The sequence below is a fragment of the Mus caroli genome, chromosome 7 (genome assembly GCF_900094665.2).
Source record: "Mus caroli chromosome 7, CAROLI_EIJ_v1.1, whole genome shotgun sequence".
NCBI classification, from domain to species: Eukaryota; Metazoa; Chordata; class Mammalia; order Rodentia; family Muridae; genus Mus; species Mus caroli.
The window spans coordinates 144605975-144729832 of record NC_034576.1 but is presented as its reverse complement, the minus strand read 5'-3'; the positions used below and the strand labels follow the sequence as shown (position 1 = coordinate 144729832).

At 49.5% G+C, this 123858-nt stretch overlaps 5 protein-coding genes and 1 non-coding gene across 14 annotated transcripts; 1 reads left to right on the top strand and 5 right to left on the bottom strand.

Annotated features, from left to right (window-relative positions):
• Positions 1–12524: 12524 nt before the first annotated feature.
• Positions 12525–29387, bottom strand: Tnnt3 (troponin T3, fast skeletal type). Of its 2 annotated transcripts, XM_021168319.1 has the most exons (18): positions 29330–29387; positions 26578–26612; positions 26401–26414; positions 25499–25516; positions 24183–24200; positions 23984–23998; positions 22951–22962; positions 22719–22733; positions 20460–20498; positions 19886–19904; positions 17550–17595; positions 16884–17000; positions 16715–16792; positions 16352–16465; positions 16136–16245; positions 15878–15968; positions 14833–14873; positions 12525–12758 (listed from the first exon to the last, which is right to left on the bottom strand). In XM_021168319.1, the coding sequence occupies exons 2-18, from the start codon at positions 26592–26594 to the stop codon at positions 12704–12706; spliced, it is 819 nt and encodes a 272-aa protein (XP_021023978.1). In that variant the 5' UTR covers positions 26595–26612; positions 29330–29387; the 3' UTR covers positions 12525–12703. The 2 variants fall into 2 exon arrangements, with proteins under 2 accessions (XP_021023978.1, XP_029335544.1); XM_029479684.1 differs by lacking the exons at positions 14833–14873; positions 20460–20498; positions 22719–22733; ... (4 more) ...; positions 26578–26612; positions 29330–29387 and adding an exon at positions 14171–14211 and having other exon boundaries at positions 12620–12758; positions 22951–22957.
• On the top strand, positions 21479–37175 carry LOC110298837 (proline-rich protein 33). The gene is made up of 3 exons (XM_021168359.1): positions 21479–21813; positions 35096–35303; positions 35450–37175. Exon 3 carries the CDS (start codon positions 35643–35645, stop codon positions 36423–36425), a length of 783 nt encoding a protein of 260 aa, XP_021024018.1. The 5' UTR covers positions 21479–21813; positions 35096–35303; positions 35450–35642; the 3' UTR covers positions 36426–37175.
• On the bottom strand, positions 33628–68448 carry Lsp1 (lymphocyte specific protein 1). 5 transcript variants are annotated; one of them, XM_021166468.2, is made up of 11 exons: positions 68294–68448; positions 43899–44045; positions 42001–42159; positions 40011–40107; positions 39587–39679; positions 39355–39398; positions 39121–39202; positions 38219–38353; positions 37841–37918; positions 37597–37703; positions 33628–33996 (listed from the first exon to the last, which is right to left on the bottom strand). In XM_021166468.2, the coding sequence occupies exons 1-10, from the start codon at positions 68359–68361 to the stop codon at positions 37614–37616; spliced, it is 993 nt and encodes a 330-aa protein (XP_021022127.1). In that variant the 5' UTR covers positions 68362–68448; the 3' UTR covers positions 33628–33996; positions 37597–37613. The 5 variants fall into 5 exon arrangements, with proteins under 5 accessions (XP_021022127.1, XP_021022131.1, XP_021022130.1 ...); XM_021166472.2 differs by having other exon boundaries at positions 39587–39661; XM_021166471.2 differs by lacking the exon at positions 68294–68448 and adding an exon at positions 56133–56654.
• A 16334-nt stretch (positions 68449–84782) lies between these two features.
• Tnni2 (troponin I2, fast skeletal type) lies at positions 84783–87447 on the bottom strand. Its single transcript, XM_021168529.2, has 8 exons — positions 87400–87447; positions 86770–86799; positions 86571–86577; positions 86056–86097; positions 85836–85964; positions 85607–85696; positions 85104–85280; positions 84783–84971 (listed from the first exon to the last, which is right to left on the bottom strand). The coding sequence occupies exons 2-8, from the start codon at positions 86775–86777 to the stop codon at positions 84876–84878; spliced, it is 549 nt and encodes a 182-aa protein (XP_021024188.1). The 5' UTR covers positions 86778–86799; positions 87400–87447; the 3' UTR covers positions 84783–84875.
• Positions 87448–88828: 1381 nt separating this feature from the next.
• Positions 88829–93821, bottom strand: Syt8 (synaptotagmin 8). Of its 4 annotated transcripts, none has more exons than XM_021168136.1 (9): positions 93706–93821; positions 90978–91181; positions 90707–90894; positions 90224–90322; positions 89942–90100; positions 89701–89868; positions 89463–89568; positions 89241–89374; positions 88829–89157 (listed from the first exon to the last, which is right to left on the bottom strand). In XM_021168136.1, the coding sequence occupies exons 2-9, from the start codon at positions 91075–91077 to the stop codon at positions 88924–88926; spliced, it is 1188 nt and encodes a 395-aa protein (XP_021023795.1). In that variant the 5' UTR covers positions 91078–91181; positions 93706–93821; the 3' UTR covers positions 88829–88923. The 4 variants fall into 4 exon arrangements, with proteins under 4 accessions (XP_021023795.1, XP_021023797.1, XP_021023796.1 ...); XM_021168138.1 differs by having other exon boundaries at positions 90707–90876; positions 90978–91088; XM_021168137.1 differs by having other exon boundaries at positions 90707–90876; positions 90978–91088; positions 93717–93815.
• A 10097-nt stretch (positions 93822–103918) lies between these two features.
• Positions 103919–104026, bottom strand: LOC115031705. The gene has a single exon (XR_003837364.1). It is a non-coding gene; the product is annotated as a U6 spliceosomal RNA (small nuclear RNA).
• Between the last annotated feature and the right edge of the window lie 19832 nt (positions 104027–123858).

Here is a 123858-nt window from a genome sequence, read left to right as displayed (position 1 = left end):
GATGGTTGTGAGCCACCATGTGGTTGCTGGGATTTGAACTCTGGACCTTCGGAAGAGCAGTCGGGTGCTCTTACCCACTGAGCCATCTCACCAGCCCCACTCTTGGTTTCTTATGACATTGATTTTGTATGGGACAGTCTGAACTCATGAAGTTGGAAAGTACTCTCTCCTCTATTTATTCTTTTAAGAAATGTATATAATGGCTATTATCTCTTCTTTAAATATTTGGTCGTATCTTCTAGAGAAGCCACGTGGCCTGAGGGTTTTAGGCTTGAGCTCTTTTCTGTCAGCCAAGATTTCTCTCTCCCTCCCAAGCCCACCCCAATCACATTGGCCAGAGGTTGATCGGTTGTACTGATCCTCTAAGAACCAGGTTTGGGGTTTCTCCATTTTTCCCATTGCTTTTTTGTTTCTAACTGCCCCCCCCACCCCCACCCCCACCCCCAGCTTCCACTTCCCTGCTGGATCATTTCCCTCCTCCAGCTTCCTTTGGTCTGACTGTTTTTCTTCTTCTGCATTCTGAGATGTGAGAGCTGAGATCCCTGGGTCAAGCCCTTTCTCAGTTTCCCACACAGGCCTTCAGCGACAAGCGTTTCCCCCGAGTGCCTGCTGAGTGAGTGGCATTTCTTAGCCCTCAGCGCTGGGGTTCATTTTCCTCCTGTTCAGAGCACTCCCCAATTTCCTTGTTGAGTTTTTTTTTTCTTGTTTAAAAGTATGTTATTGAGTTTCCAAATACTTGGGGATTTTCCAAGGATCTTTCTGTTATTGATTTATAATTTAATTCCATTATGGTCAAAGCGCATACTTTATAGGGCTTGAATCCTTCTCAATCTATTAAGGCTGATGTAAAGGCCCAGAACTCCGGCCGGTGTGGGTATTTCCTACACACTGGGACGAGCATGCCTGAGAGGGGTGGGTGACCTGTCGATGTCAAGCAAACTGAGGTGGCTGTGTAGTCAGGTCCACCCTAGGTGTGCTGACTTCCTGCTCACGTGTGCTGTTGATTACTGGGAGACAGTCACTACAGGGTTAGACAGCCAGTCCTTGTGCTTCACCCCGTCCCTCTCTGAAACAAAGTCTTTCTATGTAATCTAAGTTGGCCTCACACTCTCAATCCTCCTGCCTCAGCCTCCCCAGTGCTGTGATAGTCGGGGCACCCTGGGCACATTGCAGCCTGACTCAGCCGAGCATTCCTTTCTTCTCCCTTTCAGTTCTCTGAAAATTTGTTATTTCTTTGAAACCATTTGTGTCTACATTTAAAACATTGAGGGGACAGGGCTTTGTGTTTGTTTGTTTTTTTCTTACTCAACTTAACAAGTTCAACCCCCCCCCCCAATTTCCTTGCCAGTATGAAACAGATTCAGATCTATTAAAATTGTTTTTATTTTCTTCTAAATTTATTTATTTTTATTGCATTTGTGTGAGCGTATGTCTGTCTTTATGTCTTCTCACCCAGTGACTACAATGTCCCTAGAAGCCAGAAGAAGGCATTCTCCAGGAACTGGAATTACAGATGATTGTGAGGTGCTAGGTGGCTTCTGAGGATCAAATAGAGGTCCTCTGAAAAAGCAGCAAGTGCTTTTAACCGCGGAGTCAGTCTCTAAAAAGGCATTTTTAATAATGACTTTAAGCATAGGGTTAGGTAAAGAAAAAAGAAGAGCGGAAGACACAGCCAGGAGCATGAGCATGGACCGTCCTAAGACACAGTAACTGCTTTATCTGTCACATGTAGTCCAAGGTTCAGAGCCGAGCACCACAATACAACACAATACAGCACCCCAAAATGTGGTACTGGGATTGACCCCAGGACTTCATGCACACTAGACAAGTACTGAATGGTTGAAGCCAAATTCCCCAGCTCCAGTTTGCAGCCTACAGTTTACCTGGGATGTTTAGACTAATCCCATAGTTTTGTTTTGCTAGAGATGGAAGTCAGGACCTCATGCATGCTAAGCACACATTCTGACTGAGTGACCCTCCTCCTGTGTGGTCAAGACCATGTTCAGCCCACACACTTCATAGCTGCTTGTTTTGTCCCATGGTCCCCCTACCCAACTGGCTGCCCCACTCCCTGCTCCACAGCACGTTGATTTGAACTTTTGTGTTCATCTCTTTGTGCCATTTTTTTTTTCTCCATGGTCTTACAGCTGTGCCCCCTGCAGTCTTTCTCAGTGAGTACCTTGGGGTCTCATTCAGCTTCATCCCATTTGCTTTGGCCTGATGACCTCCACCCCATATGCTACCTTTCTTGCTTTGTTTCTGCTTGATGGGTTTTATGGGACCCCGGACATCCTGAGTTTTGCCTCAGCAAGTGCCCAATATCTTCACATTTCTATAAATATTTTTGAGCTTTGTAGTTGATAGACTGCATGCCCAACACACATGAAGCCTGGGTTTGATCTCTAGCAGTGTAGAAACTGAGTAGGCAGGCTGTAACCCTATCTCAAAACACACACTCACAGAGGCAGGGAGGAGGGGGGCGCAGAGCGGGGGAGTTGGGTCCTTCAGGTCTTGTTTTTATGATTTCTCACAGGCAGGTCTAGAAGAATGTTCAGCTCCAGGCCAAAGGTCCTCAAGACTTGGGCAAGGTTTCCCAGACCCGAGACCTGTGAGCCTGCAGCCCTCTGCCCTGGCTGGTGGGAACAGCCACCATTCCTGGGCATGGGAATCTGCAGCACACAGAGGTCTGTTTCCCAGGCTTGTGCTGGCCCCAACCATGCTTGCTGGGCCCCAGGTTCTCCCACTGTGCAGCACTGCCCTGCCCCCTCGGAGTCTGTTTCTTGAACTACAGTTACCTCAGTTCCTCAGACCCTCAGCTCAGCTCTTTCACTCAGAGTATCTTGGGGCTCCACCTTGCTCCCTTCCTGCCTGAGGCCTGGGAATTCTCTCAGGGAAGAGAGCTGGGCAGTGAGAGGCCCCCTAGACGTTTCCGTTGCGCAGGGGTCATTGTCTTTGCCAGCTGATGTGCGGCGCCCTAGACACCGTTGTTCCATGGCTTTGTGTCTGTTTTGTTTTGTTCTGTTGTGTTGTTGGCTGCTGAAGGCAGGCGGGTAAATCCGGTCTCTATTACTCCATTTTAGCCAGGAGTGGAAATATGCCTTTTCGTTTTGGTAGACAATGTTTTGATATACAGAAAATGTAAAGTTTCCCAGCACGTGGGCAGTGGAGGCAGGAGATTAGAAGTTCAGGATTATGTTGAGCAACACAGTGAGTTTAAGGCCAACCTGGGCTACACAGTGAGTTCAAGGCCAGCCTGGAATACATGAGACCCTATTTCAAAAACATAAATTACCTTTCAAGAGGAGGAATCTACTAACCTCTTTATCTTCCACAAATCTGTTTGCTGGTGTTGTTTTGTTCTGTTTTTTTTGTTTGTTTTTTGTTTTTTGTTTTTTTTAAGCTGGAAAAATGTTTCTCAGCATGAAAACAGAAAAAAACAGATTTTTTCCTGTACTTCCGAATTTTCAATTTAATTTTAAATGCTATTTTATTTATTCTTTGAACATTTCATATGTGCATCCAACGTCTCTGGACCACACCCACCCTGATTTTATTCTTAACAATTTTCTTCTGCTGAACTTTCTAACTCCCTCCCTGCCCTAGGAATGGAATGGGAACAAAAATCCCAGTCTCCCTTTTTCCTTCCCAGTTCATATTTTATTTTCTCATCCTTTTCTGTTAAACATACCCCCTTCTCCACGGGGCTGTGCACCCCCGCAAATTCTCTTGTGTTCACTGTTTAATGCTGATAAACACTGTGCGAAAGGGATGAATGCTACAGTCAGGAGAGCAGAGGGCACAGAAGGCATGGCCAGCGTGTCCCTGCTGAGCTTGTCACTCGGTAACCGGGTGGTCTGGGGGCTCTGTGGAGACTGGCTTGAACATCTGTGTGCTGTTCTTGGACCCCAAATGATGGTAGGGTCCACTTCCTTGGCTACGAGGGTCACAGGAGACAAAAACCAAAGATGCTTTGTGCAGTCTCAGTAGGCAGGGAACATACCTTATGAAACTGGACTCTGCTTCCTTCGCTACAGCTTCCTGTTTTTGTCAGTATTGAATTTTAGAATTGTCACTCCACCAAAGGCTGTCTTACCCCTGGCCTTTATCCTCAAGAACCAACCCCCTATTACAATGTTGGTTGATTCTAAACACTGGAGCCCCAACCTGTCATCCCAGCAGGTTAGTTCTGGCTACATAATGAGTCCAAGGCCAGCTAAGACTGCAGGAGACCCTGTCCCAACAAAGAGGCAGTCAAATAGAAAATATTTTTGTTTAAAAAACTCTGGTAAACTATACAGTATGCACTAATTTGGGCAGGGGGAGGTTACTTAAGAGTCAAGCTTTGTGTGCAAAAAGCATAATCTCTTTTTCTGTTTTTATCTTTTCAAGTTTCATTTTAACATGTTTTAGTTGTTTGAAATTTTCTTTCTGGAGACCAGGACAGTTCTCAAGAGGATCATGTCTAAAGACTTTTATGTCTTTGATTGCGGCTGTTGTTTTTATGATATTTTTTTAATGGAAACTTTTTTTTCACTTTTCTGTATCTTCTGGCTGGTTGCTGGTGGAAAATAATAAAATATATTGATTTACAATACACATTTTGCATCTGACTGCTCCCTGAACCTCTCATTCATCCTGAGAACTCTTCCGCTGGCTCTCTGGGGGCCGCAAGAATGTGGTATTTTGGTCTCCTCCTTTCCAGAAGTTATACATCTTATTTCCGTTGAACATCTTTTCGCATTGTCTTGGGTTTTCAGACCCCGGTAAAGCAGTAATGGCAAAAGCAGGCATCCGTGCGTGGTTCCTGCCTGAGCTGGGGGCTCGGGGCTTTGCTGGCTGGACAGACAAAGATAGGGCTTATTTATAGCTTTCCCTGGTTACTGCAGTGTTTGTTCTGTTTGCTTGTGAATGTAAAGATAGGCTTTTTGCGATGTCCTTCCCTCCATAGAAATTAGAGTTTTTGCGATGTCCTTCCCTCCATAAAAATTAGAGTTTTTATGATGTCCTTCCCTCCATAAAAATTAGAGTTTTTGTGCTGTCCTTCCTTCTATAGAAAGTTAGCTATTGAACTGTTTAATTGTTGAGATGTACAGAAGGCATAATTAAAGCAGGAAAAACCTCCACCCGCCTGTCCAGTGCTGGCGCAAGGCAAGGAACGTGAGGAATGCACCCTTAGGCTCTGTGTGGCCCCTTGGCCCTCACGTCCCCTCCTCTGCCGGGCTCCAGGGACCCTTCATCTGAATTCCACCATGTTCTGCAAGTCTCAGCACATAGGATAAATTTTTTAGTTTAGTTTAGGTTTGGGGTTCTTTTTCTTTCTTTCTTTTTCTTTTCTTTTCTTCTTTTAGCTTCTGGGGCTCAACCCCAGGCCTTGAACATATGAAGCAAGCTCTCTACCACTGACCCACATACAGCCCAACCTATCCCTTAAATATAAACTAGTTTTAACTTGTATGGAGGTGCCTTGCTGCTCTTCTTTTGCATGCTGCCCTCCTGCATGCAGTATGCACCTCCCGGCTTGGCCTTCTCGTCTGAGAGCTGGGGCGCAGACGCTTTAGTGGTATGGAATCCTTCATGGCGAAAACCACACTTGATCTGATCTTTGGCCCTTGGTGGGTGGGTGCTCAAATTCTTTCTTTTTTTTTCTTATACCTCTAACTTTTGGTTTTCTGAGACAGGGTCTTACTGTGTAGACCAGGCTAGCTCAGAATGGTATCAAATCAGGAATGCTCTGGACTCTCCCTAATGGTACCACACTCAGACTGCGGATTTGGCGGATTTGGCGGATTTGGCGGATTTGGCACTTTTTTTTTTCCCCTTGCACTATCTTGGGTTTTCTGTGAATGATAAACAACTTATTTTGGCAAGATTCTCTGTCCTGCCACGCTTCAGCCAGGCCCCTGCACTTCCCTCTGAGCCCATCCCTAGGCTTTAACAAAGAATCCTGTTAGTCAAGTCTGAAAGCTCCCCATCCTGACACCTGAGCACCCCCTGGCGTCTGGTCAGGGTGCTCCTCATCCCAGGCACCTTTCTTTGTCTTTTCTGTCAGGATTCACCTCGCTCCAAGGCTTTGAGTCCCCAGCCCACACCCCATGGGTCTAACCAAGCCTGTCTCTACCCACTGTATGGATCCCAAAGAGTCCCTGTGGCTACCACTTTGGTAATTTCTCTTTACCTACAGACTGGAACACAGGGCCAGTAACTAGCCCTAAGTCCCTTGAATGTCTTCCGATGGGGACTTTATTTTTATATTTGCTCCAGAGCTGCCCTGTGTGCCCTTTGCTGGATTTACTCTTGTCGTATTTTTTGAAGCATTCTCAATTTGGAGGCTGACAAGATGGCTCAGTGGACAAAAATACTTGCCATGCAAACCAAACAACCCAAGATTTCCAAATTTCATGGAAGAAGAGAACCAATTCCTAAAAGGCGTTCCCTGGTTTCTCCATGCATAGCGTGACTGGTTCACATGTACACACCACATGCACAAATAATAATCACTTAATATTTGAGAAATAAAAATTTCCAATTTTTTCGGGGGGGGGGATATTTTTCTTTGGGGAGGAAAAGAGATAAAGTCTCACTGTACAGTCCAATCTGACCCCATGATCCTCCTGCCTCAGCTTCCTCAGTTGATGGGATTCTCAGACCACCACAGCTGTCTCTGGACAGCATCTTTAAGCCATCGGGTCTCAGCTCTGCCCTAATCCTAAGAAGGCCTCACTGCTCCATCTTGCTCACTTCTGACAGTTCAGAACCCTTGGTTCAGCTGTTCATAATGATAACGGAGGTCTTTTTTTTTTTTTTCCTTTGCCTGCAAATCCCTCTTCAAAACATTCCTTTATCTTTTCTCAAGCTGACGAGGACATCTGGTCTGTTTGAAGTACAAGCTGACGTTCGTGCTCTTTTGCCTTAATATTTTTATTGTTTGCCTGTTTTTTGAGACAAAGTCTCACGTAGTCCAGGCTGATCTCATCCTGATTAGCTGAAGATAACCTTAAAGTTCTGATCCTCCTGCCTCCACCCCTCAAGTGGTGGGAACGGAACCCCGGGCTTGTTATGTGCTGGCCAAGCATTCTACCGACGTAGCCACAGACCAGCTTTGCTTTATAGGTTTTAGTCTTTGAGACTAAACTCTTACTCTGTAGCCCAAGCTGGACTGGAACTCACTATGTGCGTAGCCTAGACTTGTCTTGAACTCACAAAATCCTCCTGTTTCAGCCTTCTAAGGGTGGAACAGCAAATGCTTAGCTATTACCTTTTTTTGTTTGCCTGCTTTGGTATTTTTGAGACATGGTCTCTCTCTAGAGCCCAGATGGGCTTCAAATTCTCAGCAATCCTACCTCAGTCTCCCAAACTCTGGGATTAAAGATAAGTATCACCATGCTGGGCTCTTGCTTGGTTCTTCATCTTAAAAGAAACATTGCAGCCATCCACTTCCCAGGGTTAAGCTTCTCTATAGGTTTGAGGAAGGTCTCTCCTTGACATTCCTACTGGAATCATTATGTGTTTGTTATTTTGGGTGTTGTTGTTGTGAGACAGGGTTTCATTGTATAGCCCTGACTAGCCTGGAACTGTATATGTACACCAGGCTGGCTTCAAATTCCCAGAGATTGAACTGCCTCTGCCTCCCAAGTGCTGGGATTAAAGGCAAGCATCACTATGCTCAGCTTCCAGAATCATTGTGTGTGTTCTGTGCTACTTTTAAAAAACTCTTGACCTTTGCAGCTCTGGGGGTCTCATGCATGCTGAATATATGCTCTACCACTGAGCTGTGTGCCAGTCTTCAACGTGTCCTTGTGGAATTTTCACCATTTTTATGTCTTGTGAGCTCAAATCCCACCATTCTGGTTTCTGATGTGAAGCCATCATTGCTATGAGCAAGATGCTGTTTTTTTAAAAATGCAGAGCTGGGTTGGCGGGAGCGATTTAGCCATGGTGTCAGCACTTTTCAAGAGAGTTGGTTTATTCAAGGTTAACTCTTCACCTGGGCCCTGTTTTGCAAGGCACATTTCCCCTGGGGACTGGGCTGTTTTTTTTTTTTTTTTTCCAGTTTCCAGGTAGAAAGATTGCTGCAATCTGTTTGTGACATTCTTGTGGGGCAATTAAGTCTGGACCATCTCTGCAGTTATAGCCCTCTTTCCGGGTTCTCATTATCTGTATCTGTCCCCTCCAGCCACTGAACTTTCCATCAGATATCTGACAGGTGACTCAGCTCACCTGTCTCTCAGACCAGGCTTTTGTCTCTCTGACCTTCCCCATACCAAGTCCCTACTTATTGACTTCTGTTTTTCATGGTCTCGACTCTCCATTTCTCGCAAGTTCTTGAATGTTCTGTGGATTTCTCAAGTCCCGTGTGTGTGTGTGTGTGTGTGTGTGTGTGTGTGTGTGTGTGTGTGTGTATGTGTGTGTGTATGTGTGTGTGTGTGTGTGTAACTCGTGCACCTAACTGACGTTGGGACTGTGCTTCCTCTTCTAATGTAAACAGAGGGGCCCATGGTTTGCTCTGCGTCCCTCCTGTTCCCCGGCACCATGATCCATTACCCTTCAACCCTAAGTATTTCCTGCTGCCCCCTAAGACTTCCTCTTGGGTTCAGAACTATTCAGCTTTTTCCCAAGACACGATGTAAAAGATGTAAAAGTCCCCTCCTTGCTGGGTTGGGGCATCTCTGTTCTGCCTCTGTTGGAGTGTGCTTTGGGTCCTAAGCTGAGGTCAGCCTTTGGGAGTTTCGTGTGCATTCCTGGCCTGTGGGAACAGCTCAACAGCCTCTTGTTTCCAATCTCACACNCCNCCCANCNTTTTTTTTTTTTTTTTTTTTTATCCTTAATCCTCCATTACTGTGAGTGGCATGCTTAGAACCAGGGCTTACTGGGGTTTCCAGTTCCCCACTCAGTTCTGAACCATAGCCAGCTGCTGGTACATGGAGCCCTCCTGCTCAGGCTAGCGGCCTATTCTGTTCCCAGCTTAGCCATTCTGTTCAGACAGTTCTGGGCTGTTCAGCTGCCTTTCAGAACAAGGCAAGGACATGAGATTGGTTTCTGGATCCATGAGACTCAACATTCTTTGTATTAATTTTTCCTACTATACATTTCTGGAAAAAAATCTAAAAAAGTAAAAAGTGCCCAGTCACACTGGGTGAAATGCATACAGGAGAGTGGCTCTCTCTCTCTCTCTCTCTCTCTCTCTCTCTCTCTCTCTCTGTGTGTGTGTGTATGTGTGTATGTGTGTGTGTAGCCTGTGTATGGATATGAGAGTAAGTATGTTTTATGTCATATATAAATGGATGAAGACCTCTGGGCTAGGGTGTTGGTTGAGGTGTATTCACACATGTGAGAGACTGTATTTGTGAGGGCCGTTAGTATGTGCATACATGGAGTTTTGAGCTATGTTGGTGTATGTGTATTACTGGGTGTGGACAAAATTGCTCTGCTTGGTCACACTTTACCCAATCTCCTTTGTCCCCTGACTGCTGTCCTGTCCCTGAACTTCCTTGTACAAAAGAAGGAGCACTGGGGCTGGAGAGATAGCTCAGTGGTTAAGAGCACTAACTACTGTTCCAGAGGTCCTGAGTTCAAGTCCCAGCAACTACATGGTGGCTCACAACCATCTGTAATGGGATCTGATGCCCTCTTCTGGTGTGTCTGAAGACAGTGACAGTGTACTGTCACAGTGACAGTGTATTTTATATGTACACATATAAAATAAATAAGTAAAAATTAAAAAAAAAACAAAAATAAAGAAGTCTCACTACTAAGTCAGGTCAGCAAGTCCCTCTCCTGACACCTGAGTACCCTCATGTGTTTTTAGAATGCTTCCTATTGGTTGAGATCAGATTTGTGTCCTGCCATATGTTACTCTGTATTATGCACATTTAAAATATGTTTTAATTTGTATTTATTTATTTATTTTATCTTATTTATGTGCGTATACTGTAGCTGTCTTCAGACACACCAGAAGAGGGTATCAGATCCCATTATGGATAGTTGTGGGCCACCATGTGGTTGTTGGGATTTGAACTCAGGACCTTCAGAAGAGCAGTCAGTGCTCTTAACCACTGAGCCATCTCTCCAACCCTCTGTGGTTTTTTCTCTATGTAGCCCTGGCTATCCTGGAACTCACTTTCACAGAGATTAGCCTGCCTCTGCCTCTAAAGTGCTGGGATCAAAGGCATGTGCCACCATGCCCAGCTTGGTTTTGTTTTTCTAAAGAAATTAGGCTGTGTGTTGCCCTGAGAGATTGCATTTTATATGCAGTGTTTGACTCCATTTAGAAGATGAGGGTGACTGAGTGCCTTGGTGGATACAGGAATGATACCATCTGCCTGGCACAACACAGGACACAGAGATGGATAAATAACACTCTTGAGAATAGGAAGGGTGTCACCCTAAAAATGTATTGGACTGAATTGAAACGGTAGGGGGCACACAGGCATATTAAATTTATACCAGAGAAGCCAGACCCAAGAATTCACAGACCAAGAAAAAGGTGGACATCCCTCACCCAAACTTCCTAAAGAGGTAGAGACCTAGAACAGGGATGGATGGAAATGTCCCTTCTGCCTCAGTCATCCAACCACCTACCCAGTGTGCGTGTGGTGTGTGTGTGTGTGTGTGTGTGTGTGTGTGTGTGTGTGTGTGTGTAGAACTGACAGGGAGAGGGGCATCTGCTCAGTTTGGTGCCCACTGATGATAGCTTACTCAATTGCTACCCCCCTGTTCCTTTGTCTGGACCTGCTATCCATCTATCTACCCATTGGCTCATCTAGACCCAGCCCTGCCCTTCACTTCACCTCACTCCTACTGCTCAGCTCTGACCCTACTGCAGGCCCGATGCTACAGAAACCACTCCAGCCACTCCAGCCTCTGCTTTAGCTCCATCCTGCTCGTTATCTTATCAATATGGAGACTCTTACAGCCCTAGCAACTTCCCAGTTTTGGCTTCTCAGGACTCTTTGAAACTTCCTGCCTCTTTAAACCTTTGTAGCCATTATGTAACATACATATATAGACAGAGCTATAGATAGATATATTTACTGTGTGGTGTGTGATCTGAGAGTCAATATTAGTAATTAAGATTGGAATGAGAGAATCTGTGTTTGCCTCGGCCAGGCTATCAAAGAAAGCAGGATTATCTGGCAAATGCTGCCATTGAAATGGTCTTACCTTGTGAACATACTGCTATTAATCAATACATTCTGACATTGTGGAAAGACACAAACATGTTTGTCTGTTTCTCACTTAGCATATTGAGGATACCACCCAAGCCATGTCTAATCCCCTAGCCTTCCTTCAGCAGCATCATGTGAGGTCTACTTAGCCAGAGACCTCTACCCTGGTGTCTCAATCACTGTCCATTCCTGCCCTTTGGTTCTATGTTCCCTGCCCATGACAGATCAGCTGAACCCATCTCCACTGCAAGGTGTGCTGCTGGCCCTAAAGTTGGTTTGATGTTCATAGAATCTTCCCCATTGGGCTGCAACCAGGGTCAGTAAACAATTTTTTCTTTAATAGTGTGCACATGCTGGACACAGAGCATCCAGATATATAACCATACAGTATATTTACAGCCCCGTGTGTGGTGTGAGGGTGTACATGTGTGTGTTTCCCACGGGAACTAGAGCAATGTGTATTGGGGTGCACACCCAGATGGGGTTTACACCACCCTCTGTTGGGGTACACATTCAGATGGAGTCTGTACTACTGTATGTGTTGGGGTACATGCACAGATAGGGCCACACTGCTGTCTCATGGGGTACATGTACCGATGAGTTACATGTGCTCTCTGGAGGTTGTATGCTGCCCTCAGGGGCCTGGTGAGGGCTGACTACACTCCCTGTCTTTCATTCAGGGCACTGGCTGCGGCTGCCCTGCCTCCCCAGTCTTCCTGGAGGTGTCTGTGCACAAGCCCCTTCCTCTATGAATACCTCGCTGTGCAGGGCTCCGCGTCTTGATCCAATTTCTGTGATTTATATTTTCCATAATTCTATTTGGTCAGGACTTTCAAATTTATTGTACAGTTGTGTTCTGTGTTCCCTGTAATATAGGAGAACGCTGTTTGCCGAGCTTGCTCCCTCGTGGGAAACGTGCTTTCCTGCATTCCTCTCCCCCCTTGATGTGCTCGCCGGAGCCCCCCTCGCCTCCCCCCTTTCGGGGTGTCTGCAACGTCTCCAGGCAGCCAGCCTTCCTCCCTAGGCCTCCCGAGGCTGGGCTGTTTCTTCTTTAAACAGTGCTTTGAGGGGGGGGGGGGCTGCCCAGGCAGCTTTCTAACACAGAGGGCTCTCCCTCTGGTTCTGGGGACAAAGAAAATTTAGGAATAAAAAAACCTCTGATAAGAACAGCTGCAGACCAAGTCCTGGAGGTACATTGGGGTGCAGCACCGTGTGCAGTTGAGCCCTAGTTGCTAACAGCAGTAAGATATCCTGAGTTTTCCAGGGCTGTTCTGAAGTGTGCTCCCATGATGCTCCCTGTCCTGCAACACTTCCAGCTTCCCTAGGACCCTTATGCATGATAGCACAACACATAAACAGTAGAGGGGAGTCTGATAACTTTATTCCTAGACCCCAGAAGGTGAGGGCATTGCAGCAGGGTGGGTCCTGAGTTCCCAAAGATGCCTGGGTGTGAGGGCTGGAGAGTGCAGAGCTGGAATAAGGGGCCCTGGCAGGAATCAGGGTTGATGGTCTCTGCTGCAGTGCACCTCTCTGCTCTTTTACTTCCAGCGCCCACCGACTTTGCCCTTGGCTGTGGCACCGGCCTTCTTGCTGCTGCAAATGAGAAGCAAAATGTACTGAAGGCTCAGAGGGTCCAGCCAGCTACAGGAGACCATTAGCTCCTGTCTCCCCAGGCTGTCGCCCCGACTTCGAGTGCACACACCTCATTCCAGCCTGAGCTGACTCACCTGCAGGAGGCCTGACAAGGCCTGGGCACTAGTGTAGTTAGGAGAGTGTTAGCTGGTTACCTAGGCTCACCTTCTGGTCTCCTGCTTTGGCCAGGGGGACTACTACAGGCAGACCCATGCCATATGCTAGCTTTGAAAAATAGTGTTTTTGAAAAGCCTGTGATTTTCAGGATGGCAGCTAAGGATAGCCAGTTCCAGGACTTAGGGACCTCATTCTCTGAGGCTCTCTCTACCCTAGCAAGCTGGAAGCAGGATAAGTGCTGTGCGAGGCTCTGGGCTGGCAGGAGGACGAAAGTACATGAGCTCTGGAGCTACCCCAGTGGGATCTTGGGCTGGTGATGTAGCCTCACGGGCCTTCCTGAGCACCCTGACACATGCGTACACCCATGGACACATGGCATTTCATCAAACCAGTCCATCATGAGATGTGAGTCCATAGCCCCTTCCTGTAGTATGGAAGGACAGAGAAAAACCCCAAGAAATGGGAAGTCTAAGGAGCTCCACTTGATTTTGTTCTTGAAATGTGACAACCCCATGTCCATGGTCAGCATCAGATGCCTAGCATTATATCAAACTAAGAACCCGGCAAGGGGTCACTGTTGCAGCAGGTCCTGGAGTCCTGTGGATCTGATTCCTTGTGTGGAGCGGTTACCCTCCTGAGGCGTCAGTTCATTTATTCATTCATCCATTCTCCACAAGCGCTCCTTTTCTCCTCCCATCTTCTCTATCCCAAACTGGCCTTGAAATTTACTCCACATTCTATCTTGAACTTCTGATCTTCCTACCTCTGCCTCCTCACAAAGTTCTGGGATTATGGCTGTGCCCCAGCTAAGGTACGGAGATCCAACTAAGGACCTGTGCCTGCTGGACAAGCATTCTACCTACTGAGCTACACCCTCACACCACCTCTTGTTGTTGTTGTTAATTGAGATAGGGCTTCATGTAGCCCAGGCTGGCCTTAATCCTGCTTCCAACTCTGGAGAGGCATTGAGATTGCAGATATTCATTACCACACCCTGTTACAGGCTCACTGCTGGTTAACACATCATAGAGGGGGAATGTATCCCCTCCCCACCTGGCACCTCCTACATGCAGGAGAGAAAGGAGCCAGGGGGTTCCAGGGCTCAGTTAGTCTTGTTATTGCTCTGCTTAGGGTCAGCTACCAGGAACCCTCGTTCAGGAACTGGCTAACATGCCTAGGTCCTACGTAGGGTTGCAGGTGGCTAGCCCTGGGGACTCTAGGCCCAGCATAGAGCAAGAATGGGCTGGGCTACTTACTGCTTCTGGGCTTGGTCAATGCGGCTCCTGAGGGTGGTGATCTGTAACAACACAGGTGACTTACTGTGACAGGGATCTGGGAAGCCCAGCCGGGCACCAGCCAGGGGACACATGTCTTCACCACAGGGCAGGCCAACTGTGGCATCTCCACTGTATCCTCACTTGCAGGGACACAGCCTCCTGTACCATTTTCCTTACTGTCTTCTGGCTCCTTTGTGGGAGGGCACTGCTCTTTGTCCTTGGGCTGTGTCTTGACTTCCTCCCTCTAGCTACCACACACAGCAGCTCCCAGCTGGCCACTTACCTTGTGGCTACGGCAGGACGCAGGCAGGCACAAGGGACAGGGTGGAAGTAAGGCCTTTAGACCTCTCTAAGTTCCACCACTGACTCCTGATCCTGACCTTCCTTGGTCCATAGAGCTTACTCCTGACTTGGTGGCCCAGAGGCTCTGGGAAGGCAAGGGCCTTCATTTCTCATCTGCCAACAAGGGCATCAGGCCAGCCTCATAGCCACCAGCAGAAGTCAGGAGGGAGGATCTGGGGCAGGAGGGAAAGGCCCTTTGCCACCAGTTGTCCTCAACAACCCAAGTCTTTGCCATGCGAGACACTAGCTGAGCATTGCACACCCACAAGCCTGGCCTATAGCAGGCTCTGCCTACTCACAACTTGGCCAGCATCTCCACTCTGGCCCGGACAGTCATGATCTAGAAAAATCAACATGGTTACCAGGTTGGGTGGGCAGCTGAAGCTTCAAGGCCCTGATGTATATTGTACCAGTTTTCTGATGAACAGGCAGACTCTTTGAACCCAGGAGACCAGATATGGGCAGAGTGTATCTGGAGGCTATAGGTTCCTGACCCAACTCCTGTTGCTAGAAAGAGTAGCCTGGCATCTGTTTGGTGGAGCCTTCTTTGAACTAGCTTCTGGGGGTAGCCTTGAGGCTGAGGGATGAATCTCTTTCTAGGGATGGCCAGTGATGGAGGTGTGGAGACCAAGGCTCAGCAACTAAGATCTATGTCATCTTCCCAGAGGTTGCAAGAAGGAGCCAACCTCTTGTCTGTCTTGATGGCTGTGGAAGATGCTCATGCATGAGCTCCTACCTCTCCCCTCACTGGGCACTGGAGGGACAGGCGGGAAGGACAGCACTGATTTGCCAGTGAACCCAAGGTATTTGCATTTGCCCTGAGCACATTAGGCACCAGGACAGGTGCCCTTCCCCGCATCCATGGTGTGTAAGAACAAGCTTGCTTCTACCTTATCCCTCAAGGAAAGGCCTGCCCCATTTCTGCAGCCCCTTACCTTGCCCTCAATGCCTATGAAGGTTGCAACCTCATTCCATATGCCCTGACCCTCCTCCCAGCCCCCAAGAGACACAGTATTGAACTCTCTTCTTCACTTTCAGAATACATCTGAGTCACCCTGGATATATGCTTGCCTTCCCTGAAGAGGACCTCAGCAGTTGGAGAACACATAACAGTTCCAGCTACAGCACTGGCCAATCCCGATGCAGGGCCCAGGCTGATAGATCAGGTAGCCGCCCTGAAGGACGGTCTCCAGTAGTGACCCCAGATGGGCTTAATGAAGCCAGGTCTCAAGGCAAAGGCATGACCAGAGAATGACTGGGATGTGAGGAGAGAGTTGAAGCCCCCCCCCCTTCCCCAGAGAGTAAGACTCCGTAGGCCCAAAAGCCAGAGATGCCTGGACTCACATCATATTTCTGACGTTTCAGCTTCTCCCCAAACTCGAATTTGTCAGTCTCCAGTTGGTACAAGGTATCCCAGAGTTCCTTGGCCTTGTCCCTGGAAGATGGAAAAGAGGGGGTTTGATGGGGTGAAGCTAAAAAGGCAGGGTCCAGGACCTTGCTTCCTCCTCCATCAACCACAGAGAGCTGTGACTCAGTTCTCTTGGCGGGGGTGGAGGGGGAAGGGAAGGCCCAGCATGATCTGTGAGCCCCCTCCCCCCTCACCTCAGCTTGTCATCGCTAAGATGGTCGATGTTCAGAGGCTTGCGCCTTTCGGCAAGAATCTTCTTTTTCATTTCCCGGGCTGTCTGTTTCTTGCCTCTCTTCTGGTCAGCCTGGGGAAGGGATAGGGGATGAAGGGCCCGGTCTCAGAAAGGTACATGGGACAAACACCCGCCTCACTTGAAGGCCATCCTTCAGGGTTCTGAGTATGTCCCTTACCTTGGCCAGGTAGCTGCTGTAGTTGGCACCCATGGAGGACAGAGCCTTTTTCTTCTTCATGTCATCTTCAGCTCTCCTCTTGGCATCCTCCTCCTCTCTTCTGGCCTTCTCCTCCTGTGGAGACCCCACGCCCCACCCCAAGATCCTTAGGGGCTGTCCTTTGAGCAGGCTTCAAAGACTAGCTCTGGCCTTAGAACCTCCTGGAAGGAAGCTGCTCTTTTCCAGGGTTTCTGTAGAGCAAGAAGTATTAACCTGGTAGCTCTGATTGTTGACCCTAACAGAGGGCCCCAGTATAAGGAATCTAAGACCTTGTGCTTTTCTTGCTACATAGGCTTGGAGACAGCAGGATGACACAGTCCTTACCGCCAGTCTGTTCTGGCGTTCCCGCTCCTTCTCAGCGCGAATTCTTTGCTGCTCAGCCCTCTCTGCACGGCGCTTCTCCTGCAGCCAAGAGGGCAAACTGGTCAGCCCCTCCCTGTCATGCCCAGTCCCTGCGGAGTACTCAGCAACCTCCCAGGGCAGCAGTGCTCACAATTCTTTCTTTAAGGGCAATTAGCTCCTCTTCTTCTTTCTTTCTAGCTTCAAAGTGGCTGTCAATGAGGGCTTGGAGCTCCATGAGGTCCTTGTTTTGACGCTTCTTCTGGATGTCCTGGGGGTTGGGGGTGGCGAGAGAAAAGTTCCTACCCCTTCTCACCAGCCTGGAACCCACCTCCAGCTAGGGACACCCTCTGCCAGGTCTCTACAGCTGCTGCCTTCCTGAGGCTCAGTGTGGCCTTGGGTACAGGGTCATGGAGGAACCTAGGCCCTGGCTGATCATGAAGCCAGTACCATTCTTGAAGTGACCTGGCTCAGACTTGGCACTGTCATCCTCAGAGATAGCCTCTTGGGTCTGGCAGAGAGGAAACCGTGAGATTAATTTGCTGCATATGTGGATGAGTGCTTGAACAAATAAGTGGACAGATGAATGAGACAGTTGAGAGACTGGCTGGGTATATGAGTGGATGGGTTTGTGGGTACAAGAATGTATGGAGGGAATGAGAAGGGATGTTGACTTCCTGGGGTCTAGGAGCGAATTAGGGGAGTGTGGCCTAGAGTTGGCCTGCCTTGGGTCTGGCTGCTTGAGAAGACATGACCTGAAGCCTATGAAGTTCAAAGGCTAGAGTTTGGGATGAGGGTGTTCTGGGCCCCATAAACTTACATCAAAGTCTACTTTCTCCCCTTCTGGGATCTTAGGAGCAGTAAGTCTGGGGAAGAGACATAGAAGTTGTTTCATAAGCAGGGACAACTGGGACCATCCCACAGAGGAGCCCAGCCAGCCTCGAATCTAGGCTGGCCCTCCTTCCCTTTCTTGCACCCTGGCACCCAACAGAGCATGTATGTCTCAACTAAAGCAGCTTTGCCTGGCTCTTTGTTCTTGGGTTTCTAACCCATGCCCCTGGGAGTAGTTTGTCCCTTCATAGAAGGTATCACCCTGCATATGCCCATCTCTGTTTTGCTCACTGCTTCATGCCACCTTTCTCAGACACATAAACAAATGGAGCCAGGTCCTAGCAGAAGGCAGGGTGACTGGCTACCACAGGCGCTCCAGGGGCAGTGAGTGACTGACATCAGTTTCTGGGGTGAGACCTGTCCTGTGGCTCTAGACACTTTTTAATCTTTCTTTCTGAGCGCCCAAATGAACGAGAGCCTGTAAGGGGAAAAGGAGCCCCCAGCCCGCTGGCCGAGCGACCCCCTCCTCCTGCCAACACATTCCAGATGGAGCAGGGAGCCCAGACAACCGCGGCTTTTAGAAGCAGGCCACAGAAGAAAGGGGAGCTGAATAGCGATCAAAACCTGGAGAGGGAAGGGATTTTTCTAAGCTCTGAAGCCCCAAAGTTCCCTCCAAGGGAAAGCTGTGCAGATGATGCTGTGCAAATGAAAAACTTATGTATGTGGGGGGAAAAAAGAGTAAAAATTGAAACGCAGAGGGGGGAAAAATCCAGACCGAAAAAAAAAAAAAAAAAAAACCCTTTTCAGCAAATACAGAGAAGATTTATATCCCCGAGTAAACGGACGATTAAGCAAACACGGAGACGTGTCAACTATGAGATAAACGAGCAAGGGGCACAAGCCACTGACTTGCAAAGAAAGATGACCAGTTAACAAACATGGACGGTTAGTGGTGGTGCCATCGGAGGAATGCTAAGACAAACAACCATGAGATGCGGTTGGCTGTTCATCAACGGGTGAGGGGCAGACGCCTGTTCCCGCCTTTGGGCGCGGAGGGTGTGGGACACAAGCCTGATCCCAGCCCACGTAGGAGACCGCCTTGGCTGGGCCCTGGTGGAAAGCAGCTTGGCAGTCAATGTCAAAGTCTTCAGAGCGTTGGTCTTCTTTGACCCAGTAATTCCAGTTCTGGGAATGTAGCCTAGGCAAATAGCCCTCAAGATGGAAAATGATTTCTGCCCAGCGTTATTTATGATTGTAAAATATTGGGGGAAGCCTATGATCAGGGAATGGTTAGGAAAATTATGGTTTGTCCAATTGATGGAATATTATGTGGCCATTCAAAATATTTAAGAAGACTATGTAAAAACATGGAAAAATACTTATGAATAGTGCTAAATTTTTTTAAAAGCAGAATTCAAGGCTATATAGACAGTCCCGTGCTTGAAAAAACATAGTCAGGATCTTTATTTTCCAAGAACTTCATGTAGAAAAAGAACAGGAAGAAATAAAGATCATTTTTCCCCTCCCTGGTCCTTTCCACAGTCTGGCTGGTGGGTGAGTGGGAGAATTATGGATGGATTTTTTTTCCCCTTCATTTGACTTTTATGTATTTTCCAAATTTTCTTAATGAGGTGTTTTATTTTCATATTGAGAACATAAATAATTTTTCTAAGATGAGAAACTATCTCAGAATCCTGCATTACTTTATGTGGACTTGATTTAAAACAGCATTCAAGGGAGGATGTGGGCCAGCCACACTCTTCACCTAGCTCCGTTCTTCTCTGGAGGATGGGGAGGGAATGAGGGGCAAATGCCAAAAGTTCAACCTCGTTCAGAGTGGGAGAACCGACAGAGAGGTTCAAAGGGACCAGAAGGAGTGGTGCATGGAAGATTGTGGATTTATCTACCTCCTGGTGCACTCACAAGTAAGTGAGGCCAGGGTAAGCCTTCTGCAGAGTGGCTCACAGGGGGTTCAGCCCCTGAACACTCTGCTCTTTTGGACTAGGTGGGGTCTCATCTCAAGTGGGAAATCCTCCTCTCAAGACCATTTTAAAAAAATCTATCTGAAGACCTGGGCAGCCTCCCAACATGCAAAGGCAGACGTGTGATACCTTCAGTCCCAATCCTGAGCTTCAGTCTATGGCCAGTGGCCTCCTCCTTGACCGCTCTGGATGATGGGAAAGAAGCTCTTTCTATTCATTCTACTGGCAACTATGGTCCCTAGTATCCTCTGCTGTTTGAGCGTTTCTTCTAAAACAGGCTTGGGCTTCCCAACCCACCCTGTTCTAGGATTCCCCAGGAGCTCTGCCTGGACCCCACACTTACTTAGGTCTTGGTTTCTCTTCTGGTCATGACAGCCAGGTTAGGAAGAGGAAGAAAAAGAGATCAGGTCAGAGAGGATGGAGCTTCCTACTGCAGGCTGGGGGTTTCTACTCAGCCCACCCAGGCCACCCTCCTTCTCAGAAGCCTGGTGCTTATGAAATTCCCTAGGGGCTCTAAGAAGGACTTAGGGTGTGGGCATGAAGGCAAGAAAGGGACAAACAACAGAAAGACATACATGTCTCTAGAGGGCTGGGAGGGAGGGAAGGTAAGAAGACAAGAGGCCTGGAAAGTCTGGGTGACATCTGGGATGCTGGCTTGTCTCTACTGATCAACCACCTGCTTCTAAGTGGCAGAAACCTGGCCCTAGCACCCTAACTCCATGGCGGATGCAAATAAAGCCTTAGCATCTTGTCACTGAGGAACCATGCCAGGGAGGAAAGAAAGACAGACAGACATGGACGAACAGAGTGGAAGGGCTGGAGAGTCCACAACAAAGACACATTGGACTGTTGGTTCTTCTTGCCAGAGGCCTGTGCAGGTGGAGCAGGGGGCTGCGACAGCGGCTGGCGGGCCTTACCTTCCTCGTCCTCCTCCCGCTCCTCCTCGGCGACAGCATCTTCATGGTGTGGGCGCAAGCGCACATGCAAGAAAAAAGCCACGCAGCTGCAGAAGTGCAGAGGCCACACAGCAGCAGTGGCCACATGGAACAGCAGAGGCAGGCACGCACAGAGCCCCCTGCCTGAGGGCGGCAGGGCAGCTCCTACACCTTCCCATAGGTCTCCTCCCCTTCATGGATACTTGCTGTCCAGGCTGGCCTCTAACTCTCAATGTAGCTAAGGATGGCTTTGAACTCCTTATCCTCCTGCCTCCACCTTCCAAGTGATAAGTATGTTTTGCTACACTTGGTTTATGAGTAATGGTAATTGAACCCAGGGCTTCATGCTGGGCAAGAAAGCTTGGCTGTGAGGAGGGAGCATGGGGACTGGAGCCAGATTTCCCACTGGGAAGATCCTGAAGCTGTTCTCTACCTTCCAGCTGTCATGGAACCTTCCATTGCCTTCTACCACCTAGTCTCGTACCTGGGAACACACTATGGTTTTTACAGTCTCTTTATTGCAAACTCTTTGTAAAAGTCTTTGTTCATAGAGCCTGCCTGGGATCCAAAAAAATTTTTTTGGCTCATCCATATCTGTGAGTTTTGACAGGTTCAGCCCTACGACAGGGCCTCCTGATCCTGGGAACCTGCCCTCTGACCCCTGAGAGGCTTTTTTCCCATGCGTCTTGGTGGGGCCTCTCTTCTTCCCTTCCTTTAGAGCCTTGCTAGGCCGGTTGTCCTGAGGAAAGACTGCTTCCTCTGAGTGTGACCCACTCTGGCAGAGGTTGGGACTGGTATTAACCACAGCTGCTCACCATCACCCTTCCTTGCCCTGCCCTTTAGCCCTGCTCTGGCTTTAGCAGAAGCGAGGCAGTTGACATGCGTGTATTTGGTCTGCCTGGAACACAGTGACACCTGACAGGGAAGCATCTGGGACTCCTAGGACATTTGCACTTGGCCAGGAGCCAACAAGCCTCATCCAAGGTGTGGGTGGGGGTCTTGCTGCCTGCTCTGACCAGGGCCCTTCTGGAATACCTAGTTCTCACCCCTCTGAAAGACATGGTTACTTAGCAACCAAAGCGTGTGGCAGCACTGCCTGAATAGGCAGCTTAGATCTACAGGAGAGCCTAGTGCCACTCTTGCCTAACATCTTAGGAGTGGCTGTCCAAGGAGCCATGGAGAGCTGCAGAACCTTTGCTCGCACAAGGTCCAGGGGAGTGGCCTAGGGAGGAAGTGAAGGGGCTGATGGGCTCACCCTACCCTTATGACATTCTGGGGACAGAGAAGGATGGGGTGCTGCCAAGAGTTGTATGAGAGGCAGCTGCATAATGGCAAGGTAAGGCTTCCCCCTGTCTGTCTCCCCACCCTTCTCTCTGTCCATTTGTCTGCCAGAAAAATCTCAGTTCTGGTCCCGGGGAGGCCTGGCAACCTAAGATGTGTGACCTGAGAACGTCCCTGGGTCCCTCTTCTAGCATGTCCTTATCCAGGTGCTTCCTTTCAGGCCCAGCCACCAGGCCTGCCAGCATGTAAATGGAGGGGCTGAAATGGATTCCCCAGTCCAGCCCTTCCTCCCTTCCCCAGTGTAACCAGCCCTGCTGCTAGGCTGACAGCCCCCCTCCCCCAACCCGTCAATTCTGCTTGATGGGTGTGTCTGGCGCAGGCCCAGGCCCTGGATGGGATGCCGGGATCTGACTGATTGCCTGTTCACATGCATGGCCCCTGGCTATTCCAGGTCTCTGACATCCCCACCTTGGGCCTCAGCCTGACTTTCTGCTTCTTCACCCCACTTGCCCCTCCACCCTCCCTTCAGACTCACCCTCCTTACTTTCCTCCCTCTGGCTTGATAGCTGGGGTAGGTTGGAGGCTACCTATCTAGACTCTTTGCTTTGCTCTACACATCCTGATGAGGCCACAGAGGGTCCCAGTGGATCTCCAGCACCATCTTCCTAAGACTGGCTCTGGAGACCCAGGGTAGCCCATATGTCCCATTCAGTCTTCCTGATGGAGGTGCAAGAAGAGCGTGTTGTTTTTTGCCCTTCACCACTATGACTGGGGACTGCCACTGTCAGCCATCTAGCTCAGGAGATCAGGCTAGCTTCCCTATTCTGTACTGTCCTCAGCCCAGAGGCCAGCAGGGCTTAGTTGGTAGTGGGTACATTGGAAAGGGTGTGAGAGACAGTTAATTAGAGAGGGGTAAAGGAGGAGGGGGAGGCCGTGGCTGTGAGGAGGACCTGCACCTACCTTCTTGGACTTCCTCTGTGGAGCAGCACCAGGTGGGGGAGGGGGGGAGAGAGGGAGGGAGGAGAGAGAATGAATGAGTGGAAGGCAGTGTGGGAGAGAGGGAAAAGGACAAACAGGTGTGTAGTAGAGATTGGTAAGTTGCACGGCACCCTCTTGTTCCTTTCTGGCTGGCTCCTGCACACACCCCCACATGGCCACATATGTCATGTGGCATTGAAGTCACGTCACCTACCTGGTTCGGGGGCTAAGGAGGGCCATGGAACAAGAGGCAAAACCACAGGTCAGAGGTCAGAGAAGGGATCCAGGTTAAAAGGAAACAGCCGGTCACCGAGGGGTGGGATACGTGCAGGAAGCGAGCAAGATACTGTTAGAGTTAGCTGGGGTCACGACACCCTCAATCCCAACAGCCCAGATTCTGACACCGCCCCTCCCCCGGGCTCAGAATTTGGGAATGGGGGGTGGGGGGGTTGAAGAGAACAAAACTCACCTCTAACCTGTTCTGCCTCACAAGTAGGGAAACTGAGCTGATGGTTGGGACTCTGGCTCTCGCTTTTGTGGCGGAGTGACGTTTAGTTCCTTCCCTCATCTGCCCGCCTCCTGTTTGCCCTCATCTGGGTCCCAGTCTAGAGCTGAAGCCTACTTGGAGGCTCTGATACCCCAGGGAAGCAGAGTCTATTCCAAATACTTCTTCTTTTGCCATCCAGAGCAAGGTACAAAAGCCCTTTCCTTGGAACTCTACATGGTCTAACCCCTAAAGAGGGTTGAGATGGGGCCTGTGATTGGGTTGATGGGGAACACAACTGGATAGGAAAATTGACTTGATCTGTCCGCACATCAGGCCCTGAAACAGGGCCTCTGATTAGTCCTGCATCTCTCTTTCTAATGACCTGAGCTCTTTGGACATTTATTTGGTTTGGTGGTTCTGGCCTACCAAAGGTCCCAGTCATCACCATGGGCTTCCACTGACTTCTCTGGGGAAGGGGGGACTCAAGCCATACCTGGCTCTATAGTCTCCCCCACCACTCCTGTCTTAGGCTGTTCCCTCTCTGACAAAATTTGGGGCAGCTGTGCAGTTTCTGAGGATTCTTGGAGTTCTCATTCTCTTTGGACAAGCGTTGGCCATGATTAGTGGGTTATGTGGGGCCACATGGGGGGCCCCTTGGTTGGCTGGCGCCTCCTTGCTTTCCCACCCTCTTCCCCACACCACATGGCTCCAGCCAGACCCTGGGCTCCACATGGGGACTAGAAGTCCTGTATCCTCATACCTTCCTCCTGGACTTCTGTGGCCGAGGAATGCCAGGGAGTGCAGAGTGGCAAGGAGGAGAGAGGATAGGATTAGAAAGGAGCACACAGCAGACCCTTAGAGACAGAGGCTGAGGTCACAGCCCTATGAGAGGGAAGGTTACATCAAATTCACCATTAGAGGGCAAGGGCAAGTGGGGGTCAAGTTCTAAGCCAACTCACCTTCCTCTTGGGCCTCCTCTGAGGATAAGCAAAGGTGACAGAGAGATGGCATGTAGGGAAGAGAATGGACACGGACAGACATTAGAAACGGAATTTCTTGGGTTCTCTTGGGTCAAGCATGATGAGCAGGTCAGATCCCCATGCTTGGCCCACAGCAGCTAGCCGCAGTGAACAGGGACCCTCAAGCTTCAGCCACCAATGTTCCTGCTGGGGTACTGAGTTTGTACCTCAGGCCTGGCCCTCTACACCCTACATCCCATGACTGGGTGTTTGTAATTCTGTTCTATAGGGTATGGAAATAAGGATCAGGGGTGAGCTCATGTGTTTAACCATTTCTGACCTAGAAGTTCTCATCTAGCTGCCAGGAATGAAGGTAGGTCAAGAGGCTTTGAGAAAACAAGACCCTTATGGCCAACCCTAGGGAAGGGCAGCCCCCAGGGCCACATTTCACTCAGAAACCAGCCTTTCCATCTTCTGACAGCAAGATGTTTGCTCAGGTTGTTAAGGTAGCAGGTATTTTCAAAATATTTTGAAAACACAGCACCCAGGAGCCTTTGCAGGATGGCCTGTCTGGTGAGTTGCGTGAAGTCTCCCTGAGCTGAGCAGGTGCCAGGAGCAGACAGCTTGTCAGGCCTGGGAACCACTGTGCTGGGCTGCTCCCAGGTGCACCAAGACTCAACGTTTAGCCCGCCCACACCTGCCCAGGCACGACAGAGCCAGGGAGGGGTCTCCAGCAGCCCAAGGGTACAGTGAAAGAGAGAAGAGAGAGAGAGAAAAGGTAAGAACAGAGACAGAGAAATAGAGAAAGATGACAGAGACAAAGAGAGACAGAGATAAAGAGACAGGGATAGAGAAAGGCAGAGATAAAGACAGACACAGAGACACAGAGACAAAGAGAGACAGAGAAAGCTGGAGAGACAGATAAGGAGACTAAAAGAGAAGGTACAGTGACTCTGAGGGGTTACAATGTGTGAGGTCAAGACCCTTGTTATTAATGAATGAGTTTTAATGGCCAGAAACACACCCCACTTCACACACTATGGACACAGTGACCACCGGGCATGTGTGAGTTTTTAATGAGTGTCTATTAACCCATCGAAGAGATAGAGGATTAATAGTTTAATTAATGATCAAACTATTGACCATTAATTAAATAATGGCATTATTAATCACTAACAGTTAATTAATGACGGGTGATGATGGTTAATAGTGCATTCATGAGGAAGGGAGTAGACAGTTAATTGTCAGCTCAGGGAGGATTCCCCCAAGGCCTTCCCAAGGATGGGCACTGAGAGGCCTCTGGTTTCCTGAGTTACCTTCCTCTTCGTATTGTTCTGCATTAGAATAGAACAAAAAAAAAAAAAAAAAAGGAGCCAAGTTAGCAGAGATAGAACTGGGGGTGATGGTGGTGAGGCATTTGAAGGACAACTGGCTCTGTCCCTAGACAGTCTGGTTCTTTCACTGGCTAGACCTCAGTCTGGGATCTTCAGTCCAGAGATGCTTTGTGGTAGCATGGGGAGGTGGTCAGTCAGCAAAGTGCTTGCCATATAAGTCAGATCCCAGGATTCAAATAAAAGACCAAGTGTGTTTGCACACTCTCATAACCCCAGGGCTGAGGAGGCAGAGACAGAAGGACCCCAAGGAACTTGCTGGACAGCCAGCTTAGGCTAATCATCAAACTTCAGGTTCAGTGAGTCCCTCCCTGTCTCAAAAGGCAAGCTCCTAAAAATGACATCCAAGGTGGACCTCTGGTCCACACATATGAACACATCCGAAAACACACTTGCACACACACACACATGAACACAGAGGCTTTGTGGCCTTAGAGGGGAAAATATCTCAACCACAAGGTAGATATTGGATGTCCCTAGATTTCATGCCCTACTGTGGCCATGTGAGTGACCAAAGGTGACAAGGACAGGGAAGCTGCCCACCCAGACTCAAGTTCTCAGGGATTCACAGACATGCAAGTATACAGGATTGGGGCAGGTCAAGGTGTGAGCATCACAGGGGAAAAAAAATAAGCCACAGATTCAAGATAATTTGGGAGAGGGGTGTCTTTGAAACTCAATGACTGATCTAGCCGGTCAGGGACTCTTAGGCAATGGGTCCCCAAGGAATGAGTGCTACCCATAGTCAAAGCTCCCCTCCCCACACCAAGAGCAACTCTTCTGTCTACGATGGAAGCTTATAGAGGGAAAATAGAGAAGATACTTACCCTCAACTTGTTCACTGTCATAGTGGGGTGAGTAGCGGTGGGGTGGGGCGGGTGGGGGAGAGAGAGAGAGAGAGACAGAGAGAGCGAGGTGAGCTTGAGCTGCTGACTTGAGGCAGATGTCTGTAGGTGCCAGGAGTTCCATCCCACCAGCAAGAGAGGTGACCATACAGTACTCACGTTTCCTCGTCAGACATAGTGGCGGTGGGTTGTATCTGGAGAGGGAACATCACCAGAAGGGACAATGAGGAGTTACCTTAGGTTAGAAGCTTCACAAGAGTGGGCTGAGGCCTAGAGGGGATGTGTGTAGACTGCAATTGAGGGCTACCTTTTGATTCCCCTAATTGGCCTTTCTCCCCATGACTTTGATCCCCCTTCCTCTTTTCCTGGCTCCAGCCTGGAACTTAGACTCCATAGCTGATTGGCTATTGAAAGGTTGTCATATGCATTCCACCCTGGACAGATGTCCCCTCTCCAGCATTTTCATGGAATGCCATCCAAACATACACAGGTTGTGGGTAAGCGCTTTGGGATCCTCTGTACCTGGGGATATCCTTGCTTGTCTCAATTGACGGCCTCTGGCTAGGGAATCACCCTAGAATGGCTGAGCTCCACTTTAAGGGTACAGATAGTCTCAGTCTGCCAGCTCTTCTTCCCTGGGTGAGCTCAAACTTTCTACTGTGCCTCACGTTTTCTTTGGGAGTCCAAGCTACATTTGGGGATACCCCAGGTCCTCTTTTGTGTTCTCTGAAATCCTCTGAGGTACCCCTTCAAATTAGAGAGCCCATGAACTTTCAGTTTCTTTGTCTCCATTCCTGTGAAATACATGAAGACTGAACTCACAGGGGTGGGTCTGAGAAACTTCTCTGTGGGAAACCCGAGTTTCACACCCAGGTGCTGAATGGATTGAGCTAACAGAGTCTCAGATCTCCTAGCACTACGTCTGGGACTGGATACACAGGCTCAGGCATGGCGGCTACAGGGAGAGAGAACTTGGTTCCTGTGAACTGGTCACTGTACATGCCTATAGTGTCTGGGGGCCTGGGAACCTTCAAAGAACTATATCAGAATGTTGACTCAGGGTTTGACAAACAAAGGTCATAAAAACACAACACAGCTGACTTAAAGACAATAGCTCTGGTGTCCCCAGGGAGCCCATATAAGAAAACTGTTGTTCAGGGGCTAAAAATGCACCAGCAGCTTGGTGCTAAGATGGGGGCTGTTTCTAGACCCTGTTGATAACATTAGCTTTCCCAGAACAACTGAAATTTCCTGCAGAATTAACCCACAGATACCTGGGAGGCCTGTGGCCAAGCACCAGGCTCAGCCCTGCCTCATCCCAGAGCTCCTGTGTAGACTTCACCAACCACAAGTAAGCCATCTGGCCAGAACTGCCCATCATCTTGCTCTGCTCTGATCCCTACCAGTATTAACTGCCTTCTTTACTGTCTTCTGCACTGCCCCCTCCAACAGGGACACTCTGTGGGGTGGGAAGGCCAGTGGGGTGGATCAGTTGAGCTGAGGCCCCATCTGCTTTGCTACCTCTGGTTTCTACTGGACCCACACACCTGTCAGCAGTGGAGGGAGGGGTAGTACGTTTGCATGGGGTGTCATGCATTTATAAGGAGCCAGTGGCAGCTGAAGTGTCCAAAAATAGGCATCAAAATTAGCAAGACTCCTCTGTCCTGAAACCCAAGATGGCAGGGGGGCAGGGTACTGAGAACAACCTAGCCATCTTGGCTCCTCTCCTGGCTCCTAAAGGCATCCATCCAGCAAGGGCAGCCTTGCACCCTTCCAAAGTGAGGTAGCAATGCCCTTGTTTGAGGTTGAGAAACTGAGGTTCCTGGTCTTCTAAAGAGATCCAGAAGGCCCACTTGAGCATATCTGTGCATCTTCACCCCCATTTCAACATTCCTATAAATTGGGGAGAGGCAGAGGTGGGGTGTCAGGGATGGGACAGAGATGACCAATAAACAACAGAGAGTGAAAACAGTTGTTTTGTAGAGGGTTCTAGGCTTAGAAGAAGGTTCACAAAAATAGCCTGTGAGATCAGTTTCCTTGGGGATCCATGCCAAACTCCTTTCCTTCAAAGGTGAAAAGCCCCAAAAGGGGCAGGGGCCCCTGCCACTCACTTGCTATGGGACCCTTATCACGTCCTGCTTTGGGCCTAGTCTCCTCTGACCAACCTTGCTAGGTCCCGTCTCCTCCAAGGATTCCCAAGGACATCTAGAAAGTTCGACTCAGGAAGTTAGGAATCCCAGCCCGGCAACTTAACAAAGGCGGGAGCCTGGAGGGCTAGGGACCACCTGGTCTCCCAGCCACAAGATCAGATATGAGCTTCCTGCTCAGGCCCAGGCTCCTTTCATTCCCTCTGTCCTGGTTCAGCTTGGCTCCTGTTTGTCTTCACCTGAACCTTAGGAATCTGCCCCCAGGGGTTCACAGATATCTCTCCCCTGAGCTTCTTCCCAGGGTGATCTGAGATAAGCCCAGATCTGCAAAAGGGCAGACCCATGGGCTCCAAGGATGAGTTGAAATCACATTCTTTCTCTAAGGTCATTCTTTCAGAGTCTCAGAGGGGCTCCAGCCAGCTGCCAGGCAGGCAGCTGCAGGCGCCCTTAGAGCTCTGAATGACGTCCTCTGACTCACTCGATCCTTATCTCACCCTCTGCCCTTCTTCCTAGATCCTACCTTAGGAGGTCTCCTTTGTCCTGAGTCACACAGGAGCCCCACTCCTTCTCACTTCCCGTGCCTTTCTATTCTGGTTTAGAACCAGATCTTCTATGTCAGCCCAAGATTCAAGCACCATGCTTCTAGTCACCAAAATACAACACAGCAAGAGGCACAGGACCCATTGAACTCCCCTTAGATGCTAGGCAGCCAAGCCCGGACACAGTCGCACACTCCTATGCGGGCTGTTCACATCCATACACACCTGCAGTTGAGTCTGAGAAAGGCTGGGGGCTCCTTGTGGACAGGACCAGCGGCAGGCACTGTCCAACAGCCTCACCCCTTCATGTTATAGTGACATCTGATCTTCTCTGGCAGCCCATTGGCCAGCAGATGGGTGGCTGGGGCATGGGGCATGGGAAGGGGGAGGGTGTGCCCAAGCAGGCCCCTGACCAAGTATAGGAATGCCCCAGAGGAGACCCAAGGAGGCAAGGATGGAGGAGACATGCCTGGAGGAGGAGGCAAGGTCCCCAACTGTTCCAGAAAGGTGTCAGCTGCTATTTTTACCTACCCTCCCCCTCAGCAATGGGCACATGCTTGACAGGCTGAGGGAGAGAGGAGGAAAGGATTGGGTCTAGACCAAGGCTGTTCTTGAGTCAGGCTGTTGGGGGAAGGGTCATTAGAGCCTGGGTTTTGGGTTCTTTGGTCCTCTGTTCCTCTGCCCGAGGTGGCTTGTAGGAGCAGGTACTTTGTTCAAGATCGGTGTCTAACTCTATATGGCACCTCTTGCAGCTCTGCCCTGCTTCTCCAGCATAGAGACAGCTCAAGATACCCAAATGAAGAACCCTGGGTCCCTGGCCCATGTCACACACAGCCCCTTCTTCGAGGCCAGGCCTATTTTTCAAGTGGACATCACTGGAACACGTCTCATGAAAAGATAGGAGAAATGATGACCTAAACCTTGCCTTTGGTTGTCCATCTTCTTCAGTAACTGGGGAAGGCTGAGCAATGCTTGGGCCTGTTATTGGTCTGGGGGCTCCATACTAAGTAGTGGACCTACCTGGAGGTCATATCTCTGTCCAGGGACGTGGGCCCTGCTGAGCAGACCTGGCCATGAGCTGACCTGGCCATGTGCCTGGCCTTTTTTTCCTCAAGACTCCAGGGGGCACCATCCAACCATGGACACTCTTCTGGGCCTTGTGTGCCTGGTCAGCCTCTAGGGAAACTGAAGCACCAAGTAGCAAGAGACCAACCTGGCATTTGCCATTCACTCTCTTAACCCTCCCAGACCCCATGGCTTGGGCCATGGCTGGTGGGGTCTGTAGATCTGTTCAGTTCAGGGAAAAAGCCAATGTGGAGTGCAAAGTAATGGTAGGTGAGCCCTAGGGGACACAGACAGGGCTCTGGTCCTTTTGCATCCTGAGATTAGAGACATCAGGATGACCAGTAGGAGGCCCACAGTATGCCAGCCTCCACCGAATCTTAAGAGTTTCTGGAAGGTTTGGATTGACCCACCATCCACCTCCTATGTGTTAGAGATGGGGCCATAGAATGCCAGAGACACAAGATCCAGTGTGTGATCAGAAGGAGAGTGGAACCAGTCTTCTAGCCTGCTGGCTCATAGAATAGAGCTTCTCTCCTGCTCTCCTCTGCTCCAAGCACCTGCCCCTTAGAGGCCCCTGGAGTTGTTGGGCCACCCCAACCTTCCTGGACAGGGCCTATGTGTCCCTCCATACCTCCATCTATACCATTAGATAGATAGGGTTCAGTGAGCTCTAAATATTGTGGATGCCCAGCTCAATCTGGCCTTGAGGGTCATGTAGAGTTTATGAAGTCCCACACTAGTACCAAAGGGACTCTAAATCTCTTCTGTGGTGAGGTCGCCCTCCCTTCTCATCTGGCTCTACTGAGACCAACCAAGCACACCAATCAGCTGAAGAACACGGAGAGCAGACATGGGGGATTTTGTCCAGTCTATTGTTGTTGAACCCCTGAATCCAGAAGCTCTTACCTGAGAGGAATGAGGGTCCTTAGAGGTCTATAGATGGCTATGCTACCATCTCTGTAGTGGCTCCTCATGGCCAGCAGGGGAGGGTGGCTACCCACTTCAGAAACCTTTGGCATACGCTTTCAGTGAGGTCAGAGAGACCAGGCAGGTCTTATTTTGAGTAACAGTCACCTCCTCCTCAGGGGATCGGGCCCAAGGTACAGCAGGACAGCATAGAGTGGGCACTGCTGGACCAGCTGCTGCCGTCCACCAAAGACTCAAGCAGGTAACACATGCAAGGTAATACACAAAAGGTCCTACTTGGCCTGGCTGGGGCTTGGTGGGGAAAAGACAGGACAAAAGGCTCCCTGGTAATCTGAGAGAGAACTGGAGCCCCTGGTGGTGGTGGTGGTGGGGCAACAAAGTCCATTGGATGGGACATGGAGACTGTCCCTGTTCTATCCAAGAGACTGAGAGGCAGTGGCTTCGCAGATAGTTGTGAGAGATCCCTCAAAGTTGGTGAACATCCATCCGACTTTGACTGGGCCTGGAGGACAGAGGAGGCTGAGAAGAGCCTGTCCTTTACTCCTATGGCCTATACAGGTGACTCCCAGAATAGTGGGGTTTTCAGAAGCTACTCAATCTGGGTGCTGAGCAGACTGGGAATAGAAGAGCCACTGGACCCTGAGCCTCACCCAGCGCCCCTACTTGACCCACTGTGGCTGGCTCTGCCAAGCCCAGGATAGGATTGGCTGACATGGCACTTGGGACTCAGCCACTGTGATCTGGGCAGCAGCTGTCCCCATGCATGACAGTGCCTCCTGGTTCAAAAAACACTCTGATTGGCTGTAAAGGTATTAGAGCAATTCCCGAATCCCAAAGTGAAGTGGGTCTTTAAGTAGGGCTTGGAGGAAGCAGCAGCAGCTATTGGGCCTTTCAGGAGGCTGGCAGGAAGATGGAAGGGCAGTATCCTGGTGTCCCTGGCAGGGTGGGCAGTGTTACAGCAGAAGGTAGACTCCACATCTGAGGCCCAAGTAAGATTTAGTGAGTTGTACTCTGAAGGCACACCTTGCACTCTCCTCTTGAGGCCAAAGAGAGAGGCAGGGCAAGTCACAGGAGCATAGTGCAATAATACTCTGCTCTGTTACTTGGCATGCCCATTTTGGACTATGCTAGAGTTTAGTTCCCCATCCTGTGATGGACCTTGAAGCAGCTTCTATCTGCTGCTCTTGGTCACCACCTCATTTGAGTAGAAAGGGCAGGGAGTGTCCTTTGGCCAGAGAGAAGTTCCTGGTTGGACAGAGTAGGGTTCTATCATGGTAAGCAGGAGGGATAAGGCCATCTACCTGTCTGCTTCAGCAACTGTACCTGCTGAGCTATGTGTTCCTACCAGTGGGGTTTGAAGCTTCTAAAAAGTCAAGATTCTGAATGTCTAGGTGGATGTCACAGCCAAGGTTAGACCACTGAAGCTGTCAAGAAGCTCCAGATTCTAGAGATACCAGGTTTTAGAGGCAAGCCTAAGGGTAGGCCTGGCAAAGGGAGGGTGCCCCTGAGAAGGACATCCCACTGCCTGCTGCCATTCATCCACTTGTTCAGCCCTTATATGCTTGCTCATCCTCACACATCAGCTCTCACATCCACTATTCTCCTTCCATTCTTCTCTCCTTTTACCATCCATCTACTCATATACTCATCTATCGGTCCATCCATCTATCCACCCATCTTTCCCATCACCCTATCCACTTACCCATCATCTATTCACCCATCCACCTGCCACTGTTTACCACCCATTATCAATTCACTTCTCCATCTATCTATCCATCCATCTCCCCATCCACCCATCCAGCTACTCCTCTGTCTACCCATCAATTATCTGCCCTTCCATCTACATGCTCACCCACTCATCAATATATCTATCCATTTATTCATCTCTCCATCAATTCGTTTTCCCACCCATGAACCCACCCATTCATCCATCTGTCTATCCTAACACCCACCTGTCTATCCATCTATCATCCATCACTCATGCATCTACCCACCCATCCACCTAATAACATCAATCGTTCATCTTTCCACTTTTCCATCTGTCTTCTCACCTATCTACTTACCCACCTGCTCATCCATCCATCCACCCATCTATCCATCCATTAGCTACAATCCACCTAATTGCCTATTCATCCAACAATCCTTCCATCCATCTATTCATCATCACACTTCCAGAGAATAGTCTCTGGATACGAAGATAGGAAATGCCTGGTGGCAGCACTTGTCCTTAGTGGACACTACTAGGAACAGACTAAAGTGCCCTTGTTCAGGTGCTGTGAGGTTTATTTTGGTCCAAGTAAGGAAGGGTCACCGAAGTGTCATGTTCTGGAAGAGGAGTAGGCCACATCCATTATTGATACCCCAGCTTGGGTCACCTCATACCTCAGATCCTCGAGCATAACACACTGCAAGGCCAAAAGACAAGACAGAGTGGTTGCCCACAGAGCTGATCAAGTCTCAAGTGGCCAACAGATGTGGCCCTTTCTGTTTTGATCACCGTGTTCCCTGTTAGTGAGCATAGAAGATCCAAATGCATAGGGGACACTCAATGCACTTTATTACACAAAATGAGGGATCCACAAACAGGGCAGGACTCGAGAGTCCTGAGCATTCAGTATGGGGACAGTGTCCCCTTGGATCTGGTTGGGATGCTTGCCTTCTCTCCTTCATCCTTCCTTGGGAGCTCTTGGCTCCTCTAGGGACTGGTCCCTTTAGCTGATGGTGAGAAGCAGAGTTGGAGGGTTGGTCAAAGGATGAGAGGGCAGAGAAGATGGAGGGTCCAGGAGCAAAAGGAGAGGCTAGCGGCAGCTTAGTTGTTGGAGGCAGGAGAGCAGGCCAGACTGGCAACAGGAAGCCATTTCTTGGTCAGGGCTGGGAGTGGCATCTGGCCGGAGTCTATCCTGGAAACATAGACAAGGGTATGGGGTCCATTAGGCTAGAATTGAGGGAGAGGCATGGTCTGCCCCCTCCACAACCCTACCTTCCTAGTGGTCACCAGACCCTACTATACCCCTTATTATTATCCGGGGAAAGCTCCTGCTTACAGCGGTCAGTCACCTGGAAGACCTGCTGTCAGAGTGAACTCAGTATTCTTGGCCTGGACTGGCTTAGGAAAGAATACTGACTACCTACTGAGGCAGACTTCTGGAATAGAATCCATGGTTGCCCCAATCCCCAAGTGCCAGTTCCCTAGAGGTAGCCCAGAAGCTGGGAGCAAGTGGGAAGACTCCTGCAGCCCCCTTCCAGGGTTTGCTCCTGCTTCAGCAGGGCCAGCCCCTACTGTAACAGCCACAGGCCTCCTTCCACCCCAAACCAGATGGCCTCCAGCTTGGCCCAGATGCCATTTGTCAATGTCCTTGCAAACACGTGGCGCCCAGAAACCAAGATAGGCAGCGTGGCCAAGACCACCCTCAGCAGGAGGGCTATGGGGATATCCCATTTAGTATAGCTCAGCGAAAACTGCTCCCGTCTTCCAGCCAATCTACCTCTAAGAATACAACCTCAGCTTGCCTGAGCCTTTTGGCTGCCACCCCTCACCACTGTCTCAAAGCACACGGACCCGCCTGTGGTCAGGCTGGCAACAGCATGGAGCCCCTCATGTGTCTGCAGACAGCCTGCTCTCCACCACTGTCCGGTAGTTGGCCAGGCAGAGGCAGTTTGCTTGGCGTTCATCAGCGGGTCTCTGTTTCTGTCCTGCATTACTCTGAGTCTGGGGCCAAGCAGGCACTCGAAGGTGGCTGTTTTGTGCTAGGCCATCTTAGAAGACAGAGCTTTGAGGGCAGATACTAGCCATTGTCACTCACAAGTGACCTGGAGCCACTGTAGGTTCACCTCCACACCAAGGTATGGTGAAGCCACACCCACAGTGACTAAGAGGGGTTTCTAGTAGCTGAGTCTACACATTCCCCCACCTCCTCATACAGTAAGAAAATGCCCAGCCTCTCCTGTGGGCAGGGGAGGGAGGGTAGTCTAACCACTGTTTCTCCCCTCTACCCCCAGGCCAGGGATGCTTATTTCGGTTGTGTCGATACCCCCAGCAGCAGGTGGCCCAAGACATGAGCCCTCCCCTGGGCCCCCACCACCCTTGCTGCCCAAACCAGGAAAGGACAACCAGAGACTTCAGAAGCTACTGAGAAAGGCTGCTCGGAAGAAGATGGTGGGCGTGACCCCCACCCCACCTGGGGCCTTCCGTACCTCCCTGTCCCCTGTGAGTGAGGCCAGTCATGACCTGGAGACCACAGTCCTGTGTCCTGCTGAAGCCCCTCACACAGTGGCCCCTTTACCTCACTCCCCACACACCCCCATTATTCACCATGTGGCATCACCCCTGCAGAAATCCACTTTCTCTTTCAGCCTTCCCCAGCAAAGGTCTCTGGCTACTCATTTCAAGGCACCTTCTAGTCTTGAAGCTCCAGCCCCAGAAACTGCCTGCCCCCGCAGTGGCTTTGCCCATGTATCTGCTCCTACAGTGGGTGGTACCCACATCACTCAAGTGCATATTCGGCTGTCACCATCCTCACATACTGGGACTTCTGAGTCCCCCAGAATGGCCCTGGATGGAGATAAAAGCCTGTGTACTTCTAGCACCCAGTCTCTCATCCCAGTTGCTCATATTCGGCCACTGCCTGCTGGGGTACAGACAGTTAGTCCTGGGCCCGAGGAGCCCTCTATAACAAGGCCACCACCTAGCTTTCAGGCCTCAGTGAACAGAGAAAGTGGCGCTAGGGTGGTGGTGCCCATAGCCCCTACATACCGTTCACCTGGACCCTCACCTTATAGCCCACCTCCTGCAGCTCCTGAAGCAAAACATCTAGAGGAGCCGCCCACAGCCAGGCCTGCCATGGAGCCCAGGAATGTCTCTAGCCTCCCCAGAGCCTCAGGCCCCTCAGACCTCCACCCATGCCCTGTTCCCAAAGTTGCACCTAAGCCCTCCTTTAGTGGCTGGACACGGCTAAAGAAGCAGCTGATGGAGGAGGCAAAGGAGCCTGTGTTTCCAGAGCTGAAACCGAACCTGGAGCCAACACAACCAGAGGTGCCAGCCCCTGTGGTGGGCCCGCAGGCCCCTGCTTCCCGAGCATCCAGGATGTGGGATGCAGTGCTGTACCGCATGTCACTGGCTGAGTCCCATAGAGACCGCCCTGTGGGGCCTGGAGATAGGGGCCACCCTCTGGCCTGCCTCAACCGCCTGCCATTTCTATGCCGACCTCGTTTCAATGCACGGAAGCTACAGGAGGTGGTCCGGCCCCCTCCTACCTTCCACCCCATTCTGGAGCTGCATTCTCAGCCCAAGAATTTCAACCGGACAGCAGAAGGTTGGAGACTCCAGTAACAAAGCCAGAGTGGCCTCTGGGACTCTGGACTCTGGTGGACAGAGACTGGCTGAGGCTGAGCATACAGAGCAGAGAGACTTAGCCCTCTCAAGTGAACAGGATGGGTCAGCAGGGTATATGACCTTGGTAGCTGAGTGCTAGCTGCTAAGAGGAGCCTATTGGACAGATACAGATCAGTTGGTGGGAAGAGATATGGCAAAGTGAGAGAAGTGAATGAAGCTGAGAGCATGTGGCTGGAGGTGGTTTGGGGTTGTGGAGAGTGTGCATTGGAGAATGTTCATGGATGGTGGGAGCCTGGCTTCAGGTCTAGGAACTGTGGGGGGGGGGCTCTAGTTCCAGAGAAAGAGGGCTTGGATGAGGAGTATTCAGAGGCACATAGGACTGGGCAATTGAGAAAGAATTTTCTGTGGTTCCATAGGTATCCCTTCTGGTTTCCTGACAGCAAGGGCTTACTGATTAAGACTGCACCAAATGCATGGTGTAGTGAAAAAATCACAGCCAAGTTTCAACAGTTGGGTAAGGGTAGGTCAAGCTAGAGGGCTACAGAGAGGCAGGATCAAGGATTAGAGAAACTCCTAAGATCTGCCAGACTCTCAACAGCTGTGAGAGGAGGGATCCAGAAGAGCCAGGTGTGGCTTCCCCTTACAGCCACCATAACAAGACTCAGCAAGGACTGAGCTGGTAGCCCCACCTGGGATGTGATGGGTATTGTGGTTGTAGATGGAGCCATCCAATAAATGTATGTATACTACATAGATATCACTTTGTCTTCTTAAATGGGATGGGGAAACCCCGCAGAGTTCTCAGGGGCCTTCATTTGGGTAGAGGGGCCAAGGCAAGGTCTCAGCTACTTTACTGGATATATGATAACCCACACTCTTAGAGGCTGTGCCACACCCACCCTCTCCAGTGCTGGTTCACACAATGATGAACCCGACTGAATAGAGTAGAAATTCTTAAATGGAGTTTTGAGTCTCTTATGGACAGTACTGGGTGAACAAGACCCTGCTTATAGGGACCAAATTCTAGGCTTCAGGGAGCCAAAGATAACTGGTAGCCAGACAGAAGATATGGCAACTCTAAGGCCAGGTCTTCAGTCTTCAAGACCTGAGATAGGGTCCACCCATGTCCTCAGGAAGAGCCTTGTCATTCTCTAGTTCTTGGACTCACCAGGATGCAAACATGGTCTATGGTACTGAGCCCTCGTCCACAAGTACTTTCTCGTACTTCCCATGTCCAGTGGCCACGAACTTGTACCGCTTTCCAGATGGGGTGCTCTGTTAGGTGAGACTAAGTGTCAGGGAGAAGCTATGGAAGGAAAGACTGACTCTGGGAAGACTTTGGAGATGGCAGCAGCAATCATCCTTAATTACTATCAATCAGTAATCAGCCTATCACATAGAGTCCTACCTACCTTGATGGTGGATGAGATCTTGGAGCCTCCTTTCTGCTCCCACAGACTTTTCTTGCTCATGTCTCCAGCTACTATATCCTGGGGGCAGACAAGGGTCTATCACAGGACAGATACTCATCATGGGACCTTTCCTTCTGCCTGGTGTTTCCTGGCTGAAAGGTGGAGGATCTACCCGGCTCACTTATGGCATGGAGGAAAGGAGAGTCATACTGCATTCAGGACAGCATGAATTTTTCCTTGAGCCCTGAAGCCTGTCCATCCATGCTCCACTTTGGCTATCTCAGGTTTGCTTTTCCAAAGCACAACCCCCGCCCCCCATGATGGCCAACTTCCCATTCTCAGCCTTCCCAGTTTGGCCATCCTGGAAAGAACTCCTACCTGGCAGGAGGGTGTCTTGGAAGCAGACTGACTCTGCACCTCTCCTGTTTCCCAACGAGTCTTGGTACTGGCTACGGCCATGCTGGGCAGCTCTATGGAGGGCTGGCGGGACAGCTTAGGAGTTCGGCCAGAAGACTGTAGAGGAGATAGAGCCCCAAGACAATTACCATGGTAGACATCAACAGCCTCATTCATCTTTGCATTTGCTGGAGGTAGGGATTCAGGAGAGATGTCCTACCTTTATCTGGCACCCTATGAGCTACCCCTAGTTCTGCCTCATGCTACATTCATGTCTTGGGGCTGGAGGAGCATTAGTTGGATGGAGTATGTAAATTAGATGGAAAAGTTATTCACTGTGATGGAGGAATACCTGAAGAAAGGGTGTTGGTTGACTAGAAGGATGTGGACTTGATGGAGGAAGACTCACAATGGAATAGAGAAAGAGCATACAGAAGAATGTTGGTCCAGTGGTTGAGTGGAGGAGTGCTGGTTGAGTATAGAGACACTGATTGGATGGAGGTGTGCTAATTAGATAAAGGGATACTGGTTAGACAGAGGGTGTTGGTTACGTAGACAGGTATAAAATGAAGAACAGTGCTGATGGGGGAGGATAGGTTAAATGGAGGGATGTTGTTTAAGTAAGCGGGCTTTGTTAGACGGAGGAAGGGTATGCTGTATAGTGGGAGGGGGCATTGGCTGAATAGGGTGTATGACAGGACAGAGGCATGCCTGCTGTGATGTAAGAGACCTAGGGTTTACGGAAGAGGCAGTGTGAGTTGGATAGAAGGACATTGGTTGGATAGAGAGGGGGGGATATGATGGGATGGAGAGAGTTGCTTAGGTGGATGTGTGATGTCATATTAAAGAGAAGGTTTGGTGTCAGAGATCTGAATATACTTCACCTCAGTGGCCTGGGTATACTGCTGCAGGCGTTCATCGATTGTGGAAATGGGCAAGGTTGGTTGAGACTTCTTCACACTGTTGCTAGGGATAGAAGAAAGGATAAGCCTTATGTTACCTTCCAAAATCCTCCCAGCCCACCCAAAGCCCCTCCCAGAGCACTACATCCCTTGATCTCCACCTACAGACACTCTCCCACCCTGTCTTTGAGAAGGCCAGAGAGCAAGTAGACACACCTCTTTTTAATGGAGCGGTTCAGGGACTCGGTCCTATCAGCCAGCTGTGGAGTATGCACAGAGGTATGGGTCATGGATAGCAACCTCAGGTCCATGTTCTATCCCCCAGTGAGTCTACCCACTACCCAAACCCACTCTCATATCCCAGAGGTTTATCAGTATAGCAGGAGGTTCGGAGAACATGAAAAGCAGACATAAATAGCAACAAAGTGGGTGCTCAGACTTCACCTACTTTGGTGGTAGGGCTCAGGGGAGGTGAACTCAGCTCAATGGTGTCTTCTAAGGCCAAAGGGCTGGGGGTCCTGACCTGATGACGTATCAGATGCTAGGGATAAGAAACACAGGCAGCTTAGATGACCCCTCCCTGCACCCTCCTGCCCCACCCAGGGCCTGTCAGAGCAGCGGTCTTCCCCTTCAGGGGCCTCAGGCCTGGTCTGGCCCTGACATGCTATAACTCTGGAATCCCTGACTGCAGGGAAGAGTCTCTTGGTCATGGAGGAGGAACTTGCCCAGAGGGTCACCAGCCTCACCACCCTCCAAAAATATGTCTTGGAAGGACTCAAGTATAGGGTTGGGGGTGATGTCTCTTTAGGCCAGTTTATGAGAGCATAGCACCCACAGAGTATCACAGACCCAGCCCCTGAGCAGGCTCTCACCTCTTCCGCCTCCCCAGAACCCCCGACAGCATCCTCTGGATTGGGCTCCCTGTAGCTCAGGTTTGACTCCTCCAAGTGGACTTTGGCTTGGTGAGAACTATGGGAGAAAAAGGAGACAAAGACAAATGTGGAGGATCATTTTTTGCTTGGTTCTAGGCTATTTACAGTTCTAAGCCTCTGGTGTGTTATCTGTAAAATGGGGGCAGTCCAATGAGTCAATATGCAGAGCTCTTAAGACTGCAGTGATTAAAAAAAAATGGTCTCTCTCTCTCTCTCTCTCTCTCTCTCTCTCTCTGTCAAAAGACAACTGAGGGAGTCAGTGCTCTCTTTCCACCATGTGGGTCCTGGGCATCAAACTCAGGGTGTTAGGCTCAGCAGGTACCTTTACCCATTAAGCATCTTACAGGTCCAGCCACAGAACTTTTGTAAAAGGATGTATAGGGCTTTGTTCAAAGCCAGCACTGTCTGCTACGACCTCTGTGCGGAGAGGTCCTACAAGGCCCTTTTGAAGACGCTAGCTACTCACCGTATAGGGCCACCCAAGTACTGAAGCTGAATGCCTCCTATAGCTATCTGAGCAAGGCCAGCTTCTGGGGGTTTTTGTTTTGTCCATATATGGGCAAAATGGGTCAGTAGAACATAACATTGAGGAGAGGCCATTAGGGGCCCAGGCCCAGAGTGTATGGGGGTGCTGGGTCAGCAGAACACTCCAGGGAAGGGACTGTATTACTGAGGCGAGGGGCCTTGGGGAGGGGCAGCTAGCCAATGGGCAGCCGGGCGTGACTCTGCATTTGAGCGGCTCTGAACCTGGAGGAGAAGATAGTAAATTCTTGTATTTTCCATGATGTCAGGCCCCTTGGTGAATGTGCCAGCCAAAACCCAAACCCACCGCCCAAGGTGGGCTGGGGTCGGAGCCAGCAGCAGCCACACAGAGGGGCCATTCAAGAGCTGGCAGGCCAGGCAGCCAGGCGGGTTTGAGGGTAGGGCGGAGGCTCGAGCACCAGAGTTCTGCTGGAAGATCTAAAGTGCCCCCTGCTGTTAAGCAGGAGAAAGGAATGAGCTAAGGGCAGGGCTGCAGCTGCCTTCCTAGAAACCCAGAATATGCAGAAAGCACACAGGCAGATAAGGGGAAATCGAGGCTGGTGATGGGCAGACCCAGGATAGCTGGCAGTGGGCAGGCTCAGAACCAGGGCCTCAGGAAAAGACAGGGATTTTGGAGTGTAAAGGACGATTGTGAGTTGAAACTGAAGTTCGTTAAATAAGAAAGAGTTCAGCAGTTGCTCCTGCTGGCCCAGGGGCCTCCGAGAGGCTAGGAATGGGGTAATTGCTGAGGGAAGACAGCTCAGTCCTTGGCTCTGGCTCACTCAAGGCAATAGGGCTCTGGCCTCCAATTCTGGGGCTCCCTAGTAGGGCCAGAGACCCTAGGCCCGATGGAAAAAGCAGATTTATCCCCACACCTGGCCCTGAACAGTGTGGGAAGGCAAGGTGAGACTTCAGCAGCAGCCCCTCATCTCCAGACCCAAGGGGGCTTTGGGCCTCCGTTCATCCTGATTTAGACAGGCACACACGTCCACACATCTGGAAAACGTGTCCCCTGGGCCGCCTCACAGGCTCACATCTGGAAGTACCTGCTCCCCTTCCTGGGAATGGAGTTCAGCCAGCCTGGGGAGGGCTGGCGGGCGTGGGCTGTACATTACGTAAGTGGGCTGCAGCTGTGTGCTGATGTGGCAGCCCCCCCAGTTGGCCACAGCTAGTCAGGATGAGGCCCCCCAGCTCTGGGGAACCCAGGAATGCAATATCTCCATTACTCTCTCCCTGTAGCCCTCCTCGCTGGCCATCCTGCCCTCTATCTCCCTTTCTTCCCTCCTCCCTATCCTCTTCATACTCTTTGAGCAATTTGGGTTTTCTTTTTTAGGGGATGGGTGGGCAGAAAGAATTGTCCAGACTCAGGCTCGGGTCAAAGAGATCCAGTGCCTTGGTTCACACTTGCCTCTCCTCTGTTTGTTTCTCCTCTGGTCTCTCGCTTTGAGAGGGCTCAGTCCCTTCTGCAGTCCCCTCATTCCCCCAGAATTGCTGCCGTGGCTCCGGCTTTTGGGACCAGTCACCAAAACCCTCATCTTCATCCAGTTCAGAGGACTTCAAGCTGATGCTGCAAGGGCAGTGAAAGAGAGGGTTAGGGATGATCTTCATGCTACAGCCTATGTTCCTTCCCTTGTCTTTCCCCTTCAACCCTGACTTCCAGTGTGAGAGTGACCATCTGCTTCAGAGGTGGCTCTCCATGACTAAGTTTGTCTCCTTGTGGTCTGAAATCACCCAGGGTAGAGCTGTGCGTTCCCTAACAGCCTATAGCTTCCTGAGAACAGCATTGTGCTCGTTTTCCTTATTCATCTAGGGCTCCCTGAGGGCAGGACTATGGCTCTACCATCAGTCTAGGGCTTCCAGAGGATACAGCTATGGCTCCAGCACCAGTCTAGGGCTCCCCAAGAACAGGTCTATGGCTCTACCATCAGTCTAGGGTTCCATGAGGGCAGGGCTGTGGTTCCACCATCAGTCTAGTGCTCCCCAAGGACTCAGTTATGGCTCCACCATCAGTCTAGGGCTCCCTGAGGATAGAGCTACAGCTCTATCATCAGTATAGGACTCCCTGAGGGCAGGACTATGGCCCCACCATCAATCTAAGGCTCTCTGAGGGCCAGGCTATGCCTCCTTTATTAGTCTATGACTCCTTGAGAATGCAGCTATGTCTTTTCCTTCCTTCCATGGAAGGCTCTCTGAGAGTAGGGCTATACCTTCCCCATCAGTCTAGGGCTCCCTGAGGGCAGAGATATTTCTCCCCTGTCAGTCTAGGTCTCTCCAAGAGCATAGCTTTATCTCTTCTTCCACACTAGGACTCCCTGAGTACAAGGCTATGCCTCTCCCATCAGTCTAGGGTTCCCTGAGCACAAGGCTATGCCTCTCCCATCAGTCTAGGGCTCCCTGAGCACAAGGCTATGCCTCTCCCATCAGTCTAGGGCTCCCCGAGCACAAGGCTATGCCTCCTCCATCAGTCTAGGGCTCCCTGAGCACAAGGCTATGCCTCCTCCATCAATCTAGGGCTCCCTTAGGGTAAGGGCTGTGCTTCCCTCATCAATCCTCAGTTCCCCCAAAGCAGGGATCTGCTTCTTCCTTCAGTCTAGGGCTCCACAAGAGAGGGCTGTGTTTTCCTCCATCCATCTAGGGTTCCCTGAGGCTCCTGTGGCCCTCAGGCTGGTCCTCACAGCCTTTCTCAAGCTACAGGGTGAGCTCCTGGGTAAGAAGGAGTTGGGGGCTAGCAAGGACCCAGTAACTGAAGACCTGGCTGAGAGGCCATGACCCCAGCAGCACCCCACCCCGCCCAAAGCTGCTGAGTCCGAGAAAATGGAACAAAACAGAGCCAGGAGGAAGGGGAGAGTTATTGGAAAAACAGCCCAGCCCAGCCGCGGAGGCCTCCTGGGCCTGAGGAGGAAACGAGCCGGCCCGTGGCCGCCAACTTGGACGTGGCCTCCGTGAGTCACCGGCAGCCAGGAGTTTGGGCGGGGGGCTTGGGAGCCAGGGCCTCATGGCTGGGGTCAGCACCAGTCCAAGCCAGGGCTGGGGCCATTCAGGGTGTCTAGAGCCTGAGTCAGGGCCCCTGGAGGTTGGGAGGGGGAGGAGGTCTCACATAACTTTGTGGACCCTTTCCTTTGGCTAGTCAGCATCCCACAGATGGTGTTTACTGGAGACTGTAATGATGCTTGCCCCACAAGCCAGTCCCTTCCTCTAATTCCTACATTGTGGCTCTAAGGTCAAGACACCCCCCCCGCCCCCAGTATATGTTTCTGCCCTGGTCCTGTGTGGCAGTAGATAGGGGTCCAGGACCCAGCAGCTTACAGTGTCTGCTGTCCTGGCTGTTCCAGGGAATGGCCACCGTCATCTTCTTTATCTTTGTCCTGGTCCTGTAGCTGCCTTTCTCGCTCCCGTTGACGCTGCTCACGGGCAGCCTCTTCCTCATCTTCTTCTCTCCACTGAGTTGTGAGCCTGGAGGGACCATCACAGAGACAGTCATGCTATGTGACTGAGATAGTCATACTATGAGGCCTTTTGCCAGCTGGTGAGGGTAACCTGGACCAGTCTGCAGGCCTCAGCTTGGTCCAAGATAAAGGCTATGCAAAGGCAGTTGTAAAAGCACCTGTGGCCAGGGGAATAATCCCAGGGCTCTACATACAGGTGACCCTCTGGAAGAGACATCAGTGTTCACATAGGCTTCAGGCAAACCAATGTTGGGGCTGATGGTCAACTGTCCTGCTGGCTGTCTCCTAAGTTAGAGCAGAGTTCCATGTAGGGGACCAAGGAGGGCTTTGGAAAAGGTGATGGAAAGAGAGAGGGAGGGAGGGATCAGATAGCTACCTCTAAGGTCCCCATCTGGAACCTTCTTTTCTCCCCCCCAAGAATGCCATGTTGGTAGCTACCACACAGCCTCCTCTAAGTGTGAGACTGCATCTAGTAGCCACCAGGTCAGACTTTCTTTGTCTTTCTACAGCCCCTTCCTCTACCTTGAACTTAGGGACATTAGAGTACCTCACCCTCACCCCAAAGTTCTCTGTGGAGTCTCTCTGGGTTATTTTCAAGGAGGGGAAACTGAGGCAAGCAATATTTACAGTCCTTAGAGCAAACTGACACCCAGGCTCCTTAGAGTCCCTTTCCCCTAAGCCAGGGGATGGTCAGAGGAATCAGGCTGGCTGGGCCCAGAGGATCTGGAGACCCTACGCAACAAACCTGTGTTTCTGGTGTCTAGTAGATACCTTAGGCCTTCATCACTGCCCCCACCACCCAAACAACCCAGCTAGAGCTGAGAGGGTCTGGGTCCTTTGTTTCTACAGTTCTTGCTGCCCCAAGCCCAAGGTGCACAAACTGCTAAGAATTGTCTCTCTGCTGGGGTCTCTGTGCTTCCCGGGCAGTGTCCGCCGAATGACCCCACATCCCTCTCCCCTCTGGGCCTCAGTCCCCTGGCCAGGAAGCCCTGCCAGTACATGATCTAATCTCTCCAGGTCTCCCCTAAGCCTCTCAGACGAAAGCCAGGCCTCTCCGCAGGCTTCAGGATGAGGTTTACTCCTCCCTCATCCCCCACCTCCCACCCCACCAGCCACATGGGACCGCAGCCACGCAAGCTGCCTGCCCGCTCCTACCTCGCACCCCCAAGCCGAGCTGCCTGCCTCAGCCTCACAAGGGCCTTCAGCTTCCAGCCTGAGAAAGCCCCTTAATTCCCAACACCTGGCTCCCATCACAGGCAGATGCAGAGGGCCTCCTGGCTCCCTCCATGGCCTCAATCAATGTGGGGGCTGCTTTTGGCCCCTCTCCACCTAGTGAATTATAGCTCTGTGTGTCGCTCCTTGCATACACGTTTACCAGCAGCCCCCCAAAGATATCAGGGCAGAGTGGGTGGGGAGACGAGAGCTCCCCATTCTGCCTGCTTCAGAGGCAGACCATAAAGAGATACCCCCTGGGGTCAGTTTGTTCTTGCTATCTGAACCTATGCATGTGCAGGGTAAGTGTACATGTATTTGAACCTATGTGTAAAGTTCTTGTATGTGTGTGCAAGCACTTTAAGACTGGAGACTGGAGCACAGGGCTGAGCTCATCTCTGGAGTATGGATATCTTGCTGGGGGGGGGGGTCCTCACTTTGAATGGGACCAGAGCTTCACCTATTCTAACAAGGGCAACCTTCCTGCAAGCATTTTTATTTGCAGGAACCCTTGGGGTACTTCACTCTTGGAGCAGAGAGTCCAAGCTACCATGGCCTGTCACCGGCATGCAAAGCCTGGGGAAAGGGGCTGGGGGCTTGGTTTGCAATGAGTATAGGAATGAGTATAGGGACCCAAACACAGATCTCTCTCCTGACCTGGGTACAGGATACACACACATCTTGTGTGGCCACGTAGGCACTCACACACAGGCCCTCATACACACGTGCTCACACATGAGTGAGTACACAGGGTCACTCTCAAACCTGTGCAGGCAAGGGTTGGGAACAGGGGATCACAAACAGCAGGTCCCATCCCCTCCCAAGCTCCCTCAGGGGGCCGCCCCTGCCTCACTATTTACTGTTTTGCTAACCATCACCCCGACAACGTGGTGCTGGCCTGAGCCTGGGACTGGCAGGAGGCCAAAGTGTATTTTCTGAGAACATCCTTTGTGGGACCCACACCCCTCCAAAGTTACCCTAATTTAGCCCTTCCTGGACAAAGTCTTGGGGACACGGTGGGGGTACAGGATAGGGGTCTACTAGCATCAGCCCTCCTGTTTCTTGCTGGAAAGAAGCTTGTCCCAGCTCCTGACCCTGCTCTGAGGCTGAGGAGGCCTGGGGCCCCTTTCCCCTGCCTTTTCCCTCCCGCCTGCCTCAAGCAATGAGTAATGCGCCCCCTCCCCATGACCTCACCCCGTCACTATTCCACAGCTGGGCTCCGTTCTGGGAACTGGAAGGGGGTGGCTCTCCTGGGGTGGGGTGGGGTGGGGGCCTCTGGCCTGGGAAAGGCGCCCCCCGGCCGGCGGCCCAGACCCCTTGGCACGTTCTTCGGAGCTGTCAAGACGCTGGCGATGGCCGCCCCGCCCGTGGCCCTGGCCCCGCGCAGCTGCAAGGGATTTGGCGTTCCCGTACAAACGCAATCAGACCATTTCCTGAGTCTGTTCTGGCTCGGGGGGCCCAGGGCTCAGCCTGGGGGCTGAGGAATGGGGCCCTGTCCCCCCACATCCTGCCCACGCAGTCACAGGGCTTACCACAGGCTGGGGCTGGGGTTGGAGCTGGGCCTGGGGCTGGGGCCCCACCCAGGTGCTCCAGGGTGTATAGACCCCCACCAGCTCCCGCTCTGAGTGGAGCTCTTTAACTCAAGGCAGTTACGCCTGCCTTCTGCACCCCTGCTCAATGTCTTGTCCCTCTTCACCCTCTGCACCCCTGCACCCCTCCTCCCCCCCCCCCCCCCCCCCCCCGCGCTCCCTAGATCCTGCTGAGAGCTAGGAGCGCCCATCCTGGGTCCAGTTTTCCCAGTTACCCACCCTCTTTGTTCTCCCAAGAATAATTCCAGGTCCGCAGGCTTCAGTCCCTGTTGCAATTCTGCCCCCTGCAGGCTGCCCATGTGACTGCCCCCTCCAGCTAATTTGAACCCAAAGGTCAGTACTGTTTCTACACTCCCCAGGGAAACAGTAGAGAGGACTGGGGAGTGGGATCCTTCAGGCCTCCTCCAGGGACCCCTCCTATCACCATCTCCTGAGTAGCAGGGGACTGGAAGTAGTGAGGAGCCTGGGGGCAGCCACCCAGAGCGGTTGAATGGATTCTCTAGGACTACCAGGGTCTCTTACCCTCTGGGGAGTATCTTTCCCAAGGTCACAACCCTGCTCATCAGGGGTGCACTTGATGTGCAAGTGGTAGAGCCTTTTGGAGAAGGGGCAGAGCAAGGAAAAAACCTCCTGGTGCAGGCTCCCAGAGATAGGGGCAGACCTCTGAAGGGGGGTTCAGGGTAAGTCTTGAGTGGTTACTGTAGGTCCCCACCCATGTCTCACACTTCTAAACACCAGTCCCTGTAGCTGTTAGCTGCAGGACCCATTGATTGTTGGATATAGGGGTCCCATTCCCTGTGGACAATCTACAGAGGGGTTCGGGTGTACAAATGCTTAATTGCCACCCAACTCCGGAAAGAGGCGTGGAGGTGGGTATGTGGGGTGAGCTCAGGGTGCAGAGCCTGGTTAGTAGGAGAGTGGTTATGTAAGGCAGGCAGGAGAGTACAAGTTCCCTCCCTCCCTGAGGCTCAGATGAGGAGAAAGGAACCTGGCCCCATCTGGTTCTGGTTCAGTGTGCTCTCCATCATCTTTCTAGCACAGCATGGACATGGTGGGATTACTCTTTTCTTATTGTCAGGGTCAGTGTATTGAATTGGGCAAGACCCTGTCTCTACTGCCCAGAAAAGCACTGCAGAAAGTTGTTTGAAGGGGTGGGGCACGATCTTGACCACAATTATGAAGGATGAATGGGACCTTTGGGCCAAAGAGAAGGAGAGTGACATGAAGTCAACTGTTCAAGAAGTATGTAGACCTCGGAGGGACTCCATGGGCCAGCAGGGTGGCCCTTCCAGGCATGAGTGGATCCCACATGAGGGAAGCCCTGGTTCTGTTCAGGATCAGACATGGAAGGATGGAGGAGTGAGATGCAGGCCAGAAGTAAGTGGGAGAGAGACGCCAACTCTGTCCTAAGCTGGGCATGGGGGACAGGGAAGTGGCCTTCAGAATAGTCCAGTGTCCATGACATGTGCAGCAAGACCTGGGTCTGGGCTGGGAGAGACACTGAATGGAGCCTGGATCTGCAGCATGGGATATGAGTGCCCCTGGAGATAGACAATACTAGGTCATGGCTGCCAGAGCCCCATCCTGAGGGCAGAGACCTCTAAGGGGTCCTGCAGCAGTAGCCTGAGTAGCTCAGAGGTAGCCAAGGGGAGCTGGGGTAGATGGCACAGGGAAGGCTGGGTTATTTGGCTGCCTGGTACCCAGGCCTTCCCACCCCAGGGTACTGCCCAGGGCACTGTGGGCAGTATATGCATCCAGGAGAGGAGGAAAAAAACACCCAAGTTAATACCAGGGGCTCAGCCTCAGTGGCTCAGATTCTTAGGCTACTGCCCGTGGTTACAGATACGGACAACCTATGGGATCTGGGCTTCCCACTTTTAAGAATTGAGCCCTCTATTGTGTTCTGAGTGCTTCTCTGCCCTGTCCTCGGGACACAAGCAGTCCACATTCTTGGGACTCGGTTAGTGTTTATCTGTACAAGGGATAGATAGCTCTAAAGGGTTATGGTAGCCAAGCCTAAGGGGCGGGCCTTGGGAAGATTAAAAAGTTAAGATTGGTTGGCTGGGGCTATGGGAGTCATAGAAGGTTCTGGTCAGGAAGAAAAGATACTCAGAGCTAGGAAGCTCTGGCTGCCTCAAGGGTAGAAGGCAGATGAGGGGTGAGCACAGTCAGTGAGGAGTTAATTGCTGTCATGGGAGCAGCCCAGCACAAGGGCCCTGGGATGGGGACACAACATGGAGGAAGCTGCAGAATCAGGATGAACATACCTGTTTCCTGCCCTGGGGAAAAGAAGAATGGGCTAGCAGGTGGGAAGGCAGTGGGGAGAGTCTATGGGTGCATGTCCCTGGGAGAGCAAGGATAAGGGTTAGGTGGGATCGCAGCTCTGCAAGGGAATGAGGAATGAAGAAACTCTCCTACACACGTGTGTGCCCATACACACACAAACACACACACACACACACACACATCCTATACACGTCCAGGCCCAGCCTGGGGTTCTAAGAGTTAGACCTCCTGCAGAGGGCCTCAGAAGAGGCTGTGAATTCCAGCTCTCTCCTTCCCACCAGATGGAGGTGCTGTTCATTGTAGGTGGGCCAGATGACTGCCACTCTTGGTACCCTTTGAATGCAAAGGCTCTGGGGTGGGCGGGGCTCCTGGGGACTGTCTTCATGAACAGCTAAGGCAATGTGCCTCCATCATAACCTGTGTTGTCCCCACAGGCCATACTCTGCCCACAAATCTGCCTTTTCTTATGGGGCAGCACACTGTGTTGGAAGACATCTAGTTGTCTCTACCCAGGACCCCCAATCCTGTAGTCTTCCCAGCTGATCTCTGCCTGGAGTTCAGTGCCAGGGACTCTTAGAGAAGGCTGTCTGCCTGTCAAGCCTGTCAAACCACAGTGCCAGGCTGTGCTTCTGGCTCTTTCCTCTGCCTTAGTCCCACCTGACCTCTCTTGACCACTGGATACGAACCCCACCTGGCCAGCATCCCTTCAGTTCTTTCTGTGGAACAGAGCAGGGCTGCCCTTCTATTTTCTTGCAGTTGAGGAGTAGGCAAGCAGAGGCTGTACCTGGGCTTACCACCCGCAAGGGGAGTCAGAGAGACCAAGGCTTCTTTCTGACCCCATCCCTGGCTCTGAAGGCTTTGGAACCTGCTTCTGCTCAATGACACCCCAATATCTACTACATGCTCGACTGCCCCCACACTAGCTGCATTTGCCTTCCTAGGACCATGGTACCCTCCCTTTCTTTCTTAAGCATTCCCCTGACAACTGGTGCCAACTATGGTAAGCGTTCCACTACCCAGTGCATCTTAGTAGTACGGAGAGGCCAGCCCTGACCCTTTGGTGTAGATCAAGGGCCACATAAGCAGTCACAGGTTCTCTCAGTCACACAGGGCAACGGGTAGAGACATGCAATCAACACAGGATACTTAAGGCAAGGTATCATTACCCATGCTGCCCTGGTGGCATGGGGTGGGAGGGGCTGCTACAGAGTAATCAGGGCATCAAAAACATAGGCATCTGGGAGACATCTCCAGGAGAGACCATGGTGTGGGGGATCTGGGGAGAGGAAGGTGTCCAGTGCCAAAGCTGTGGAGTGTTCTCATAATCCCATCTTTAACAGAGCCACACCCTTTTGTCCCTATGTCTTTGGTCTAGGCCCACAACCATCTTATTGTGGCTCCCTGGCCTCTGGGGGCCTTACATGGGAAGGGGGTCTTGTGTCTGCTTCCCATCTATCCTTACCCCACAATCTAGGGCTACCCACTTAGTATCTTGCCACCTGTGTACTCTTTCCTGGGGTGATGCACACTCAGGTGAGGCAGGTACCATCTCTCCTCTGGGGTGAAGAAGGGATGTACCTTGGAGTCACACTTCAGAGAGGGGATATATCAACCCACCTAGGGACTACAAAACCCTTTGAAAGAACCTGGCTGACTCAGGGGTAGTCCACATCGATCCATTACAGCACTCAAACTGCCCAAGCAAGCACCACCACCCCCCACGCCCCCACAAGTCTGCATTTGGAAAAGGTGTCAGACAGTCAGAGCCTCAACTCAAGGTGTGGCTGTTTCAAAGGAGTCTATAGCTGGGTTCTGCCAAGGCTTTCTTTATGATCTTGAGGCTGAGAAAATAAGAATGGTGCAGGCCCCTCTATCCCACACCTCATCCAGAAGCTGGATCAAGATTCTGCCGTCAGTGTAGGGTCTAGAACCAAGCTGGTTGTCCCACAAAGAAGCCCATCCCCTCCCCTGGGTTTGGGAACCCTACCTCTTTATGATGTGTTTCCTGGTCAGTCCATTGCTGGCAGCTTCCTCATTCAGAACTCCTAACTCAAATCATCTCTGGACCAATCTGACCAGTCCCAGGTCACCCTCAGGTCTAGGGGTGGACACCAGGGTCTAGACCTCCCATCTGTCACATCTTGTCATGACGGCGGCTTGTGCTGGCCTGAGCTTGCTTTCTCCCTTCACTGGCTCTGCACACCGTGTCCTCCGTGTCACTGACCAGACTTGTCACAGGCGGAGGCCAACTGCACAGCAGGCATGAGACTTCCCTGGTGCCTGAGCTCTGCTGTTCAGAACTGCCTTCGGCATCCTCATCACCAAGCTTCCGGTGGGGACTGCGCTCAGAGAGACTGTGGCTCACAGCAGCAGACAGCCCTGGCAGAATGCTCACAGCGCTCAGGAGGCAAGGCTCTGGCATACTCCCTGACACGCGACGGTGGCTGGCACTGGCTTGAGACTGCCATTCCCTCCTCTTTCCTCCCTTGCTGGCTGTACCCAGATCTACGTCGCCCCAAAGGCCTGGCTACAGCTCTCTCTTAATGGATGCTGCTCAAATGGCTCATCCTTCATCTGGTCACAGGTTTACACATTGTCTCACTTAGCTGCCCACCTGGACAGATGTGTGGCAGGTGACGGTGTGTAGTCAAGTCACTCTCCCAGCCCATCATCCTATGCCTGGCCCTGAGTCCCTGTGTGCCTCAGTTTTCCTGCCTCTCTGAGGAGCCAGGCAAGTAGCTGGGTACCCACTGATTGTTTTCAACACATATCTGTTCCCGGATCAAGGGATACCCTGCCTGGCCCTGTAGCCACATCTGTGCCCTGAGTGCTACCAAACCCCTCAGGGACTGTTCATTCCTGGGGTGCGAAGGGAGAAAGAGGTCTATCCCAGGTCGCCTATTTCAACTTTCAGCCAGAGATAATCGAACAGTCCTTAAAGCTGAACCCAGTTACTGCATGAACCAGGAAAGGGCAAACCTCCCATGGGCTGTGAGAGACTCACACATCCCTATGGATGTCACATCAGCTGAGGCCAGTGGGACCTGAGCTGGTCCCCTGGGCCCATTTCCTGGCCAACGCCTAGAGATAAACTGAAACAGCCATATTTGAGAGAAAGAACAAGCATGATGGTTCTCACAATGTCCCCACCACTTAGGCTGAGGCTCAGAAGGGCAGCGTCCTAGACCTGGGAGACCTGTGCATGACAGGGTGATCCCCTTGCCCTCTTTAAAATAAATGCTAGGAGACAAGGCAGCAACAGGAGTCGAGGAGCAGGACCTAGTGTGTGGGGGGGTGTCCTGGTTCAGGGGGATACCAGCTTCTCCCTCTCTTCCTACAGCTCTTTATCCTTTACCCATCTCTTGCTGGCTCCCGAGCCTCTTCCTGCCACCGCCGCCTTTATCAGTCCCCTTTCAATACCAACGGCTCCCTGCCCAGTTCAGCTAGGCAGGGATAGCACAGAAGGTACCCTCCCTCCGTTGCTGGTTAGGAACTCCCTCCCCTCACCAAGCCCCTTTGTGTGTCTTACTCTTTTCTGCCTTCTCTGCTCTTCCTCTTCTCCTTTCCTACCTGATAAGGCACATTTTCTCAGGGGACCTTCAAAGCCTTCAGGAGCACCCAATGTGTTACTCCCTTGGCACCAGCATCTCCAGGGCAGGCCCTCTGTCTCCCCTGAGTACCATCGGCTAGTAGTAGACCCTCAGAGCCACATTCCTTATCCTTGGAAGATCAACCTGCACAGCCGGATCTTAGGCTGAGGGCCAGATCTGGTCTCACTTGGTAACAGAGACGGAGAACCTTTCTCTGCCCACGGAAACATCTGAGGGGTTTAACCCCAGATACCATCTAAAACCCCTATGCCTACTTTTAGCCACTTTCCCACTTCAACCCCTATGCCCACCTGAAGCCCTTTGCCCTCCTGCCGTCCATGTGCCCACCTGTCCTCTGTAGACCTTGGTGGTCCATCCTGTCATTGTTCTCTGGAGAGATGCTCTGGGCCTGTAGCAGTGTCTCTGGGGGCTATGCCCCTGCCGCTATCCCAAGGGTCCCAAGAGCCCCTGGGTGTCCCCTCCTGATTCCAGCAGAAACATGGAGTGGGTGAGTCTCTGGGTGCTTTGGCGCCCTGGTTGTTGCTTGCTGCCTGATCTACCCAGCTCTGACGCACCGGCTGGGACTGGAACCGGAACCTCAGTCCTCTGGGCTCTGGCCCTGACACCCTGCCCAGGGGGCTGGGCCACTTGGTCCCTGTACCCCCTGCTGCTAGCTCGGCCAGGCTCCAGGCAGGACAGGCTCTGGCAGACAGACCACCCGGACCGTGGGGGTGCCGCCCACCGGCCACCCGGCCTGCCAGGGTGGGGCTACCCCACCCTCGGGATCTCGGCCTCCAATGGGCCCGTGGAGCCACGCCTCCCTGGACACTGTGGTTGGAGGCCTGGCTTCCCCTCCCCCCACTGGGCCACCCAGCAGACTGCCAGCCCCATCTGCTACCCTCTGCCACACTGGGATCCCCAAGGACCCAGTGGGCCACATGTTGGGGTGGGAGCCCGCCTGAAGAGTCTTACACCCCTGGGGAGCCATAGACAGATGCCATGCTATCTGCTGGCTGATGGGTGCTGGAACAGATGAGACAGAGGCTCCTACTACCCAAGGGAGCTTTGGTTGGTGATGCTGGCCAAGGGACTCCCAGCTCAGACTCTTAGGCCAGAATCAACACAAGGTGCTCCTGACCAGTCTAGCTGCTCTTAAATCTAGGCTCAGAGGACTACAGAACCAGGTAGCTGGCTGAGAGCCCAGGTAATCATCCTTAACCCTGGTCTGACCTATGGTGGACCTGGAAGGACCCTGACTCTCCTGGGACAGGAAGTGGCTACTTAAATCCCTAGGACAAGGGAGTAGGAGTAAGCCTGGAGTTTGGCCAGCAACATGTTACGATCCCAATTCACACACAGACTCAAAGTAGGAGATTTGGGGGGACTTACTATCTATTTTCTCATTAGTCCATAAAATTGTATTTTTTTTTTAATTTAAACTGGATTCACTTTGCACCTTGGCCTCTGCTGACTGTCACACAGCAACCCCTCCAGAGTTTGTCACAGAGGGGACTGTCAGGCCTCTGCTACCAGGTGTGGTGAGAAAGCCTTGGGTTCCTGGGGAAGGATCTAGACAAAGGCAATGGATGGGAGGAGGTAGGTTCACCATTGCCTGCTGGGTGACCTTGAGCAAGTCACTCGACCTCTCTGAGCCTACTTTCTTTGTCTGTCTAACAGAGACAAAGTAGAGAGCTGTCCTCGAGGGGTGGGTGAAGTGGACAGTGTTGGATGCCACAGACATGTGGACAAGGAACATGAAGGGGTCAGGGGTGGAGGGTGTTAATGGTACAAGATGGTAGCATACATATGTCTGCACATATGTGTGTATCAGTACACATGAGGGTGTGTGACCCCAGTTCAATCGCAGGACCAGGCTCTCAAAGATGCACAGCTTAGCATATATCTACCCCAGACACCACCCCATTTCATCTATTTTAGACCCACTGTACATGTGGACACGTATTTCTCTATCATCCCTCACAAGGGACAAACCCCTGGATCCATTCCCCCTCTATCCTCTACACCATCGGAGTTCTCTAAGACCTCCCAGGGACCTGCCCCCTTGTCCTGCCCACTGCTTAACCATTGCAAGGCCTTGGTCTCTGGGTTTCCTTCCACATTTCTTCAGCTCAAGACTTTGAGTGGTGCCAAGCCTAACCCCTGCTCAAGGTTTTGCCTTGTCTAGAGCTTTAGTGGCCCCATCGCCCTACTTCTGGGTTACCAGGACATCAGCTTGGTGGTAGGACTTGAGGCTCTGCCACCCTACAGCCACCAGGGTACTGGGACCAGTTTCCTGCTTGTTATATGGTACTAGTGAGTTAGGAAGATTGATCAAAGCTGCTCCTAAATTTTCAGGACACGGGACACCATAAGGGATGGTGACAATGGAGGGCACATCCCAGTCTGGACCAGAGAGACATATAGCCTGTGTGAGGTGGCCGTGCATAAGGACCCTGAGCAGGTTGGGCGAGGCCTGAAAGACTAGCATGAAGCACAGACATAGTATTTGGTTGGGGGCTAGTGTGGAGAAAGGCTGGGAGGCCAGCTTAGACCCACTGCTGGTCCTGACCTTGGTTGCCAGCTCGGACCATGCTAGAGCTAGAACGTAGAGGTAACCATCTGCCTACCACCCCATCTGTGCCCTGTCTCACCACAGAGAGTCAGGACCAAAACACAAAGAAATATGAAACAATGCCAGGCGTACCCTTCAGGAGCATGGGGTTTAAGCAGCCATGGAAGTGGGCCAGGGAACAGGCCACCAGATGAGTAGAAGAGCCAAGCCTTCCTGGCTAGGAAGACCATGGCAGGCTTCTTGGAGGAGGTGGTACTGCAGCAGAGCCTTAAGGCTGGAAGAGGGAAGAAAAGAAAGGGCACAGCAGGTGGCACGGAGAGCAGCAATGAGCCCTTAATTATTGGCAGTACCTGAGAGTTGCAGGTTCTGGGCCTACCATTGTCTGCTTTCTCTCACACACTTTACATAGGAGAAAACAGACTTTCAGATGAAAGACTCAAAGACCTAAAGCCCAGTGGCCAGAGAGTCAGGGTACCAAAAGGTTGCAGTGCCTCCCACTCCCAGGACTGTCAGCTCAGTGGTTTTTGAGATCTATGGCTGCAAGTCCAATCTCATTTGTAAAGTGAGGGTGACTGGTTAGGAAAAAGACATGGGGAGGGAGGCTTGTGGCAGCTACTCTGAGGATAAATTCTCTGTGGGTCCTGGGGACACACAGGGGGTGCTGGGAGGAAGAAGTGCAGCTGGCTGGCTGGCCAAGACAATGGTTTCGTGCTAGGCTTCACTACCTTCCTATACACGTGCATAGGCACAGCCTGTGGGCCACATATCTTGCCAGTCTGGGCACAGGGGTTACCACTGTCAGCAAGGGCACCGCGGGCACCGTGCCTGGGCTGGGAGGGACCTACCTCAGCAGCTTCTCCAAGCCCCGTTTGCTAGCATTTCTCCTCAGGAGTGCGGGGCCATTCATGCTGCAGGCCTGCCCGACGACGCTGGTGACCTGGCCTGACCCCTGGCCCTGGGGACACAGCCTGCAGCTTCAAAGGCTCCTGGTGCTCTGGCCCAGCACCTCTGTTCTCCTCTGCCTTCTTCTCTTTCTCCTCTTTCCCCTTCCCTTCTTTCTTTTCCTTTCTTCTTCCCTGCCCTGCCCTGTCCCTTCTCCTTGTCCCTCTCTTTGTGTCCTTGTCCCTACCCTCCTCCCCCTGTCAGTCTGTCTGGTCTCTCAGGCTCTGACAGCCCTTCCCTGTCTCCTCCATCTGTCTGTCTGAAGGATATCTGTCTGTCTCAGCCCCTCCAGCCCTTGGGGGTGGGGGTCTGGGGCTGGCTCCCAGATGGCAGCCCCAGGCCCTTCCACTGTCCCTGGACCCTGTTTCTGTGGGTCTCTCTCCCCTCTCCTTTCTCAGGATGCTTAGCAGCTGCTTTCCTTTTGTCCCCCAGCCCCCTTCTCCGCCCCCTTGGTCTCCTCCACCTCCACCACCTCCTCCTCCTTCCGAGACTAGTAAAAATGTCAGAGAGAAACCCTCCCAGCCCCGCAGTGTGGGGGCCTGGCTGGACCTCCACGCCCGCTTGTGGGCAGCATGGTGGTCTGCCCCCCTCAGACCATCTTGGCAGCTTCTGTCATTTCCCACCTCTCTGCCTACCACTTCACTCTGGGTGCCTGGCCACAGGTCACCTTACCATCATCAGAGCCTCTTGCCCACCTCTGCCTGCCTGCTGGTCCCTGCTTTGAGTCCTGTTCTCCCTGACCCCTGATCCTCTCCTCCCAGGTCTGGGCCTCAGCTGCCCCTGACCTGGCTGACTGCCCCTCCTTGCCCTTTTCTCCACTGGCGTTTCATCCCTATCTCAGTATTCTTCCTACCTTCCCTCCCCCATTCCTTTCCCTCCCTTCTTCCTCTCCCTCCTCCCCCTCCCTCTTTCCTCCCTCCCTCTGGGTCTTCATTTTCCCTCTGTTTATTCCCAGCTCCCTGCTCTTGTATAACCTCCAGGGGAGGCTGGGCACCCCAGGAATCTTCCCAGGTCTTTTAGTTGGAAGGCTACTGCCCTCCCCAGAATCTCAGGCTACATTCGAAGCAGGGAGTAAATGCCACAGAGAGCATCTTCCTTGGTGTAGGGAGCCAAAGTCCCCAGAGTGTAGGAGGGTACCGGGTGCCCTCACCAGCCAGCCCCCCTACCCTATCCTCTGGCTCAGAACCAGGGACAAAGCAGCCCAGCCCATTGTTTTTCTGGTTGGGCTTAGTCACTGTGACTCACTGGAGAACACTGGAGGCTAGTGGCTGGGCTGGGGGGAAGATGCCATAGGCCAGTTTTGGGCGAGTAGGCTTACATCTGGTGGCTTCCGGGATCACCCACACTCATAGCTGTGGATAAGCAGTACTGCTAGACCCATGAGCTGGATGGGAAAACCAAGGCTGGCCAACAGCACTGGGCCAGGTCACAGAGCCAGAGTCTGGCAGAGCCAGCACCATAGTTGAGTCTTTGACTGCCAGCAACTGCCCACTGTGTCTCTCTCTACACACTGGCCTCTAGTTGTCCTCTATCTCCACACTTGGAAAATAGGCACAGACAAGTTACTGTGACCTCTAGGTGGGCCAGGAAGTCAGATCCCAGGAAACCTGGGGACTACTGAGGACGGAGGTAGGTGTTGGGGGGGTCACATGGACAGCTCACTGGTGGCAAGGAGAAACACCTTAAAGTGGCAACACAGACGCAGTCGCCCATGGATCCCCAGCTCAGATCTACAGTGACCAAAAAGCTGACTACCCGCCTTTTCTGCCACACTTGCTACAGGATGAGATCCGGCTGTTCCGAGCATAGCAATTACAGCATCTCCCTCCCCCAGAATCTCCCAGGAGGAGATAGAGCCAGGGTGTAGAGCAGAGACAGCAGAGTCCACCGTGTTTCCTTAGTAGCACAAAGACATAAGAAACAACACACTCTGAAACTCCCTCTGGTGAGCCCAAGTTAAAAAGGTCACCTAGTGGAACCAGATTGCCCAGGAAACCAGCTTGTTCTGTGCCTGCATCATAACTTAACACACCACTTCCTGGCCCCTGTTCCTATTCCAACTAGACAGCCAGGAACGACATGTGGTTGGGGCAATTTGGGTTCAAAAGAAGGAAGAATGTGTCCAGACAGGGGAGGGCTGCCTTAATCGGTGGTAGTTTTCCTGAAGAGATGTGGGATGATTTAAGGTTTTGAAGCCATGACATATATAGACAAGGGGACAGAATGATACTGGCCTTACTATCTATTATTTTTCTTCCTACCCACCCACTTATCCATTTATCCATGTATACCGGATATGTACCCCCACTCATATACCTACATACTCATTCATTTATCTACCTACCTATTTATCCATCTATCTATCCATCCATCCATCCATTTATCTGTTCATCTGTACTTTCATCTATCCACTTATCCACTTATTATTAAGGGAGACTGGGTATATCACAGTGAGCATGCAGGGGTTAGAAGATCTTGTGGATCTTGGGTTTGTGGATCTGGTTCCCTCCTTCCTTCTTTATACAGATTTTGGAGATCTAACTCAGGATACCAAGCTTTTATGGCAATTACCATTTTACCACACTGAGTTTTTTCATTAGTACACTCAGAAGAAATGTTTAGCAAGCCGCTTGGAGCACAATAACCTCCTGTTACATACTAACTAATACTTTCTGCATATTCACCCTCCAATTTGTATGTGCATTTGTCTAACCAGGAACATTTCTTCAATCCATACTTTCATCTCCAAATCAGTCTTCTGCTCTTATTTTCATTCATCTTCACAGATATCTATGTTTTATTTATACATTTTCCATATTCATTCATAAATCTGTCTAAGACATCTTCTAGGAAGCTGCACATACAGCTGCACACATCTTTGTGTGTTGCACTGTATGCATGGTCATCCAAGCAAGTCAATAACACTATAGGAAATCAGCCTCCAGCCCAATTTTCATTATCTACTCTTCCCCTGCCCCAGCCATCCCTCTACTCACATATCCATGTAATTATCCACACGTTTATCCATCAGTCTGTATGTTTATTCAAGAAGCACGAACTGAATTCCAGTAACTTTTAATGTTCTGGGAATTCAGCACCACTCTCCAAGGCTCACTGACATTTTAATGGGAACAAATAAGTAAATATGTATCAACACATTGCAGATGATGGTTAATGCTGCTAAAAGCATGAGTCAGGGTCAGGAAATAGGGGGGACCAGGGCACTGAGATGCTTTGTATGATATTAAGGAAAAAGAATTTAGTGGGGAGGAATAAGTATTTCCTGGTTTAGAAATGATGGAGAGAGACTTTCTCACAATGGGAGAAAGCAGAAAGATAGTGTAAAATTTATGATGGAGAGGTGTCTTTTTATACATCTGTATCTTCAATAGTTCACCTCATACCAATTTATCCATCTCTTGATTTGTCATTTGTTTATCTTGCCACCCTCAAATCTATTGTTATATCTATGTACCCATTATTTATTTACAGTCACAATCTGCCTGTCTTGATGTTATATCTGTCTAGTCATTTATCTATATCCTACCTATCTCCTCATTCATCTACCTATTCTTTCATCCCGTGTGCCCATCCTCCAACACATCCATTTATCTATTCCCTGCATCCATTTATCCACCTATTTATCTATCCATCCACATATCCATCCACATATCCATCCACCTCATGCACTTATCTATCCAACCTCCATCCATCCATATATCTATCCATTCATCTATTCACCCATCTGCTCACTCATCATCCCATTTATCCAACTACCCACTTACCCATCTACCCACTTATAAATCTACTCATCCACCAACCAGCTCATCCACTCATCAACACAATTATCCACTCAGATCCATCCAACCACCCATATATTATCCACCCATTTACCCATCTATCCACTCATCCATCCATCCATCCATCCATCCACCATCCACTCACCCATATATCCATCCATCCACCTATCTATTCATCAATTCATCCTTCCATCCAGCTACCCCCACCCATCTATCTACCCATATATCCACCCAGTCAGTTATCCATTTATGACTGCACTCATTCACTCACTCAATCATCCATCCATCCACCCATTCAACCACCCACCACCCACCCACCACTCACTGTATACGCACCTGCTCATCTATTTTCCTACATACCCATCTACTTACCTATATATCCTTCCATTCATCAATCCATCCATACAACCCCCATCTACCCATCCATCCATCCATCCATCCATTCATCCATATAGCCAAACAACATTCAGTCATCTATTCACCCTCCCATTCAACTACACACCCATTTATCTATCCAACTATCCACTCATCCATCTATTTATCTATCCATACATTCATTCACCCATATACTCACTCATTTATCCATCTATCCACCCATGCATGCATTCATCTACCCATCTACTCACCCATCTTCCTACTCATATATTCAGTCATCTACTCACCCATTCATTCGTCCATCCACCCACTTATTCATCCATCTATCCACCCACCTACCTATTCATCCACCCACCCACCCATCCATCAATCCATTCAACCACCCATTCACCCATATATCTACCCATTCACCAATTCACCCGCCCACTCATCAATACATCCATTCACTACACATCCATCCCTCTACACCTATTCATATATCAACCATATATCCATCCATTCTTCCATTTTCTACTTCATTCATCCACTCACGTATATCCACCCATTTAGTCATTCATTTACTCACTTCATCCACCTATACATTCATCCAGTCACCCATCCAACTCACATATCTACTCATTTATTCATTCATTTATCAATCCACTTATCTTTCCATCCATCCACTTACTCATTCATCCATCTACTCAGTCACTCATATCCACCCATCCATTCAGCCATCCATCCATCAACTCAGTCATCTTCCCAAATATGCATCGACATTCAGTCATCCACTCATCTCCCATTCATCCATCCACCCATTTATTTATCAATCCATCCACTCATTCATCTAACTCCACTCACCCATTTGCCCACTTATCCACCTACCTACATATCCACACATTCGGTCATTCATTCACCCCCATTTATCTAACCAGCATTCATCCATCCATTTACCCACCCTTCTACTCACTCATAAATCTTCCCATCCACTAACCAACTCACCCATTCATCAATTCACCTATCCATCGCACATTCACCTAACCAACTATATATCCATCCATACACTCACTTATATATCATCCGACCATCCACCCATCCATCCATCTACTTCCTATTCATCCACCTACCCATCCATCCATGCATGCTTCCTCCCACACACCCATATATCCACCTACTCATCAATCAGTTCATTGACCCCATCTGTCTATCTATCCTTTTATGTATCCATTCATCTGTCCATTTATTGATTTATCCATAGATCTATCCACATATTCATCTATCCACCCACCCTTCCATACATTCATTTATCTACCCACATTGCTGTTCCCATACTTTCTTTTTTCATCCATCTTTCCCTATATTCATATATTTTCCACTACTGGTTCTTCTTTTATTTTCTTATTTCCTTCCTCCTCCTCCTCCTCCTCTTCTTGTTCTTCTTGTTCTTCTTGTTCTTTCTTCTTGTTGTTGTTTGTTGTTGTTGTTGTTGTTGTTCTTCTTCTTCTTCTTTTTCTTTCTTCTTGTTGTTGTTTGTTGTTGTTGTTGTTGTTCTTCTTCTTCTTTTTCTTTCTTCTTCTTTTTCTTTCTTCTTCTTCTTCTTCTTCTTCTTCTTCTTCTTCTTCTTCTTCTTCTTCTTCTTCTTCTTCTTCTTCTTCTTTTTGTGACTAGACATGGCTCAAAAGCTCATGGCTTGAGAATAAAGCCTCAGGAGGTTAGGTCCCTCTTATAAAATAGACCCTAAACAGAACTTGGGAAGCATAGATCTTCTTCCTTGTCCAAATATCTTTACAACCCCCAGCAGACATATTCCAACAGACATGCTTACAGACCAATGTACTATATGGAGAAAGACACAATAAACCTACTGGTGGCAGGGTCTGGGATAGTGGCTTTTAATAGTAATGTGGCTCTGATTTATATAATAGAAACTCTCCAAATGTTTCCCCACATTCATCAGCTCCATGTGTTCCCCTTTCCAAGCAAGGTCTGGTGGGCCAGAGCTAAGGGTGGAACCAGGGATCTGGGTGTGGTGAAGCCAACTGTGGTTGGAGCTGAGACTAGGAGAAAGGGTAACAGAGTCTTTCCAGATTTCTTTGGAATAAACTAGCTATATTCATCTGTCTTGAGTTCTATTGCTCTTTGGGGAGATGTTCCTGGGAGAGGAGGGAGAGGTAGAAGGTGGGGAGAAGAGGAGGAGGAGAGAAAGGAGAAGGGAAAATAAAAGGAGAGAAAGAGGAGAAAGAGAGAGAGGAGGGGAGAAGGAAGGGGGAAGGAGATAAAGAAGAGAGGAAAGGAGGAGAGAGAGGGAAGAGGAAAAAGAGAGGAGGGAAAGGAGAGGAAAGGAGAAGTAAAGGGAAGAGAGGAAAGGAAAGGAAGAGAGGGAAGGGAAGGGAAGAAAAGGAAGGGAAAGAGAAGAGAAAGAAAGCCTTTCCTAAAGGCTGCTTTTAGGAAAGAAGGTACAGTCACCTTGTGGAGGGAGGGTGGTTTTCCTTCATGCAGACAGAAGGATGTGAACCTGAGAAGACATATCTACTAGGGATGAAACCCCATCCTCATGTACATATCCAAAAGGCAGGTGGTAAGACCAAGGCTCTGGAAGGAGAGTTGAGATAGGACCCATGCCACCCATGACAGACAGGAGCTCCAAGACATTCTAGACAGCCTTCCCATAGCACCTGGTCACACTGGGCTAGGGTTTATACTGGCCCTATCTATACCACCCACAGCCTACTTTGTTCCACCTCTAAGGTGTCCTGATATGAAGAAGGGCTCAGAGGGAACAGATGCATCTTGAATTTGCAAATTAGTTTCTTCTGCTAACTGATGGGGGCAGTCTTTCTTCCATGCCAACTTACAACTTCCCAACTTGGAGGTGATCAGCAAACTGAGCCTGGTAATAGTGACCTGGCCACAAGAAAAAACAGGGGCTTCCCTGACTTACCTACTGTCCACTCGCAAACTCCTACACTCTAAACCCATAGCCCCTTGCTTTTTTTTTTTTTATACTTATTTTTTTTAATTAGGTATTTTCCTCATTTACATTTCCAATGCTATCCCAAAAGTCCTCCATACCCTCCCCTCCACTCCCCTACCCACCCACTCCCACTCTTTGGCCCCTATGTTCCCCTGTACTGGGGCATATAAAGTTTGCAAGTCCAATGGGCCTCTCTTTCCAGTGATGGCCGACTAGGCCATCTTTTGATACATATGCAGCTAGAGTCAAGAGCTCCGGGGTACTGGTGGGTTCATAATGTTGTTCCATCTATAGGGTTGCAGATCCCTTTAGCTCCTTGGGTATTTTCTCTAGCTCCTCCATTGGGGACCCTGTGATCCATCCAATAGCTGATTGTGAGCATCCAGTTACGTGTTTGCTAGGCCCCGGCATAGTCTCACTAGAGACAGCTATATCAGGGTCCTATCATGCTCCACTATGTTCATAGCAGCCTTATTTATAATAGCCAGAAGCTGGAAAGAACCCAGATGCCCCTCAACAGAGAAATGGATACAAAAAAATGTGGTACATTTACACAATGGAGTACTACTCAGCTATTAAAAAGAATGAATTTATGAAATTCCTAGGCAAATGGTTGGACCTGGAGGGCATTATCCTGAGTGAGGTAACCCAATCACAAAAGAACTCAAATGATATATACTCACTGATAAGTGGATATTAGCCCAGAAACTTAGAATACCCAAGATATAAGTTACAATTTGCAAAACACATGAATCTCAAGAAGAACGAAGACCAAAGTGTGGATACTTTCCCCCTTCTTAGAATTGGGAACAAAACACCCATGGAAGGAGTTACAGAGACAAAGTTTGGAGCTGAGACAAAAAGATGAACCATCTATAGACTGCCATATCTAGGGATCCATCCCATAATCAGCCTCCAAACGCTGATACTATTGCCCCTTGCTTTTCTGCTAGCTCCTTGGTGCTGGGTAGGAGTGGCTGGCTGGTGAAAACCTAATCTTGAGAATTGGATGGGCTGTCATCAGGTAGTCCCTTTATCCAAACCTGTACTCTGCAAGAATTAAAGCACTGAAATCCAAAAAGAGGCCCTATGCCTCAAGGCCAATGGGAAATCACCCAAAAGTTACTGTGTGACAGAAAGACTGGGGCTCTGTAGAACCAGAAGAACTCCCCACAGCCTTATGGTCCAGTGCTACCATAGCAGATGCAGAGATTCATGGCTATACCAATCTGGACAGTGCCCCACAGAACACTTCTACTGCAGCCTGGGATGTCCCCACAGATCACTTGCCACTCAACCTGGGCTTTCCCCACAAAGTATCCCTCACCTTGACCCAGTCTATGTCCAATAAAGACCACTGATTCCTTATCAACCTCCTTTGCATAATAGCATTGGGTACACTCTGGGGACTCTCACCAGAGTACCCTAAGAAGCAGCCTGGAACAGCCTTACCCCAGCTCTTCACCCTAAGCTCACAACGGGCATGTCTAGACACAGAAAGCCATCTCTAAAATGGCCATTCTTGCAGTGATGGTGTTACAAGATCTTTGCCTGCTAGAGTCTTTAAAAGCTTGGCAAAGACACTCAGTCCATGAATGCTAGAAACAAGCAGCTGCATTCTGAGTGTGTAGTTGGGGAAACTGAGTCACAAGAGGGTGACACTTTACCCTTCTTCCCCTCACCTTGAAATGGCATCTCAACCCCTATCCCAAAAGTCTGAGTTCCTAGAGGAAAAGGCCTGGTCCATTTCCTATGGCTCTCTTCCCCAGACAAGCCTTTACCTCCTCATGGCTCACTAAGCCTTCCCACATAACCCTCTTAGGGATACTGAGGCAGTGGGAACCCCTAGTGAAGTAGCAGTGTCACCCTGGTAAGGACATCCCATCCTGGGCCCTCAGTCCCCAGCCTATTCCAGATCTGCCTAACTCAAGTGGAGTAAAGGTGGGCCTGTGATGTCCCAAATGTGCCAAGCATCTGGTTTCCCCTTCCCAACCCAAGATGGGGATCTGCTGAAGCTGGATGGAAGGTGGTAGAAAGCCTAGGACCTACCAGGAGGAAGATCACTGATTGGCCTCCTTTCTGTCTTCAGGAAGCTCTGACTTGGCCCTGCCTGGCTCAGCTCTGCCATCTGGAGAGAGAGCTCCAGGACTCAGCTTCTAGGCTTTCAATCCTCAGAGCACACCTTGGGAGGGCAAGGTTGAGGTGGGGGTCCCTGCATCTTAGAAGAAGACTCTCAATAGTGTTCAAAGTCTCTGACTAGAGCTCAGGGGTTAGAGGCACACGTGGTCCATGAAGGAACCCTGCCTAGGTAACCCTTAGATTGTCCTGTTGGTCAGCAGGTCTGGACATAGGCCAGAAAGGTTTTCAGGATAGATAAAGTTCTAGAGCAGGACCCTCAGCAAAGCAACATCAGATGCTGAAAAAAAAATCAGAATTCAGACATCCCAGGAGCCAAATAAACCATACAAATGAGAGGACAGATGGCCAGGTAGAATGGGTCAGGCAGGCCTGTGCAGAGACATCCCTCTACATGAGACTGCTCCCAGTGAGAGGAGGCATGGCTCCACACAGAGCTAGGGTTCCAGGACATGGATAGTGTTTGAATCTGAGGCCCGTGAGGGCATGCTGAGCCTCTCTCTGTGAGCTATATGACTGCCTTGTAGCTTCTAAGGCACCGCACAGTGGAGGTGTAAGGGTGTTCAAGTTTGGTCTTAGGGCAAGACATTCCCTAGGTATCACCCAGCAGAATCAGCAAGTCACTTGCAGTCCTATGGAGATGCCACACACTGCTTCCAAGGGACAGGAATAATCTACTGTTGGGTAGTCAGGCTGGGAGAGAGCACCCCAGCAGAGGAAGAGTGGCTGGCTTGCATCAGTGGTGTGGGGAACTCAGGAGTGGTGCACAGCAAGCAGCCTTCCTGCCTTCTGAGGCTCTGTGGGAGGGGCTTGACTGCCTTGGACTTGGTGTGCATATGTGTCCTGCCATGCTCACCCTGGTATACCAGGGCAGGTATGAAGGAAGTGCCTGGCTTCTGCCTGATGCCTGGTCCACTGTGGACAGCACAGCATGGGGATTCCCCTGATCTGATCCAGCTCAAGCTGACCCTGTTCGGCTCTGGGCTTCTGGGGCTTCCTGAACGGGAACTTCTTAGACCAAATAACCCCTTCTGGGCACTGGGGACTTTACCACTTCAAACAGGAGAATCCCTGGTCTGTGAGTCACCCTGTACAGCAGGCACAGTGTCTCCTCCTCCAGGGTCTCAGTTTCATTTTGAAAGGTCGGTGGTGCACTTTGTTCTTTCTTCCTCCATTTTGGGGAGGAGGTCTTTAAGGGGCTCCCAGGCCCCTTTAAGGCTGTAGGATCATGGAACAGGAGTTCCTGACTGACAGGCACAGGTGCAGCCCAGCTCCGGTCCTACAGCAAGATGACTAGGGATCGGCTGGGACCGCCAGAACTGTGGGCACCCTTCACTGTGCTGCTTAGACCTCGGCATTTGAGACAGCTGAGAGAGGGGGCCCGAAGAAGAGCCTAGGAGGAGGGTGGGGCTGGCTTGGCTGCTTGAAGCTGCCCTTCTATGGGCACAAGGTGGCAGGGGCACTGACGTGCAGTCATTTCTGAACAGGGTCACAGCTGTTGACTGATCACCCTGTTCCACACACCCCACAGCTTGTGTCCTCATCCAGCCTGGGCAGAGTGTCCTTGGAGCCCTTCTTGGGATGTCACGATGCATGTCCCCCTTCCCAGGAGACAGACTTCATAGAGCCTTTCTGGGAACAACATGACCCTGGAATCCCAAGGCTGGCACAAGGGTGCTGACCCAGACTAGGCCAGTCTCTGCTTAGCCTCAGACTCCTTTCCTGGCCTGAGGGTTCCTTGGACAGCTTTCTAACCAGGGTCCAAATGCAAAGCAATAGTGTGGAGACCCCCCAACATGCACCCCTCAAAGTGAGGCTTCTTCCCATTATCATTGATAAGGATTGAGGAATCGCTGTTCCTGCCCAAGATCTGGAGTCCAGCTCCATCTTACAAGGCAGCTTGCAAACTGCAGAGACCCTGCAACCCCTGCTAAGGTGGGCCTTATCTCCTTGAGCCTGTGGCTGAACCCTAAGAGTCACACTCTCCCTGGCAACCTGGCAGCTCCGGTAGCAATTTTATGTTTTACCTCTTTCTTCCCCTTCCTCTTACACACCTGGACCGCAGCCCCCACATCCTGCTCCCATGAGGCTGTTAGCCTCTGACCTGTCCCCAAGACCTGACACCTTCTTCTGAGACCTGTTCCTGGGACAGGGCAGGGCAGGCACCAATGACCTGGCTTGGTCTCCATGTCTACCCACTAACAGCTTCTCTTCTCATTACCCCCACCCTCACCTTATGACCCAACACAGGAAAGACAGGGAAGACCCTTCACATCCCTTTAAATTGCAGATGCCCTTAAGCAGCTGACAGCCTAAAGGCCTCTGCCCAGCCCTGTCTGTTGCAGGGCAGTGACCCCCTTTATCTTTGCCAATGTTCATTCCCATACCCACTGTACTTAACAACAGTGCCTGGTCCACAAGACACCATTGACCTTCTCTATCCTCACATAGCAGCTTTGGGAACCCCTGAGGTCTGGTCACCTCTCAGTATCTTAAGGCAGGCCAGACCCCTCAGACAAGCCTATAGGTGCGTGAGGTCAGGATTCCTAGGCCTAGTTTCTCCCAACACAGCTACTGCTCTCTCCTGCTGTTCAGGCCATATCCAGCCACTCCCAGTCCCTTTCACACCAAGCATCTATCTTCTCTGCTCTGGCTATGAACCCTAGCCAGGAAGACTTAGCCTTCCCCAGTTAGGCCAAGCTGCAGAGGGAGAGAGAGGAGACATCAATTGGTAACCACTATCTGAGACTCTGCCTACTCAGCACTTGGCACAAAGCCTATTGCCCATAGTGGAACTCACCCTTCGCTGTCTTCTGCATGGAGCTCTTCCTGTTCCTCGCATCTGGGATCGATGGCAGCCTCCGCCATGGGCCTGGTGTCTTCGGTGTGGGTGCACTTGTTATGGCTCCTGGTGCTTCTCTGTAGATGGGCGGTGGCCTAGAGCCTCAGCCCCCCACCCTTCCCGCCCCAGGTTTCACTTCCTCCTTCCTGTAGCAGGTTGAGGTTTGAAACCTATGGGGCTTGGGTTTTTTTTTTTTTCACTATGTTGCTGCAACAGAAGAAGAGTTAAAACAAAACAAAACAAAACAAAACAAAACACACACACACACACAAAAAAAAAACCCCAACTAAACCCAAACCACTCATCAGGAAGTATTGAACAAGCAAGCTGCAGCCTCCTGAAATGACAGAAAAGGGCTGAGGGTAGAGGTGAGTAAGGATACTCCTTGCAACTCTGGTCCATAGACCTGAGAGTAGCTATGTCTCCCACAATGTCCAGAATTCATGGTCCCTTTAGTGTCTGTGGACTGCTTTCAATTGCTTTGCATGGAAATCTTCTGTGCTTCCAAGTGTGCTCAATGAACATAGTGGAACGGGTTCTTGATGCTCCAAGGTCATGGCCTTGGACACTCTTAATTAGCCTTTGCTCTCCAGCCACATGTGGTGCTCCTCTAGTCTGTGGTTCTAGAGCTTGTCTCTATCTGTCTTCATTCCTAGCTGCTGGACACTCTTGTCTTCCTGCTCTGTCAGCTCAGTTCTCTCTAATCCTGCCTCTGTGCTCTGGGCATTTGGAACCAGTCTAAGAGTTGGTTGATGTTCCCAGCTATGATGGGGTGGGTCATGGGTTCTCCTGAGAGGCAGCACCAGAGGAAGGACTGAGGCTTTTGGGAGGGAACCAAAGGGATCATAAAGGAATGATGTGGAATGTGATAACCAGATCCCAAAGTCCCGGGACTTGGGCTGAAGTGTCACTGGGCTAAGTTGAGGCAGCCACAACATGGTAGAGACTCTCTCCTTGAAGCTTGCTGATCCAAGAGATAGAAATAAAGGAACCAGTGCCCTCTTTTCCAGCACTGGGCAATGGGTGACCTCGGAAATCTCACTATGGGGTCTTGCAGGAGAAGAAGAGCAGAAAGGCAAGAGAGCCTTAGGGTGTTGGGAAACTTAGTGGAAGCCTTAGAGTATCATCTAGAGGTAGACCTGTGTTTGCAAGCCTGCCTGACTGCAGGGAGCCCTTCCTTACCCACATGGTGCAGTGGAGGGCAAAGCCTTGCTTACTCTATCCCAGTCCTGAGGAGGGGGCAACAGGAAGACCGAGGTGAGTATTGTTCAGCAGACTGGGCAGGACACCTGCCTGCTTTTTCTTCAGCCTCCTCTCTCCTTTTGCACTTTGCTTCCTTGGGACCCTCCTAAGTGCTCTGTTGATAAGTGGCTGGGAATGCATTTGGCAGGTGACAGAGCTATGCCACTTCTGTCCTGACACCTCTTAAGAGGTTTTCACTGGTTCCTATGTCTCTCACAGGGCCTCGCCATCCAGGCACCTTATCGGTACATTCCAGCCACTAATCTGTGAACTTTCTGTGGCCTGTTTGTCCTTAGGGCTGGGGGATGGAGAGGTGGAGACCATTGGCTACCTACAGACTAGATTGGTCTCATAGTTTTCAGGACCTCGAATCCAGCAGCTAACATCTTTCAGATGGAAATTCAGACCCTAACAGCACAGACCCTTCAAGCCTGCAGAGCCAGCTCTGCCCAAGGGGAAAACCCCAGTCTGGTTCTCTCAAAGCTGAAGTGTTATAAAGTCAGCCGCAAGAGTAGCAGTGTGGAAGGCAGGACTCCTGAGAGAAGATGGGTCTTACGCCCAGGTCATATCACAGGAGTGACTTTCCTGTAAAAGTAAATTACGGGGTGGCAAGATGGCTCAGTAGGCAAAGGTGTTTGAGACCAAGCCTGATGATCTGAGTTCAATCCATCAGACCCACATGGTGAAAGGAGAGAACCAATTCCTACAAGTTGTCCTCTGATCTCCATACACATGCCCTGGCACATACACAGCAGTATTATCTGGGAATTCCAGACACTGCTTATATGACCTCCCTTTGGCCTGCTGGTTGGTTTTTATGGCTGAAGGACAGGCAGGCAGAGGCCATTGGCCACCTATAGGTTGGACGGACTTCCTAATTTCCAGGCCTCTGATCTAGCAGCAGCTAACATTTTCCGAACAGAAATTTAGACCCTACCAGCAGAGATGTGTGTGTGTATGTGTGTGTGTGTGTGTGGTGTGTTTGTGTGTATGTGTGTGTGTGTTTATATGAGCCCTTCCTAACGGGTTGTTTTGCCACTTGATGGGCATTAAGAAGGCCTCACCAGGGGTCACCCCATGTTCCTGTATGTCCAGCCTCCACATATGTAAGCATGTCTTTGTTGTTTATAAGTTACTCTCCCTCAGGGATACTTTGTAGCAGCAGAAAGCATATTAAGATCCCTGGGACATGTGGGTGCTATGTGAGCTGCCTCATTCATTATTTTAGTCCCATTTGAAATGGGAGATTTTTACCTTTTCTGAGTTTCATGCGGACCCCAGCCATCAAAGAGGGTGCCCCTGCATTCCTGGCCTGTCTCCATCTTCCCAGACTGATGCAGAGGCTGAGCCCTCCCATTAAGGATTGGATTGCATATTCCAAGATGCATATGTTGAAGCCTTAAACCTCAGGACTTCAGAATGTGGCCTTATTTGGAAATTGCCTCTCGTTGCAGATGTAACCAGTTAGGATGAGGTCATTGAGGGGAAGGGCCTGCTCCAAGATGATTGGTGTCCTTACAAAAAGAGGAAATTTAGGCTCGCTCACACACACATACACACACACACACACACACACACACACACACACACGCACACACACACCACCACCACCACACCACACACACACACCGAGAGAGAGAGAGAGAGAGAGAGAGAGAGAGAGAGAGAGAGAGAGACCCCACTTAACCCCTTAGTGCCTACTCTATCTGTCTAGTCTTCTGCCTCCAGAATGAGAAAAATATGTCCATTGTGCATAAGGTTTAGATCTGAAGTGTTTCTCACAGGCTCATGTTTTGAATGATAAGTCCCTAGCTTGTGACATTGTTTGTGTGTGTGTGTGTGTGTGTGTGTGTGTATTGCTGCAATAAAACCCAGAGCCTTGCACAAGCCAGGAAAGCGATCTACCTCTAGCTGTATCCCCAGCCCATTGTGGTGCTAATTTTAAAGACTATTTGTGCAGACTGCACACACTCACTTTGAAGCCTTTGGGAGGAGGGGCCAGGCTCTGGCAGAAGTAGGTCAGTAAGGACAGAACTTCCCGGGGTCCCCCTGCTTTTGTTTCTGGGTTGTTTTCTTTACTTTCTAGTGAGATTCTGTTGAGGTCAGGCTGTGCCCTACTCTAAGGGACTCCATATGGTATAAAACAGTGTTTTTTGAGGCTGTGACATTGCTTTGGGAGACACCATTTTACAAACAGCTTTGCTTTGACTCCATTTTGATGGAGAAGAAAGACTGCAGCCCCTGGTGGGACGCAGAACTGCACCATCTGTCAGGCACTCCCTAGCCAGTACAGACTGATAAATAAATATTTCCTGGGAACAGAAAGGGAGTCACACCATAAGTATATGTGTGTGTGTGTGTGTGTGTGTGTGTGAGAGAGAGAGAGAGAGAGAGAGAGAGAGAGAGAGAGAGAGAGAGAGAGAGAGAATTGAAACTGTATGGGCACGTGAGTGTATTAAAAATCATAGAAACCAGACCCAAGAACTTATCAGATACCAGACACCAAGGGAAGGGTATCACTTCCTTACTTGGCCCCACAAACTGATGGTCACCTACCACTGTGATGGCATGGGCCACACCAACGTATCATCTGATACCTGGTGTCAAGGACTAACAGGCAGAGCAATCCCCAGCATGTCTCAGGAGCATCATCTGAACTCAGTCCTCTCTGTTGATATGTCCTCCTTGACTGCCTGCCAGTCTACTTTCATCCCCCAGGACCTGAACCCTAGTTCCCTTTGGATCTTTCACCTGGCACCCAGACTCAACAGCTTCACTCTCACACATTGATTGTAGCAGCTGTTCACCCAGCACTGGTTTGGTTTGTTATCTTATCAATACAGACCCTCTCTCTCAGCCTGCTTGTGGAACCTCTTGAATGCTGCAGGAGCCTGGGACTTGCATTCCTTCTACAAACTGCATATGGCACTATGATTACAGATTCATTTATTGTGTGCTCTGTGGGATCTGAGGGTTAATATTAGCAATTAAGATTGGAAAGCAAGGACCTGCATTTGTTTCAGCCAGGCTACAAGGGGGCAAGTTGCGGTCATTGAAACCACTAAACCTGTATTGTTAGTTAATACATTCTAACATTGTTTAAAGACACGAACTCTTTGTTTCTGATATAGTGTGCTCAGGGCAGCCTCCATGTGAGGGACATCTACCACGTGTTCTCACTGTCCAGGAAGGAGCCTCTCTACCCTGTCCTTCCTGCTGTGATGAACTGAAATGTTCCTCCAACCAAGCGCCAACATAAATTGTTCATTCCTTAAATTGTGTCTGTCAGGTATTGGGCCACAGCTGTATATAATGGTTTAGTCACCATCTACAGAACACTCAGTGCTGACATCCTGTGTGTCTGTCAGACAGGCCCAGACCCTCAAAGGCCTACAGGACAGGAAGCTTCCCTATCTTCCCTAGTCCCACAGGTTACACGATGATGCTCTGGAACCTAGAGGGCCCTATAGGGCGCCTTAGAGTCTTGCACACTCACTCTTTCCTCCTCTCACTCCCCTCCCCATTCTCAATAGACTACTTGTCTGTCCCTCCTGCTTCTCAGAGGACATAGAAACCAGGGTTCTAGGTGTCCTCATGAAGGTCTCTTCCAAATAGGAGAGCAGACAGGCTCTCAATGGCTGCGGCACTCCTTGAGCCCTGGTTTCTAACCCTGACATTTCAGGATCACCCCATTATACAGTCCTCCCCATCTCTTTCAGTGCTCCATTCTCTACCATCACCTTTATTTCATCTGGACCAACAAGTATGCTGAGTTAGGGTGCTCCTGGTAGCAAGTGCTGGCCATTTTGCTGTCTGTCTATGGTGTGTGTGTGTGTGTGTGTGTGTGTGTGTGTGTGTGAACTCCCTGCTGACAAAAGCCCTTGTCATACACAGCCCTTTCTCCTGAGCACACCCCAGTTCATGCACATCATTCATTCACTTGGAGTCATTGACTTCTCAAGCTCCAAGGGCAGTATAGGATCAGGACAAACCCTGTCTCTACACCTAAAATAGTGTCTAGGGTCAAAAGACTGATAAAACAAGGGAGGATTCAAGCTAATGCTGGGATGTACCCTGCTCCGCCTGGGAAGACAGGGTGAGCAGGCCTAGCTGAGGAGAATGCCTATGAACCAGACAGGGCAAGTCACCTGAAACCCTTAAAGCTGGAAATATCTTCCAAAGGCAGGACCAAGACCTGGGCAAGTCCACTTCTGGTTTGTTCCCAGCAGTGGACAGAACTGCAGGCAACTGAGGTGGCCCCTAGGAGGCCAGGGGTGTGAGCAGAGTGACAGGGTGGGGCATTATGGAGATTGGATGGTTTCACTTGAATAAGGGACTGCAGGGACAGTATAACACCCAGGTCCTATATGGTGAGCCCAGGTGGAACTTTGACTAGCGGGTAAATAGAAAGAAAGGCAGACTTGGAGGGCTGAGGTTTGCCTGTAATTTAAGTGTAAGACTTCTAAAGATCCCCAGGCTATAGCCTGGATTTCTTTTTGTGGGGTTTAAAGGAAAGAGGGGGTGAGTACTGTTAGAAATACATTCGGGACCACAAAGAAAGAGATCATCATTCCAATGAAATGTTCGGACAAGGCAAGCTTTCCTCCTGATCAAGAGGCTGGGCTGTTCTGACTTAGGTGGACTGTCTTTGCTCCCATTCACAGGGGCCCTCAGTTCTAATTTAGTTGTGTAGTCTGAAAAGAATCAGCACACAGAGAATGAGGGAGGAAAGGAAAAGGGTCACTGCTCCAGGCCCTCAAATTCTTGGAATGCAGCAGGGAGCCTTTGTGTAAACAAAGGTTTTACTGAGTGGGGAAATTAAACAATTTGTGTAAGTCTTACAAGGTGGGGGAGATAAAAATATTTGAATTCCTTGTTCTTAACACAAGTTTTATAGTCTTTGATAGAAAAGACTCATATTTGATATTGCTTATAAGTCCTTCCTTATTTTTAACCATTCTGCTCTGCCTTAAAGTAGCACACTAAAATGGGGAGGGATTACCCATCTAGTAATAGTTGACTCAATACGATGATAGTTATGTCCTTACAAAGAGTTAATTATTGCTATTTTACAAGCATGGTTTAAGGTGAACCTACCTTCCTAGGGGTAGTACCTTGACCTGGCTCCATTGAAATGTTAAGTCTGCATCCAGACTAGAGAGCCTATTGTTTTGATAAGGAAGGGTTTTCTCTTAATAGGCTGTTATTGCTACTTTATTATTCTGCCCCTCTAAAGACCCTAGAAGCACTTGAGAACAAGATCAGACATCCCAAAACACTTTTGGTATCTTTGGCCCCTGGCAAAAATGAAGCTGCCAAGAGACCTAATGACATTTCTAGCTTGTAGTCAAGAACAAAATTGGTTACTTTTCTTTGGGATCTTTTTACCCTAAACTGCCTAGTCAGTTTCTGCCTCCTGATCTTATCCTTCCTCCCTCTGAAGAGGTAACCCTAACTGCCATTATAGCATTGGGTTCCTGACTGGTCTGGCAGCTTCCAGCTTGTCAGGTCCAAAAGAAACTCTGATCCAGGGTTTCAGCACAAGATGTATAAAATGAGGCATGACTGCTCCAAGGTATGGTTACGGAGAAGGAGGTTTTTGTTGTAGATATAAAGAATGGTGCAGCCAGAGGCATCTGGAAGAGTCCAAAGCAGGGAGAGAAATTAGTAGACTAAACATGACCAGCAGACTGAACCAGGCCATGAGAGGAAAGAGAGATAGAGAGAAGGGAAGGGAAGGGGAGGGGAGGGNNNAGGGGAGGGGAGGGGAGGGGAGGGGAGGGAAGGGAAGGGAAGGGAAGAAGAGAGGTTGAGAACAAAGAGGAGAGAAGGCCAAGGGGAGGGGGGCGCTGAAGAGAGGGAGCAAAAAGGATGCATAGCCCAAATAACAGGGTTATATAGGAATGAGAAGCTGGGGGAAGGGAAGCCTATGAACTGGAGAGGTTTAGGGTAGGGGGCAGGACAACAAGAGCCAAGAAGATCCAGGATGCCAGCATGGCCTCTGTAACAGGTACTTGCAATGCTGAGGGAACCTGGAGGCCAGAGTGTGCTTTGATAATAAGCGTCAGTTAGCCATTTGCCCTGGTTTCTTTTAGACTTGACATGGCTAAATTTGGGTTGTCAGGTATGGCAGTTTTGGGGTACCCCTCAAGAGGGTCTATCTAAAAGACCCCAACTGTTAGATATAGGAAAAGGGAAGTCCTTGACTGATGCCTAGAACAGATTTTAAAATGGCCGAATCAAAGCCCATTAGAATCTCTTAGGCTCACATGAGCTTTCATCTATTGGGCTCTTTGTTCTTCAGCCTCTAGATTGGTTTCCAGAGTGATGAATGCACAGTCTGTATTCATGCCCTTTGATGGCTGTTGGATCTGCTAAGTTAGCATGCTGTCCTTCCCATACAGCTTCTAGATAGGAAAAGAAGAGATATTGGGCCATGATGTTAGGTTAAAACAATAGCAGGCATGTCTTTCTTGGCTTCAGGCAGGTACTGGCAGTGAGCCAAAGTCTGAAGTCTTATATCTGGGCAATCTTTTTATCAAGAAGAAAATATTAGTGAGATATAGCTGTCTAAATAACATCTTCTGTAGACTTATGTCTAATGTCTGGGGTGTGTGATCCATTGTACTATTGCCAATCCTCTTGGTTGACCATGCAGGTAGTCAAGATTAATTTCTGTCTCTGTACTGTCAAGGTCAGATGAGGGTCTGGTCCTCAGGAGTCACTTGAGCTTGAAAGGAGCCTCTGACTCCCTAAGCTCTTCTTTATCAGCTGTCTTTATCTGTGAGATAGTCAAAGGCCTTGTGTGGCCTGCCTGTGGCTTCCCTCAGAAGCACTGAGGAAATCTCCCCTCTGTATTGACCTCTTTCGTAGGCCCGATGTTGGTTAGAACTCATTGAGTGGCTCTCCATGGCCTCCCTGAACAAGAGAATAGGTGACTGTTGGCACTTGCAGAACATTTTGAGATGGACCACAGTCCCCTGGGACTTCAGTGATCTTGGAAGGCAAGGAGGAAAATATTCTCCTGTTAATAACCCCTCTAACTGAATTAGTATAGTCTCCAAGGATGGTTATTGAACATCCAGAAGATCAATTACACCAGACTGATCCTTTTAACTACTGTATAATATTTTTAAAATTGGATATTACTAAATAAATTTGACAAGAAATCCATTTAGCTATCCTTAGAATTATTGATTTTTGAACTTAGAAAGCTGAAAGACATTAATCTATCTCTCCTTCTCCCTCTCCTCTCTCTCTCATACTCACAGGCACACACACACACACACACACACACACACATGAATAAAGTTACGCTACTTGGGCTTATACCATATATATAATTTCAAAGTCTCATCCTTTATGTGTCTTAAATATCTTGCTCAGAACTTCATAATTTACATAAGCTTTCTAGTCTTTTCCATTCTGGAAACATCTAGCCATTTTAATCTTCATATATATAAATCCCTCTTTACTAAAACAATTGCCATGTTTACCTCCCTTCTAACATTTTCTTTTCTTTGTAATTTTTTTTCACTTGTGTCTTTCTTAATACCCTGAGATACAATAGCATTAAACAAATGAATTTACTATCTATTGTGACAATTTTCTTCCTGAGGGATTCTTAAGCAATATATATCCCCTCGTCAAAAAGTTCCAAAAGATTCAATTTCATCAAAGTTCATCCTGGGGAATCAATTAATTTATTGGCTTACTTACTGACCGTGGGTGAGGAGTTCCCGGCTAGAGTGTGGATTCACAAGAGCAGCCACACTGGGAAGTCTACACTTGGTGTGTATAATGGCTTTCTGCTAGCTGCACCTCCTTCCCCCTTATCTTTCCTAGCATATATACTTTTAACTCTTCTCCCAAATCATGAGGAAATGTGTGATTAGGCCAGAATTGCATACAACTGTCCAAGAGAGGGGCTAGATACTCAAAATGAGGGCCCAGTGACCATCATTACCCACTGCCTTCTATAAAAGAACATTCACTGTCAACAAACGCAGCATCCGACATCTTTTGTGAGAAGATATAGATGACCTTATGAAGACAGTGATAGCTTGGCTTAGGATAGCTAAACAGTACCAGCTGAATAAAAGAAAGCCAAATAAAAATGACACACATGATAATCATGTATTAATTAACATTGCCTAGGTCCATACCGTTAATTGTGAGGCTTTGAGAGTTTCCAGGTAATCCTTATATAAAGACAAGACAGTCTTTATACACTGTATGGAGTCACTGGCACAACCTCATTTTTGGTTTTGAATGAGTGCATGTAGCATGTACACAGAAACAGTGGATGCAGAGCAGAATATCATCACATTATGTTTACAGTGTACAACAAAACTCAACTAAGAAATCTTTGTTGAGCCGGGCGGTGGTGGCGCACGCCTTTAATCCCAGTACTCGGGAGGCAGAGGCAGGCGGATTTCTGAGTTCGAGGCCAGCCTGGTCTACAAAGTGAGTTCCAGGACAGCCAGGGCTATACAGAGAAACCCTGTCTCGAAAAACCAAAAAAAAAAAAAAAAAAAAAAGAAATCTTTGTTGAAACTGTGATGCTGACGTGATTATTGAGAGATCTTTAGTCAGAGTCCCTCTATCCTCTCCATAGATGTGCATCCCATTAGCTGTTTTTACCACAGACATTTTATCTTGTGAGATAAATACCATTGCACACATAAGGATATAGTTCCTTTATAAAACTGTACACACTGGTTTACATTGGACAAGGGACGCACTGTTGACTCCAGTGGCAACTAGTTGGGCCCAAAGCACCTGCATTCTTTATATTCTTAATAGATTTGTCCAGATGAGTGTCATTATCTGTTGAATCATATATTGGGAAGAATGATTAAAAGAGACAGAATATATATGAACATGTATTATATATACTAATATAATATATATTAGAGTACTATACTAGATAGAAAACTTGAATCTGAATGGGCACCTTCTCAAGATTGAGTGGTGTCAGCATCCATGACTGAGGAAGATCAAGCAGATAGAAGTGTCTGGGACCATCCCTGGATAGACTTGAATTGGCCAATACTGACAGTTCAGACACATCTGTAAACGGAGGCAGACGACCTGAAAAAGCAAGTATCCTCCTCCCTATAAAGAAAATACATTGTTAGACAATACAGTACCCTTATTTTTCTATAAAGGCCACCTTTTCTCCTCTAGCTCATATTAAGATGAGACCTGTGTGTAGAAAAATATTAGACATTTCTTTCTTAAGGCCTATGGATGGAAGCAACTCCAATGGATAGAGATACAGTGAGGGGGAGTCTTTACCGACAGCTATGTGAGACAAGAAGACATTTTGGAATGTCTCCCAGATCTTTTTTTGTCTCCTTCTTGGAGAGTTCCTAGCTCTTATTCCTTTCCTCATGAGTAATCACAAAGAAAGGAGATATCTATCGCATTAGTAGCTTTATTGATATGGACCTGGTACCTATATACTTCCTGTCCTAATCAGCCGCCATGAGGAAGAGTCTCTCCGGATTATTCATGCCTACAAATGTGACTGTAATAACCTGTGACCTTACTGAACTCTCTCTGTATTTCTTCTGGCTGATTTTAATCTGTTTATGCTAGATTCCCATCCAGTAAAACCCCTGGGAAAAATATATCCTCATATGCCAAAGAAATCAATCCACTTCTAATGGTTGTATAGGTTAGGTTGGATTTTGGCTCCCTTGTGGATTAAACTTCCAATGTTTCCTTTAAACACTCCCTTTCGCCCTTCACATTTACAATCTGTCTGTTGCATTTATCAGTCTGAATAGGAGGCAAACGTGAAAGCACTCAGGGTGATTTCCTCTTTTTTAAAGATGGCTTTCTATCACTCGGGTGGCCTGGGTTAGAAAAGGCACAGTATAATTTACTACACACTGTCTTGGAATAAGTATCCATAATTTAGAGAATACAGTACACAGAAATCATTCACAATAACTCAGCGTGAGACAACATCAAGATACTCTTTGCACTTTGCCTGTTTCTGTCAAGTCAACCAGACAGTGAAATCACAGCAGAGGGTTCCAGGGCCTGATGGGGCGAAAACAGGTTGTCAGGAAGCATGGATCAGAGGAGACCTGAGCAGCTTAGAGACGAATAGTCTTGGAGATTCTGGGCACCAAAAGCAGATATTAAGACCCAGCATAGCCTGCCTCTCCAGCCTTGGGCCCAAGCAGATAGGTTCTTTCTTGCCTCCAGCTCTTGTAGCTGCCCACTGGCACAGCCTGTCTAGCACCTGGCCATGTATTCTTTTAGTTCCCTTGTGAGTGTCCTAGTAAGGGTTACCATAGCTATGATGAAACACTGTGACCATAAACAAGTTTGTGAGGAAAGCTGTTGATTTGGCTTACACTTCCACATTGTCGTTTCATCACTGAAGGAAGTCAGGGCAGGAACTCAAGCAGAGCAGGAACCTGAAGGTAGGAGCTGATGCAGAGTGGGGGAGTGCTGCTCACTGGCTTGCTTCTCCTGGCTTGCTCAGCCTGCTTTCTTATAGAACCCAAGACCTCCAAATCAGAGGTGGTGCCACCCACAATGGTCTGGGCTCTCGCCTATCAATCACTAATTAAGAAAATGCCCTACAGCTGGATCTTATGGAGGCATTTTTTTTCAATTAAGGTTCCCTCCTCCCAGATGAATATAGCTTCTGTCAAGTTGACATAAAGCTAGTCAACACATCTTGAGAGCTGTGCTTTCAAAACTCCACTGTGGGCCGATGCGAATTCTCATGAGCATTGTTTTAAGTCCAACCACTTCAAAGTGTCAGCTTCTTTAGATACCTGGCTAGTGTCAGAGGCACATGGCTGAGAAAACTCTGTTTGTTTGTTTGTTTGTTTGTTTGTTTTGAGACAGGGTTTCTCTGTGTAGTCCTGGCTGGCCTTGAACTCAGAAATCTGCCTGCCTGCCTCTACCTCCCAAGTGCTGGGATTAAAGGTGTGCGCCACCACTGCCCAGGAAAACTCTTACATCCCTTCTATAAACCAATAAATAGATCATGGAAAGCAATGAGTCAAAATTACAACAAAGCAAAACAACAACAACAAACAAACAACAACAACAAAACCACCCTAGAACAAACAACCAAGATGGAGATCTGGTGTTGCTTTCTTAGTATATTATAAAAGGGGACAGTCCCCTGAGGGCTCAACAGCATCAGAAAATGTATAGGTTTCTCTACTTTATCACATGGCATTCACTGTATTTATGATGTCATTAACCAAGATGGTGGCAAAACACATGGTTACTTTCTGGTCGTGAGCCCAGCCCCGTGATAAAGTGAGCTCACCCTCTATCAGGGCACAAGTCCCTGTGGTCCCTGTGGAGCCCACACATAACACAGGTTAAATGTGGATAGTTTCACCAATTTATTTAAAAAGACACCTTTGTTAGGTTAACACTGCTATATGGCCTAGCTGGAAGGCCCCAACTAGAAAAAATAAACAAACAAACAATCAGAAGAAGGAATTCCATGGTCTCAACCAAGAAAGTTGAGTCCATATATCTTCCCAGGAAAATTGTAACTGTGGACACCAAGTGTTGTCATCTGGGTCTTGTTTTAACTTCCACTCAGCCCCTAGGCAAAAGGATTTTGCTTGGCACCGTTTTTTCCCACTCAAGCCTGTTGGGGGCTAAGATCAGATATTCTGTGACTCACCATCTTGGCTAGAATTTAAGACCTTTGGAAACCAACTAGTTAAAATAGTTAATCCTAATTTAAAACTTTAGTAGCCTTGAGTGGCACTTTTACCCAGTTAGAAAAATCAGCTGTTGGATGGCATCGTCTAAGGAGGTCAGATTTAACCACACCAAGAGACCTGCTTTTACTTCTAACACCAGGCCTGATGTAAAGCTTCCCAAGTTCTTTGAGGGAATTGGGTAGAGAGAGAAAGAAGAAAGAAAAAAAAAAATCCAGTGCTCAGAGAAATAGAGATTCTTTTATAAGATGGAGAGTCAGGTTGGGCCTGGGGCTCAAACCTACCTGGGAGGTTTGAAGCAGGAGGATCCAAGTTCAAGGCCAGCCTAGGCAATTTAGTGAGACCCTGGCTTAAATAATCACAAAGAGCTTAATGGTAGAACACTTACACAGCTTAATCATAGATCCCTTGCCCAGTGTGAATGAGACCCAAGCACTTAACATGTAAGAAAGATGGAGATCCAGGTCTTTGCTAGAAACTCAGGTTTACATGGTCTGAGGGACATGGACAGTTGGCTCCATAAAAGGGGGTTCTAGGAAAAGACTAGGTGAGGAGCACAGGCTTGGTGACAGATGGGAGATGGTTCATGAGTTGATCATGATATTAAGGATTCAGACAGACCGAGACAGGAGAGCAAAAGGCAAGTCTGCTTTGGTGATTGCTTCTTTAGTAGCTTTGGTAGAAAGAACAGGCAGAGTTGGGGGCATCGAGATTGCTATCTGGGTCTGTGTAAAGTCCCAATCAGCAGCAAAGTGGCAAGGTCTCCTGTGCCAAGTCACTGGTATGGCTTGTCTTTCCAGGAGCATGACAGGCTGAGGAGTGGGGGACCCCATCTGAAGATGGGGGGACAAACAATGGATCATGCACATGGCAGAGCAGAGCCCTGATGGCAAGTTGGTCATTGCATGGATGTCATTGAAGACGGGAGTTAGACAGCCAAGCAGAAAGACAAAGGGAAAGGTTGGAAGCCAGGCAGGAAAATGAGGTTCTGAAGTGGTACCCAGGGTTCAGGGCCCTGCCCACCTTTGTCTGGCTATGCTTGCAAGCCCACACATACTCCCTATTCTTACCACCTACCCTCCTAAGCCCTACTTCTTTGGTCTTCAGCAGCCATTTTTAAAAGCAAGACCTCATACTCAAAGTTTTAAAAAGCAAAACCTCAGCAGGTATCATGTGGGACATCAGGGGTTCCTCAACTTTTGACTGCACTGTGTTCCTGTAGACACTTCTCACCCCTTATCTTTCCTGCCTCTTCCTCTCTTGCTGCTGGTCCTAGGCTCTTCTCATGTCCTAAGAGACCCTGATTAGCATCTCAGCCAAGATCCTACTTCTAGTCCCTACCCAAAGAATCCTTCCAGACACCCAGACAGCCATGCCCATACCCTGCTCCATTCAGCCTTGCTGCTTGGTCAGCTGAGGTAAGACAGGGTCATTCTGGGGGGGGTCACAGACAGCATTAGGCACAGGGGCAGGGCTCTGCACAAGGCCCTAGGGTCAGTCGGCTTGGTTTGATTTGTGGAGGTCTCTTGTATTTTATTCACTCACTGGAAAATGTAGCAAGTACCCATAAATCTGACATCCCACGCAAGCATTCTACCTCCCACGATGTAAGCCTTGTGACGGGCTCTTCTCTTTGCCCACTGTCCCCACCCACCCCAGGCAAACAAACTGGATTTTTGTATTTGGCAACTTTTTGTTTTTTGTTTTGTTTTGTTTTGTTTTAAAGATAGTTTCATCCTAGAGTGGATAATATTGAATGTCAAGTTGACGGGATTTAGAGTCATCTAGACGACACACCTATGAGCATTGGGTGGTTCACATGAGAAAGACTCCCCTTATTTGAACATTTGGTCCTTAGTTGGTGACCCTGTTTGGGGAGGTTTAGATGGTGTAGCCTTGCTGGAGGAAGTATGTCACCAGAGATGAGCTTTGAAATCAAAAGCCTAGCACCACCTCCAGTTTGCTCCCTGTGCTTCATGCTTGTGATTGAGATGTCTCCCTGCTCTGATCACCATACCTACTGTTTGTCCTATGTTTTCTCACCATGATACACTGTTACCCTCTGGAACCACAAGCCAAAAATAAACTTTCTTCCATAAGTTGTTTTAGGTCAAGCTGTTTTATTGTAGCATCAGAAAAGTAACTGACACTTTGACACGCCAGAGAGGAAGTTTCTCATGGAGTCACAGAGGTGGGAAGACCATTGTACTACCCACCTTTTCCCTGTACAAACACGGGTTCCTGTGGGACCCATTTCCCTCTGACATCGCTATGCACAGCTTCCTATCAAGGCATCTCGTAATCCCTGGCCCCTTAGGCACATGCCTAGTCACATAGCTCTGCATCTGAGCCCGTCTGGCTCTGACTTGCTTTGCCTAGCTCTGTGGTGAGGTAGAATTGTCCCTAAGGGTCTGGCTTGCTGCTGTCTGGACATTGGGAGAAGGTCCAGGACTGAGGCTCTACCTTGGATGGGCTTTGGGAGCTGGTGAAAAGAGCATGGTGGATCCAGGACTGCAAATGCTGAAGCGAGAGCCAAGGAACCATCTTCAATGAAATGTATTTTGAGGATTAATGGGCACCTGCCAGGGTTCCTCATGGCTCCAGAATGGGGGCAACTTCTTCTGGAATCCCCCCATCCCACTGGAGATCTAGGACCCTGATAGCATCTCACACAAATCAAGGCTGTGTACACAGCCATTCGAAAAAGACTTATCAGAGTTGGGGATATTGTTCTAGCTAGGCCAAGGCCTGGAATTTAGTCGAAAGAAGACAAGTTCCTTTCTGGACCAAGGTAGGGCCTGCCACAGCTCTACTCAGGAAGAGGGACCCGGGTCTTACCAGCTGAGTACAAGCCTCTGGAGGGAGTGGGGAGTTACTGACTCAGAATAGCCATGTGCACTTCTGTAGGATGGTCTGGAGCCTGTGGCCCTGCTATGAAGTCAAGTGCTGAGCCATCCTAGGCCCTATGTTCCTCAGGGTGACTTTGTGAGGTGCAATGAAGATCCAGGCAAGCTGTGTAGGCCCAGTCTTTCCTTCATCCCTCGTGTACAGAGAGGGGAAGGCACTGGTGTAGGAGGAGGTGGGGTTGATGTAGGCTGAGTCTGGGGATGGACACAGAGGGTCAGACTTCCAGGATGGCTTCTGACTTTTGGTCTCAGATGGGACCCTGAGAAAGGGCAGTGCTGAAAGAATGGAGACTGGGGCTGCCTTGGGGTGTGCCTGCCAGAACCATTCTGAGTGAATGACTGCACCAAGGAACAAAGAAGCTGATCCCAGACTCCCACTCAGATATGTTGGAGTCCATGGTCATCCTTCTCCATGTCCTGTCAGACAGGTCCAGACATTGACCACACCCACCAGTTACAGGATACAGCCCAGGGTCTTTGAACTCTACCCAAGCAGTATGGCCTCTCTCCTGCCACACTGCTGGTCACTGATGATGGGCTCCAGAGTGGGCAGAGACAGAACTAGACCACACCAGTAAAAGGGATGCGAATCCTTTATTGGAGTGAGGCCAAGTACTCCCAGACTGGATGTTGGGTGCTTCCCCAATGCTAGGGTGGGACTGGGGAAGTGGGCAGTTAGGACTCAGACTCGAACATTTTCTTCCGGCCCTCCATGCCAGACTTCTCCTCAATATTCTTCCTCCAGTCACCCACGTCACGCAGGTCCCGCTCCTGAGGGTAGGACCAGAGAGGTCTCAGATCCACCCCAGTCTGCTCCAGACTACCCTTGGCCTTGCTTTACTATCTATGAAAGGGACTGTGAGTGGACTCTCCCTCTTGGCTCTCCCCTGGGCCTTGACCTACCTTCTCAGTGTCTTCCTTCTTGACCTGCTTCAGGTTGGCCCTCAGGTCCATGCACACCTTGTGCTTAGAGCCCAGCAGCGCCTTCAGCATGGCGTCGGCAGACATACGCACCCTCCGAAGTGGGGGCCTCTTGAACTTGCCCCTCAGGTCAAATAGCTTCTGGTTCATGTCTTCCAGCTGGGAGGAAGGAACAGGAGGTTTGGGAGCCTGATAGCCTCCATGTCCCTGATCTTGCCCTGTATCATTGGCCTTACTTTCTCATCACCTGGCTTCATCCCATAGCACCTGGCCTCACCCTCATATCACTTGGCTTCACCCCATGTCATCTGGTTCCACCTTCATATCGCCTGTGCTACCCTGCAAGCCATTGGCTCCACCCCATGCAATATGTCCCACCCTCTCACCATTGGCTCCTCCCCGTGCCATATGTCCCACCCCCCTCACCACCAATTCCACCCCATGCCATATGCCCCACCCCCTCACCACGGGCTCCCCCCTCTCACCTCCTTGCTGCTCTTCTGCACCTTCACCTCCATGTCATATTTCTCCTCTTCCGCCACATCGATCTTCGCATGCAGTTGTTTGCAGAGTTCCTGGGTGGGCAAGCAGTGGGTGGGTGGCCACCCTGATACCTGAGGATCATTGTCCCCTCCCAGTCCTGATCAGGAGGGTTGACCTGCTGAGGAGTCGGGATAGTAGGGTCTTGGGTGGTATGGGGCAGGAAGGAACTACCTGCACTTCAGACATGGAGCCTGGGATGTGCAGTGGCGGGCAGTGTTCTGACAGGTAGTTCTCCTTCTCAGATTCTCGGCGGCTTTCCTCTTTCTCCAGCTCTGTGGCCGCTATCTGGAGCATCACACTCTGAGAACACAGAACGGTGGGAGTGAGGGTCTGCAGTGAACTCCCACCCCTACCTCTATATCCACAGGTCTCTGCAGCAGCCCACCCTTACCTTCAGGTGCTGTCTCCGGGCCGTGATGGCCCTGTTGCGCTTCTGCAGGACAGGACAAAGGGGTCAGAGTCAGGCCTTAGCTGGAGCTCTGACCTGCTTAGAGCCATCTGACTTGGGGTTCCCAAGGAGATAACAAGGCCACTGCCCAGGGCCCTGGTGTTTTCCCCTAGTCCAGGGCCTGCTTCAGGGACACAGGCCTGTGGTCCTGACTCTTTGCTTACGTGGCACATAGGGCTGAAGGGGGTAATGGGGATAAGGAGACAGGATATAGCTAGGCCTCGGGGGCTGTGGGCAAGGGGAGGCCCGGAAGGTGAGTGGTGAACAGAAATTAGAAAGGAGAAGTGATTCCCTTGTGACTAGGCCCAAGTCTTACTTCCCTTGCCTCATAAAGCACCGGGCAGGCACTTCCTCTCTCTCTCTGGGGGTAGTTCAGGGGGTGGGGCACTTGGGGGCCTTGACAGGGGTGTCTTCTGTCCTAGCCTCAGGGGACCATTATAGCCTCTAGAGATACTCACCTCCTCACTGTCCCAGGAGGAAGAGGGAGGTGGGAGTGGGAGAAAAAAAGAGAAGTTAGACTGTGGCTCACAGGAGTAGCCATGAAACCTAGGGTTTGATGGGGTTGAAGGGGTAGGCGGCAGCCACAGAGGGCAGGGAGATAGGACACTCAAGCCCTGGTGAGGGACTGCAGTATGGGTCACCCTGGGTATCACTTACTCTCCCATCCTGAGATCTCAAGCTCTGATCCTGTGGGGAGAGAAGTGATGGTGTCAGTGTCCGCCTTGCGTGAGGCTAGGCATGGAGACCTGGCCTCGCTAGGCTACTTCTGCTCTACCCGCAACTCAGACCTTCTCAGAGGACATCACCCCCCACCCCCACCCTGAGGATGAGAAGTAAGAGGAGAAAGTGTTCCCAAAATGTCCCGGGCGGGGCCTGAGGAGCTGCAGCTGTCCCCGAGGGAGGGATGGGGTGGGGCTGGCCAGCACAGGTGGCTGCCAGGGTGAGCCTGTTATTTTTAACTCTTGCTCCTTTGGCTTGAGAAGTGAATGCATGGAAGAAAGTGTTCTTCTGTGTGGCCTGGGGGCTCAGGTCCCTACTTGCTTGACCTGAACATTTTCCTGCTTTTGTGTCCCCAGAGTCAGGGCCTGTTATCTGAGGCTCATTGTAGACCCCTGTCCTATCCTAGCAGCACCTGTTGCTCTCAACCCTAGATCTGTGGGGTACCTCAGAGAGAGCTGTCGGCAGCAGACCCCCAAACCCCCAAGCCCCTGCCCGGGGAAGTCCTCCTATGAGCTAGCCTGAGTAGTGCTCTAGTCTCCCACCTCAAGAAGATGGGCCGGGCCTCACCTAGATGCTGTGCAGCAGTGCTGGAGGTCAGGCCGGCAGCAGTGAGTTGGGCTGGTGGGCCAGGGGGAGGGGTATAAATTGCTTTCCCTGGGCCGGGCCCCTGCTCAGAAAGGGCATGGAGTCTCCTCAGACCAATGGGGGCACAGAGAGGAGAAGAGCCTCCCCACCTGCCCAGCCGCCTGGTCAGCCAGCCCAGGCGCTGGCCTGTCCAAGAAGTCTTGGGGTGGGGAGTTGGGGGTGGTTTGCTCTATTTATGTCTCAATGACGAGTTCAAGATGCCAGCCTTGTTCCTGCAAGAGCCCTCAGGACAGCAAGGGTAACCTTCCATGTGGGTCTCCAAGGTACCCAGCTCAAACATCCACTGAAGTCTTCCTCCAAAGGAAACCGGACTTCACCAAAAGTAGGCTAACCTGGAGTCATTGTCAAATGATATGTGTGGTCTTGTAGATTTGCACCCACTTGGCCACTCATTGCCTGCTTGGACCCCTGGGCTGACTGTTCACCTCACCAGTCCTCCTGCAAAATTGGGCGCACGCGCACGCACACACACACACACACACACACACACCAAACAAAAACAAAAGCATTCTCTTAGGCCCTGTGTGAAAGGCAGTCAGGGCTCAGGAGAGTGGTGCCCACCTCTTATAGTGAACTTGCCTTTCTGCCCAGGAAGAGAGAAGCAAAAGGGTCCCTGGACCAGCAGCCAGGCCTCTCTCCGCCTGCCACACACCCTGCCCATGGGTGCCTCTGCACAGGCAACTTGGAACATGTCCTTCAACCCCAGAGAGTGGTGCCACCGCCCTAGGAACCTTTCTCTGACCTGTGGGGGCTCAGGGCCCTTGGTTGCCTAGGCAGGCCCTGCATTGCCCGGCTCACTGGGGCCAGGCCCTTACTCCTTTCCCGCTTCTGAACCCCACCCAGAGACACCAGATCATGGCTTGGCCCCAACCCTGCTGCTCTGGGGCCCCTGGGGATCAGAGGAGGGTTGGAGCTGCTAAAGCCCGCCAGATGTGCTAGGATTAAGAGGTATATCACAAGCCAGGGCTGTGAGCCCCCAAAGGCTCCAGAGCAACTTCCAAAGACATCTACTGCCCCCTGCTGGTAGTGCATAAGACACTGTATCACCGTCCCTCATGGTCTTGAGGTGTCTTCCACAAGCTGTACCTACCCACAACTCCCCCTCAATTGCCCTCTTTGCCTTCACAGAGCCAGCTCTAGCCTCCTGCTCCTCTACCAGTCCTGGCTGGCAGAGAGGGTGGTGCCCATTTTCCAAGGAAAGATCTAGGAATCAGGCCTTGAGCACAGGCCTGGCAGAGGACTGGCAAATCTGTTCAGAGCACCCACCCCAACCTTGAGAGGACAGTGGTGCCAAAGTGTAGCCTGCCTTGTATCTCAGATCCTCCTCACAGGGCTCCATCAGGACACGGGAGTGTGAAAGAGAATTCATTTATTACAGAGAGATCTGAAGAACCTGCACAAATATCCACAGCTCTCCATCTGGGAAAACTGAGACCTGCGGTGCTTTCAGGAGCGAGGCCTAAGCAGGGGAAGGCGAGGCTGCAGGGCCAGAACACGATCCACTTCCCTGGGAGACTGCAGGTGGTGCCACTGGGCGATGGGCCGCCAAGCATGGGCCAGCATGTCTGCCCAGTGCTGTAGGGGTTGGCCAGAAGCCCGGGGACCCAGCAACACTTTGCCCACAGGCTCAGTCCGGAGCTGCAGACCACGGGCCCAGACAGCCAGTACCAGGTCCACACTCTGCAGACATGGAGAGGGGACAGTCGTCAGTTTGGCTTGGCACAACGTCCCAGGCCACTCTGCCCTTCCTCCCGACTCCCTACCTGGAGCTGGCTAACGGGAACCAGGAAGACGAAGGCCTCGTTGAAGTAGGGGGTAGTGGTGCCTTTCTTGGAGGATGTTTTGTTCTTCTTCCATTTTCTCTGGTTTAACATAAGCTGGATCTTCACGTAGGCCTCTGCACGAGTGAGAAAGTTCAAGAAGGGAGTCCCATACATGCACATGGCAAGGGTCCAGCTCGCTGTCCACACAAGTATAGCTCTCACCTGCGAGCCCCGGATTCAGACCCCGAGCCTCCAGTACAACCACAGTCAGGCTGCCTGAGCTGGGCACGTAGCGTAGCGAGAAGCACAGCTCCCCCATCTGCTCAGGCTATGGGCAACAAGACGGGGCTGCAGCTGGGAGGGTCATTCTTACCCTTGGGGGTTTGGGCTCAGCAGGTACAGCATTCAAGCCTTGTCCCATGTTACAGGTAGATCCTGAGCCCCTACCAGCCAGGCTCACCTCAGTGGTCCCTGGAGGGCCTAGCTGGTACCAGCTCTCCAGGACATGTTGAAGGTCCATGGTGCCCAGGGGTAGTTGGAGCTCACCCAGTGGCTCGTGTTCTGAAAACCGCTTGAAGTCCCACAGCTGCACCTTCAGAGTGGCTTTGGGCAGCTCTGCTGGTGGGACCTGCAGACAGGGCTATGAGCTGGGTCCTGCTGCCCTGGCTCCAGCCCACTCTATCTACCCAGACTAGACTTACCAGAAAGCAGCATGTCTCTTCAAACATGGGAGAGAGCGTCCCTCGGTGCACCTTTGTCTCGTGTCTTCTCCCAGCCTGGGTGGACACACTAACCCAGGCGTAGGGGTCTGCTGTGCCCTCAGCCTTCAGGTTTCCAGCCTGCCTCAGGCCCACTCTAATCTGAGGGCCAGTGGGTTGGCTCAGCCTGGGGTCAAGAGGTTCTTCTACCCTGCTCCCCTGGCTCTTCATTCATCACATTCTCCATCAACCACAGAGCCTCTGGACCTGCTGAGTGAGTCTTACCTCCTGGCTTCCAAAATCATACTCCAGTGACAGCAGGAGTCGTCCCCACTGTTGGTCCCCTCCAGAGCAGGGTTCTAGGCAGTCCACATCTGGTTGAACCTGGGGTGGATGGTGGGAGATCAGACAAGTATGATTGAGACCAATCTCTAACCAGAGATCTGGACTATTGTAACACAGATCACACCATCACCTGCATTCTAGCCCACACATCCCCAACACAGCTCCCTGAGACCAGCCAATCTTCCTTCAACGAGACATATATGCTACTACTGCTACTATTGTACCTTCCAATGGACCATGGACCAACATCTGCCTACTTCTTGAATCACTCATTCCCTATCACCTCTGCTCATCTCCTTCCTCTGAGAAGAAGGCCTGCCAGGGCTGCCTTGAGCTCCCCAGCTTGAACCTTGCACACCCCCCCTCCCTGGAGTGAACCAGTACAGGATTGGTCACAGGTAGATTTGGGTTTCTGCTCCTCACCAGGTGAGTAGTGGTGCTATTACAGGCACTGCCCAGGCCCACAGTTTCTTTATCCTTGGGTTGCTTCCTGTGGCGATGGCGGTGGCAACAGCAACAGATGACACAGAGCAGACAGGAGACTAAGAGGACTCCAGCAGCAAGGATGGCAATAAAGAGGGTCCAGCGAGGCCCTAGGCCGGGGGCACAGGCTGCTGAAATGTCTCTCTAGACAATCTGGCTCCCCACTAGGCTGGACCACGCCCACACCGCTTTTGAGGTTCCGACCACTCACAGGGGATCCTGGTGATGAGGTCTGGGATGAGACTGGGCCCAGCTGTGGCATCAAGTGGGGCAGAGGTGCTGAGGGGGGTTGAGGCATGCCCCATCTTCATGCTCCTATCAGCTTTGAGGAGATAGTTGTAGAATCCAGGTCACTTGAGGGGTGGTCCTTTGTGTACTGACTCTTCACCTGTCTGCAGCCAGTACTGAGTCCACCCTAAGCAAGAAAGTAGCCCAAGATAGCCAGGGCAAGGACACTAGCCAGGAAGCCAGGCAGAGAGAGGCTCTGGGCCTTGGCCAAAGCACTGACTTAGCTGCTGCAAGCCCTGACTCTTGCCACTTTTCCCAGTTCCCAACTCTAGCCAAGTAGGCCAAGCCTGGCCTGGAGGCAGCCTGGTACCTGCTTTTGCTGGCCCTCGCTCACTGGGACCCTCCAAACCTACATATCTGGAAGATTTTTGTCCTTTTTTTTTTTTTTTTCCTAGAACTTAGAGGCCTTTTCTCATTTTTGGTGGTGTCTTATCTCCTGCCCAGAGGACCCATCATAGCTCTCTACATTCCAAAGACCTGCCATCTTCTACAAGGTCGTCCAGTTGGTTCACTGTAGCCTCAGGTCCGAGAGTAGCTTGGGCTATGAGGTCATGTAGGAGGGAATTGGGGATGCAGGGCACAGGGCCACCAGCAGGTGGGCATGCGCTCCAGCAAGCCTAGGCTGAAGGAGCTTTGCTGGCATGGGCACCAGGCCAGTAGTGCCTGAGGATGAGGGCGAGGTAGGGGCAGGCAGGGGCAGGGCATAGCTGGGAGAGCCTGAGCATTCCTCCATGCTGAATCAATGCCCGCCCAGACTTGCCTACCTGCCTGCTTGGCCACCCTTGGCATGGGAGTGGAAAGGAGGAGGCCATGAAGCTGCTTTGGCCTCTGTATCCTACCTGCCTGGGGCCTGAAACACCTGGCAGGCTGGCTTCTCCCCCACCCCACCCCCACCCCGTGAGCAGAAAGGGTGGGGTTCTCAGCTGGGGACTGGGAGCCACTGTGACTCGCTGAACTCAGGACCTCCCCCCTCCCCCACAGCTTCCCTAGATGGCAACTGCTGGCCAGAACTCAGTTTCTTAAACTTGAGTCTAACGCCACTGTGCCACATGAGCCTGCCAGCCCTCCTGCCATATCTAAGCCCAGACTGCACACAAGTTACTAGACCAGCCCACTCCTCCAGGGGTGACTAATAGACCCTCTTGCTCTTGTACCCTCAGCCTGGAGTCCCCAACATGATTCCAAAGGATAGCTCCTCCTGAAACACCCATGGTTCACTAACTGGCAGCCACAGCTCACAGAGCTCAGAACCTTGCATCTCTCAGTGATTCGGGGCAGCTGCAGATCAGGAAGGGACCAGGCTCTGCCTTCTCCGTCTCCCTTTAGAGGTCCTCCTGCACACATGGAACCATGATGTTTTCAAAGGTGGCCTGAGGCTGGTGCTCTGAAGTTGGCATGGCTCTGGAGCAGAGGTGCAGAGGGTTTTTTACAAGAGGCCATAATGACTATAAAGAATCTGCTTGGAGCTGGAGCTGAGATGTTGTTCCTCAAGGGTCCCTAGCACAAGAGGGCTAAGGTCAGGCTCAAACAAATCCGGCCTCCACATGGGGCTCAAAAATGTTTTACCATTTGGAAATGGTGGAGCTGGTATGAATGTTGGGATTAAAGTAACATTGATCTGTCTCTGTCTCTGTCTCTGTGTGTGTGTGTGTGTGTGTGTGTGTGTGTGTGTGTGTGTGTGTTCTTGTCTAAAGCCCTCCCTCCCTTATCCTAAGAACAAGTGGTAGGGAACAGAGGATCTAGAAGTTGTGACTTCTAACTGTATGTCACTCAGGAGGGCATCCTGGGTAGCATGGTGGTGACACATGCCTACAGGGGGCTTCAGGCTGTTTGGAAGCTGTCTCCGGAAGATTCTGAGGCCTCAGAAACACCAGCTCCTGGTACTAGGGAGAGTTTCAAGGCCTGGAGACATGGAGGCCCCTTAGGACTCCCAGGTTCCAATGGTGGTAAAGGTGCAAGTAGAAAGACAGCCACCAGGCGGAGCCGTTCTTCCCGCTGGTCCCCACCTACCAGTAGCGCTCAGTTTGCTACTTTAGGGAAAGTGTGAGCAGCCTGAGCTAGACAGACAGAAAAGAGGCGTCATAATTCTCTAGTCCCACCCTATCTTCCTGAGCGGGCAGCCTGTCTTCTGTGACTGCTGCAGAAGACTCTCTCAAAGGACCAGCACTGTTTGACCTAGGAAAAGGAGATGGGAGTCCCTGCTCCATCTCCAAGCTCCTTCCCAGTGGCTGTGAACACCCAGCTCTGTAATCCCTTCCAGGCAGGATGTCTGACTCACAGCTGGGTCTGAGGCCTGCACCCATGGCCCCAGCCTCTCTCAATCCACGAATTCTCCAAGGCTTGCTTGAGCCCTTACCTTCTCCAGGTCTCTCTTTCGAGTCCCTCACAATGACCCAGTCTTGTACTGGATGTCACCCAGTGATTCCTTTAAGATGAGAGCCACTCAGAACAGTGCTAGGCCTCTCCTCCAAATTCTCTGTCAGCCCAGGGTCAGGTACTCATTTCTGGGCTAGACTTGCTGCCAACCTCACCTACCTACCCTCAGCCTAACCAGACCTTGTGCTATTTCAAAGGTAGCAGGTTTCTGAATTTCTTTTCCCCCAGAAAAGCAAGACACCCGCCCCCAAGCATAGAGGTGATCCCTTCCTCACCTGATACCTACTGCTTCCTGTGACAAGTGGACTCAGGCCTGCTTGCTCAGACCCTAGCCACTGGGAGGCTGGTTGTCCACTCTCAGGCAGCGCCTGATGCCCACAGCAGAGCCGGTGATGCCTGTTGCTAGCAATCAAATGAATCTTACGGGGAAGAAGGGGTGTGGAGGCAGGGCTTTGGGGAGCCCCACCTAATGACCGGAACTGCTGGCCCTCATAAGCCAGGAAACTCCCTTGAGAGCGAAGGTCTCCACTCTCTGAGGTCCTGGAGCAGGTATCTGGACTCTATGCTATCTTGAGGTGGTCCTCAAGGCTGGAGGTTACTCCAAGCCACACCAAACTTTGCAAAAGGGGGTGATAGGCCCGCTGGGCTGACCTCTGTGCAGGCTCACACACCCAGAAGTCCTGAGTCACAACCTGCTTAGTTGAAGAATGTGCCCCCTGGCAATGCAGGCCTAGGGAACTCAGCACAAAGAGGGTGGAACCCTGTAAGGGAGCTGCCTAGCGCTGTGGCGGACTATCCTGGGGCCATGAGGGCCTGACTGACTTCGCCGCCACCCTCAGAGAATGTTCTGGAGCCCATCCGGACCTCTTCCCTTGAGTTTTTAGCTTCCCAATGAGCAAGCCCTCTTCCTGGTGTCCGAGGTTAGATCATTGGCAACAATCTGTTCAGTTAGTTTGAGTCCAACCAGGGTTGTAGTCTGGGCTCCTCATTGTGCTCTGACCAGTTGATCCGGTCTGACCACTCTTCAGCCCCTTATCTGTGCCTGACAGTCAGACATTGGAATGTGTAATGGTTAACGTCGCTGTGCTGATGAGACAGGCCTTGTTGAGGAAACTTCTGCTGTAGAATGCTCTGGGACTACCTCATGTGGGACATGGGCATCCATGCTTTTCATAAGTGTCTCTGGGCACGTGGGCAGAGACATGAGATGGGTCTACCCTCTGGTATGATTCAGGTTTTGTAACAGGGACTTAGAAATAAGATCAGAGGGGCCAGTGGTGTGCCTGTAGAGATATCAAGACACCCTGGTAGCAAGCACCTGTACTTTGGGACCCAGCAGACCCCTGTGCAGCAGAGCTTCAGGCCCCCCAAGTAGCTCCCACAACCTGGCTGTGTAGGGGCTTTGTGCCTCTCCAGAATGAGGGCGCCTCCGTGGCGAGACGGCGTCTGAGGTTCTGAGGCAGGAAGGGGAAAACCAAACAGAGCTGGCAGCCCACGGCCAGGCCCGCGGCCCCCAGACGGCGGCTTGGCAGCCAGAAGCCCCGTGGAGACCCTGGCGGGGCTCCTGGACCCGGATGCTTCCTTTGAGGATGCCTGGGGAATGTTTGAGGTCAGAACACACGGCAAACGCTGGCGAGAGAGCCCGGAGCCTCTGGCAGGGAAGCAAGAGACGTGCTGGGATGGGACACGCGTTCCCTGTCTGTACTGACCCTGCTGTGGGCCCTATCTTCCTAGGCACCCCCTTTTACCTGGGGTCTGGGACAGCAAAAGCTGGGTGCTCAACTTGTCCCAGACCTTTGTATATAGCTTGTGTGTCTACTCAGGTTATCTATGACTTTTGCACTGAGAGAGAATGCACCCCTAACATCCAAGCATCAGAACAAACCTGAACCCCATTATCTAGATACTTTGGGAAGGTGAACCCCAACTTCAAATATCTGGGGAGCCTTACCTCATTACTTGAACATCTGGTACGGCTGCATCCATTTACTCACACACTGGAGAATGCACACTGATTTACCACCACCCAGAAACCCAAAGAACACAATCCCCATCTCCTAACCACCCAGGAAGGCTACACCCCATTGTCCCAGAATCTAGAGAAATGGCACCATTATCTAGGCCGCTAGGGGGATGTGCCTCCTGCCTGTGCTTTGACATAGGACTACTACTGCAACATCAGGACCGTGCACCCTACTTGAACATGGTGTTACGCTGTGGCTTCCTTGGATAGGACACCCTGAGTTTTGAGACTATATTGGAGACTCCAGGGATGTGAACCCTGATGCTTGCAGTGCCTGGGTGAGTCTTCCATCTCCTACATGTATGGCAACACATGCCCTATCACGATGGAACTCACTCACTGGGTGGCTGGATGCATCTCCCAAGGGCTTCAGAGAATTGGAGTCTAGGGCCCCATCTATCATATAGCTTTATGAAGGCCTCATACATCCTGATTTGGGAGGGAGGTCTCTGTTCATCTAGGGAAACCATAGAGTGGTGTCTGTACATTTGTGACATTTGTGAATACCTGGGGCACATGCCTCATGTACCCAAATGTTTCTGCAGCCGAGTGACCTGTTCTCTGTTCATTTGGGAACAAGAGCTCCATTCTGTGGTCATCAGGGTCTTGGACAGCCTGTACCCCACTTGTTAGGCCTACTGAATTGCCTATTGACACAAGGTACATAGGCCCGCCTGCCAGGCTGGAGGCCCAGGGCCGGTGCTGCGTTCCTGTGGTTTTGGACACGCCGTTCCTGGGCATCACACTGCTGTGTGCGTCCTATTCACCCTTGTCTCAGCTCTCTGTGTGCCATTCATTGAGCTCTGGGCTGCCTGCCCACCCCTAGTCTCCCAGGTGTCTGTACTCTGTACCTGTGCCCCATGAACTGAGCCCGTTCAAGAGCTGATTGCTGAATTCTGATCTCTGTACTCCATGGGCCCGAATGTGTGGTACCTATGCCCCATGAATTGAGCATGGAGTCCCCACAGTCCACTGTACTGTAAACCCGAATTTCCCATTCACAATCTCTTTAGCATCTCCATCCTTACCACCCCATGTCCTTGAAGTGGGCTTTTGTGAACAGTTGGGTTTTACAGAATTTATCCAATTTCTCTCCCTGAAAGGTATAGTAGCAACTTCTTTATGTTTTGGAGACAGGGTCTCATGTAGCCCAGGCTGGCCTGGAACTTAACTACGTAGCTGAACATGATCTGTAAGTTCTGATCCTTCTGACTATACTTCCTGAGTGCTGGGATTACAGGCTACCAAGCACAGTTTATACAGTACTGTGGATCAACTCAGGGTCTCATGGATACTAGACAAGCACTCTACACATTGAGTTTCATTTCCAGTCTTCTCTGTTAGATTCTGTGTCACCCTTTGTTGGATTTCTGATGTGGGTACTCTGCTCACTTGAGTACTAGGGTGACCAGACTATGGAGACCTGGTTCCTCATTTTGTCTGAGTATCTTGGTGCCTTTTACTCTCAACATCACAATAGCTAGGTTCCAAGAGCCCCACTTTATGAGGCTCACTGTCCTGTGTCCTTCTATCTGAGGGTCTTCTTGCTCCACTCCAGTCCTCTCTGCACAGGAACAGATGGCATCCACCTTCAGATGTCTGTGTGCTGCATATGGATTCTCAGAGAGGGGAGCGCCTTTCATACATCTCCACAAGTATACTTGGTTCATCAAAGGCTGCGTTCAGTCCTGTCTTTTTGCCTACAGAGCTGGACATATGGTGACTGCGCCTTCCTTTGAGCTAAACAGAGAGTTCACACTCATCTTCCCGGCTAGCTGGGCCCTGCAACTTCTTCCTGGGAACCCTTGCTTTTCTGGGTGTCTGGCAGTCTGCCCCTCATTCCTCCAAACTGCTAGGTAGAAAAGACTTCAAGAATCACCCCACAACTCCCCCGCCCCATTTTCCAGGGGCTCAGCCAACCCTCCCCTTCACCCTGGAGCTGTGCGCCAACCCAAGAGTGCTGGCTGACGCTGACATGCACCCCCACTCCAAGGCTCCAGTCTTCCTCTTCATCATCGCCTGAGGTTTGGACAGCTTGTCCTCCTTCACCAGGGTCTTTGGCAGCCTAACACCCCACTGCCTGTCTCTCACGTAGGCCCACATCCCGAGGCGAGGGCCCCCAGCAGCCGTTCCAAGATCCACTGCGTCTTTGGATGTACACTACCCATTCATCACTAGCGGGCGTCACGGCCCATGTGAAGCCATATCCCTCCTGGTCCCAGTCTCTATTCATGCATGGCGCCAGGCTGGCTGCTTCACCTTCTGAGCACCAGAGTTCCTGCTGTGTAGGGCTCTGAGGACCCCTACAATCTAGCAGCATGTGATGATATGAACCCCACTGATGCAAGATACTGAGTATCTTGCACCCCCATAATTGAATCCCACAGTGTGGTACCTGACACATATAGGTGATGTGACCTTTTGACTGTGTCCAGAATTGGGGTTACTGTCCCTTATATCCCCTATCTTAGTGCCTGAATTTAGTATAACTGTGGACCTTAGTACTGGGGTACACTCTCCCCTATCCCACCAGGGTTTTAGGGTGACATGTGTTTACCATTACCTCTTCCTAAACCTCACATAGGCCCACATTCCAGGTCGGGGCTCCAGGGTGGCCAGTTCTAAGCTCCAGTGCATCTTTGGATGTCCTAATCCATTCAGGGGTGTCTGGGCCCAGTGAACCCATTCATCCCTGTCTCGGGGCCTCTGTGCTCTATTCATGCACAGCCCTGGGCGGCCTGCACCCTGTCCACCCCCATCTCACAGACAGTCTGTGCATTGTCGCCCCTCTTCCAGGAACAGCTGCCGGGCAGCCAGCAGGCACATTCCGGGGTTTGGCCTGAAGCCAATGCAAACCCTAGCTTTGCTGGCGCTAGCAGCAAGTGGGGCGCGGACTAACCAAGGGGAGGGGGCAGGAACGGAGGGAGGGAGAGTGGAGACCCTCAGTTTGGGAGCATGTAATCAAAGGCTTCCCTAGACACACACTGTCCTCCACCCAAGGGAACACTGGGAAGCCAGAGCCAGCCCAGGACAGAGGCCTGTCCTGAACTGGTTGCCAGCAGGAGCAGCTGTATGCACAGGGTGGGAGGAAGAGCCCTCCACCACAGCCGCTATTTCCTGACCAGGCTCCCTCAGCTGCCCACCCACAGACATCCCACTGGCAGACTCATCAGCGTCAATCTGGGCAAGGTCCCAGGCTCAGGGGGTGGGGAGGTGGGCAGAGGTGAGCATGGGGTCTCATCTCTGTTGCTGTAGACCCTAGCCCCTTACCAACCCTAATGGGGACTCTTAGTAAATGGAAGGACCTCTGGAAAGTGGATATCTGGCTTCTGGGCCCTCTTAGGGTGTGTATAAGATGGCCACAGGCTCATCTTGTTTCCAGGCCGGTGAAGGCCAGAGAAGGAAAAGTGATTTCTTGGGGTCCTATGGATGTTGCCTGGCAGCCCAGAAGCCCCTGTGAATGAAGACCTGGTCTACTTTCCAGGGTCCTTGGTAGACAAACTGGTCACAGCTCTCCAAATCTGTGTGAGCCACCCATGTTCTCTGGGTGTTGTGGGCCATCTGTGCTCTCAGAGTGAGAAAATCTGGGTTTGCAGTATGTAGATGGCTATCCATGCTCACCGAATGTGAGAGCACATGTCTGGCTATCTGGACAGCTATTTGGTTAGTGTGTCTGGGTCAGGGAGACTACAAGAGTCAGACCTTTGGGTCCCTTCTTACATGCCTCAGTCTGGAGTGTCTTGCCTTTCAGCTTTGCCAGGCTGGCCTGACTTACTCTCTGTAGCTCTGGACAGCCTGTATTCTGGTCCTGGTGTAGGATGCCCTCTTTCCCATCCTGCTGGCCATTCAGGATCTTAGCTCCCTGCTATCCCCTGCTGTCTCCTGCTATCCCCCTGTCCCAAGGTGCCCCTTAGTCCCAGATATCTGGCTCCTGAGACTACCTGGATTTTTGTCAGGATAGACAAGAAGCCCCATCAAACAAGTCAGGTTCTTTGATGATGGCTAAGGTTTTCCTAAACTTGTATCACCGGTGGGATTTTTATAGACAAGGTATTGTGAGGACTACTTCAGCTATGTGGTGCTGGGAAGGACCCTCTTCTTGGGGATCCTGCTATGTGGGGACCCTGCTGTACAGAGACTCTTCTGTGTGGGCACTCTGCTCTTCAGGGACTCTGTTGGGGGAGAGGAGGCTGCTGTAAAGAGACCCTGCTCTAGGAGGACCCTGCTGTGTGGGAGAACCCTGTCTTCCAGGATCCTGATGTGTATAGAGCCTGCTTTGGGGAGACTCCTGTGTAGGTCCCCACTCTGGTGAACCATGTTATGTAAGCACTCTGTTCTAGTGGGGACCCTGGTGTACAGAAAGCCTGCTGTGTGAGGACAATGCTGTGTGGGGACCCTGCTGTGTGGGGATCCTACTCTAGGGGATCCTTCTGTGGGGGGACTCTTCTCTAAGGGGATACTTGGTATGTGCAGACCCTGCTTTGCAGGGTACTATAGTATAAAGACCCCTGAAGAGAGAGTTACAGAGATTCCCTAGCACCCAAGGAATAGCTTTCAGGATCAAAAAAGGGAAGGGACCCAGATAACTATGGCCCATAGTCTTTCTTTGAGGACACGGGTTTCCTCAAACTCCCAGGGAAGCTTGACTCACAGATGTTGGAGCCTGGACGTGGTTAGAGGTGCTCCCTATAGGTGACTGAATGCTTGTCCTAGGACTGATATGAGAATGATTTGACATCTGGCCTTTGGGGCTTGTCTCGTCCCTCTAGGGTCAACCCAAAGGCAGTTACCGGATCTAAGAGGAACCATGATCCAATATGCACCCAGAGGTTGGGCACAGCGGGTACCAGGCAGATTCAAGCACCAGGCAAGGCTGAACCAGCCAGACTCCCAGCTCCCCCTGCTGTCTGCAGGCTGCTTGGCCTGACCTCCCGCTCCTTCCCGACCCCTGCTCACTCCCAGGCCTCCTCTTTGGCTTTGCAGCCCAGACCAGAAGGCTGGCAGGCGTTTGGGCGCCCCCTTCTGTACACATGCCTCTTGCAGGGTCCCAAAAAGTGCTGCAACCTGACCCTCTTTCTCACAGAGGGGCTGTCCTAAGCCCCTGGATATTCAGATTTGCGGCTTTCTGAGCAAAAAAATCTGTGAGAGGGGAAAGCTCATGCTATGCTCTCACCCAGACTCTTCCAAACAAACTCCAAGTAAGCAGGAAAATCACTGGGACCCCAGGACATCAGCTCTCTTGGAAGAGACTTTAGCATTCCTATTGACTCTTCTGCAGTCTTCAACCCAGCGTCAGGCTAAGGCCAAGGAAGGCCTCAGTGTTGAGGTATCAGAGGCCACTGCTGAGAAGGAGTGAGAAACACCTCAGAGTGTTTACCTTTACATATTCCAGATCAGAAAAGCAGGTGCGCTGCAATCAGGAGAGGGGACCGCCTCGTATAATGAAGAGGACATCAACCCCTTAGGTGGAAGAAGAGAGACCCTCTGCAGTGACAGCCTTACCATCAGGGAAAGCAGTGCACTGTGCTGTCGGTTATTGGAGGGCTGGAGGTTCACACACCAGGTAGAGAAAGTTGCCAGAAACAGCCAGAAACAGGTATGGTTCAGGGCACATAGAAAGCCAGGCAGATGCTGGCTGAGGCGAGGAGACTTCACTGACCTGCAGCAAGGATGATGAAGAACACAGACATTAGGCCTCAAGGGAGTCAGGCCAGCAAGAGGCCCTGACCACATGATGAGGCACCTGCCATCTAGCTGATGAACCCTCCAGGAAGTGCAGCCAGCTCCCTATCCTGTGTCTAGTATGCATGGGGTCACATTCAAGGACATGGGCAGACAAAAACTGCAGATATGCAAATTTACAAGCACAGCCCTTCCTGAACACATACAGACTCTCAAGCTGAAAGATAAGGGGCCACCTTGAACTCCAGATAATAAAGCAATAGTGTGGGGTTTTTCCCCCCTCAGCAGTGTCGAGTCAAGGCTATGAACCTGCCACAGCAAGAACATATCTTGATTTTGCAGCTCACCAGCTCCCAGGTACCTTGCCTCACCTGGCAGGATTCTGGTAAAATTGTCATATTATTGGCATGCTAGAGACCCTGGCCCTGCAGGTAGACCCTGGCAAAGGAGGGTGCTCACAGGCACAGGCTGGGCTGCCAACCTCTTAAAGGAGTGCTTGAGGAAAGCCCAGGCTTTCCCCAACCCTGCTTCACTCCTAACCACAGCCATAGCCTTTGCTCCATACAAGACACCTGGCATCAGACTGGCCAGAACCTGGTCCAAAATCAAACACAGCCTTGTACAACAGGGTGGGGAAGAGGCTCACTCTCCCCTAGCACCCTCTAGATGTCCCTCTTCTGACTTTCTTGCCCTTGCTCATCACACTGTCCCCAAACTATGCATGGAGGGTGCTTTTCTGTGCTCACCTCTTTTGGAGCCAAGGTGCTCTATGCCTCTACCTCTGATACCCCTGTGGTACCAGGGTCTGCATGAATGGGGGAACAGAGAGCCTGAAGTCTGCTTCCTCCCCTGTTTATCCTGTCTGCTTGAGCTGGGCCTCCGTCAGCCTTCCCCTCCTCAGGAGCCTTCTCTGGAAGCCCCGTTGAGACTCCTAAGCTTTAGAAACAGCCTCAGGGATCTGGCAGGCCTACCTGCTCTAGGTCATCTCAGGAGAGTGCTCAGGGATGTGTTATGGCAAGCAGTGGGGTCAGCCTTGGGCCTGTGCCTCCTAGCTAGGTAGGGTCTCAGACCCCTTATTTCTAGTCACTGAGTTGGTATCTTGGACACAGAAATATTTAGGCTTGTGGGTGGGGCCTCCTCTCCTTCGGTTTGCTTGCCAGCTTCTGAGGGCCTGTAGAAAACTGGTAGATTTCTTTGTACCTGTGGTGTGAATTTGGGTTTCTGGGTCATCCCGAGACCCATAGTATATTTGTGCACCCATGTGCACACATGTGTATGCCCAGATTCAAAGGAGGAATATGTATAAGTGTTCCAGTACCTATGTGTGTGTGTCTGCATGTGTGTATATGGGTCAGTGTGTGCAGGTACATGTATGTTTGCAAGTACCTGTGTATATATGGGTGCATCTGTGTATAGTATATATGTATATGCACTTGCATTGTGTGTGCAAGTACATGTGTAGGTGGAAGTATATATGTACACTCAGTTGCACACAAATGAATAATTTTTTTTTAAGAAAAAGAATCAAAGGGACAAACTGCTGTTGTCCCCTGAGCAAGGCTCAGGAGCCACAGGACACGTTTGCAGCCTGCTGACCAGAGCTGAGCTCCTGGCCACAGTCACCTGCAGAGGGCGAGGGTGGGCTGGAGGCTGCAGGCAGTTGATTCTTCCAGAATGTACATCACACTGACATCCTGCTATGAAGGAGAAAGGGGTACTGGGGTCCAGCTCCAGTACAGGGTGAGAGGGCAGCTATGGCTGGATGAGCATGTCCAGCACTTGGTATGTGTACATTTCCTGCTTTGTCACGGCTCAGTGGAGTGGAAAAAAATCCCAGAAGCAGTGAAGAAGACCATAGCGAATCGGGTGGCAGTACACGGGTATCTGCCACATGCCGAAAGGACTCCTGGAAAACATCAAGGAATGGCATGTAACTGAATCAAAGAAGAACAAGTGACCCAAGCAGGCACCTCCCAGCACAGTCATCCAAACATTTGGCAGCGCTGGGTGGCATTTCTGGGGATGGAACCAAAGGACTCACATGTGATCTAACACTGAGATCTCCAGGCCTCTTTTTACTTTTTATATTGAGACAGAGTCTCACTAAGTTGCCCAAGCTGGTCTTGAATTTGAGATTCCTCTATCTCTGCCTTCCATGCAGCTGGGATAAAAGGCCTGAAGCACCAAGCAGAGCTGAAATTATAACAAGCATTTGGCAAGGTGCTCATTTGAGACAAGGGAAGTTCAATTTACAGCAAGAATAAGCAAGCATTTGGTTGGTGGTAATGACTCCAAAACCCATCTTGCCAGGAATGGGAAGGCCATGACCTGGTCAGAAGTGGCCCCAAAACCCAGCTCCCCAGGCATGGGAAGGCTGTGTTGCTGTGGAGTGTACTAACACTTAGGAGACTGTGTGGAGGTGTGCAAATTGTCATATGTGTCCTTTAAGTGTTTGTGTGGATGTGTGCTTTGAAGTAACTTAGTTTCAGTGCTGCAGTTGCTAACACCTTTTTACATTGTTCTGAATATCTCAATATAATAAATGAATGAATGAATAAAAGCATGTTTATTTCCTTTGGAGGTTGCTTGTTTACTTGTTTATTGAGTTTCTTTGTGTTTCAGCCCTGGCTGTTCTGGAACTCATTTTTCAGACCAAGCTGGTCTTGAACAAATTGAGATCTGCTTGCCTTTGCCCCAGAGTGCTAAGGTTAAAGACATATGCCACCATGCTTGTCTGAACATATTTATTTCTTAAATTCTTTTTCTTTGACAGCCAATTTTTTTAAACTATGGAATGCTTCATGAATTTGTGTTCTCATCCTCACACAGGGGCCATGTTGATCTTTTCTGTATAGTTTCAATTTTAGTATTCATGCTACCACAATGAGCATGTTAAATTCTTAAGATGCTAAAGATGTTCATTATTCCACCTGGATTTGTGGAGCTGTGCACACAAATAAGCATACAGGGCCACGAACAAGAGAGCTTCTAGGGTTTCCCCAGTCAAGTAACAGGTTAACACAAAGCCCAGGAGGATTAACATTAAATGCATTTGTGAACACATGTACGTGTAGGCATGTTTGCGTATGCATAAGCTTATGCATGTGGTTTATACGTTAAGTGAGTTCATGAGCTCATGTGTGTGTGGTGTATATATGTGGTATGAGTACACATGCATATGAGCTGGTTTGGATGTGGTATATATGTCTGTGAGCACATGTGTATATAAGCTCATGTATATGTGGTGCTTATGTGTGTATGAGTGCACATGTTTGCATGTATGAGTACATGTATGTGGTGTATATGTGAGTGAGTACATGTGTGCATATATTTATGTTTGTGAATTCATGTGTGTGTTCACGCATCAGCATGAACCTTCATGTCACTCCTAACATCATGAAGTGTGGACTGTGGTCTATGTAAATGTCCACAAGTCTTTACAGGAAACTATTATTAACCTGTTCCCATCGATTCAACCCAACCTTTGTGGGTTCCCACAGACCCAGGGTGAGGCCCCAGTTCCACATTCTTCCCAGCTATTTCCTGTCAGTCATTCTGAGTGGCAGGAGGTGAGAACTAGCAGCTTCTATTTTAATTTCTACAGTTCTCAGTGTGTTGAAAGTCTGCTGCAATTTGGGTGGGAAATATCCTTTACATGCTCAGTTGTTTGAACACTTGGTCCCCAGGTGGTGGCATTGTCTGGGAGGCTAGGGAACTTCTAGGAGGTGGGATGTAATCTGAAGCTGATCATTAGGATAAGAAACTGTTCTGTTACCTTTCCTGGGGAGTTAGGAGGAAATGTCTATTCATACCCAGTACATCACTGACAACAGACCAAAATCCATCCATCTTCGTGAATCAGTAGATGGGGGTACAACTTGAGGGAGATGAGTGAGGGCGTTTAAAGGAGCATGGATACCTTAAAGTCAACTGCAGCACTGGAATGCCCATCCCAGCATCAGTGATGACTTGGTAAAGCTGCATTCCTGGAGCTCTCTGCACAACTGGTAGGCAGTTCCACTAAAGAGTCCTCTCCAGCAGTTGTTACTGTTTATATAAGCTGGGGAGGGGCCTTCCAAGTCTTATGTTTCATGGTCTTCCAGAACCTTGTAGGTTACCTTTACTTCTTGACCTTAAGGAGACTCTCACGGAGGGAATGTTCCAATTAGGAAGAAATCGCATAAAAGGAGTCTTGAGGGTTAGAGCCAGCCTAGGGTTGCCAAAAGCTTTGCTTTGCTTCCTGGTTGGCTAAGGTGCGAACAAGATGCACATCCCCACTGTCCCCACCATGCCACCGTGTCACCTCATGGTACCCCATGTGGCTTCCCCACACCGATAGGCTGAATCCTGTCAGTCTCTGAGCCAAAATGACCTGGATTTGTTGAAGTTGCTCCCTCTTTGGTATTTGGTATAGCAACAAGAAAAACAACTGATAAAGCGTGTCTGCCTGTCCTGTTGTGTTGCCACAGTGCCTCTGTGCTTATACTGTCTATGATGCTGGCAAACCTGCTTAAATTTCCTGGCTGATGTCTTGGGATCATTGGTTCCTTCTTAAAATTTGAGAGCCCACCATGACCTATCTTGTCACGAATCTTTCACTGGATAACTGACTTGCAAGTATTCCTTTAACTAGTTGGATTATCTGTTGCTATTTTTTTCTTTTCTTTTATTAAAAAAATTATATATATTTTAGAGGTCTGAACTCCTGCTGTGGAGCACATGTGGAGGCCAGAGGACAGCTTGTAGGAGTTCTCTTCTTTCATGTGTGAACTCAGATCATCAGGCTTAGTGGTCCGCACCTTTTCCTGCCGAGTCATCTTACTGGTGCCAAAGGATGTTTTGTCACTCACACAGAGGATGTAAAAGCAAACAGGAGGAATAATAATAAACCAAATATAACACATTTTAGAAGAAAATTGCTGCTTGCTCAAAACTTTGTTTTAAAGGGGGAAACTTAGAGGTGTGGTGTCTTAAACCAAAATAATTTCTATTAACATGTTGAAAGAAGAAGAACGCACTCCCTGGGTGAATCAATGTCATTAAGTGAGCCACCTGGGCCACACAGAGCATGCTGAGAAGCACTGATCTAAGCTGCTCCCAACAGCTCTTTAACATGTCGTCGTTGTATGCTCTAATTATATCTTCTTCCTCCTCCTTGCCCTCCACTTCCCCTTCCTCTTCCTCCTCCCCACTCTTCTTAGTCTTTCTTCTCTTGACAAACCCCTCTTGAAAGACAGACAGACAGACAGACAGACACACACACACACACACACAAGCTGGGATCAGCTGGACCATGCTCACTCTGATGGATCATCAACCTGGAAACTCATCAGGTTTATTTTATACATCAGGAAGACAAGAGATTATGTGTTCTCATATGAGATCTCCGTAGGGGGAGCATCTCAGGTTGCAGTCATCCAGAAGGAAGAGAATGCATCAGTTGCTAGTTTTTGCATACACTGGTCAAGCCTCTGAAAACATTGGTACTTGAATCAGAGGAAGGCTTTGCTGATTCTGAGCCTGGCCTCGATAGGAAAGACTTTGTAGACCTTGGAGCCTCCGCAGAAAGAAGGCATGAGTTTGAGGCCTTGGGGCCCTGGTCAATAATGCACAGTCACTCAGGACTTCATCCACCATCACACACCCATTCAAAGCTGCCTCAGCTCCCAGTGCTAACACTACTGTCTCCTCCTCCCAGTCCTTCTCCTCCCACCCACTTCCTCCTCCTCTCCCTCCTCCTCCTCTTTCTCCTCCTCCTCTTCTTCCTTCTCCTCTTCCTTTTTCTCCTCCTCCTCCCTATCTTCCTGCTCCTCGTCTTCCCCTGCCTCCTTCTCTCTTCAGGGTCAGGGATTGGAGACTAGGTCTCTGATATGCTAGGCAAGTGCTCTCTTGAGCATCTTTTCACTTTCTTGGCAGAGCCTTTGGAAGAGCAAACATTTTCAAGGTCAAAGTTAAACACAACAACATTCTCATCTGCCACCTGTGTTTTTGATGTGGAGACCTATCTAACAACTAAAAGATTGCCTTGAGTCTCAAAAGAGACTGCACCTTTAAACTGTACTGAGACAGTAATGCCACATCTGTAGTCTGTTATGAACTTCCCATTACATTTGACTGACCTTCACTGAGGGCACAGGAAGTTGAGTGCCACAGCTTCCTACTTAATATACTTCACTTGAAAAGCAAGTGACAGGACCCCATTGATGTCCTTTTGGAACTTCTTGGCTCTTTTAGATTCCACACACGTTTTTGAATCCTGCTAGCATCTTGATGGGCTTGTATTAAATAAATCTCTAGAGGAATTCAGAGATAGTTGGTATTGGAACAGCTCTGAGTCTTCCAACTGCTGAGCACAGAGGTCAGGATATTCATTAAGCATCTCTGTTCTTTTCCTCGACTCTCCCTCTTCCCAGCTTGCTCCTTACCTTCCCCTGGAGCAGCAGGCATCCATGGGACCAAGGCACTGTTGCTCGGACCTAGAAGCTGAGTCTCACATCCCAGTGAAGAGGAATATAGCAGAGGGAGCTGTGTTGCCAGTGGGGTGGCATCCCCCAGCAAGCCCAGACTTAGGATACCTCAGTCCCACATGGAGCAGACCTCACTGTACCCAGAACTAAGGGCTGCATCTATCCTCCTGGAAAGTCTACCTCTGCCTGCTCCCTGTTTTTCATTCTTTAAAAATAATTGTCTTATTTCTGTGCAGAAAAGACTTCTCAGATGTGGGTTCAAACCAAAAGAGAATCTTTCTTAGCCAGCGACTACATTGGATGTTCAAGATCCCAGTGTAGCCGTAAGCCTTTCTCAGGGTGAGCTTTTAAACCCTAAAGCCACATCTAAGGTTGACATACTTCAGTTAACAAAACAGCTAGCTAGAAGCAGAACTGCAGAAGCTAAAAAGTAAGACTAGTACATTTAGAGTCTCCCAGAGCTATAAACTTTGATGGATTGAGTATTCATTTTAGATTTGGCAGGTGCTGTCTATATGCTGAGTTTTATGGCCCGAATGGTACTTCCATCATGGAGTCAGTTGTGCTAAGGTCTGGGGGCCTGTTACATACATAAGTGTGTGCTTCATGTTTGCAAATGCCAGCAGAGGCCAGAAAAGAGCATCAGATCTCCTGGAGCTAGAGTCGTAGATGTTGGCATGCTGGTAGATATATATGGGTGCTGGGATCTGAACCCAGGTCCTCTGAAAGAGCAAAAAGTGCTCTTAACCACTGAGCCATCTCTTCAGCCTCCTTTTAAATTTTCATTTTACACACACACACACACACACACACACACACACACACACACAGTGGAAGTGGGCAAGCCAGAGGGCATGTGCAGAACCTGGTTCTTTCTTTTAGTGCATGGGTCTTGGGATTGAACTAAGGCTGTCAGGCTTGGCTGTAGGCTCCTTTACCAGCTGAGTCATTTCTCCTGACTGAGAACTTTCTCCCTGAGCCTGGTTGCTTCACCAACATTACAAGCAAGAAGCACGGGGGTGATGCATTCTGCTGAGAAGCCTGGTTTTGTAGAGCCTGGGAGCCCCTCAACGGAACTGAAGACAAAAAAAAAATAAATAAATAAATAAAAAACAGCCGGAAACCCTCAATCCAGGAGCTGAATTGGATCAGAGTGTGAGTTGGGAAAGAGAAAATGAAATTACATTAGGCAGCTTAAAAGATAAGCTTTAACAAGGCCTGTGCCACATGCTCTGGGCTGTAGGAGATAAGGATGTTGCATCATTCACAACAGAATTTCATCTTCTGTTTTTCAGTGGCAGCCAGAAGGTCATTGCAATCGTTCTGTACCTGGTTCTGTCCAGGCACCTTTGCCTTAAATGCCAGTGTGCCAAAGTGGAGCCAGGAAATGGGGAGGCAGGGATGTCAGCCCTGCACGGTCTGTTCCAGGTGATGGTCAACTGTGCCTGCCTGCCTTCCTCCCTCCCTTCCTTCCTTCCTTCCTTCCTTCCTTCCTTCCTTCCTTCCATCCATCCTTCCTTCCTCCCTTTTGTTGTGACTGGGGCTTATGTAGCCTATGATGGATCAGAACTTGCAATGTAGCTAAGGATGATTTTGAACTTCTGATCCTCTTGCCTCTACCTCTTGAGTGCTTAGGATCGTGTGTACCACCACGCTCAGTTATTTTTGTGTTTTGGGGAGCACAAGGGTGGTTTGAGACAGGGTCTCAAGTATCCTAGGGTGACCTTGAGTTATTTCTTAAACTTACTTTATTATTATTATTATTATTATTATTATTATTATTATTATTATCTATGTGCCGCATTTGAATGTGTATGTAGGGGTCGGGGCACAGACCTGTGGAGTCAGTGTTCTCTTTCCACCTTGACACAGGTTCTAGGGATAGAACTCAGGATGCCGTGCATGGCAAGTATTCCCTGAGCCCTAGCCTTTGAACTCTTGACCCTTCTGCCTCTATATCCTAAGTGCTGGGGTTTCAGGAAAGTTCCACCATGCCCTGCTTACAGGTTCCTAATCCTGCTTTCAGGATTCAGACCACATAGTTCAGGAAGCACAAAGCTTTTGAGTGTTTGATGTATCCATGCCTCTTCATCTGTTTTGTTGTCAGGCTGACATTGAGCAACGTGATGCTAACTGGGAAAGCACGAGCAATCAGTTCTTCCAAGAAGGGATATCGAAGCTTCCAGAGGAAACACTGGGGCCTGGGGATTTCATATTTAGAGCTTTAAAAAAAAGGTTTCTTTTATTATTTTTAATTTTGTGTATGTATATGTAGGTCTGTGTGTAGGTATTTGCATTAGAGCGCAGGAGGCCACAGAGGCCAGAAGAGGGCGACGGAACCCTCACCCTAGGGCTAGAAGGACAGGTAACCGTGAGCCACCTGACAGGGCTAGAAACCGAACCTGAGCAATCTCTTCAGCCTCTTTAGTAACCTTTTGATGATAGTCAACTTCCTTGAGAGGCACAGGGACCTCTGGGGGAGCCTCTGCACGGTTCCACAGATTTGGGTTGTACTCTCCCCTCCTAAGCAAAGGTCCTCTAGGGCTCTGAGTGTGCCATGGTGTTGGACCAGCTCCTCTCTGCCTGGGTGGGGTTCAGACCCAACGGGCTCCTTGACATCAGAGGCTAGGGGTATCTGCTTAGCTGGATGTGTTGCTGCGGGCCTATGATTCCAGACCTCAGGAATCTGAGAAAGGAGGGTCAGGAATCTGATGCCAGCAGCCTGTTACTCAAGTTCCAATGACATAGGGAGACCCTGGCTCAATTGAGGTAAGGAATGAAGTGAGAGACAGCTAGGATTGAGGGACATTTGAAGGGTGGTATGGAAATCTAGTACAGAGGAAAATCCCTAAAATATACGAAGGCAATCCTAATGAAGTCTCATAATAATGGGGACGATGGAGTCCCAACTGGCCATCTCCTGTCATCAAACAGGTCTTTCAGTACCAGGACTGGGTTGCATTCAATTAAGTTGTTGGCTAAGGGGGTTCCATGGAAATCCCCAAACAACTCAGGCTGATATGAAGACAATAGATTGCTCTCTGTAAGCTTGTCCCATTGCCAAGGAAAACATCCACACAACTCATTGAACATAGAGATATCAAGTTGGGGCCTGCATGGAGCCTTCACCCCTATGTTCTAGTACAGTAAGGTACTCTGCAGGCTACCAAAAGAGAAATGTAAACACCAAGTCAGCTACAAAACCTTTAATTTACAATATGCCCTGCCTTCAAGAGATGCTCAGGCAGTGATGATGTGGAACTTGTGGCAATAGCTAACCAATGTCTGATTTGACTTAAGGCCCACTCCAAGAGACAGAACCCACACCTGACACCATTTGGGTGGTCAAGAGCCAGAGGCTAGATAACTGAGCGACCTAGTGTAAAGCCAAATACTGCTGGCTTAAAAAAGATAAGTAAACAACAACAATAATAATAGTAAGAAGTGACAACAAAATTACTTCTAGTGATACTCTGCCGCCACCCTCCAATCAACACTGGACAAGGCAATCCAATAGGAGGAAAGGGGGCCCAAGAGCAGGTGAAAGAGTCAGACAAACTCTCACTCCCACTGTTAAGAGTCCTACAGAAACAGCAAGCAACAACAATAACATATATGCAGAGGACCTGACACAGACCCATGCAGGCTCCACGATTGCTGCTTCATCTCCTGAGCCCCTATGAGGTCTGCTTAGTCAATTCTGTGGGGTGTGTTTGCCTGGTGTTTCTTCCTCATCTTCTTCTGTGGAATTTTTCCAAGCTCTAAGGTGAGGAACCTGATAGAGATCTATAATTTGGACGCTCCCTCTCCCTCTCCCTCTCCCTCTCCCTCTCTCCTTTTCTCTCTGCCTAATGTTTCCATGTGGGTCTCTCCACCTGCTCCCATCAGCTGTTGGAGGAAGGCCCTCTGATGTCTATGCCTACCTCTCAGGGCTCTTCTCCTTCTGTCCGGTGGCTTTGTCCAACTTTGATATTATGGTCTATATTTTATTATATTTGATTTTGTCATGTTTGGTTGTTGTCTCCTTGAAGATCATTCTTGCCTAATAAGAGATAGAAAAGGAGTAGATCTGGAGGGGAGGGAAGTGGGGAGGGACTGGAAGGAGAAGAGAGGGGGAAAACTGGACACAAGATACATTGTATGAGAAAAGAATCCATTCTCAATACATGAAAATGTATGTATGTATATATATATATATATATATATATATATATATATATATATATATATATATATATATATATATATATATATATATAATTTAAGCAGTTATCTGCCTACTCCACTTTTACAGCTTCCTAGGGTAGGTCTTGGGGCTCAGTCCTGGGCAGGCCCTGCTTACAGACAGGGTTTGGCACTTAGAGAATATTGTCTTTGGATTTGGGGCTTCCCACCGGCAGCTCTCTCCTGCTTGTGATTTCCTCCTCATCCCACACCCTTCTCCCAAGATACTTGAGTCTTGGAAGCACAGCCCTCTCCCAAGAGGTTATCCCAGCCATTCCTGCCCACTTTCCTCTGTCCCCATACCTTTAAAGAGCTCCACCCCCACCCCTGCCACTCCACTGTCCCAAGCTGGGGCAGTGTGCAACAGGCTGAGGCAGGAGGACCCCTACAGGTCTGAAGCCAACCTGAGCTGCTTGCTTAGGTCAGACTGGGCCACTGAGCAAGACAAACAAAACAAATCTCCCCAAAGCCTCTCCTGCAGAATCTTCCCTGAGCTCTCCGTAGTCTGTTCTGGAAAAGTCATTTGCTGTATCTAGAACCTGAGCTGGTCAGAGAGCCTGATACAGCCCCTGGCCCAGCGTTTATACTGCTAGCCATTCCCTGACTAGAGTTGCACCACTGACGACTGGCAAGACCGTAAAATAAATGTCATGGGAACACACACACTCACAGATCTCACCTCAGAGGGAATCAGAGACAGTTTATTCTAGAGACAAATATGAGTGACCATGGCCCGGGAATACAGATGCAGGTCACTATAAACATACCATTGCGGTAACAGTTTGGTGATGTTTTAACCGTAACAGAACAAAGAAAGTCACAAATGAATACATTTTCAAATACCTTGGTGCAAACATCAGGTAGGCAGGTTACAGAACAGTAGGGGAGTCTCTCCTATAAGCCTTAGATGCTATCTGATGGCATTTTTAGCCTTTGGGTCAGTAGAAACTAGAGGTCCTTTAAGTCAGTGCATTTTAAAATAATTTGTTAGGTCACACACAAGATAGGCAATAAAGGGCTTTTTATAAGGCTAATTATTGCCCAAGTTAATTTGGCTCTGGATCTGCAGCATTCCAGCTCCCCACAATCACAGCAGCTCTTATCAGTCAATCAGCTTGTAGAAGCTTTAACAAAGGTGTGGCTTTTTTTTCCCCTGAGAACTTCCGTTCATTCAAGTCTCTTGCCTATTTGTGTCGTATAGATCTCAATCTGAACAGAATGTTCTCGTGTTGGAAAACCAAAATGAAGGTAACTGAAACACTGAAGCAAAGACCTTCTAAACAGTTGGAGGCTAAAGAATAAGTCATCTGGGAAGTGAGGTGGAATTCGAAATGGAGCAATAATGAAATATATCATATTTCCTGAGCCTGTCCAAGTTTAAGGAATGCAGCTGATAAAGCTGTACTTAGAGGAAAATCAGCCATTGTGACAGGGAGGGAGGAGAGGATGGAATTAGCAGGTAGTCACCCATTACTGGAATTCAAGTGTATTATTAAAAAGAATACAGGGCAGGCTAGGGACATGGCTTAGCCAGTAAAGTGTGTGGTTTATACGGATGAAGATGTGACTTCAGGTCGCCAGAACCCACATGAGGGCTTCGATGTGTAAGCCCAGCACTAGGGCAGGAGTGAAGAGAAGGGACCCCAGAGGCTCACTGGCTAATCCCAGTCAGTGAGCTTCCAATTGGTAAAAGACTCTATCTCAAAATATAAAAGGGGGCCGGGCAGTGGTGACGCACACCTTTAATCCCAGCACTTGGGAGGCAGAGGCAGGTAGATTTCTGAGTTCCAGGCCAGCCTGGTCTACAGAGTGAGTTCCAGGACAGCCAGGGCTACACAGAGAAACCCTGTCTCAAAAAACATATATATATATATATATATATATATATGTTTATATTGAATATAAACCTATATATATTGAATATATATAGGTTTATATATATATATATATATATATATATATATGAGTTTATATTGGAATTGGAGAGCTGGCTCAAAGGTTAAAAGTGCAGACTGCTCTGCAGAGGACCTGAGTAGGTTACCAGTATCTATATCCGTGGTTCAAACCACTTTTAACTCCAGTCCCAGGGATCCAATGCCTTCTTTTGGACTTTATGGGCACCTGTAAAATACACACACACACACACACATGTACACCCACATGCCACACACATGATAATAAGATAAATCTAAAAATAAATAGAATAATTATTTAAAAATAAAGGTGAAGTGAGACATGGCAGTGAATGCCTTTAATCCTAGCACTTGGGAGGCAAAGGTGGAGGAATTGTTGTGAGTTCAAGGCCAACATATACATAGCAAGTACCAACAGCAGAGTAAGACCATATCCCAAAATGAATACAATAACTAAAGTAGAGAGTGATCGAGGAAGGGACCTGACTTGGAACCCTGGCTATCACGCACTTATGTTCACACATGCACATACCCACACTAACAAGTTTATACTGCACACACACACACACACACACAATGTTCTTGTTTATTTTCTGTGTTTCTGTGGTAGGGATAGAACCCAAGGCATTGCGTACAGACAGGTAAGGCCTCTGCCACTGAGACATACTGCAGGGCTGCAATCAACATAAATAAAATTCAAACAAAGGTGTCTTAGAAATGCTCCCAAGACCTGCAAACAAGTTCTGTGGAAGACTAAGAATGACCAATTCTGAAAAGACGGAGTCAGGGCATTTTGACAACAACCCACGTTTCCCTTCAGAGATAAAGGCCTCTAAGCTGATAAACCTAGTGTTTGAACACGGGAAGGCTGCAGGCTGCTCCCTGTCAAATACACTGAAACTTGTCTTAGAAACAAATGGCTCTCAGGGAAGTTGATGCCCCGTGTGACTCAGGCAGCCAAAGAAAGCTGACTGCTCTTATGGCAACAGATGACACCTGGTGACTTCTTACAAAAGGCCAAGGAGCAGAACTCTCAACCAGGTCGTGCTTCTGAATTTTCCACATCGTTTTATGAGATCACTGTATCTTCAGTACTTGTGGTGGTTAATATTGATGCCAAGCTAGGAGACAAACTTCTGGGCATGCCTATAAGGGAGTTTCTAAACTGGGGTTAACTGATCCACCCTGAATATGGGGGAGGGCACCATCGTATGGGCTGGGGTCCCAGACTGCATCAAAAAGAAGAAAGAAAGCTGAACACCAAGATTCATCTCTTTCTGCTTCCTGACTGGGCACAATGTGACCAGCCACCTCACGCTCCTACCACCATGCTTCCCCCACCATGATGAATGGTGCACTCAAACTATGAACCAAATAAACCCTTCCTTTCTCAAGCATTTTATTGTAGCCAAGAGACAGATAATTAATAGATGCGGAACCATTCAATATAGAAGAGGCTCACCCTCTCCAAATCAGGTCAGGATTTGTAAAACTTACATCAAAGAGCAGTGCGGTCAAGAATGACCTTATAGTTAGTGAACCTTCCCTCTTCTTGTTACACAAGGAGACAAGCAAGAGATAGAGATTGAAGACAGGACCCATAAAGAGAACAGGCTAGGGATTTGTCCCACCAGGAAGTAAGTGTGGTTGGGAAAACACCTCACCTGTTGCTGGGATTTGCCTTCATCCAGAACACACACCACACCTGCATGATGTCTCAATACCCACCTGTCTGTCCACTTTTAGTTATCTCCTCAGTCAACAGAGGCTCCTCGATGTGCTCACGGGAGCCCAGGAGCCCCGAGAGCTGGAAGGAGCTCACCCAGTGCTTATCTGGAACAAGGCTCCACCCTAAGCCCACCCACATGCCTGATCTCATCGTAGCACTCAAGGGTCTGCAACGCGGAGTGATTCTTGTGCTGATGGGGCAAACCCAAGTCAGTCAGAAAAAAAGTGTTACCTTTCCTTAGAGACCCAGTTGGCATGTTTTTAAGTCTGCTTTCAAAATGAGATTTCTTGTTCATATGTTCTGACTCTCCAGTTTGGAGACTGTAGCAGCTATTTCTCTCATTGCTGGGACAAAATACCAGAAAAACAAAAAGAGCAACTTAAGGAAGGAAAGGTTTACCTTGGCTCACAGTTTGAGGGCACAGTCCATCACGGTGGAGAAGGCATGGGGCAGGAGCTTGAAGCAGGTGGTCACACTGTATCTGCAGTCAGGAAGCAGAGAGAGATGAGCGCTAGTGCTCAGCTCTTTGTCCATTTTATTCAGCCCAGACTGAAGTCCATGGACTGGCAAGATCCACACTGGAGGTAGGTTTTCCCACATAAATGAACCCTACCTAGAAACTTCCTCAGAGACAGGCTTAGAGTTTTCCTTTCACGGTGAGTCTGAATCTGGCAGTGTTGAAAAGCAAGATGAGCTGTCACATACCCACACAGAGAGACTTGCCCGTTCACGTAGGCCCCTTTGTGATTTCTCAGTTCACCTCCACTTCTTTTCTGCATTCTGACCCAAGCGTTCAGTTGCCTGACCACTCTGCAGTCTGGCCTGCTCAGGTTTTCCTCAATGGATTGGAGCCTAAGAGGGCCCTGATATAGGCCTTCTGACTGCTGCCCCTGGGCCACAGCCCTCCATTCCTCTCAAAAGATACACACTCGACCCTCTGGGTCTAACACACCCTTCCTCTCACTGCCCCCTAAGAAAGCACAGCAACTGCTCTTCAGGGCTCTCTCTGGTCATAATCATTTCTTCCTTTTCAGTGTCAAGAAGACATGAGGCTTCCCCTCATGGCAGCCACTGCCCACTACTGGGGTAGCTCTGGCTATAGGTCTGGAGGAAAAAGCAAGGCCCTTTCATTCTGTGCACTCAATTGTTTATCATTTTCTTCATCAATGCCACAGATGTGAACTTTAGAATTATTTCTAGGAACTTTTTGTTACCATTGTTACTGATAATGTAATTGTTTTGAGACAGGGTCTAATTGTGTAGCCTAGAATGGCCTGAAACTCACAGAAATCCTCCTGTCTCCTTCTGAGAGCTGGAAATGTAGGTGTGAGCCACCATACCAAACTGACGCGCACTATGGATTATTTTTTGCCCTGGACCCTTGCTATGTTCGCTTGCTTCCCCCCCCCGCCCCCCCCATAGATTCTCTTGGGGTTCCTGGAATAGTCTTGTCACCTGAGAATAAAACTCTTTTCTTCCCACTTATTTTACACATTTCTCTCTTACTTATTGACTTTTCTTTTTTTAACCCCTACCCCCAGACTGGTTGAACTTCTACTAGAACTAGAGAAGAAAATAGTGAGTGTGGGAATTCCTGTCCTGTTTTCCTTCCTTCCTTTCTATTCTTTCATTTTCATTTTTAGACACAGTTATAGCCAGGTGGTGGTGGTGCACACCTTTAATCCCAACACTAGAGAGGCAAAGGCAGACAGTTCTTTGAGTTCGAGTTCATCCTGGTCTACACAGTGATTTCAAGTACAGCCAGGGCTACACAGTGAAACCCAGTCAAAAAACAAACAAACAAACAAAAACCAAAAACAAACAAGCCCCAAATCAAAACCAAACCATACCCAACAAACAAACAAACAAACAAACAAAAAGCCAAAAGGCCACAGCTTAAGCTGACCTGGAACTCAACAATGAATATTTACTCACAGTGGTTGAAATAACCCTAAGAAATATTTATTTATTTATTTATTTAGGAAGGATATATTTGTGCCTCAGCTGGCGTGTGGAGGTTAGAGGTCAGACAATCTTCAGGGGTCAGTCCTCTCCTCCCACCATGTGGGTTCCTGGTACCCCACTCAGGTGGTCAAGCTTGCAGCCAGTGCCTTTACCCACTGAACCATCTCTCTTGCCATCCAATAGACTTTGGGGCAGTTGTTATCAAATTAAGAAAGTTTCCTTCTGCCGGGCAGTGGTGGCACACACCTTTAATCCCAGCACTGGGAGGCAAAGGCAGGCAGATTTCTGAGTTCAAGGCCAGCCTGGTCTACAAAGTGAGTTCCAGGACAGCCAGGGCTACACAGAGAAACCCTGTCTTGAAAAACCAAAATAAAAAAAAAAGAAAGAAAGAAAGAAAGAAAGAAAGAAAGAAAGAAAGAGAGAAAGAAAGTTTCCTTCCTGTAGCTAACAGATAACTCGGCAGTTAAGAGCACTGGCTGCTCTTCCAGAGGACTAGAGTTCAGTCCCCAGCATCCACGGCAGCTCACAACAAACCGCACCACCAGTTCCACGTGGCGGCAAGGGATTTAAGTACAAGATCCTGTGGGCGGCATTTTATATTCCAACAGTAAATCTGATGGTGGATTTCCATTCCATGTGTTTGAACATGTGGTGCCCAGCAGTTGACTGTTTCAGAAAGTTGTATCTGGCCATGGGCTGTATGGTAGGCTTGTTGGGTAGCCTGGTCGCCATTCCAGTTCCAGACTGAGCCGTCCCTGCTTCTCATCTGTTCCCAAGTATGACTAGCCACACACTCTTTAACGCCAAAGCTGGAGCTGCAGCCACAAGTGCCTACCCCCCACCATGACACTGTGAACTAAAACATATCTCTCTTTCTCTAAGCTACCCCTGCAGTTTGACAGGGGCAGTAACTAATGAGCTACAGCTATCATGGAGCCACCAGCTACCATACCTCCCAAGGTGATGATCAATCCCTCTGAAACTGTGAGCCACAAGACAGAAAGCAAATCAAAGCAAAGCAAAACAAACAAAAAACACTTCCCACAAAAGACAAACAAAACCCAGAAAAACCAACAACAGCAACAACAGAAACCCTCCAGCATTAAATTGTTTCTTTCAAGTGTTTTACAAAAAGAGAAGTAACTAAACTAATACAGATAACAAGAAGTATCTCAGAATTCACATCTGTATTTTTCCCCGCCCCCATTCTTTTTGATTTGACTTGGTTTTGATCCATGGTTAACCTGGAACTCATAGGGATCCACTTGCCTCCACCGCTGCCTCCTGAGAACTGGAACTAAAGGCATACTCCACCTTTCCTGGTTATTTGCTTTGTATTGTTTTCTCTCATGTTAAGAGAGTACATGGTTTGGGGCTGGCTCAGTCGGTGAAGGATCCCTTGCAAGTGTGGGGGGCTTTGAGTCTGGTCTCCAGAATCCAGGTGTAGAGAAGGAACCCTAATATGGAGGCATGCACTTGTAACCTCAGTGTGAGGAAGTGGAGACAGGAGATCCTGCCAGCCTAGCCTACGTGGTGAGCTCTAGGCTAGGGAGGCCTCTATCTCAAACAAACAAAAGCTGCTCTCAGGAATGACACCTGAGGTTGCTATCTGGCCTACACATACATGAATGCACACAAACACTTGCCTGCATGTACAAGCACACAGCACACATGACACACACTCACACAACCCGTACAACCCAAGGAGCATGGACATCTCATCTTCCATCAGGGGCTGGCTGTCTTCCTTGCTTTGTATTAGCACCAGTATTGCTAGCAGAGGCTAATATTTCCTTTTCAATTATTTACTGGAAGTTTCCGGCTATTAGGGAAACTGACCTCCTGGGCTATTTATGTATTCCATTTTGGTCAATGATTAACTAGATCTCTCCCATAGAAGGTCCTCTACATACCAAGATGGTGACATGAACATAATGTAAGACAATACTGTCATCAGGCTCACACCTGGTGATTCAGGCACAGCAGGCCCTGGTACGTGCTGAGCACGAAGCCGCTTGGTTAGTCTCCAAAGTTGCTGTGGGGTTCATACATGCCTTATGGAGAGGTGTGCAGGGCATGGGCCTCACCCCCTCCTGCAGGCTCCTTTTAGTCTTTCTTATTAAGTACCACCTGTGGCTGCTTCATCTTTCCCCAGTATTGAGAGGACACATTGATTCAGTCTCTCCTTGAGGCATCCTCTGTCCCCGGGGAATGGGTTTATTCTGTGGCTTTGAATGCTCCAAAAGTCAAAGATTCAAGTGAAGCTTAGACTACCCCCCGAAGCTCAGCTCAGAGCTGTCATGTGGCAGAAACAGTTGTAAAACTGGCAACGACCGCCAGCAGACAAATCGTTTGTTCCCCAAGACTCTGCACTTGCCTCCACTTGGCTATCAGTTGAACTCAGACACAGGGTAAATGCTTGACCATTTCCCTTAAACCTCAGACATGATCCATCACCGTATTCAGGTAGCTTTTATTAAAAACTAGAGTACGGGGCCAGCAAGAGAGCTCAGTGGGTAAAGGCACTTGCTGTGAAGTCTAATGACCCGAGTTCAACTCCTGGTACCTACATGATAGAAGGGAAAAAATTCCTTTCTCCTTCCCACAAGTTGTTCTTTGACCTCCATACATTCTCTCTCTCTCTCTCTCTCTCTCTCTCTCTCTCTCCCCTCTCTCTCTCTCACACACACACACACACACTAAAAGTAATAGCATTTTTTTTTCTTTAAAGAACTAGAGTACAGAGCTGGAGAGATGGCTCAGTTAGTAAAGGTCTTGTTTTGCAAGCATGAAGATTCATGTTCAACCCACAGATTCTACATAAGAAAGCCATGTGTGATACCACACACTTGCAATCCAAGTACTGGGGAGTCAGAGATAGGCAGATCTGTAGGGCTCAGCAGCAATCACTGTAGCCTTCATGGTGAGCTCCATCATCAGTGAGAAACCTTGTCTCAAAACATGGTGGTTGGCATCTGCGAAACAATACCCAAGGCTGTCCTCTGGCCTCCACAAGCATGCACACACATGCACCTGAGTGAACACGCACACCCACATACAACCTCTCTGGCCAAAGCTATGTCTTCCCTGGCTTCCTTCCAGAGCCGCAGACTGCTAGGCCACGCGTGAAGGCTGGCGAGTTTGTGTGAGAAAGTGCCCATCTATAGCAAGGCTGCAGAGAGATACGATCTCTGGTGCAGACTGCATTTGCTCTTGTTTCTCAGCTCAGTTAGTGCCTCATGCCCAGTCATGTTGCTGCTGGAGACAGGGGCCCTCAGCCTCCTCCAGTTCTGGTACTCTTATTCCCATTCATAAGGACTGCCCAAGGCTTGGGACATGTGTCTCCCTTATTCATCTTCTCTGAGGTCAAGTGGGGACCACATGGAAATGAGCTCAGACCTGAGTAATCTGTGATCACACCTGGAGCTGGTCTTTTGCATATTAAAATCTTCCTTGAACACCTAGGGAGGGGAGTTCCATCTGTATCCCAGAAATGTGTTTACTAGTTAGAACTATTTTTTCTCTCATTTAATTCATTAAAACTTAGTTCAAAGCCGGGCGTGGTGGCGCACGCCTTTGATCCCAGCACTCGGGAGGCAGAGGCAGGCGGATTTCTGAGTTCAAGGCCAGCCTGGTCTACAAAGTGAGTGCCAGGACAGCCAGGGCNAGGCAGGCGGATTTCTGAGTTCAAGGCCAGCCTGGTCTACAAAGTGAGTGCCAGGACAGCCAGGGCTACACAGAGAAACCCTGTCTCAAAAAACAAACAAAAAAACAAACAAACAAAAAAAACTTAGTTCAATTACCTGTCCCATTCAGAGACTGAACCAACCAAAGCATGGGTTTTCCTAGTCACTCCTATTTTTAATCTTAGAATAAAAATCTTAGAATATTTTTAATCTTAGAATATATATACATATGTATATATATTCTAAGATTTTAAATATTATATATATATATATATATATATATATATAGTCTGCTTGCATATCCGTTCACCATGTGAATGCTTGGTATCTGCCAAGGCCAGAAGAGGGCGTCAGACCCTCTGTAACTGGAGCTACAGATCTGGACCACCTTATGTGGGTACTGACTGGGTACTGAACTCTGGCCCTCTGCAAGAGCAACAAGTGCTTTTAACTATGGAGCAGCCTCTTTAGCCCCAACATAAGGAAACTTCTACAAGAGCTGCAGAGAGAAACACTGTAACTCTAAGGCTAAACAGATAGTTCATGTTCCCAGATAGAAAGCAAATTTTTTAAATATTTCTAGTTTTAATTTGATCTGTAGATTTAATGCTATCCCAACTAGTAAAACTCTCATCAGGCAAGTCAGGAATGGTGGGAGACACCTGTAACCTTATCATCTGAGAAGCCGAAGACAGAGAGCTAGAGTCTAGTCCAGGTTACATAGCAAGAGTCCATCCAAAAAGCAAAAGTAATGACAATAAAAAAAATTTTTCAGCAAGATATTTCAAGACTGAAGGCAAATAGAATATAAAATTTATATGAAAAGGCAGAAGACACCCCCCCCCAACAGCCAACACAGTATGGAAGGGATATACACTCTAACAACTTACACTATCTGCCCTCAAGACTGACTACAGGAACTGGAGAGGTGGCTCAGTCATCAAGAGCACTTGCTGTTCTTGCAGAAGACCTGAGTTTATTCTCAGTATCCAAACAGGACAGCTCACAGTCATCTTTATCAGTGTCAGGGGATGTAATACCCTCTTCTGTCTGCTCTGGGCACAGAACATGCATGGCATATACACACAGAGACATTAATAAAAATTAAAATCATTTTAAAGAGACTACAAAGTTATTGTGTGGTATGGGCAAAAGAATAGACAAATAGCCCAATAAATGTTCTATAACCTAGAAAGATCTCATGATAGAATCCACTGGACTCTGACCAGGGAAGGACAAGTCTTAGGGTTTTCTTTTTCTTTTTCTTTTTCTTTTTCTTTTTTTCTTTTTACAATTGGTGCTGAACACCTGGACTTCCATAGACAAAACACAATAAAGACAGAAGAATTCTAGGCAGTGACTTCAAAACTCACTTCAAAAGGTATCCCAGGGCTGGGTTGCAGTTCAGTGTAAAGGCACAGGCCTAACTAGCACAAACAAGGTTCTGGGTTTGATCTCAGGACCTTGTTAACCAAACACACAGGCAGATGAACAGATAATAGATAGATAAACAAATACATGGATCATGGATATATAACAAAGCCACAAAATCCTCCAAGATAACCAGCTCAGAAGAACCGGCTAGCTGACTTTGGCTATGACTTATAGACAAGACGCCAAAGATACTGATGGTGAGGGGAGGGTTGATAAGCCGGGCTTCATTAAAATGTACAAAGAGGCTGGAGAGATGGCTCAGCAGTTACGAGCACTGGCTCCTCTTGCAGAAGACCCAGGTTCCATTCCGACCACCCATATCATGGCTCACAATTGTCTGGAAACCTAGTTCTAGGGGATCCAATGTGCTTCTGGCCTCTGTAGACTTAGTACATATGCACACATGCAGAGAAACACCCAAACGCATACAATAAGTAATTCTTAAAATTTTTTTTAAAGTTTCTGGGTAGAAAACTTTTGTAAAACATTATCTGATAATGTATTTGGCTTCCAAAGTATATAAACAACACTTTTTAAAAATTTCAGTCGGGTGGTGGTGGTACATGCCTTTAATCCCAGCACTTGGGAGGCAGAGGCAGGTGGATTTCTGAGTTTGAGGCCAGCCTGGTCTACAAAGTGAGTTCCAGGAAACACAGAGAAACCCTGTCTCAAAATAAATGAAAGAAAGAAAGAAAGCAAGCTGGGAAGATGGCTCTGTGTGCAGAGGCACTTGCTGTTGAGTCTGATGAGGTGTTGAGTTTGATCCCAAGACCCTCATGCTGGAAGGAGAAAACAGACTCCCAAAAGTAATCCTTTGACACCCCACCACTCATGCCGTGTGCGTGTGTGTGTGTGTGTATGTGTGTGTATGTGTCCCCCTCTCCATTTCCTCACTCTCACTCTCTCTTTCCAATAAGTAAATGTATAAAGATTTTGTTTTTCAAATTACAAGTGGGTGAGGTCGAGCACATAACCCAGTTGAGAGGAGTTGCCCAGCGTATACAAACACTAACATAACCTATAGGTGGCTTATAATATATACAAAGGTATAGGAGGATGTCTCACCAACAAAGATATGCAGATGGCAAATAGGTATATGAAAAGATGCTCAGTATCATATGACAAAGTGAAAATGAGATACCACTGCATACCTATTAGAATAGCTAATGTTCAAACAATGACATCACCAGGGGCTGACAAGGATGTCATAGGGCAGAAAGCATCCCTTGCCACTGATAAGTATGCCGAACAGTAAGGCCCATTTGAAAGACAGTTTAGAAATTTCTTCTAATTCTTTTTTTTTTT

Coding starts and splice junctions, on each gene's coding strand:
- Tnnt3 (XM_021168319.1), bottom strand. Junction 16,466..16,714: donor AACGCCAGAACAGACTGGCG/GTAAGGACTGTG, acceptor GGGTCTCCACAG/GAGGAGAAGGCCAGAAGAGA. Junction 16,246..16,351: donor ACAGCAGCTACCTGGCCAAG/GTAAGGGACATA, acceptor TCCCTTCCCCAG/GCTGACCAGAAGAGAGGCAA.
- Syt8 (XM_021168136.1), bottom strand. CDS start 91,077: ATGAAGATGGGGCATGCCTCAACCCCCCTCAGCACCTCTGCCCCACTT. Junction 90,323..90,706: donor ATAGCACCACTACTCACCTG/GTGAGGAGCAGA, acceptor CATCCACCCCAG/GTTCAACCAGATGTGGACTG. Junction 89,158..89,240: donor TTCCCGTTAGCCAGCTCCAG/GTAGGGAGTCGG, acceptor CCATGTCTGCAG/AGTGTGGACCTGGTACTGGC.
- Lsp1 (XM_021166468.2), bottom strand. CDS start 68,361: ATGGCGGAGGCTGCCATCGATCCCAGATGCGAGGAACAGGAAGAGCTC. Junction 40,108..42,000: donor GAGAAACAAACAGAGGAGAG/GCAAGTGTGAAC, acceptor TTTCTCCCATAG/TTCTCACCAAGCCAAAGTCC. Junction 39,203..39,354: donor AACCGCTCCATTAAAAAGAG/GTGTGTCTACTT, acceptor TTCTATCCCTAG/CAACAGTGTGAAGAAGTCTC.
- Tnni2 (XM_021168529.2), bottom strand. Junction 85,965..86,055: donor CCCGGAGACAGCACCTGAAG/GTAAGGGTGGGC, acceptor CTGTGTTCTCAG/AGTGTGATGCTCCAGATAGC. Junction 84,972..85,103: donor AGAAGGAAGACACTGAGAAG/GTAGGTCAAGGC, acceptor TCCTACCCTCAG/GAGCGGGACCTGCGTGACGT.
- LOC110298837 (XM_021168359.1), top strand. CDS start 35,643: ATGGCCCTGGATGGAGATAAAAGCCTGTGTACTTCTAGCACCCAGTCT.